General features: G+C 40.1%; 2 protein-coding genes across 6 annotated transcripts; both read left to right on the forward strand.

Moving 5' to 3' along the window:
* Positions 1–4,332: 4,332 nt before the first annotated feature.
* Positions 4,333–79,117, forward strand: STON2 (stonin 2). 4 transcript variants are annotated; one of them, XM_050336013.1, is made up of 7 exons: positions 4,333–4,392; positions 19,433–19,641; positions 20,077–20,331; positions 26,067–26,264; positions 65,777–67,612; positions 73,336–73,538; positions 74,557–79,117. In XM_050336013.1, exons 2-7 carry the CDS (start codon positions 19,554–19,556, stop codon positions 74,638–74,640), a joined length of 2,664 nt encoding a protein of 887 aa, XP_050191970.1. In that variant the 5' UTR covers positions 4,333–4,392; positions 19,433–19,553; the 3' UTR covers positions 74,641–79,117. The 4 variants fall into 4 exon arrangements, with proteins under 4 accessions (XP_050191970.1, XP_050191971.1, XP_050191973.1 ...); XM_050336014.1 differs by lacking the exon at positions 4,333–4,392 and adding an exon at positions 4,472–4,490; XM_050336016.1 differs by lacking the exon at positions 4,333–4,392 and adding an exon at positions 5,023–6,492 and having other exon boundaries at positions 20,179–20,331.
* Positions 79,118–91,912: 12,795 nt separating this feature from the next.
* GTF2A1 (general transcription factor IIA subunit 1) lies at positions 91,913–118,060 on the forward strand. 2 transcript variants are annotated; one of them, XM_050336023.1, is made up of 9 exons: positions 91,913–92,179; positions 99,195–99,296; positions 100,989–101,196; positions 103,847–103,911; positions 106,029–106,104; positions 107,868–108,001; positions 108,532–108,852; positions 110,921–111,010; positions 116,153–118,060. In XM_050336023.1, exons 1-9 carry the CDS (start codon positions 92,150–92,152, stop codon positions 116,258–116,260), a joined length of 1,134 nt encoding a protein of 377 aa, XP_050191980.1. In that variant the 5' UTR covers positions 91,913–92,149; the 3' UTR covers positions 116,261–118,060. The 2 variants fall into 2 exon arrangements, with proteins under 2 accessions (XP_050191980.1, XP_050191981.1); XM_050336024.1 differs by lacking the exon at positions 116,153–118,060 and adding an exon at positions 114,228–114,493 and having other exon boundaries at positions 91,978–92,179.
* The last annotated feature ends 11,868 nt before the right edge of the window (positions 118,061–129,928 follow it).

A 129,928-nucleotide genomic window follows, 5' to 3' on the forward strand; every position in this document is an offset into this window, starting at 1 on the left:
TCAGGAGGAACTGAGTAAATTCTTTTCAGTTTGTATTAAGTTTCATCTCTGGTTTTCATCACATTTGTTATAGGACTGAACAATCCATTTGGAAGAACAGCCACACTAAAATAGGTATACATTTTTTTGTGGAATCCAGTGTTATGTTAAATATTCAGCTGTAATTGGATAACTAAAGGATTTCATATTCTTTTACAAATAATTTTGTGTTTGACTTGGTTGTTGAAATCTGGGAAACATTGCACAGAAGGGAGGTGACTAATAAGAGAATTCAGACCCAGTGAGATAAACGTGGTGATCTCACTGCACGCAGCTGTGTTGGCTTTTTCTGACCCTTTGCTAAACAAACAGCCTTGCTGAGTTCCCTACTAGGAGTCTGATCTTTGTGGAAGGCAAAGGGTTGCAAATAGGTAGGAACTTCTCAGAACAGAGCAGGAAAGAAGGGTTTCTTCATTGATGTAATCTCTCAACTAACGAAATGAATGTTTTTTTAGTAATTGTTTGCCTGCCCTGCTATCTTACATATTCAGTGAATAGCTATATAAAGACACAAAAACTATTTACCTTTCTTTGCACATGTAAAATCTTTTTCATTTTGGGGCCTAATTATTATGTTTGAGTTTCCAAGGCCCCAGAAGTCTACTCTTCACTACCTTTGTCATTCTTAGTTCAGCTCCGAAAGATAGATTGATATGAAATACTTTTAAATGTTTCTGGTGATACTAGTTCAGCATCATAAAGCACAGATCTCAGAGTAAACAGTTTGCAGATAATCCTCTGGCTGAAAACTGAAAAACTCTATGGTAAATACTGCAAATTAATAGAAAAACTAAACTAAAAATAAATGCCCTTCTTAAGATTTCAAATCTAGTGTCTCATTAATCCTACTTGATACTGTAAGAGGTACAAGGTAAGGGAGCTAAGTAAACAATCTTTTGGCATAACCCATTTATTTTCTCTCATTGTTTTTTGTCTTGAGTCAGTATCAGCTCATGGGCTGAGGAGTGTGAATGACAACACTCCTGTGAGACTGTAATTTGTGATATAGTATAAAGAAATATGTCAAGAGTACAGACTTAATTGCGGAAGCAGGCCAAGATAGGTAAAAAATTATCCAAGTGCTTCTGTAGACTTCTGAATTGAGCCTCTGCTGGCATAGTACTGAGGGTTAAATTACATCTCCTCACTTCATTTAGTATGATGAAATGTATTGAATGCTGTTAACTGATGAATTCAATTAAATCTGCAGTAAAGCTTGCATGAGAATTGTTGTTTTATATTGGAATAAAATAACATATTTTCCCAAGATGTAATGAATTATTGATATCTTTATAATGAAATATGCACACCAAAAACCCTAGTTAACTGTCAAGTTGAAAGAACAAAAAGTCAGGCAATGCATATATTCAAAATAAATTAGAATTGGGATCATTCTAACCTTTAGTTACTCAGTACGTGTGTTTATAGTTATGTTTTCACATGTTCTAAGCCTGTAGAGTCTCATCATTCATACGTTTTCAGCATCAGTCAGAATACCAACAATATAATGCTGTATTTTTATGGTTAATATCTACTATTGTCATATTCGAGAAAATGGAAGGATATAATCTTTATTCTTCAAACCCAAACTATTTGAAGTAGGTAAATCAGGCTCTCTGGAGTATGTTTGATTTTATTTTTTTTCCCCCACTCAGTCCTTACTTTGAGGGGGAATAAATATTTAAGTATATTCTAACTTCTCTTTCTATTGTAGGAACAGCAGTATTCAACCAGATATTGAATGTATAACTATTTATATGGAGTTATTTTAGTTTTGATTCTCTGATGCAAGAGAATATTTCACTGGGAAGGACCTATAATGACCATCAAGTTCAACTGTCTGACCATTGTAGGGCTGACCAAAAATGTTTTCTCTGGGTTTGATTCTGAGAAGACTCAGGAAGACATAAGAACATGTAACAGGTATGTTACCTGCTAATCATTTCATTCTAGATCTGACTAGTAAAAGAATTTCAGAAACAAAAAGTAAAAATTTCTCTCAAGTCCAAACAGAATACTACTACTAAACAGAGATGTCTCATACTGTGGTAATGATGTAGTAACTTCGATGGAATCAATAGTTTAAAATAATCAAATGTTCTGAAACATCTTATTGCTCTCTGCCTCTTCCCCCCCACACCACCATTTTATGAGTATGTTGAATAAAGGAATTTCAATCTACTTAATATCAGAAAAAATAACTGATGCTAGAGCCATCTTAAGTCTGATAATCTGTATAAAAGAAGAAAAAGTATTAAAAATTAATATACTATATGCAAGCCTTTTTCCTTTAATGATTTTTTAAATGAGGAAACATCCCTTTCCTCAGCCTTTAAACCATCTAAAGGCTATCAGTAAAGTTGCATTTGGGGTGAAAAGGGCAGAAGAGATGGAAAGCATATTTCTGGTGCTGAGTCTTAATTACAACCTGATTGATGACATTTCATGCTGTGTGCTTTAGCAGTGCAAGATATGGCAGCCACTGCCACTGTTGGACTGTTTGCAGCAGCATTTGTAGCTACCTTTGTGGACTAGCTAGGTTTGTGGTTTTGTTGTGAATTTACTCTGTAATGGCTCCTGCTTTTGTTCAGAAAACAAACAAGGAAAAAAAGCAAAAGAAGAAATGGAGTTCAGGACTTGACCAAAACCGGGAAAGGATTGATGGCCTTAAAGTCTTTTTTTTCTTATCAGGATCTCTCACAGGACAGTACATCAGAGGTCAATGATGTTATTCTGGATACTGGATTTATTAAAGATGGGGAAGATAAAGTGAAACAATTGGAAAACTAATCTGTAGTTCTTTTGGCTCATAAAACAATCCTGAGAAGGAACACAGATGCCTGTTATACCAGAGCAGAACTATCCCATGTCCTTGTTGTAGTTACCCTGTACATATGCAAATGAGGATGGCTCCCAGCCTAAACCCGTTTGGGTCCATGGACAGTGGACTAAACATCTTCTGTGTGACTGGCTTTGTCTGAGCAATCAACATTTTGCACTGCTGGATAAGATACTACCTGCAAGTCCTGTTTGGGAACATGCGAGTTCTATGTTATTTCCTCCCAACCACCTCTAGCTGGCACTCGTGTCGGCGCTTTGGGACACAGGCTGTCCCTGGCTTGTGCCACAGGGGCTTTGGGTTTTTGTTCGAGTGACCGTGTACTTTGTAATGTGCATCCCCATACTGATGCACACCAATAGTTAAACCTTGACCCTCTTTGAAAGCCGCTTCAAACCTATCAGGTCAAGAAGACACACTAAGCTGCCGAGCGTAACATCAGTTGTTGTAATTGCGTGGTTATCTTGTGCTCCATATTTGAGAATTTCCCAGTGTTTTACACTTTAAAAAAAAAAATTGCATAAGTTTAATTCTTCTACGGGTGAACTAACAATTTTTACAGTCGGTCCTCATTACCAATTAAGGTTGTTATTATAATGTTTAATGCAAATGTTAAGGTCATTACCATTTCTCAGCCGGCAAGGTACAATTTTCTAGGAGCTCTTTGGTGACTTCCTACTCCCTCAGCTCTTCAGAATCTGCTAATGGATGTAAATGTACACATCTGTGCTCACGTTTGTACTGGTGATGCACATGTTCATTTTGCATAATTTTCCTTTCAGCTAAAGCCTTGAAATTGTACGTGAGGTTAGAAATTAATGCCTCCATAAAGACATTTCCATATGCAAATTGCTCTCTGAAATCTTTAAAGGCAAAAATAAGATTAATATTAGTATACAAGTTATGTTATTAGTCTTGTAATACTAATACAGCTTAACATCTTAGAAACAGTTTGATTCATAGACATTGTATTATGTATTAGTCAGGACTAATAAAGTTAATAGGGGGTTATTTGCTGATCCGTGAAATTCATCAGGGTGGGTCCAACAAAAGAACTGAGGTGCCTGTTAGTTTGTATTGGAAGTGGGTGCACAAAATCACCACTTACAAACAGCTAGTGCTGTATTTACGCACGCCCGTTGAATGACCCCGGAGCAGGAGGATTTGTTTGCATGATATTTTTTTTTTTATTATTATTTGCACATTGATATTTATTTTCTGCCCCGTCTCCTGCAGGAGACGGCAAAGTCCGTTGACTTTCAATGGTATTTAAAACGGGGCCCTGGGAATAAACCGAATGGATCGACTGAGGGAACACCCGCCCGTGCCGCCCCTCGGCCGCCACCTGTGTGAGGGCCGGGCCGGGGGCGGCACTCGGGGGGACGGCCCGGCCAATGCGGCGCCGCGGCCCCGGGGAGCGCCCAATGGCGGCGGCCGCCGCCATTGGGCGCTCCCCGGGGCCGCGTTGCGCCGCCACCGCCACCGAGCGCGCTGTGGGAGTGCTACGCTCGCCGGTAGGTGCGGGAGGATCGGAGGGGAGCTGCGAGCTCGGGGCCGCCCGTCCGGCCCCACGGGGATGGGGGGACGCGCCCCGTGCGGTGCCCTCTGACAGGTGGGGCAGGGGGAGTGCGGCTGGGGGCTGGAGGGCAGCGCTGGCGGAGGGGCCAGCGGGGGACGTCAGAAACGGGAGCCGAGGAGACCTAAAGCGAAGGCAGGTGGCCCGCCTCTGCCGGCGGAGCTGGGGCCGCCGCCGCCTCCCCTTCGGTCTCATGGTCGCGGAGCGGGGCCGCCCTCGGCTGTGCACACTGAGGGAGCCGCGGTTCCCCAAGGCGCCGCAGCCCCTTTCCCGGCCGGGGCTCCTGGCGCCGCTCCCAGCCGTGACCGTCGGGACCTGTTCCCCTCGGTCCTCACACCGTCCCTCCCTCAGGGCAGGTCCCCGCTCAGGCTGTTGGTGCCGGGCAGGCGAGGGCTCCCCTCGGTGATGGACGGCTGAGCCAGTGCCAGCGGGTCGCTGCTCCTCGGCCGCGGGAGGGTTAACGATCATTAGCAGCAGCCTGGGGAAGCTGCTTGTATCCACCTACCCCTCAGCTGCTCTCTGTAATTACTCATGTTTTGGATTTTTCTTTGCTTGGGTTTTACTAAATTGTGCTGCTATTGAGATGTTTTTCCTGCGGTTAAGATATTGCAAGGCAGAGAAAAATCCCTCGCTCATTTTTCTGTTGTCACGTTTAAATACACTATGTAAATGACGCGTTGAAAAAGCTCAAATTACATATTTCCACGCGAAGTGAGTTTTTGTGTTGATGTAGGAACAGACAGCCCCTTCCCTGCACTTTTTTTGTAATTCGTGTGTTAAATATTTTTTCTGTACTGCAGCTCCACTTTTTTTTCTTTTGATTTTCGGTAATTATTTTGTTGATTAATTTGCCGTAATCAGAATCAGCTTCTCTGATTTTTTTACCCTGTGGCTTAATCCTTTCTGAGACTTCAGTTTCTCAGAGAGACGAAAGTTAAAAAATTCTCTACTACTTGACTAGATCAGGCAATGCTTTACAGCTCATGTCTTCTCATACTTTAGTTGCACTTTTCACTGGGAAATATCCTTAGGATCACTTTACAGTATTGGTTTGAGGGCACTTTTAGTATTGTCAAGACAAAAAAATTGGCAAGCATTGGCATTTTTTTGCTTGTGAATTGGCAATGAATCATTCTTGTCTTCTGTGAAATGTGCATTTTGCAAACTCACTAGTCTGGGCAAGTAAATTTCAAACTACAGGTTGCTTGCAAAATGTTTGTGTTCGGCAATTCTGGCATGTGACTGATTTCGTTTTCTCTTTTCTCTGCCAAGATTACAGAAGCATACCTTGTGTTACACAGACAAGCAAGATCTGGACTTTGCCTTAACATTGTCCAGATAAACAGGTTTATGTTAAGCAAGTTTGTGTTATGGCAAAAAAACTTGAAGAGCAGTTTCCCCCATCTCTGTGAGATATATTGTGCGGGATTATTCAACACATCTAACTTTCCTAAATACTTAGTTTCCTAATGGCTAGGTTATCTCTTCTCCAAGAATTTTCAGATTTGGTTGATTATAGTATAAAGCAGTGTTTGCTATGAAATTACATTTAATTTGTTATATCGTGCTTTTGTTAGGTAAATCTTTGACCTTTTCTGTATACTATTAAAGAGTTTTCCTTATATTCCTGTAAAGCTCTCAAGTACAAAGCAAGAAGCAGTAACTTCCTAGCAGAGCTAACATACAGTTTTCTTTAGATATAGGAATATAGCTGGCAAATTTAGTGATCTCTGCTCTTTTATAGTTGTGGCTTTTAAATTATTTTTAAAATATCAATGCCATCAGGAGCATAAGCATTAAACTTTCCAGTAAGAGAAAAGGGTCAGATTTTTTTTCTCTCACATGTAGCACTGTACATCAGTTCTGATTAGCTGTACTCTCTTATGATTTGTATCCTTAATTATTATTAAGAACTTAAGAGTATACCTTTGTCTCTAACTGCAGATCTTTCCTTAACTCAAGTTGCTTGAAACCCTCACTACATCAGTGGCATAATTAATACTTGGTGTGGTGTGGATTACAGCCCAAGGGACACAAGGTAAAAAGATAACATCTTTTTACTACTTTTTTACCACTACATCTCAGTAGTGGCCAACCTCCCATCTGGAGTCCTTGTTTGTGCTGCCTTGCCAGCTATCTTGTTAAGAACCAGCAGCTGGTACCGTTCCCTGCTTGAGAAACCCAGACTGTGTGGGGGTTAAAACCATATTGTGAGTGGGCTAAATACATCATGTTTGTAGAGTCCTTCATTTTCAGCTCTCTCAAGTCTGGCATCAGCAAATGAAGATGAGAGATGGTATCTCTGTGTGTTACAAACCTCTCAAGATGTTTTGCTCTGCAGGGTTTCTGTTGCCCCTATTGTAGAAGTGGTGACTTTTCCAGTCAGTGAGATGGTTTCCAAGGTGGCATCAGTGATAAAGTCATGGATTCCCCTGCTCTGATGCTTGGCTCCTGGCAGCACCCTTTCTACTTGCAGCTTTAAACCCAGGTGTTGCACTGAGGCTTTGTGCAAAACACCTGTTGGAATCTTTACCAATAAACTAATAGAATCAGTTTTGAGTTAAAAAGTCCTGTTAAAGGCTGTCTTTGCAACAATGTTAACTTTCTCTTTGAAAGCTGGAAAACTAAAAAGATCATGAGGAAATGAGCTATAGAACTATAAGGATTCATGGGGTGGTGGCAGTCTTCTAATGTAATCTTGGCCGTCTAAAAGTTGGATTTATCTAAGATAATCATTTAAGCTCAATCTGCAGTCAGCTAGGAAAGGAGAACTTTCAGAAGGCAATTCTTGGGCAATTTGTCTGAATGTTAGTTGTATTACCAAAAAAAAAAAAAAAAAAAAAAATTGATAAATTACTCAGTGGCAAAGCCAAATTATTTTGTCCTCAAATGTCTTAATATATTTTCTTTGGAGTCTAACACAACATGATTTCTTTAAGGACTGTGAGTTCTGCTAATGGAAGTAATAACTTCACAAGTGGTTAACCTCAAGGAAGGAATGCCTGTCTTTGTATGTGTTGGGTATGAGCATGTGTTGTCTTCAGGACTATGGCTGTAATTATGACCACATGAACTTGAGTCCTAGGAAACTAGAAACCTTACAGCTCAGCTCGTACATCTGGAAGCATTATGGATTAAATCTTTGCTCCTTGTAGGCCTTAAACAGGGCCAGAAATCATTCTAAAGGTGTCTTTATGGGTAAGATTGCTTCCCAGGTAGAGATTATGTGTCCTCTGTTGACTTCTGTGATGAATTTTTACTGTCTTTTAAATGTGCAGATAAGGTGAACGGTGTGGAATGTTGCAGGTTTTTTTCAAAGCTTAAAGGGGGGTAAAATTTCAGAGATTGAGAATGAAAAAACACGGTCCTGTGGAAATACCAGGGGGCACGCATCAGGATTCCAAGATGCTCTTCCTTTCTGAAAAAACTTTGGATGTAAATACATGAGTGCATTACTTAGAGCAGGAATGCACTTTTAAAATGAACGTCCTTATCACCCGCATTTACTGCACTTCAGTTTGCATCTCAGAGCATATAAACTGATTTTGTTTGGGATAAAACTAAGTCAGAAGGACCTGAGGAGCTCATTTAATGTACTCCAAGTGCTGATGCAAATTCAGTCTACAGGCTTTGGAGATAATTGGAAGTAAAAGCCACAAAAAAGTTGTGTGAAAGCTATGCCCTTAAAGCCAAGGACTCTGCTCCTACTGGTAAGGTTTTACTCTGTTTATTAGTGTAAACTGAGGATATAGCCTCTCTACCAGCTTGTCAACCAATTTTATGTAACATAATCCTTAGTATATATGGACAGAAAAAAAATACAAGGGGAAGAATAAACACCATAGCATAATGATAAAACAGTTAAGAGATGACATCAGTGCCAGGACAGTGTGTTTGTTAGGTAACCATAGAAACAAATAGTCCTTTATTTAATAAAAAGTACTCTCAAAGGAAGTGGGTTACTGAAACGTATAGGTTTCTTATACATCAGTTCTATAAAGTTTCTGAAAGCGAACCATAAAATTATGGAGCTTTTTGCCCTCATCCATCCCAAAAATCCTTCAATCCTCCTTTTTTGGCAGGAAGTGTTTCCTAAAATGTTGACAGTATTTTCTCAGCAGTGATATATTAAGGTCTATCAGTCCACTGCGGTGAAATGTCTAGAAATATGTATATGATTTTCTTGATGTGAAAAAGGCTTGCAAGTCTAAGTTAGTTACCATAGTCTTGCTGAAGGGGGATTCACCTCATTCAAAAATAGATCAGGCAAAGGATCCTCTGGAGGTTCTGTCTTCCTTCTGTTGACTGTAAACAGAGCATCAGGTGACTCTCTCAGCTGTCTAACTGGGTGTCTGGAGTTAAGTGAGGCATGATTCATCTTGCTTTACTGAGGTAACTGAACTAAATGCCCCTACACAATTCCTTTGGCTTGAAACAGAGGACAGAACTGACTGATATGCTTCAGGATCCTACAAAGGTGCTCTAGTAGTACAAAACTGTCCTAATATTAAAAGAATAGGCAGTGTGCTCCAGAGCTGAGATTCAAAGCAGAGCTCCTGGTCCAAGGGCAGCAGACGTGCCTGGTGAGCTGGAAAGTAAGGATGTCTTTTTGCTGAGCTGTGTTTCTTGATTAATTATGCTCTTTCAGGCCAAGTTTTAGTTGGCATTTATAGACATGAATATTTATAGAAACTAATTCTTTCTGTGGACTCTTGGGTTTGCCAGCTGTGAAATGAAATGAAAGAATTATCTTTTAATTTACTTTTGAAAATGGGCGTGGGTATATGATACAGTAATTTTGCTATCTGAATCAGGGGCCTCCTGTGAACAGAAGGTACCATTTTGCAGAACTTCATGGTGGTTTTGTGGTTGTGTGGGTGATGGAAATGCATGGAAAAAACTCTACTGAGCATTTTTGAAAAGAAAAAGCATTACTAGCTGCATAGCTGAAACTAGAGCTGGTCAAGCTCCACAGCACAAGGCCAGTTTATTTTTGAATAAAGCAGTTTCAGTGGAATAGCTGTAGGGAAGAATTTGGCCTATGAAGTTTAATGATTAGTTGCTGTTTAAATGCCAGCTGCTCCTGAGGACAGAAACCTGTCAACAGAAAGGCACCTTTCTCTCTGATCCTTGCTATGTTGTTTCCAGTTCACCACAGTTCCAGTATTTGCCTGGATAAAAATTATATCCTATATATAAAAATTATACATGGTGGAAACATCAGGTGCATGTTCCATTCATTCATCCTAAATTGTAAGGTACATGAGTTTAGTATGACGAATAAGGTCTCAGCTGATAGGTGCATGGATTTTTTTGGGGGGTATTCACTGCCAAAATCTCAAATGTCACTGAAGGGAATAAAAATGAGGTAGAATAGATTGGGCAAATCTGGGCTTTCCTCTCCTAAATAACACATCTCTGACCTCTGCAATTGAATTGTCCAAGTTTCTCTGAGTGGAGACAGCTGTATTAGTTTACCACACTACATGTGGACTCAGAGTTTGACACCAGCGTTCACTTTTTTTTCCTGAAAAAAAAATTGCAAAGTCTTTTGCAAAAAATTGCAAAGTATTTAATTCAGGCTATTGATGTGACTGTGCTTGGAGCTAAACCTGATTGAGGGTGGCCACAGACCTTTGGGAGCTGCAGCTCCAAATACCTGCAGTAGCTCTCCAGTGACACTGAAACAGGCACTAGCTTTCAAGTGATAATTCCTGCTTTTCAGGAAGTTTGTCTTGGAAAATACTGAAGTTCTTCTGAATTTGCTAATTTTTGGTAGTTTGTAATGTGCTTTTGTTTGTGTCTGTGTAAATTATGCTGGTGTCAAATTTACAAAACTGACACAGTGAGTCTTGGTAACAGAGTCTCAATCCCTTTGTGGGCCTGTGCCTTTATGAAAGAGGGAACTAAATACCTCAGATGTTTAAAAATATGTTTGTCCACTGCATATGGCAGACTTTGCAAAAGGTTGACTGGATTCAGCTTCCCCAGAGCCAATAAGAGAGCTGTGAGACTGCATTAGCATTGCCATGAACTGGTACTCCCACATATCATAACGCTGTGCTACTGAGACATACGGTGGGTTGAGGAGCAGAGTAACCATGATCACTTACGGCTGGGTGGGGAGTTGGGGTGACTCGACTGCATTAATTCCATTCATTGAGTGATTTAGCCATTGTCCCACTCCGTGGGAACTGATTCATATGAATTTTAATGTATAATACTACACATTTTTTAACACCCTGAATTCTTTGTAACTGGGCATTTGTGTTAGATTAAAATATGAGCATCTCATGGAAACCATGCAATAATGTTGGTATTAATTATTTAATGCCCCTGAGCATGAGATGCAACTGGTCCTTCCTGCTGTTGATATCAGACTTGCAGTGGTTCCCTTTTGTAGCCTCCTCAGCAAAATACCCAGTGTAATAAAATATGAGTGATTTGCTGCCTTCATATGCAACAGGGGCCACCTCTCAGCACGTATCTCTGCATCACTCACATGATCTCATCTAGATAGATGGCAACGCATCTTGGATTTCTCTTCTGAAATGTACAGGGTTGCCTACTGTCTCACAGGCTCTGTCACAGGGGTAATACCATAGAGTACCACTTGTTAGTGTGTGTTAGTTAAAACAAACCAACCCAAAACCTCAATAAAACCAAAACCAAGAAACAAAGAATGAAACATTTTCTCATACCCTCTGTTGCACATCGTGCTAGTGTATCATGCATTCTTATGTTTTGACAATTAAACAAATGCAGTTAGACACAAACGACACAAATGCATTAGACAATACCATTGCAAACATACTATTTTATACTGTGTATGAATTTGACTTGTTATGAAGTTTGTTTCTACTTCAGATATATTTTTGTAATAGTATATAAAACACTGGGTACCTTTAAGTTCACTCTTTGCGCAAGGATTTTTTTTTTTCTTTTCTAAAGTTGTTTTTCATTCTCTTGAAACAGGAGTAGCTATGCTAAAGGAATAGCACCATCAAGTCTAATGGACCTATATTTAGGGTGTCCAAAATAGAGAGTGACAACAAATGTGATATTTTGGGTTGCCCTGAAGGACTGCAGTGTCCTGGCATCACACCAAGTTGCATAATTTCAATTGACTCTCCAAACACTGGAAATGAGGAAAGATCAGTTGGATCATCAGAAGAATTTTCTGCCAGGGGAAGCTTGTTCCCTGTGATACCTCTTCCAGAGTATTGGGTTTTGTCTGGCATTAAATAGTCGAGCAGGTCTTGCCTAAAGTGGAAGACAACTTCTTGTTTTAACGTTACCTTTATCTGTAACAATCAAAAAGGATCTCCTTTATGATAAAAATCCCTTTTTAAACTCTTCTCATTGGAAGGGTGCTCCTGATACAGATTAGAAGTTATGAAATATGTTATATGGAAGTACAGTTATATAGAAATTATTGCTCAGTGTTCCTAGTCTCCCTTTCCAGCCAAAATTCAGCGCAAACAAACTCTGTTTTCATTCAGTGCTACTTCAGTTCCTCAATAGTCCTTGTCTTCCTGATGCTTTCACAGTTGGATTCTGTGTTTTTCTCTCACTCTGAATCTGTTCTCCTGTTCTGTGCCTACTCACAGCTCAGCTAGATCAATGGTCATCCTCTCTGTAGGCATACAGCCTACAGTGAACATCTCTGTCTACAGGATTCAGTTTCTGCCTTGTCTTGAATGCGGCTGGTGTTTGAGGGCTTGACTTCTTGCTTACTTGCTTTCCTCAGCTTTCTTTCATTCTTTCCCTAGATTTCTTAGCAAAATGAGAGTTTAACTGATACTGATTGATGGCAAATAATTATACCCACCATTTTCAGTGAAGATGTCTTCACCCAGCTTCTAGAATGAACTTAATTGTAATTCAGAAAATAAAGCCCTGATTTCATTTGTGCAATTGAAACCTGAGGCACAGGAAGAATTCTGCGGGCTCTCCTTTTACTAAATGGAAGCAGGATCAGTTTTTGGGTTGTACAGTGAATACTTGAAAAGCAGTAATTTGTTGCAATGCATATAGGCAGTGATGGAATGCTATTATCTGTCAGAACAGGATGGCATTTTGTACAACCCAGGATGTGTGTTTGCCAGAAGACTGTTTGTCATCCAACACAATATTCCAGTAAACTTATGATCGCTTATTTGCTCCCCTGTTTCTTTTGTCATTAGTTCCACTTTAGGAGAAGGACAGGTAGGTAGGAGTTTTTGGTCTATGTTCACTTCTTGATGGCTGTCTTCAGTGATGTCAGGCTGCAAGGACATAGCTGGCTCAAGTGATTAACTGTAGAACATTATGCTTTTTGCATAAGTGAGATAGCTTAAAAAGTACACTTTGACAATCATCACAATGGCAAGTAAAGTACAGTAGCATCAATATCAAGATGTGCAAACCAGGTTGCTCAGTGGGAATTTTCTTTGAAAAACATGTTCCTTGTATGATGCACATTTTCAGGTTTGAAAGAAGAAATCAGTTTTTAAACCCAGTACCCTCCACATTGAAAGGGTAGTTGTTATAGCATTGTGTTGTGAAATAGTTGTGACTACTGCAAATTCACCGTCCTGAAGCAAAGAAAAATCTGTGACACATACAATGAGCAGATGTGGAAGTGTGGGATTGGGGTGCTGCTTTGGAGTTCTGCCCTCTGAAGGCCTTGAGAAAACAAGGAAGAGTGGTAAGGACTAAGTACCCGCTCTCTTCTAAGGGGTTGCTACCAACCTCTCCTCCCTTACTGCATTTACACTTTTTGTTGCCTATTGTTATTACCAACAGAGTTTTGTTGAACAAAGTAAAATCTGATCTGAATTAGTCTAGCCTTTGGGAAGAAACCCCTTAAATTAGTGGGTTTTCTATTATTTGTACAATACTGACTGGGGAAAAAAAATACCAGGTTTTAGAGATGAAAATGTTCTGCTAAACAAATTGGCACATTGCCTCTTTCCTGTGATCTTGTCCTAGTCTAGTTTTAACATGCTATTGCTCAGTATGGTAAGAGAAGCATTTGACTGATTTTTACCCCAGATTCTAGTTTGAGTTGAAAGGCTGGCAGTTTGGAAAGTTATTCTTCAAGTTTCCATGCAATTACATGACTGAAGGCTTCAATTACACTCTGAATGCATCATGTACCCACAGGGAGCTGTATTGAAAGTCCTGAAATGCAGAACTGCTTTTCCAACACTTCAACTGGAATTTTCCCTTGTTTTCTGCCTGCTATATATTACTTTGAATTGTAAAAAAAATAAAAATAAAATCCTATTTTTTTGTATTGCTGTTCTTTTATATGTCTCAAGTTTTTAGGAGTACAAGTAATAGAGAAGGAGGTTGTACAATTTCCTACCAGTATCAGGTTTTGAATCTCTGTCTCTCCTTTTAAGCCATCCAGAACCAATACGTATTTCTAAGGCATGGCCTTGGCAGAAGGAGAAACATTATTGCCTTCTGAACTGCCTAAATACGCTGGTATTGCCTGCAGGAGAGCATCTGAGGTGTTTTCTCTTTTCCAGTGGAAAACAGAGGAGTTTCTGTGGCAGATAGATTTTGGTGTAGAGAAAACAGCAGCTGTTGACCTTTCAGCTATTAGCCTTGACGTAGATATTCCTGAGGGAGATGCTTATGACTTTCTTACCAATGCATGCCCTACAGACTCTCTTACTATCATTGAAATGTGAGCTTTCAGCAAAGCTGGGATGTGTGTTTGTGGGATATGGTTTTATGTGTGGTGGTTGTATTCTTGTGGCCTGGAGAAAATAAGGGCATTGTAGGTCACCTCGGCTTTAACACTGCTTCTACCACTGACTTGCAGTGTGGATTTAGGCGGATCCTTTTGTATCTACTGGAATAATTGGGTACGGTCATTAATTAGTGTGTCTACACTGGGTCCTGTGCTCAGGGAGACACCCAATCTGCTCTTCTGTCATTCAGTGTGCCAGATAGCTCTAGTCATCTTTAGTACCACACTCTGCCTCACTCCATCTCTGTCTAAAATGACCAGGAGACAGTAGTAATGACCTACTTTGTATGGCACAAAGTGGATTTGCCCAGGCTGTGGCAGAGTACTGTCAAGGCTCTTGTCACCATTCACTTAGATGTAATCTATAATGGGCAAAGCTCTCATTTCCTCCGGAAAGGCTGCAGGAGTTTCACAAGGCGTATCCATTTGGCTCCCTTTGAGCCCTGGTTCTTCATTTAATATTGAAAGTTTTCATGTAAATGTTACATGCACCAGGTGGTGACTGAGATTATTAAGCTACATCTGAAGACATGGAGCTCATGCAATAACATGTATGAATCAGAGTAAGTAAAACTGGTGTAAGATCTAAAACTGAATTTTAGCAGAGATTTTCTTAGGGCAATTTATAAGCTGAGAGAGCTGTATTCATGGAGAAAATATTGCCAATATTAGGACTACAATAATCAACCAAGTATGACTTTATTCCTGTCATCATCTAGGTCATTCATAAGGTAATCTTATCTCAGGCATTTAGGCAGAGGCTGGTACAGTGGTTTATTTCAGTAAGAAAATATCCAAATCCAGTTCCTTTACTTCATTGGGTTTCTCCAGTTCAGTTGTGTTGTTGTGGTTTTTTTCTTCTTGTTTATCTCTGAGTTTTGTTTATGCTGTGGCACCTTTAAGTACTTGGGACTTTCTTTTGATGCTTAAGAACAGAGTTCCAGTTTGGAGTTTGTTTATTATTCAGATCACGATGTGCTGATGGTCAGTGCTTGTTGCAGTCCAAGTTGAGAGGAAGAGCCATGAGCTTTCTCTCACTTGGAAATTTGCCCAAGGCAGCAATCATTCCTCAGTTCATGCTACCAGAATTGTTTTGTCTGTACAGGTTTGCCAAACACGTGGTCAAGATAAAATTACTTATTTTTCCTTGAGGCTTTCCTGGTGGTAGTGAAGCTTGATTGTTACAACAAAAGCCATGATCAGAGTCTTTCCTTTTTTTTAATGTCCCTTTGGCATTAGTTTCTTTTTCTGCTCTGTGGAATTTGACAGCTTGTCTAGTTGTTTTCCCTTCCATGGTCTCCTACAACAACCAAATACAAACTACAGTAACCAGTTAATGTTTCAGTTCCTGGGACTGTAAGGGAATGTGTAAGCAAGAAAAATAGTATCACTGTATGGATTACAGGATTTTTTTCAGTGGTGCTGCCATGTATGGCAATATATTTAGGGAGTCTATACATTTAGCACAAGCTTGCTATTGATACTACATTTGGGAAAAAACCAAACAAACCAACAAGTGGATTTAATTGTCAATTTTTTTATTATAAATTTTTTGTCCTTCTGTTTTTCCATATAACTGTAACCTAGTATCTCTGGATAGTGGTTAGAAAGCCTACTGCAGTGTGCGTCATATGGATGTAACTTGGAGCAATTGAAATAATGACCCTCAGTACTTAAAATTAAGTAAGCTGTTTCTTTTAAGCAGAGTTGAAATCTGCTGAGAAACAATGTTTGAGGTTGCTGTCCAAACACATGAGGAATTAAATACTTTAAATGGTATGTTTACAAAAACACCTTTCAATTACAGATATTTCTGAATTCCATTACAGATACCCCTGATACTTCTACACCTCAGTAGTGCCACGAACCTTTACCGCTGTTGGTGTTTGTACTCAGGTAGTGTGTAAAGGTGCCACCTAAAGTGAGGGCTCATTGTATAAGGTGCTGCATGTAAGACTTCTGGCACAGGATAATTATGTCTTCTTCTCAAAAACGTGTTTTTGACTTAAAAAGATAAAAGGAGAAGGATTCTGCTGCTATAGTGGAGTTGTACAAAAGGACAGATGGGTAATCATGTCACAAGAAGGAATGGCTACAAACTGTGAATTTACATAGTTTTGAAATGAGTTATCTAAATAATTTTGTTATTTTAGAATGAACCCTCATCAGTTTTAAAAAGGGGTTATGTAATGTGGTTGGTCAAAAGACTAGAAGGACTAGAGAGGCAAGGAGTTTTGTTCCAGCTCTATGATCTCTACCCTTTGGAGAACTGGAAATGACTGTCACCTACTTGTCACTCAGATTTCCATGTACCACTGTGAAACTGTAATATGAAAAAGGGACATCTGAAGCAGAAGCCATAGATGTTTGAGAAGTCTGAAAGACAGGAAGAAACACTACAAAATTCACTTACAGAGTACGCGCTGCAGTGTTTAAATAGTGGGTGCTGATTCTTTGCTACAGGGAGGGTTCAGGTTTATTCACAGTGCCAAATGGTTCCTCTGGAGACATCTAGTTCTGTAGTAGTTCTGCAAATTGCAGCATCATTGTGTTAACTGAAAGCACAGCGACATTGGTATTGTGCTGGCTGAGGCTCCTTGGTTCACTGTGGGGTTGACTTTGGTCTTTGAAGATTTTGGAGAGTGAAGAGGGGTGAAAAATAATTTGTGGATGAAGTTGTATTTTTTCCACATAGTTTGCACAGGAGTTAGCTGTACATGATTCATAATTCTGTACAGGCATTTAGTTCAAGGGGTGGGATTGGGGTTTTTTTGGTGAATGTTGAGAGAATGCAACTTTTTTTTTGATATTTTTTTAAATTCTAATATATTCATCCTCAAAATTCCTCTATTATGAATATTTCTGAAGCTATTAGCTACTCAGACTGCCTTTCCTTTCTTTCAGGCTGCTTGTCTATAGGGTGCAATAACCCTGATAAGTCAACACAATCTCTTTTATTTACCAAACTGGGAAGTCTATAGAAAATTCCAGTCATGGTGAAGTTGTATAGCCTGCAATGCACAGTATTCTCATGCTTTACTGAGCTCATAGTGCTCACTATCCATTTTAAAGTGCTAATTTTACTGTCTGATATTAAGTGGGTTTTAAGAACTACCCTTGTCACAGGATGGTAGGGTGAGGAGGAAATCCATCTTAAAATAGTGGTATAATTTTCCCACATATCTGCAGAGCTGAAATAGACCATTTTCTTGCCTTGTTTCATAGCTTTTTTCCCCTTGAAATGGAAAAAAAAACCAAAAGCAAACTACAAAACCCACAAACAAACAAAAACAAACAAAAAACACGAGCTCTACTGCAGTCTCTGTGCATCAAGGACAAGATAAACTGTTTTCTTTTTTAATTTCCTGCTACTTCATGCTTCTGTCAGGACTTTTCCAGGAGAAAGGAGAGGTCAGTATCCAGTTGCTTGGGAAAAGAATACTTAGTTATAGATATTTTAAACAAACCCCAAAACAAACAGCTTAATTAGTCACACAAGGAAAACAAGATGCCGAGGTCATCCTCTCCTTCCCTCATATGGCGTCCAAGTGACCCTAAACATCTGATTATTTTTTTTCTCTTAGCTTGCCTCTATGTTTAACTCTGTAGTTTCTATTAACAGCGTCCAAAATGGACATTGTGTGAGGCAGGCAAACATACCTGCCCACAATGCTTGAGGACAGGTGTCCTGCCACAGGAGTTGGAGCTCAAGAGCCACTGTTCCTCCCGCAGAGGGGAAGTGGTTGTGTAACAAGGGAAAAATACGCAGGGTGGCTGGTCAGGGGGCCATAGGAAAATCTGTGACAAGGAGATCAGTCTTACAGCAAATTGCACTTAACCATCAGGATTGTTTCTAGGAATCCTTCTTTGTGGCTGCCAGAAACTACACTTTGTGTTCAGTTCTGCTTGAAAAGATTCATCTTTGACAATGAACATGGATTCATGAATTCTTTCTAGGTGTTGGGCAGGTTTGTGACTTCGAAACTTTTGAAGTTTTCAGCTTGTTCTTGAGTGCTGACCTGCCTTCAGCAGACAAATGACTGTGACCCTGAGTAGAATAATCATATTGGAAGCCATTTAATTATCTACTTCCTTCAGAAAATGCTTGAAGGTTGAATGCCTTTAAATATCAGTCTGGTTTTTGGACCTAGATGTTATTAATGTAGGGTAAAGAGAAGTCTCAGTGAAGGATTTGTTCTTGTACACTAACATGAAGTTTCACCCTGAAAGACCCTTTAGTTAGAAGAAAGACAGTAGAACAAGAGATGCTGCTTAAGGCTCTTTAAAAAAGCCAAGGCGAGTTTCAGTGTTTTCAAGTACTTGAATACCATGGCAACAGGAGCTTCAATGCTTGAGATAATTGTCAACAGAATTCAAATACTTTCCTAGGAGGAGTCCTCTGAGAGTTTTGAAGTGATTTGCAAATCTGAGGTGGTCATGGGTGCTTGTCAGAGAGAATTTCTTTCCCTGGACCTGACTCTCCCAGTTACTAGCCAACAACCAGAGCTCTTTTCAGTGTTCCATTCCATCTTACAGATTCCCACATCTGCATGGGGTACATAGCATTGCAGGGCATACTAAATTAAGTTGCCACATATGTGAAAACATTTGCTGGGCTACAGCAAAATCATGCATAACTCTAGATAAGAACTAAGATTTTTTTTTTAATTAAAATGTGAAGTTGTAGTCAAGCAGCAGAGGTCAAAGTGCAGCTAGCTGAGAGGGCATGTCTCTATACCCAGACCATGATAAGAGTCATTGGCAATTCATCCTAATTCCAGAGCCAGCTGCATACATGTTATTGATAATGAAACATGAAGCTTTTTGCTTGCTCTTGAGAGAGATCAGATATTGTAAGTACCAAGATGAGTAAGGACATGTTGACATCTTGAAGTGGGGATTAAATTACATCATAATCAAAATTTGGTAAACCTATGAGAATCTCCTCATGGCTGCTCTTGCTGAGGTTATGAGAGGCGTGGCTCCTTGAGTAAGGAGTAAAGCACTGGTTTTGGTGATGGGCTGCTTTAACATGAGGATATTTGAAGACCCTCAAATCCTTTAAATCAAAGAGTTGCTCAAGTGTAGCACTCCTCTAGACACACAGGTGGCAAATGTGGTAGTACTTTGACAGTACTGTGGTTTAGCATTCTGTGTTATAAAAAATGATGACACTAGTTTCTCCCATTTAATTTTCTAAAAGAGGTAATTTACTTCTTTTTTATCTTAACAGCACTTGAAAAGAAAGTGTAAAGGACGTGTTTCCCTCTATTGGCTCATCTTCACTGTACCTCTCCCATTCTGCTTCCTCTTCCTTATAATCCTCAAATGAAGATGAGGAGCCTGCTGCGAATATGACGTCTGTGACTAGTGTCATTGCCTCCCACCAGTCTGAGTGGGTGTCCTTCAGTGATGAGCTGCTCCTCCCTGTTAGCCCACAAGGTAAGCTGTCTGATTTTCTTTGAAACCAGTGAGACCTTCTTTGTTTGAATTAGACCCACTATTGTCATATATCTAGTAGCATAGAGATTTGCTTCTAAGTGGAAGCAGTATGTGCAGAGGTTGAATTATTTCCTGCTACCTCTATGTAATAGGAGAATTTGGGCCAAAAAGTAAATTGCTCTCCTAATGTGATCTAATGTAGATCTATTATAGGTTTTGGATCTGTCCTTCAAAATTCAAGGCAGTATCTAACTGACCATGGAGGAAATGTCACCTATTATAATCAAGTGCAAAACTATGTGCAGTATTAATCTAAAAATTGCATTAAGTAAAGGAGAACTTTCTACAGTTAATGGAAAATTTTTATATTTCAAAATAAAAACCAGTGAAGTAATGGTGAGTCCTTCCAATATTTCTGTGTCATTTCTATTTTAGGTAGCACTGAGGAGCCTCTGGAGAAATGTTTTAATTCCTCAGACACCTCCTCAGAAGAGAACCAAAATGCAGATGGAAAATTTAAAGACCTTTTCTTCACAGATTTGGAAGAGGCAGCTGACCAAACCAAGGGGGATTCTGCTGTGCTTGGTAACCATGTGTGTCCCAGCACTAATCTGTCATCATCCATCAGTGCTTGGGTTCAGTTTGACGATGCCCCATGGACTAGTGCTTCATCAACCCACCCACAAACAGGTGAGGCAAAAGCAAAGAAAAGGTCCATTCCAGTAATACAGTAAGAGCCTACAGGAATTTTTCCTTCCTCATGGTTTCTCAAAGGTTGACCTTTGACTAGTTTGTACTGTACTTTAACACAACTAATGTCATCAGTTTCAAAAAGGGTTCTCATACCATCGTTTGGGGTGGAACTAGCAATATTTTCTTTTTATAAAGAAAATGAAAGCTGTCTGTGATTCACTCCACCTATGTCTTGACTATGTTTTAGAAACTGCCAAAATGCATTAATGGGGACATAGCATAGAGGTGTTTTCAGTAGTGACATTTCTTATGTAGAGGTATGAACAGCCATCTAAAAGGGCTGATCTGTGTTTGCCTCTGTAATCTGGAACTGGAAAAAATGGAAAAATGGTGATCGTTGTCCTCTGTGGTCACAGTCTTTACCTGCTCATAGCTCTATATGGTTTTTGCCCATAGAGACCAACAGCTAATGTGCTAGTGCCCATCAGTACTTTCTGCTGTCTTTAGATGCTATGATTTAGCAGCTGGAGAATTACAAAGACAACAGAAGTTTACCCTAATTCCATCACTGCGTGCACTTTTCTTCAAATGTAACATTTTTTTCTGACATGCTTTAAACATGCATGCAAAGCCTCTGGTTTTCCTTGTCAGCTTATGCTTGTAGGAAGTTGTGGAGTAATTGCCAAATAAAACATTACTTTTTTTCATGTTTAAATTGAGATTATCTCATAATATTTCCACTTTGTGACTGCTAGTTATTAAAGTAGTTTAAAGAGTTGTAACTTTACTCTGCTCACTAAGTCCATCAAATACTCCCTGTGACATGAATACTTCTAGTAGAAAACTTGGATCATTGGTTTTGGGTAAACCTCATCTGTTTTTCCATCAGCTCTTTTGATGGGTGCTACAGTCTAGTCCATTAGACCTTTGTGCAGAAGTGTGTGAATCTTCTGGCAAAACTAAATTCCCCTGACCTTTTTATCTTTATATTTATTTAATGGTTCTTATTCTTAGATGTAAATATTTACTGATCCTGGTGGTGTGGAGAGAAGGAAAAGTACTTACACCAGGAGTGTAAATCTGTAAAACTGAGGTGCTCTACCTCTCTCTGTAGTTTCATGGTTAAGTGAGCCTTATGCTTACTCCTACAGGCACATACTTTTTTCAAATGAGGCTACTGCTTGCTCAGACACTGTATCTCCTTCCCAGTGTTGTTATGCCTTTGTTAACTGAAAAACTTGTAAGTGCACCTTCTTCTTAAATGAAAAAAATAAAATCTTTGATCAACATATAAAAGAAGGAGACTTCCATAAAACTAATTTTATGATGTATTACTTGATTTCCCATCCTGAAAGGCATGTGATCTAGTCTTAAGGTATATGCTTAGCAAAAGCAGTGCCTCTTGGTTTGTGTTTTCAGTCACAGGGGATACTAGACTGTAGGCAGAGGTCTAGGATATCCAAATGATGAAATTAGAAAAGACTTTCCAAAAGTAGTGCAGTTTTGAAGAAGACATTCATTTGTACCCTTGTAGCAGCTTGTCCTATGTGATCTATGTCACCAAGGGAGAATATTTACACGCTAACTTTCAGCATCTGGCTGAGATTCATGGAGGAGGGTGGTTCCCCTAGCAGTCAGATCAGGATGTCCTCCATGTAATTCTTGTGTGGGAGGCTATTATTCTATGATCTATATAGTAACCCTAAGGAGATTTCCTAAGGATATTTTAAAGTCCTTGTTTATGAGCTGGTCCCACTCCTATTCTGTATTTATAAATGGTCAGACCAGTGTAGCTGACAGCCTCTAAAGGGAATGGGGCAGAAGAGATGACAGCTCTTTGTTTCTGGCCCTCTACTCTGAGGGACATTTGACAGCAAGAGGTGGGATAAACTTCAGCCTAGTTGTTCTCAATTAATCTGCAGATCACGTCTTTTTGCTATGGGCGGCAGTAAAGCTGGAGACTTTGTGTTACAACCTCCCTGTGCTGACACACAGTGGAAAGCCTGTGGTGACAGCAATTATTCATTTCAGTAGCAAACAGGCTGCTTAAGAACAATAGCAAATACCCAGACTAGGGGGGAGAAGAGTATAAAGGCCAAGTTTGAACAGAAGGAGCGGTGTGAGAAGGATGGAGACATTTAAAATCTGTTTCCTGTGCAGGCAGCTGTGAAGAGCAATGTCCTGAAGGCTCAGCACCCCTGGTCCTGTTCCTGTCAGGGCTCCAGCACTGTCAGGAAATCATCTGTCTGTCTGTCCGCGCTCAAGCAACTGCTCAACTGACTCGATAATTACCCAGGCTGATGGCCAGGCTGTCTGGAAGCACGTTTTGAAAAGGGCTTCCAAAGGGGGATTTTCCAGAGTGCCATGAGAGCAGAGAGGACGGGTCCTAGGAGAGAGAGATGTTGTCTTACTCTGACTTTAGAGCTACAGTGTTTTTGCACTGGTTCCCCCAAAAGCAAATATTTGTCCAGAAGTGCTCACAGTCTAAAAAAAAGCAATATAAAGACAACAGGAATGAAGTGGTTATCCTATAGGAACTATATTTAAAAGAAATCAAAGGCTAATGCTGGACCCTTATTGTCCTGGGAAAAGGGAAGACATTATTGGGGCAGGAGGAATCAGGGGGACTGATAGCAAGAAACAGGGCTGAACAAAAAAGCAAAGAATTTGGAAGATGAGAAGAAAAGTCAAAAGCTGAGGTGTAGAAATGAAAAACACCCATAGTAAGCCTCACAGTAAAAATTATCTTTATTTAGGATATTCTTGTAAATCTTCATTCTACCAAGTTCAGTCTAAGCAAAATGTTTCAAAATATTTCTGCATTTTGGATTTACGCATAGTTAACTCACAGCTGCCAAATCATGTGGATTTTTCCACAAGAAGCAAAAACTCTTGAGCAAGGCCACAGAAATATTTAGTCACAGAAATTATGTGTTGTGGTGCCCTCTTCCCTGTTTTCCTTTTACTAGGAAGAGAAGAAATTTATGTTGTTATCAGGCTAGTCAAACTGATACTGTAAAAGTGAGATTTTTAGGCTCACACAAATGTTCCTATAACAAATGTTACATAATCTGTAAATGATCACAGCCAGTGGGTGACATAACATTTGCATTTGTTACACAATGGGTCTCCAGCTCATAATATCATATTCTGTAGGTGATAGCTACACTCTTCAATTCAAGGAGGTATTCAGCAAAGCACCAAAATTAGAATAAGGCAAGGTCTGTTACATCATCCATCCTCACACACACACACACACACAACCACCCCCACTTCTTCCCAAGAGCTTTGTCTGGTTTTAAATGGCTCAAGTAACTTGGACTCCTACCATGTCCCTTGAGAGGCTATCCAACAGCAAGGCAAACCTCAGCTTAAGTATTTTGTGCTGTTCTGTCTGAAAATAAGCAATGCATGCAACACAAGATCAGCAGCTGGAAACTAGACCAATGGTGATGCTGTCCTAAAATCAGAAAAATCTGAGGTCCTACATGATAGGAAAGGAAATGATGCTGACAAGGTTTATTGTAATACAGCGTAGGGATCGAGGAACAGGTCCTCAAAACATCAAAGAGGAATGAATGCTTAAGGTATATCTGTGTATTAAAAGCCAATCAATTGAATTAAAAACAAACATGTCAAGAAAAATAAAATGCATGTGGAAGGAAAGATTTTTCAGTTTGTGAAACAATGTGTTGTTTTTCAGTATCCAACGTGTGCTACAGAATTTGTATTTTAGGAATAGTTCTGGCACTTGTCTTTCAACATAAACTGATTTCTGAGAAATTCCTGCAGCAGAGAGGCTGGGACTCTCCATCTATTGGCATTAGAGACCAAATTCAAAATTTCTGCAGAAAAAGCCCTGCCTCATTTAGGAATTTGGCTGCAGCATGTCCAAGAAATCTGAAGTAGGACCTTAAACATGTGCAGACGTTTACTTTCACTTGTCTTGCTTTTTGAGATTGATAGACAGTCTTTTGTCTCAGCGTAGGGGAAAATGCACTTTTACTAATGCCAAGGATTAGTGTTGGGGAACCTAGGACAGGCACAGGTGGACGCTGACTGTAATAAGATTTTAAAGAACATCTGTTGCAGGAAAAGCTGTCTATGGTTATGATTTTCCAATGACAAGACATTCTTTAGAAAATAAACAATTCCATTATTTCAAAATAGAATAAAATTAATTTGCTCTTATATAGAAGTATTTGGCAACACTAGTCCAGTCGGTCTCCTTCTTAGACAAAAATTCATTTTGGAAATCACAAAACTAGTTGGCAGTATATGAGTTATTATATGTGTTTCTAAATTGGCTTATGTTTGTTTAAAATTGCCGACTTTAAACAAAACAAAAAAAATACTGCAAATCTAAGATCTTTTTTTGTAAAATAATTCCACGGTTTCTGGAATTCCAGATATAAAGTACACTTTAAAAAAAACTTGGCTCTTTTTAGTGATTCACATGTAGAGCTCAGCTTTTCAGCTTATCCAAATAAAGTGCTCTGTCTGTCAAAGCAATTTCAGGTGAAGCTTTAAGGGTAGCTTTTCAGGTGCCTCATGCCATGTTTAACAAAAGGACTGAAAGGGACTTACAGTTTATAATCACAGAATCGTGATCCTTTCTCTACAGGCATCAAGCACAACACAGTGTGCAGTTACTGGAGGGAGAAGTGTGGGGTTTTGGTCGTGTCTCTAACACAACAACTGTCAACCTCTGCAATAAGGAGACAGCTCTGACATTCAGCTCCTCATCTTTAGGGATGACTGTTCAGAAGCTGCTCAGTACAAAGGCTCACTGCTGTACACATATAAATATATCAGTGCCTGCTTACTTAGGCTAACATCTCAAAAAGCAAGCAAGAGAGCACTGCTTGGATATTCCCTCTATGCACACAGCAATGTTCCATAACAAAGAGGTGTCCCATCACATCACTTGAATAGAGTAGAGAGAGATGAATCCTCTTTAATTTACCATTTTCTTCAGAAATATCAAGTGATGTGGGCAAAAAGTTTACAATACAAAGAGGATACAATAAAAATTCATAGCGGTGGATGTGTAAGATTTGATTCTGAACTCTGAATGATGATTAGGCATGACTTAGCTGTTTGACATAGAAGTCTGGCAAATGAGTAGAACAGGATTTTTGGTCTAGACTGAGCAGAAATGTTATACAGTATGTTCAGACTGGGACACTCCACATGTTCAGAAACAAAAACCATCCTAGTGCACATCAATAGGTCAATTTCAGTTTATTTTTATACTCCTCCTCCCACGTGGAGCATTCCTGAGATGATGACTGCACCTGAGTGGGTGTCACAGATAGGGGAGGCTTAATTAAAACTTAATTAAAACTACTGCAAAAAAATCTGTGGTACTATAAAAAACTCCACTGCGCTGCACAACACACACATTCAGATCTTGTCAGCAGTGTCAGAAACTTGAAATCTTGTTCTGAAAAGTCACAGCTTCTCCTATACTAGAACAATAGGAAAGCATCCCATACATCTGCCAGCAGTATGGGATCTAAGGCAGACAGCTGAGTAGTGCTAGAAGATAAAAGTACCAGGCACTAGATAAGTTGCTGTGTGTTTGTTACAAAATAACTGTTTTGCTGTGGATGTTGGAATTTATATTTACAGAGCCTCAGTACGCTGATCTATCATGTCTTTGGAATAGTCATGATCTTCTGGAAGATCACCCTGTATGTCTCTAACTGATACCTGTTTTCTGCAACCAGTGTCTGCATCAAAAGTACCCAGCTGGACCTCTCCTTCTTCCAACTCTTCTGAGAGGCAAGCCCGTGCCTCAGAGAGCAGCTGGACAACCAACTCAGAGGACACCAGCAGCCCAAGCATTGCTCCCTCCTACACAGATCTGCAGTCAATTAATACTGAAGACTTGACCAGTGGTAGAACATCTGCAGCAGATTCAGCTGGTAAGAGGGAAGTGTTCAAGCTTCCACCTCTATCTTTTTAATGCTACTCAAACTCACTGCTCCGAATTTAGCCACAGAGAATGGATCCAAAGCAGAACAAACTCAAGGATTAAGTAGACTAACACTTTGTTCTGCTCCAATTCCCAAAAAATCACACTTGGATTTTACACACCATTGGTATGTGCAGGCTCCTGAAGTAAGAGCCAAATGCAGCTATGTACCTGTTGGTGGACTTGGAGCGTTTCTGATTTTCACGTATCATATCAGCTTAAACTGATCTAGGAGCTAGTTTTCAGTATATTGTGGGGGAAGCTGGATGCCCTTCCTGAACTTCCATGCAGACATTTTCTTAACGGTGTATTCAGGTGAGGCATGTCCAGCTCTTCATGCCCCTCTCTGTTTCAGTGAGTGCCAAGACACAGATCATTTACTGGATGCATTCTTTGTACTGTGCTTTGCACTGTTACTGTGCAGTAATGCAGAGAGAGTGTAGGAGATGGCAGAGGTTGGTTCAGTAGCAGATTTTGACTATTTAAGGTTCCTATTTCTGACCATGTAGTGCTCCATTCAGATGGGAAAATGTGCTACATGGCATTGCAGCTCATTGCTCCTCAGCTGTACTCTAGGTAATCTCTGAAGCAAGAGAAATAAAGCAGAGTGGTGCCACTCGTGTCATACAGAAAAGGGATGATGGGAACTTCTGAAGGACTAAGTTGAATTTCACAGCACTGAAAAAAAGCTGACATGTCAGGACATAAAAATGAAAAAAATATACACAGCTCCAGCAGGAAGCACCTGTAGTATGCTGGAAGCTGTTCAACCCAAGTTGAGGAAGGTTAGTAGCTACCCAGTTTGGTGATAAAAATTGATTCTTTGATGTCACCATAGCTCAGGCATGTGCCATATTTAATGTGTTTTCTCTCAGGTGGTGAATGTAACAATATATGTGAAATAAGACATGTTTTGGGAGAACGGACTTCCTAAGCCTTGCTGAGGTCATATGTCCCTTCCATAAGAAACATATACATACATCACCTGCAAGGAGTGTTATTTAATGGTTCATTGAAGCTGAGTAGGACATTAAGGCAGGTTTATTAACAGCAGCATAGTAGGTACTGGCTCACTGCTTAAGACAAAGGATTTGTGGAGAAGTAGTAATTACTTTGGGTAAGTACAGACATTTCTTTCTTCAAATAAGAGTTATCAGAAATTTGTCTGACCATTTGTATTTTAGAATATGCTTGTCTGTACCTCTGAGTTTGGAAACCACTGGTAGAAAGGTAAAATAGGCAAGCTGGCATGGTGTACCAACATGAGCATCAGTTCTGTTCTGATGAGCTCATGTCTATTAGGGTGAAGTGCAGTACTTTTCATCTGCAGTATGTGCTGGCTATTGCTGTCCTGTTGTTTGGTGTAGTTTGCCAAAGGATTGCTGTTGTCACTGGGGTGTCTCCATCAGAGCAAAGGGTATGAAGGATTCCCAGTCCATATATAGCTTTGCCTCATATAGAAAAGTCAAAGGCAAAAGTGCTGCTGTATATGCCTGGCATGCATATGGAATCATGTTCTATGTATGGCCAAAAGTGAAAGTAATACTTCAGTAAAAGCTTTGTGTGCAACCTTCTTACTTTCTTTCTCAGTCAGTCACAAATTGACATATTTATTAGGAAGAAAGGTACAAAAACTTGTTCCAGTCACCTATAAATTTTTAAAACTAAAAAAGTAGGTAATATAGGCAAGGCTATGTCATTAGTTAAAACGTAAGATACACTACCTTAGTTACCTTAGTGGTACTCGGACTTGAAGTATGAAATATATTGAGTCTTCCTACCACCAGGTGTGGAGTGTACAAAAGGGCAGCATGAATGAAGTGCATCTGTTTGTCCTGTTCCTGGGATGCCTCGGAGTCCAGCCCTGAGGTAGCTGCTGGCATCAGGAAGGTTCATGGAGGTGAGGGAGCTGAGGACCTAGTGGCCATGAAACTGTTGTACAGTTCTGGCTGCTTTTCTGTTGTTCACTCTACCCTCATCCCACCCTCACAGTGCACAAGTGGGCAAAAAAATGAATGATCACTTTCTTCTCTACTTCCTCTCCACCTCTCTCCAGAAGTTCAGTTCTTCAAACCCTACTTGATTCAAGCATTTGATTTTTATTTCTCTTCTCAAAGAACTGGCTGCCTCAGTCTGTAGTGGAGTTTGAAGGCTCCATCAAGGCAGTAAAATGGCATGTATTTTTAACATGAAGGAGAAGAGAGGAATCCTGATGCTCTATGTGATGATGAAGTCACATTGGCTGCTAGCCAGTATGTTGACTCCAAGGTCAAGCTTGATGGAGAGGAAAAAAAAGATCAGACTAATTTCACTGCTGAAGAACCCTATGAAAATAAGAAATCAGTGTTTGATCTACTTAGTGATGGTGAAAAATCAGGTCTATAAAGTAGCTTGGGTCTAATACTGTTTCAAGCAAGAAAAATCTAGTGATGAAAAACGCATGAAAAATTCTACTCAGCAGTCAGATGCTGACTAAAATATCTGTTTTAGCCATGGTGAATTTTATTGCCTGAACAGCATAAAAAACAATCCAAAATACTCTGTTCCATGATTTCACCACTTGTTTCGAATCTATCCTGCATGCAAAATGCTTACACATCAACTGCCTGTGACAGTTCAGGTCACAGGGTGTTGTGTGGGAGCAGATGAGAGCCTGAGATAGGTCCAACTGCAGGCACATGCAGAGATAGTTCACAGCAATGAGAATGCACATCTTGGTGTCTAGAACTGGTAGGCTACAAGCAGGTAAAATTGGCTGGGAATTAACTTCCTCAGAACTGGCACAAGATTTGACTGTAAAACCATCCCAGGGGCTTGAGCTTTGTGCATGTGTTTATGCAAGATATGGCCTAGGAAGATATCTGAGAAAGATGGAAGAGTCCTGAATGATCCAAAACTGAAAGTTTACCCTTGCAGGGACTGCAGAAAACCTCTCAACTTATGGAGTTGGGATAAGCACAATGTCCTGCAAAGGCAGCAGAGTTCATAGAGGTGAAGGTAAATTTTGCATGAGCAGAGCAGAAAAGGATTTGCTTTTCTATCAAAGAGCAGCTAGAAGATGCTGCACTTTATTGCCTATGCTAGTTTGAACTCTGCCACCAAGACGCCTTTGATATTATGCTCATTTTTGACACACGAAGGGCTACCTAGCCTGCAGCAGCTAGCCAATAAACGTGGGTCAAGTGATAGCAGACCATTAAACGTAGGCATGTTTACATGGTTATAACAGCAAGCACTTTGCAACATCTGGGGTTTCACAGTGTGTGAAGCTGTATTTGGTGCTGGTGAAGTGGCCCCTTTTGCCTCACCATGTCGCTCAGCTTGGATCAATGAGCATGAAAGGAAGGAGGAACTTTTGGCCTTTGTACTGTGCTCTGCAAGATAAGTAACACAGGACATCTCTGTTACTGATACAATACAACTGTTTGTTCCTTCTGTAGCAGATGCCTGTCTCAGCTTTCAAAAAAGGCCAAATATCTACGAGTCAGAGGAGCAAGGGGGAGGCTTTCTTGTAACTGTGATTATAGATCTGGAAGCACTGAGATCTGCTCTGAGGTTGTGCAGAACTACCTCACAGCTTGATTTGGATTTCTGCATTTCACCATTCTTCTCCAAAATAATTTTATTTATATAAAATAAATATTGACTTGTATATAAAATAAAAATAATTATATATAGTCAATATGTATATAATAAATATATATATTTACATAGCTCATAAACAGTTTATTATAAATTTAACAGAATATATGATAGAGTCTATATAATAAAACTATGTTTGTGTATGTCTGTGTATAGGCATAAGTTTCCTGGTAGCAATTTTAGGTGTGTTTTTGCTAGTTCTGTTGTTTCTGTTGTGATTTGTATCTTGGGAAAGTTGCAGCTACACCATGTTTGATGTTAGCCATTCATTTTGCTGACCAGTTTTTCTCTTTGGCATTCTCATGAACCTCTGGGACCGCTGGGATACTGAGGAAATCACTATGTTATTGTTTTCTGCAAACATCTGCATGTTTGGAGATAGCACGTTACATGTGTGACCCCTAACTGCTCAAAATCCAGAAAGTTAATAAATAGCACAAGGAATTAGTTCTGCAAATGTTGTTATTTTTAAAGTAAAATACATGTCTTAAGGTGGTTCTACTGCTTCGATTTTAAAACTTGGAGATGGCAATTCTGGCAAGCTCAGCTCCAGCTCTTTCTTCATGGTAATGGGGAGCAAGTAATAACTTTTCAAACAATTTTCTAATGCTTTTCTGCAGTAGTTCTCTCAGAAACATTTTTTCTGTAACTGTAGCCAACTAGATACTGAGTTCTGATATGATGATTGCAAGAATGGTATTCTGTGAGTTTCAAACAAGCAGCTTTGAACAGACTATATAGCTGTGCAATGTGGTTGCACTGAATGCCAGAAACAGGCTACAAGCTCTGAAGTTATTCCAAGGTAATTAACAGAGCAAGAGGAGAAATAGTGTATGGTGATGGTTACCACCTTCTATCCAGAGCTGCACCTCAGTTATGCTGTGTAACTATTAACCAGCTTGTTCTGGTGTCCCAGTTCCAGACACATGAAAAAACTTGTACATGAGAGCCTGCCAAAGCCAGCTGGAGAGACTGCAGAGGGGAACATCCAACCTTGCTTCAAGGAGGAGAGGACTCCAGAGTACCATATTTAATAGCAAATAGCACCTGAAATGTACTCTTGCACAACTCCAACCTGTAACGGCCAGCACCAGAGGCAGCTTTTTTATAGTTCTTCACATCTAATACCAGCTAGCAATTCAGGTGGTTTATTTCCTAGTTGTTGTCCCATATTTTTCTCAAGCATTTCTAGCCATTTTAAGAGTAGTGTATTGATAGGACAGAACTGAGAAGCTGGGCCTGGATAATTCATAGCACTAGAAATGCTGTGATTCCACGATGGACCTGTGTACTGGAAATCACCTCCTCTTCAATGATTCCTGGCTACAATATCCCAGTGATCTCTGTAGTAGTGTTCAATCCTCATCCCTCATTTTGCAGTGGGTAAGCCTGCAGCTCATTTGTGCAGGCTGGACCTAACTGAAATGAAATGGCCTTTGCCATATAGTCTGACACCCCTACCTTTGCTGAAGACTGCAGGTATAAGCAGTGGACCAGAGTCACTGTCTCAGTCCTTCCTTATGACACAGAAAATCTACCAGGAGGAAGGAGGAGATGTTAGAATGAGGAAAGAACAGGTATAACAATAATCAAAAGTTTACTTCTATCTATTCAGTAGAGAGAAAGAATTATAAAATAAGCTTGATCTGCAGTCATCTGACTTCATAGACTTTGAGGTCAGAAGGGAGGACTGTTATATCATTATCATCATCCAGTCTGGCCTCCTGCATGTCTCAGGCCAAACAACCTCACCCAGTCATTTCTGCACTGAGCCCATTTGAAATATACAGCACAAATGCAGGCTATGCAGAGAATGCATTGAGAGCAGCCCTGAGGAAAAGGACTTGGGGATGATGGTAGATGAAATGCTGGACATGAGCTGGCAATGTGCACTTGCAGACCAGAAAGCCAACTGTATCCTGGGCTACATAAAAAGAAGTGTGGTCCAGAGAGGTGGTTCTGCCCCTCTCCTCTGCTCTAGTGAGACCCCACCTGGAGTGCTGTGTATAGATCTGGGGTTCCCATCACAGGAGAGATGAACCTGTTGGAGTCAGTCCAGAGAAGGGCCACAGAGATGATCAGGGAGGTGGAACATATCTCCTACTAGAAAAAGCAAAGAGATTTGGTGTTTTTCAGTCTGGAGAATAGAAGTCTCTCTTGTGACCTTACTGGGGTTTTTCAGTACCTGAAGAGGGCCAACAAGAAAGCTGGAGATGGACTTCTGACAAGGGCGTGTAGTGACAGGACAAGGGAGAATGGCTTCAAACTGAAAGAGGGTAGGTTTAGATTACATATATGGAACAAATTGTTTCCCCAGAAGGTGGTAGGACACTGGAACAGGTTGCCCAGAGAAGTTGTGGACGCCCCATCCCTGGAAGTGTCCAAGGCCAGGTTGGATGGGGCTTAAAGCAACATAGTCTAGTGGAAAATATACCCGCCCATGGCAGGGAAGTTGAAATGAGATGATTTTTAAGGTTGCTTTCAACTCAAGCCATTCTATGATTCTATAATACTAGCATATACTAAGCAAATATCTGCATAAGATTTTTTCTGATTAACATCAACTGCAGCAAAGTTTGCCCCTGTCCAGCTATCTCCATCCCTTCAAACCGACATTTGTAAAAAGGACTTTCCTAATAATAACACTTAAAGTAGAATTGAGATGTCACTGAGCTCAGCTTTTCCAGCTCATAGAGTGAATTTCAAAGAGTGAATTTCACTCTTTCCACACTTAGTCACTGATGTTTTATATAGTGAGATCAGCTGAAAGGAAAGCAGACAGAAGTCACAGGACTGACCTGCTGATCTCCCTTTATATAGACAATATCCCAAGAGAATAGATGTGGGTAGATGCTTTGTAGTTTGTCTCAGGCCAGTGAGGCAGGCTAGGTGGTACAAAGCCCTTTGTTTGTGTTTGTAAGGCTGTGATTCCTCAGCCATGGTGTTTACATTGGCTCCAGTTGCTCTCTAATGCAGTGCAGAAAGCCACATGCTGATGTGATAAGTCCGAGGAGTTCAGCAGGAGATTTTGCAGCTGGACAGGACACTGCAGTGTGGAGATGCTTAATTGGAGATGGAATGCTTGAGTGCAGCAGCTATCTGTGACTGCTGTGGTTAAAGACGAATGACTTGGTTTGTCCACTGTCAATTCTACGTGGCAGAGAAGCAAGCAAGGCTTCAGCAGTAGCACCAATTAACAGGAGCTGTAAATTATTGCATGGGCTCTTGATTAGAGATCCCAGTTCTGTGTGGAATTTCCTGTCTGAATACGAAGGGGCTGAATGGAACTGGCAGTGTAAAACAGCCAGTGAGTGAAAAGGCTGGCAGCAGCAGAGAACAAGTAAGAATGAGGAATTTCACGATGCCCAAATGCATAGATTTGCTTGTTTCTCTCTTACTGCAATATTCTCTGAAACCTAAGAAAGGCTCAAGGAATCACTGGACTATGCAGCACAGGAACGGGAAAAGTGATGATGGATGCCTATAGGGAATCGATTAGAAAATCATCTTCTCAAGAACAGTGTGGGATAAAATGGGTTTGTCAAAAGAAGAACAATGTACAGAATCATTTAAGCAAAACCTTCAGCTTCTTTGTTGATAATTTATTTTCTTGTGCCCACTTAGAAACTTGTTGTGATAAATGTCGATTTTTATCAGAAATTCTACCTCCTTTCTTCGTTTATTCAGTCCAGTGTTAGGGGGAAAGTGTAACATTTTCTGTTCTTTCAAGCCAGAAATGAGCAGAGTTGAATGATAGTACTGCAGAGAGATTGCTGATTTATGTCTTTACTTCAACATCTCTGATTTTTAGCTTATCTAGCCTTGATCAAATGAAATAATGCTGGAGTACAGATATGACATGAACCTTGCTTAATGACCATGTTCATTCAGAAGCAATTTGGCCTTAATTGTCCTTATGTTTGACAGATCCAACCAAAATCTTCTGCCTAATCTTAGAACATATATGAGTTGGTATTTGCATTATGACTATGCACATTACACGAGAGGAAGAGGAGATTTCACACTATTTCTTCGTTCTGATCTTGGTTAGCAAGAGTGAGAATTGTGATCCTGTGTTTTGTTGACATGGATGCCTGTCCAATTTCCTTGTCACTACTGTAGTGGTACTGCAGTAAATCTCATGGAGACTGATGTGAACTAATCACTTAGGACTCCATTTTTTAAAACTATTAGAAGTACTCAGTACTTTTGGTGAAGAATTCCATATCTGGATTTAACACCTAAAACTGTTCCCAAGATTCTTGTGTCCCAACTATTCCTGTTACAGCGTGTCAAAATTTTCAAATACCTGCAACTGAATGTGCTCCTCTCCAAATCTAGCCATTTAGTTTAGTGCCTAAAAGGAGATTAGAGATCCCATCAACGTATGTCCTGTAGCTCTGTGTCCTCATGCACGTTACAGGCTTTGTAGAAATGATGCCATTTATGTGCAGACTTTGGTCAACAATTTATTGAGTTGCTGTATTTTCTCACGTAGACATTTCAGTGTACATGAGAATACTTATGTATTCCTGACCATTTCCTATCCATGTGTTCCTGTGCCAATATTATCTTTCAAATAGCTTTTTACCCTCTCTCGTGTAAGCCCTTTAATATATTTATACAGTGTAATCATCTCTCACTCTGTTTTCATTTACTGAACTGAATGAGACAAGCTCTTTAGTACGCTGGTTCTCCATTCTCCTCCTCACCCTAGAAAGCTTTTCTCAACTCATGTTACTGTTTGAATTAATCTTTTGGGTATGTGGTGACCCAAACTATGCAGAGACTGAGGTCTCACCATAATGTGATATCAAGATATTAGTGGCACCTCTTCAGGGATTCTCTCCTTGATACATCCCAGGATCTTATTTCCTTTTGTGCTAGTGCATCAGGCAAGTACCCTTTCACTATATTCAAATTGAATGTCTATATGCTAGATCATTTTCTCTCATAAGAAATTAATGAGTTCCTTCCTTATAACAAATGTATCTGTCTTTAAATCTCTGATTATGAACTTTGTATTGCTTATTTCATCTCATTTCTGACTACAGCACTTAAGATGAATCATTCCTTTCAGTATGACATTCAAAATTTTTTTATATACCCAGTTCCTCCTAATTGTGTGTATTCAGCAAATAATATTAGTATATCCATTTCTGTTCCATGATAATTATTTAAAAATATAGATAAATATAGTCTTAAACATGTAAAGTTAATAAAGAAATTTTAATTGTAGTTCCTCTAATCCATCTCTTAAAATTCAATGGCTGTCTTAGCTTGGTTTTTACTTCTGTCCTAATATTGGTATCAGTCTCCATTTTAACTCTTTTCCAGTTAGCACCACATTAAATGCTTTTTCTAATATAGACACATCTATTTTTTTATCTAGAAAACTTGTTGTCAATGAAACCTCTTAGTTTTGGCTGAAACAAACTATCTCTTTTAAAGCTAGCTTCCGTCCTTTTTATTATCTTCTGCTTTTCAAGTGTTCCTTCCAAAATCTTGCATACTATTGCAGTCAGCCTTTTATTTTCCAGAGCAATTTTTACTCCTTAAAAATATAGTTACTATATATGCTCTTCTCCAGTGGTATGGTACCATTCCCATCTGAACCAATTCTTTTAAAATCCTTGTAATGAAAGCTGTAACTACATCTGTCAGTTCTTCCAGAGTTTAGGGAGGGAGCGCATCAGACCTCCTGGTCTGAGCACAGTAACCTCTCCAAAATGTTTTCTTACCTCATTAATGTTAATTTCCATTTCCACACCCTTCTTTTGGTTATCTAGCCTTCCTCCTGCACCCTTATCACTGTGCTCTGCATCATCATTATTAAAGAGAAGGGGCAAAATATTAATTAGCTTTGGCACAATGTCTAGATGCACTAATATTTAATTATCACCACAGCTCCACTTCCCTGCTCTTTATATGCATATATGTGGTTTACTTTGCTCCAGTACGTAACATTACCACTGAAGATTATTTCTGAGAAAGTAGGACCCACTGAGACCCAACTTTCCAGGTCGACTAGTCTTGTGTTGGCTTTATTGGGCTTTTATCTTAAATAAGAGTTCTAGTTGTAGGGCAGAATTAAACAGTGACACTGACAAAATAAGTAATCTCTGTAACAAACAAAAATATCTCTCATTTCAGTGGCTTAAATGTTAGACAAGGGATGAAGCTAAAACTCCTTCGAAAATTCAAAGATTAGGGCAAGGTCCTTTTCTGTCAGATTTAAAAGTTGATTAGTGTCTGCATGATACCTAAACTATCTGGGAGTGAAGGGAAAAAGTAAATCTTCAACACTTATGTTAGTTCAGTGGCACAACCACATTTCCACACATCATGTGCTCTGCTCAAGTGAGGAAGGTGAGGAGAGGAGCTAGTGGAGGCCATCCAATGGTGGGAAGAGGATCTCCATGGGGATGAGGTGTCTGATGTTCAGGGAGCTGTGAATGTGGTCAGTAGTTCCTTTTCACTCTTTCTGCACTTCTTTTCCCTTCCTTACTGCCTTCAGCTTCAGCACACTGAGGATACAGGACCTGCCTCCACAGCATCCCATGCTTGGCTCCTCATAGCGGGGGGTGGGAGAAGGAGAGGAGTTGGGGCCAAGGCCTGTTTCTGCTGCAGGGAAGAAGCAAGACTAAGAAAATTGAGAAGAACAGGAGCCAGAGGCTTTCTGATCCTTCCACTGTTAAGGGTGTGGGAACCACTGTTTGCAGGAGAACCCTTGGCAGGACAGGGCTAAGGACTCAGAGTACTGTGGCAGATAAGAATCTGCCACTGGAGGCAGAGCAAGCAATCTCCATCCCTCGCTCAGGGCAGCCAGGAATCTGCCACACTGGTACCATTGGCTACCTTTTTGGTTTTTCTTTTAGCTACCTTTATATATTCAAACTTAAACACACACAATGGCACTCAGAAGAGGCATAAACTTGCTGGTGTAGACTGAGACTGTGAGGTCCCATTGCCTGTAGGAATTTCCTCACTGGTTGAAATCTCAGTGTGGATAGCATTTGAGAGGGTAGGTACCTGTAATAGACACATTTTGGCTCAGGTCCTAGGGTTTTTTACTTGCTTTCAAAAACATAGTAGTTAAAAAATGCATTGTGTCCTGAAACATCTTAAGGCAGATTTTGTAGCAATGGAATAATTTAATGTATAAGCAGCATAGACAGAAAACACTTAGGTGTCTTCAGTACTCCATACCAAAAGTGAGCAGTGTAGGATAAGAGGAGATCAGTGGTTACTAACAAAGAGTAATTCATGACATAAAATGAACGTGTTGAAGTGGGTATTTCAGCAAGTAGCTGTTTTGATTGTTATCTGAAATGCAGATAATGTGTGCACTTGCCACTTTCACAGGTTTCTGGTTATGTTAAAATGGATCTTTAAAACTTTGTTTTCTGGTGACATGAAGAGGATGACTCTCCACAGCAACACTGACATGGCCAGAGGGAGCAGGGTAGCTCTGAACCTATGCTCAGGCTGATCTGGTGGACCTGTGAATCTTCAGAAAAGATGGGATATATGCTATACTGTCATTAAGTGCAGACACCTGATAGTAGTTAAAATAACCTGTACAACTCTTTCTTTTCACAAAGAATAGGTATCTAGCCAGGCAGCTGCCAAGCATTGGGCCATTATCCACATGTAGAAAAGTAAGTCTAGAATATAAAATTAATCCTCTTATTCTGAAACAATTTTTATGTGGTTGGATAATGGTGAGTGTGGTGGTGAGATATACATATTCTTACTAGAAATGTGTGGTAAAAAGAGTGCCAGTTTTTAATGAAGCTAAAGAAATTCATGTTCTTTCATAAGCAGTAAAAATATTCTTGATTCTCTTTACCAAAACTTGGACCTCCTCCTGAGAAGCCCAACAGAAATATTCGTTCAGCACAGGAAGCACAAGTATTTCTATGTTCTGGCTCCGCTACACACGCATTTGTGTGCTTTGTGGTAGCCGTGAGTCTTCAGGAGGCTTGGGATGGAAAGGGAGCACATGACAGCGCACAGCGTGCAGAGGTGTATGGTCTGTCCGGCAGAGTAGACAACTGGAGGTGTCAGTGTGTTTGTCACGCCAGCCAGTGTGCTGGCTTCCTCACTCCGCTGTGCCTCAGTGCTGCACAGCGCTGCCTCCAGGGCAGTCAGTTGGCTCAGGAAGTGGGACACGAGGTTGGCCCAGGGTGCTTCATTGCACCGCCTTTGCAGCAGGCCCTTCACCAGCCAGCCAGAATTAGGATCTGGGTGGGAAAGTTTACATAAAAGAAGTAGGGGGGCTTTACTGGAGGCTTTGCTTTCATGAACCCACCACTCCTCCTCCTCCCCCGGACTGATTTGTTTGTTCAGCCTTGGTTGCCTCCGGCAACACATTATTAGTGTGAACTATGGTGTATCCTGGGAGACCTGCAGGATTCCCTGCAAATCTTTCGAGTTCTTCGTTTCCAAGAAAGGAGAGACACAAAGGCATTTCACTCTGTTGACGCAGTTGCATATACACTGTTCCCTTTCTCTAAATGTTGGTATGTCTCTTTAGCAATGCTGTGACTGGACTGCACAGTCTTCATCTTGCATCTTTGTCTCAGTCAGTAGATTATACTTTTCTTGGTAAAGCCACCAAACTTCACTGCTTTAAAGGCTGTATTGGAAAACTTGCTTAGCTGAAGAGATTTCAGCAGAGCTGTGTACTTATTATGGTTGTACACAGAGAGCAGTCCTTGCTGATGACAGACCTCAGGCTTTCAGGGTAAATCTGGCCTTAAGGTAAATACAGACTGTGTTACTCATGAGCAGTTTTCTGTTTAAATTAGCATGGCTACAAAAGCAGTGAAGACACAGTGACATGGATTAACAATATGGGTATGTTCTCAGGGCTCTGCTAAGACCATACATCTCTGCTGAAATCTATGCCACTGCAAATTCTTTAGATGTAAGAAGTGTTATGAGAGCTTCCCCATGGTGTGATCAAACCCTGCAGAGTATGCTTTTGATCTCTGCTCAGTTTGAAATTACTCGACTCAGCTTTAGCTCCTTTTGGCTCTTCTGTGTCCCAGGATTACAGGGACCAGCCTATGTGTCAGAACATAGTTAAAACATCATGAAGAGCAGTTGATTTCTTGATTAGTCACATATGTGTCCAGAAATGGACAGCATCAGATGAACTGATCTCCCATAAAGGTCAAGGCAGCTTAGCTAGGAGAGGTCAGTGCTCCAGTAGTTTAGACATCAACACCAGATGGCTTCTCAGTAACAGAGCAGTCAGAGGCAAGGCACATGAGTGCATCAGTGTGGATGCACTCATGCACAGTGGATGCTAATGGAGGGCTATGGAGAGGGCAGTGGAGTTAAGGTAATGCAGAGAAGGTGTCTTGAGTATGATCTACTTGCACTAGGTGATTCAGTTAGAGCCATGCAGTTTCTTCTGTGTGCTCACATTAAGGCAGTGTGTGTTTTGAAGGAGTTTTGCAGTAAAGGATGCTGGGCACAGCTGGTTTCTAGAGCTGTAATAATGCAGGGCTTTGGCATGCTCATAGCTGAGCCCTCACCCTGCAAGGCCATCCTGTACCTGTGGGGAGCTGGCTGTCAAGCTGCGGCTGAGGCTTCAGCTGTGCCCTCTGTCACCCTGCCAAGCTGCTCCAGATCTGGCAGAGGCTGGGGGACTGCTGGGGCTAAAGGGTGAGCTGTGCTCTGCTGAGATTGACAGTCCAGCTGCATCCACAGAATGAAACCAGTTTGTCTCGCATGTCTGAACAACCCAAACCTGAACTAATGGAGCAAACAGGTGTGAAGGGAAAAGGGTTTTGCCAGAGCCACTAGCTCCTTGTATACTAGATAAAAGGAAAAGCAGGTCAGTAGAAATCAACACATTCCTCTTTAGATGGGAGAGGAGTTCTTCAGTGAGCAAAGGGACTGGAGATTAACCAGCTGATTCCTGGATCATTCTCAAGTCAAACACCATGGGACCAGGTCCCATCAGGCTTCTCCTGCTGCACCTGGAAAGCCAGCTCATGTGCCTGTTGATTTCTTTTCACAGGGAAGAAGTAAGAAGGAAGAAAATATAAGGACGGATGGCTAGGCTATACTTTTTCTGTGTTTGAATTATTTCTTCGTATGTTAAATAGTGAACAGCTTTAATCTCTATGCTCCAACCCATCCCCTGCTTTACAGAAAAGTTTCAAGGAGGCTTTTGAACCTCCTGGCTACCAGTGCTCTAAAAGCTCTTTAACCCACAAGGTCCCCTTTTCCCTTCCTTCACCTTAGGACTTTCTCTCTTCCTGTACATTTTCCTTGTCTGGGTCCTGCTCTACTTCTATTCCTTTGCAATTTAAAATAACTTAAATGCTTAAGAACTGTGATGCCGGTGGCTTCAGCTTGTGTCTAGTGGGTGACCTGCTGCATCTTGCCATCTGGAATGGAAAGTAAAATGGGTAAAGGGACTGTCACTCTCCTTTCCGTGGCAGAAGGCACCTCTGCATGCAGAAGAATTTCTTCATATTCTACTTCAGAACTTAAATTTCTCTTTGTCAACTGGATAATTACAGTAGCCCTGTTGCAAAGTAATGAAGTAATGGTACTCTTTGAGAAAATACATATCAATTCTAACAACAGCTAATGCTACACTGGAGTGCCCTGCAGTGTCATTTAATTTTCATTAGTAATGATAATTTTTACACTTCACAGGAATCTGAAGCTGCAATTTTTCCCTAGCCATTTTCTCTTTTGTATGGTCCTCTAGAACTTTGGCTCTTGTATCTGGATTTCTACAATTGCATAAAAAAAGTGTATTATCTTTAAAACTCAGTTTTATGGATGAAAATTTTCTGGATGTTTTCATTTTTCAAGTTTCATTAAATCATTCTGCCACCCCCCAGAAAAATAAATCTTTATTTTCTGTACTCAAACACTATGACTTTAGTCCCACTTAAATTAGTGTAAATTGGGAAAATGCCACTCAAGTCAATGAACAAGTTTTGAAGGCAGCTACTCACTATCCTTAATAGTGTAACCATCTATAGTCCCCATGCAACAGGCTAGAGAGCCACGTGGTACAGCCAGATTTGCCAGGCTCATACCAAGCCTGTCATCTAACCAAAATGAATGTGTAAAGTAAGTTCTTTTGCCATTTGTAATCTAATTGCTCAGTAATCATAAGGAGGTAAATATTGCTCTCTTTCCTCAAAAATGCAAGAACTTTACACTCCCTATATATTCCTTTACTTTTTTGTTTTAAAAGTCTTCAACACAAAATATCACAGCTCTGTTTGGAAAATGCTACATTCTGTATTTTCTCATATAAGTGGAGCTGGTGTTGCAATGTATTTAAAGTCAGTTTCCGTGTTGACTACATACAATGGAAAGGGAAGATGTTTAAAAGGAGGAAAACACTACGGTGAAAATACAGAAATGGTTCCCAAGTTGTATGCTGAATCTGCCAGTACAGTTGATTTTAAAGTAAATTTCAAGTCAACACTTGTACAAAACAGTGAAAAAGTCATAAAAATGGTGAAAATACAAATTCTGTTGAAAAATAACTGCTAGAATCACTGAAACAATGAACTGTGGCCACAGTATGTTTCATGCTACCTCTCCATCCTCTGTGATGAATGGCAGGACTGTTAAGAACTTTAACGGTAAAGTAATTTTTAATTCCTGTGATGAGGTAAGATGGTGTGAACAGTGAAAATCCTCCAACATAATTTTCTACTCTGTGTTTTCTTCTGCTGAAGTTTGAATACAAAGGCTGCCTTTATCAACTGCATGTTTTTGTCCTCTCAGCTTCTCATACTTTATAATTTGACTATGAATTTTAAAGAATGTAGCAGAGATTAAAAATTAGCACCCTTTGTGTCCTATTGAAAGCAGAGCAACCCCTCTTCCTTAGGCACTGCAGAATTCCTTGCTAATAAGGCTAACTGAACAAGTCTTCATTAAACTTGGTGTTGCTGGGCTGGAGAATTTGTCTCCATCAGCCACTCAGACTATGACCTAGACAAATCAACCGTAATGCCTCAGATGTGAAAAGCCTTTGTTTGGCTTCTCACATTCTTAATGCAATTAGTAGCTCTGCAGCTCATCTCTTTGGCCAAGGTAGAGTCACGCTGTCCCTTGCTGTAATTACTGTTCTTGGGATAAGTCACTTGGAACATTCCTCAAGTGATTCAGTAAAATGAGTTTTTAGCCATGTAACTCCCAATCCCATGTAAATGAGCAGCAGATAGAGATAAAGCTGGTCACACCCAGTTATCATAGTCATTCTGTATTATTTGTGCTGGCAACCTAATAGGAAATGTAATAGGACAAAATTTCCTCTAAATTGGTATAAAGAAACTCACTTATGCAATATGTCTGTCATTAAGGTGACTGAGGCTTTTCTCAGCTTCCAAACACTGTGATCCATACGTTTACCACTTCTTTCAAACAGCAGTAAATTATAATAGGTGTGACTTCTGTGTAACATGGCAGACTCCACAGGAGTATTTCATTAAAAATCACCTTCCTCTTGAAGATAAATTGTAAAATATTATTGTAAATAATATCAAATAAAGCAGACAGCTTTTTGTAATAGTCATTAAAGCCTTAGGAGCCATTTCACAAATATGTTATTCCGTGACTATACTCCAACTTCCTTGCGTCAGAGTTTGCTTTGCTCCAGAAGAATGATAGGCTGGAGTTTTAAATTGTATTTCTTCCTCATAAATCCCGAGGATGATGCATTTACTTAGGCACTGGTTTTACAATTTCTTCAGATTAGGTCTCTGTTCTGTTCAGTGTTACTGAACTGGAGATAGTGGTCCGATTTCCATTCATTACTGCCAGGAATTAAGATTTAAAATTTCTTGCCCCAGGCACTGTTTGAGGCCTTTCTCTCTTCTATGCCTTAAAGTCAAAAGGCAGTAGAAGCAAGCTGCAGGTGAGCCAGCATGGTCTCTTTCTGTGTGTCTATGCATATAATTATCTGTATTTCTATATACGTGTATGTGTGTGCATGTGTACATGCTATTATTTGTAGATTCTTGCAGGGCACCAAGCAAAAAATTGCATTTTTTGTTGGAAGGGATGGGCAAGCATCAAACCAACCCAACTGAGTGAGTCTTCAATCAGACAGGTCTTAACAGTTCCACTCCTGGCTTTTTTGCCCACCCCTTCCGTCTCTGTGCACACAGATCCTGATCTCCTCAGCCCACAGCATAGATTGCTTCACAGCATCAGGAGAAACATTTTCTGTCAGGTGGAATCCAACCAGTATGTTAGGAAAATAACATTGTCCGACTTTTCTCAACCAGTCTTGTCTGTGGAGGACAGAGCTCCTGCCTGCAGTTCAGAGAAGGGCTTGGTCACTTGTGGAATGTGATGCGTGTGAAGGGATCAATTTCTAACCACAGCAATGTTTTGATGGATTTAAATGGCAGGTGTGGTTAGGACAACTTTAGGGATGAAGGAGGCATCTCTGAGAGTTCCCAGCCTGAGAACTGGACCAGCTCGACAGTGGTCTGTGACCTAGGAGCTTCTCTACACATTTTCCTTCTCACAGACCTTAAACACTTACCAGCAAAATGCTGCTTCAGGCATGTGGAAATATGCAACAAACAGAAACCTATCAGAGTCCTTGTCTCATAGATCTCCCAGGTATCAGTGGATTTGGCTATTCACATTTTCAGTCATGAGAAGCTGTATTTAGCTCTGACTAGTGCCTAGCTTGTGCCATGCATTACAGAGCTCAAGATTATCTGGCTTTCAGATAATCTATCTCCTAAAGTATTTTGATACCTTTCATTCCCTATGTGGCTTTTTTTTTACCTTGATTATATCCCAGCCTCAACCACCTTGTCCTACCAGAATGATATTCCAGAAACCAATTCTGGACAACTGAGCTTTAATTTTGCCATCTTTTTCTCCCAAGAAAAGCATCCTGAGATGGCAACTGTTCAGAAGTCACTGGTTGCAAGATAAATTATGAACACAAGCCAAATGCTGCTGACTGTGAACGATGTTCAGCTGAGTTGTACAGGCTGGGCTTGGTTCCTTCTCTTTCTCAACTGCTTCAGGATGAACGCAGGCCAGCAGTGACAAGATACTCTTAAAGAGCAAGTCCTTATCTGTTATCTGTGCTTCAAAGGCCTCAGGAAACAGAGTTCAAACAGGACTTTCATCCAGCTTTCATATTTTGTAAGGGTGAATATGAATAAAAGAATTATGAAGTGTGATGGAAAGTAGACTTTTTCATGGGTAGCTTGGAGAGCTTAGGGACTCTTCAGTGATTTGTTCTGCAACAGGATCCATTAGGCTGCCAAACAGGCCCCAGCAGTAAAAGCTCCACTGGTTGTCTACCTGCAACAACATCTGCCAGAGAAGTGTCAAACATCAGAAGGACAGTCTTAGAAGAGATGAACTAGACACCCAATATTTATCAGCTGTTTTTAGTTCTCCTGTAGGGGTTGTTAGAAAAGTATTGTGGCCATACTGGATATTGACAGAATTTCCATCAGGGTCCAAGATGGGGTTTTGACAGACTGGACCCAAACTTGCAAAAGCAAGGGTGGATAGGATCCTTCTCTAGGATTAGAGACATGAAGCTGAGGTGGAGCTCTTGTGTAAAGAAGAAGAGAGTTGAATTTAGGTTTCCCACAGCCAAGCAGAGCCTGAGTTACCACCCTAACATGCATTTTGGAGTGAGTTTATGCTTTGCATTTTTCACAACAGCTGTTGAGAGTTGCTGAGAGGGTGCTGAGAATCTTTCTGCTTAGAGATAATAACAGCACTGTAGAGCATGTATTTTTTGGAAAGCAGATTTTTTTTCCCACAAATCTGATTCTACCCCCGATTTGAGTTAATTACTGTGCACATTTCAAATTTTTTTTTAATATTAGACAAGGGGTCAAGAGAGTAACACCTCATGAGGAAAAAAGCCTATTTCCTGAGAAACAAGCTTGCTTCAGTATGTCCATGACATCCCAGCACCCCATGCAGTGCTCTGTGGTGGTGGCCAGATTAATTATGGACCCTAATTGGGAACAAGAAACAAAAGAGCGAGTCTAGGGAAAGATGACTTCATCTCCCTGCTCATCTTACATTTCTGTTTCACACAAAAAGATTGCGGCAACAGGCAGAACAGCAGACAAAATTATCTACATAAAGGCTTCTCTTGGCTGAGGAGATCAAGATATAATGAGAAAAGGAGCATTGTTCACCTGGAAAGTTACATAAACAGGTCTGAGTTTTCATGTTTCTCAGCCAGCATGTTTGTTTAAACCCCACACCTTTAAAAGTTTTTGTTCAAGAAGTTTGTCCTTGGGCTAATTTCTCCATCTCATTCTGCTTTAGCCTCAACTTGCTATAAACCTTGGAATTTTTAGCCTCTGTGAAACAAAAAGTGCTTTTACTTACACTGATAGAGAACGCCCTGTCTGCTACATGAAGTTGTTACAACAAGGTGTAGGAGGAAGTGAGCCGTGACAGTGTTACATAAGGGATAGCTTCATGGTTGGCAGACTTGGGGATGTTAGAAAACAAGTGTTCCTGTTTTTCTATTAATTATCCAATTTCAAATGAGTAGTATAGGCTCAAATTTTCAAAGGCCTAGACAGAGAGACTGGCACAAGCAGGGGCAGCATGTGGCCACTCCTAATGTGTTTGTTTGGGGGTTTTTTCTGAGGAAAGGCATCTAACCACTGATTCTGAACTCTTACCTGCCAACACAAATGTATCCTTTTACTGAGGAAGACATGTCTTTTCTGCAGGCTGGCAGGCACCAGCTTTGCTGCATGCTGTTCGGCACCCTTCCCACCTGAAAGACTCACAGTTGTCCCTACAGTCCCTGATCATGTAGTCATTCATTCTATCATCTAGCTGCCATCCCTCTCCCCCATCATTTAATTCTGAATCACCGTTGTACCAACACCCAGAAATCGTAGCTTGGCCTTCCCTGTTAGTTGTGCACCCTGTCACACTCCACCATTCAAACCAAAAATCCGTTTACCTTCTGTGGTTAATTCAGTGTGCTTAGATTTATTTCTCTACTGATACAATTTAATGGTTGAATGTCAAATCAATAATTCATCTGTAAGCCAGATACTTTCTGGCATGATTTCCCAATTATCCAGATAACTTTGCCTTCAAACAATCTATCTTTTCCCCAGTGTGTGCCAAAGTCCCAAATATATTTTTGTTTCTACATAGTAATCACTAAGGGAAAATGAGAAAAACCCAAATAAGCCTAGAAATGTCATGACAGAGCAGAAATGTACTGACTGTTTCTCAGAGGCACTGACAGATTGTCCCTGTGATTTGCAGTCTTACAGCTGAACTGCTTGGGGCACAGGTGAGGCAAGAAAAGAAAAAATGTAGGCTAAACCAGGACAATTGGGAAGACCTAGAGGTGTATTTGAAAGGTGGAACACTCTGTGTTGGTGGACCTGGCTGTTTGGTAGGTCTCCTTCTCTCATTTGGCTTTTTTTGGGAAGAACTGCCAAGAACTTCCTGGATCAAGTCTAATCCTCTGCTATCACAAATGGACATATCCTGTTATTGCTGTCATAAAATTATCTTACTTGGTGTTTAAAAACTGGGGGCTTATGCCCTTCGTTTTCCATCTGTAAGACTGCACTAGAATCTCATCCTTCCAACGATCAGAAACCACCCCTTTAATTTCAGTCCTTTGGTTTGAGAGAGACTTATGTCTGTGACTATGAGAAACATAGGAAAATGGTTCCAAGGAGACTAAAAATGACTGGCTGACTGACTGAATTCTTTAAAATGTGAAACTTACTTTGCATTTAAAAGTTATCTCTGTATTTACCCATCCTGGAGTAAATCCAAAACAGTTCACCTGAGAGGACAAAAGGAAATCCCAGTCCTAAAGACAGCTGGTGTCTGAAGAGTTAACTGGACAGGGTGATTCAGCTGCTGACACGGGGAGCAACCTGCTGCATTTCTGCAAGGTGATCAGCTGAAATGTTTAGGAGTTTGGTTTAGTTTCTTCCCCAAAAGCGCGCCTTTTACACGGAGGAGGATCCCCAAAACTTTGAAGTTTTGTTCGACGGGATTTAACGTGAAGTTCGGCACCCGTTCGGCTGCTCCCAGTCTGTCTGTCTCCCACCTCCTACTTTTCTGGGTGTGCCAGATCTGCCCACAACCTGCACATTTCCCCATATCCCCGCCCTGGCCAGCCGAGAGGGGCGGGCTGGCAGGCGCGGGAGCGGGGCTGCTGCTCCGGGGAGTGGGGCGCCGGCGCGGACGCCTTTTCTGCCGGAGTACCCGTAGCCACGGACGGCCAGGGACACGGGCCGGGGGGGAAAGCCAGCCCAGCTGACCACAGAGCGGAAGGGACCTGAGCCCCGGGTAGGTGCAGCGAGGAAAGAATCCCTTCATCTCGGCGGTCTGGGTTTAGTTTTTTGTATCGGTGGGAGGAGGAGGAGGAGGAGCGCATAAACTTCTTTTAGAAGCAAGGTACTGCAGCGGCGAGGCCGGTGCGCGCCAGGGCAGGCGGAGGGATGGCTGATACTACAGAGAGGAGAAACTGGGAGAAACGTCTCAGTCCGTGAAGTCCTAGGGATCCTCCAACGCGATACTACAGACTTAGGAAAGTTTTGTTTAGAGGTAGAGTTTGATGTTGTGAGCGCTATTGGTAGAATAAGGCAGGTTGTTGATATTTGGTCCTCCGAGAACTAGTGATTAAAAAGGGAATTGTAAGTTGTATGTATGCAACTAAATCGGCATGTCCTGTGCCTTATTCATAGCGCCTACTGCATTGGTACGAACGCACCGCGTTGTAAAGCCGAGGAGGATGTGGGGGAGGAGCGGTTTAGTTCGTGAACTTTCGTGGGAGGTTATTTCTTTTCTGATCAGACGGAGGAAGAGCCGGCTGTTTCCCTGTTCATAAAAGTTTCTCTGCAGTAGAAGAAGATAAAATGAAACATACGAAAAGAGATATATTTATTGTCTCCAGATATTGCTAAAAGGATTATGGAAATCTGTGTCTGCCCACTGAGGTGTTCGAGATAGGGAAGGTTTGGAAACAGGTTTTGCTGTGAGGTTAACAGCTCTGAGCTGCTCCGTATAGAATTTCAGTGGGTGAGTGAGCAATTCAGATTCGTCAAGTGCTGCATTGTTAGGGGACTCGGTATTTGTTGAAAGCACAAGCAATGCATTGCCCTCGTTTACGCAGGAATAAGCAGCTGGATTTACACAAAAGTGTACATTGGGAACGGAGTTTTGAACTGCAAAAAAGCAAAATTCAGCTGAGTTGTGATCTGCAAAAAAGGATAATTTGATGCAAAATTTTTTTGCTCCCTCTGTTATTTTCAACGTCACTTTCTACTGCAGTATCATTACGTCTAGGATGGAGTATGTCTGAGCACTTTGAATTCAGGTTGTGTGAGGATATCCTCACAAATAAGATTATATTTGGCCTCCTGAATATTGTCCTGGCTTTCTTTGTAACTTTAACTTTCCATTCCTTACAACTAGTTCCAAAATGCTCAATTTGGCATCAATTCTCCATACTTAATTTAGTCATATTGATGTTTTTCTGTGAGGGAGCAGCACTAAAATTCATTCAACTATTTCGAAATTCATCATACAAGAGGGAAGTGGGATGGAGGTACTTAAATTACCATTACTATGGTACTTTTTTCCCATGCAGATTAAAATGTCAAAAAGCTTTAAAGCAATCATGTAGCTGGAGCTTCTGCATATCACAAACTGTAGCACATCCCTGACTTAGTTCCTGTGAGAACTAGAATAATTTAACCTGCCTAAAACACTCCCATGATTTCACTGAGCAAGGTTTTTGGTAAATCGGTTCAGTGGTTAGTTGCTCTTGATATTGAAGCTCTGCATGATTTTTAATCTCAGTTTCTCCATGTTGCCTTCCAACTGTCACATATCACTTATTACTTTTGTAATTTTCTGTGTAGGTGCTTACAGACTGATTGTTCCTGAATCTCCTGTGGAGCAGATTAAGTAGATTGAGCTTTTGTCTTTTGCTGTAAGCTAGAGTTTTTATTCCTTTATAGGTGTTTGAATCTTTTCTGAACCCTTCTCAGTTTTTCTATGTCCCTTAATTGTGGGAATTCTGGACAAAAGATCAGGTCATAGTGGTCTGCTGAGAACCAGGCCATACTACATACAACATTGAAATTATTTTCCCCCTGCTTCATGTTTCTATCTTACTAAATCCTAATATTATATCAGTTCTTTTAGTCTCAAGATTGTACCAGAGGTGATAATCATACAAATCTTTTCCAGAATCACTCCTTCTAAAGATGCCCTCCCATAACATTTCCCTCCTTCCCTCTAACCCTCATTACCTGACTGAAATCCATGCATATTATCCTTAAGTACATACTACTGAACATACCACTGAACATACCACCATAAAACAAGCACCTTTGCAGACAACAGTAAATGAGGTGTACACAATTGTTTCCTTAAAAGTGGCTTCTACTGGCTCAGTGTAGCAAGAGAGGCTCCCTTTTGCCACTTCAGCAAAATTACTGCTCACAGGATACAGGAGTTCTGCTTTACGTATCTTTTATCTGCTGTATCTTGAGAGTGCAGACAGCCTAACTAGCCAAGGAATATCTTCACTGAGTGGTGAAATCTACTTGGCATTTGGCCATCCACGGGCAGACACCCTTTCCAGGTGGTCCCTTGCTAGGAGATGAATGAAGTAATGCAAATGAAAAGAATCAACCTGAACTTTCTCCTTCCCAAATTTAAGCTGAACTCCAGAGCTTTACTGAAGCTGGAAGCTGTTCAGTTGAGCTTAGCTTATTGTCTGTTTTGCAGCTGCCTCAGCATGTACAGGTTCCAACTGGGACCAACAGAGAATCACTGAAATGTTGTCAGGAATGCTGATCCAGGAGACTCTCTGTCCTGACCTGAAGTTCACATACTCTCATGAGAACTCCTGTTCTCAAGGGATTTTCAATCTGCTTTGCAGGCCAAAAAGGCAATGAAGAAACACTCAGACTTTGTACTTATATAGGTACATATATATATATATGTACTTACAATTTACAAACTGTTGGAGTGGACAGCTGCTGCAGGCAGGATCCTTGTTCTTCTAACTGAATCAAATGTTAGGCTGTTCTTGGTGGTAAAGGGAATTGCTTTGTCTACTTCCTCATTGTTACCTCAATTTGTGTACTCAAGCATTACAGTGAATAAGAAGGGAAATAAGAGGATAACAATTGATCTTTTTTCTTTTCTTTCTTTTTTTTTTTTCCTTCAAAGACCAATAAGAAAAAAAGTCTCGCCTATCACAAAAGCAACCAGACTTTTTTCAGTTTGGACCGTGAGACTTAGGTGTGGATTATAAAAATCTGCACACTCTAGAGCGACATGTACATACAGAGCCTCGACGCTAAGAGCCAAAAGTTAATGAAAGCACACAGGATTCCAGTAGCTGCCCTCCTGTTAAACGCTACTCTGTGTTTACAGAGGATAACGCTATCTATATTTATTCTTTGTGCTGAGGAAGTGTTGCCGCTTCCATTGAATGACTTGCTAATGGTTCATACTGTAGCATGCTGTGTCAGAGAAAGAGGTAAAATATGCAGGATTAGTTCTTGCCTTATGTTAAAATTGCGAACCCGGTAGTCAGCATCCTTGATCAGGCAGAGCTTCCTGATGAAATTAACAACCAGAGACAACCCGTGTTTTCCTCATTACTTCTGGTGGACCCAGAAGGTTGCCAGTTCCAGGCATACTGCGCTTTTAACCTGTTTGGTGCGTGTTATTTGGTTCTGGTTGAAATTCTGTAATTAGCGCCCAGGCTTGTCTGTACAAGCCAGTACTCCGGAGGAGAGCCTTTCCCAAAAACCAGCCTGCACCCGCCGCCCTCCCCGGCTCCAGGGCACACGGCTCGTCCCGAGCCCGGCCCCCAGCCCCGGGCCGTGCTCCGGCAGGCAGGGGCTTTCACGGAGCTCCTTGGGCAGGAATGCCTGCGCAGAGCCGGTGTCCGGGAAGGGGGCAGACCCGGGGGGGACGGGGCGGCCCCGCTGGGAGAGCAGCCTCCATGAGGGGTGGGCAGACCCCATGCAGGGAGGGGGCAGCCCCGCCGGCGGCCCGGCGGTCCCTCCCGCTCACCCCGCTGCTATGGCAACAGGCCGGGAATGCCTCTGGCTCGGCCATCCCGGTCTCCGCTCCGAAGCCCCTGCTCGGCAGACAGCTCCATTGTCTGCCGGACAGTTGACTTTCCATCGGCTTCCAGCGAAGCAGCCTCTTCCCGAAGACAAAAGGCTCGGCACAAAGAGACTAAAAAGCGCTGAAAGTTTTTAAGGGGAAAAAGAATCCCCTTCGTTTGTATTTTAGCTGTAGAGGAGAGAGGAGAAAAATGATTTTGGCTTCTCCTAAGTGATAGTTGGTGAAGGAGGAGAGGGGTCATAATTAGGTTTTACTGGGACTCGGTAATTGCTTCCTGATGCCTCATGAAACTATTTACAAGGAGGCTGGCTCACCCACAGGACCATGGCACGGTTTTTACCCCAGCATGGTCAGGCTGCTGCCATCAGACAACTGTTCAGATCCTATAATGAAAGAGTTGAATTTCAGTTTGCTTTATGGGTGAACCAGTTTTCATATCCAAAATCATCAGCAGATTTGACGCCAAGAAACAGTTTTGTTCATATCCAGCTCAGAGAGCTCAAGCACAGATTTGCCACATGTCAATAGGTACCTTGTTTTCTAGGGTTGCCCCCTTATGTTGTGGTGTAGTGATGATGGGGAAGTTTAGGGGGAGGATACTGCTGAGTTAGTAAATACAGGGTTTAATCTTGCAAGCTGTCAGCATTTCTAGAGCATTAAATTCTGGTTCAAATAAACACACTCCCAGTACATTCTCTCCCCGTGTCTCAAGCAGAAACATGTTTTCATTAAGCTAATATGAGGGCAGAATTCTCCTTCATGACTTTAAGTGCTCATATGTGTGTTCCTGAAGAAATCCTACAAGAAATGCCATTTCCTGTGAGATGTTAAATTCAAGGCTTTCCATAGGTGCATATCCTAGTCCACATGACTGACATTTTTGTTTCCACCATTTGACCTTGATGGGACCTAGATGAGTGGTACAAACCTGCAAACTGGGGAAATGCAATCCAAAAGATCAGTTTACATTACCTTCCTAAATCCCTTTGGATATTTCTTCTAAACTTGTTAACCTAGTAGAAGTCTACTGGTAGTACTTTTTCATCTGACATCTATTTCTGACACTTTTGTCCTCCATTCCCAAATAAGCCAGTGGCCAAAAAACTTCCACCCACCCCCCATCTTCATAACAACTGAAACTGTTTTGCAGCATTATCTCATGAAGAAAAAAAATCTCTTTTCCTAGGATGTGATCAGAGTACTTCTTGAAGTGTTTTAACAGAATTCTCACTAGTGACCTGAGCAGTCATTCTTGTCTATAGCAATGTTGTTCTTCTAAGGTAACTCCTGTCAAATTTCCTCCACCTATCAGTGCCACTATGTAAGATATTGCTTTAGGGTATTTTAATTACCTGTTAAGTGTTTGTTGCCCATTTGTTTCTTGAATGTTCATTTGATCTATTTATAGGAATACATTAATAATTATATTTTATTGTCTGGGTACCTTTTGTTTAAGTTCAATAAAGTTCTCTTATTATCCCATATTCCTCATTACTCTAATCCCTGTTGTTTCCTTTAGGCAGACATCAGTTCTTTCAGGACTCTTCTGCAAAATCTCACATGGCCCTTCAGAAAGCTGAGCTTTGTTTACAGGGCACAGCAGCTGTGGGGGCCCTGTTGTTTTCCTTCACATTGATCACATTCTGTGCTCAGCTCTTGTCTCTCTGCTGCCACCAAACCAGCTACACAGTTTGGTGATAGAGGCAGTAAGGTTTTCTATCACACTGTCCACTCTTTTCTTTTCCCTCTAGTCTTGTCCTGTACCCTCAAGAGACCTGCTAGGTCTCTTCCACATTTTAAGAATGCAGAAGTTCATTTCCACATAGCTTTCTGTGGTGTATTTTGTACAGGGATTTCCTTGACACTAGAGCCCCACCCCTTCCAGCCCTTGTGCCTTGCCTAATTCTAGTTCTGGTACCTCAGGACAGAAATTTTTGGGATTCCTTGTTCCTCCCTACTCTGCATTCCCATCAAAGGAATGGGGAGCATCATCTGGGGATGAAAGAGAAGACATAGCTAAGACGAAGTAGTGATGGGGTTTGCTAAAGCTAATAAATAAGGAAAACAATAAGCCTGCCTGAGAAATTATGCAGGACTAACATATAGAAATTTGGGCCTTGTATACTCTGTGTTTTGTCCCTAGTCAGAATTGTAGCTTGGAGGGAAGATGCCTAATAGAGATGGAAAGGTGGGAACTTACAATCTGTGCAGAGGAAGGAAGTACAGGTTTCCTCTTCACTTGTCACCAGAGTGCTGTGATAACATAATGAGTTACTTCTTTCCATTCTTCATGCATGGGTCCCTTTTGGTCAAACTGTCACATTTAACAGAGAGGCCAGGGCCTTTCTGTTCACTGTAATCACAGCAGCATAGTCCAAGGGAGAGGAAGAAATTGCTTGTTGGATCATTTCTGTTTGGCTGCTTCTGTGGAGTGACCCTGAATAATCCTGTGTACCGTGGTGGCTACACACAGATACAAAAAGGGAAAACAAAACTCCAAATGACATAAGACAGACAACAGCCCACTATTCGATTCTGTTGATTTCCTGCCATTGTGAATATATGCACAACAGCTGGGGTTTTATGGTGGGAGCCTGGACTGAAGGAAAGGCTGTGCTACGGGAGTCCCAGGCCTGGAACAGATGAGTGTGGAAAGGGGGGAATGGCCTCATCAGTCAGAGTAATATGTTGTAAAACAAACCATTCCAACGTAGCAGCCTCCCAGGCTGGTCAACAGCTGCCCTGAAGTTGGAGATGAGATGTTGATAGCACCTTGGGATGATAACAAGACTCTCAGAATAGACAAAGGGATGTATAGCAGGAGCATAAATTAAAATGTATTTGGATGAACATGCTGATAAGTTTTTTGTCTTCCACCATCCTTGGGAGTCCTTTCTTTATAGGTACACAATGGGTGAGCTGGATCGGTTCTGTTAATTTCCAAAGCTGGCTGACATTGTTGATAGTATGGTTGTACTAGTCAGACTGGCAGGGCGGGCATGAACTCTGCCAATATGGCCATGCTTTTACAAACACTCTCCAAGCCAACACCTGTAACATCATTGTAATTTTCTTGGATGGGCAAAAACTGAGAAGAGTGTCACCATAAAGTAGGCTGAAGTTAGGTTACCATAGTGGGAATATTTCTTCTTACTATATCCTGTCTCTCTAAATTGTCTAACTCAGCATATATCCAAAACACATCTTTAAAGGCCTCAAGAGGTGAAAACCAGCAATACAGCATCCTAACTCAACCCTGCAACCACCTTAGCAACAGCACAATATGGATTTTGAAAACAACAGAATAATAACAGAATAAAGTGATGCCTATCTGACTATAATCAGCATGCTTCAGTATCTGTTGCTGCAAGAGTTTGCTTTCCAAGGTTTTGGTAAGCCTTTTTGGCTTACATCCAGTATTTATTGATGGAATCCTTCTTGCCTGTAAATAATGTGGACAGTACCCGGTTTCTCAGCCTATGAGTGGGAAAAACATTAAGAAGTGAAAGCCCAGCATTTCTCCTGGGAGTTCACAGTCCAGTATGTAAGCATTGAGTATTAGCTGCAGCTTCTCCACCTTACTATTTGTTCTCATCCAAATACACCTACTTGTAACAACCAGTGCACAAGGAAATATCTTGGCACTTACGAGTTAAGTTTTGCTCAACCAAGGACCACAGCTTCTACTGTCTCCAATTATTTTATTCCCTACAGTAGCTTCCTTGCTTATTCCATTTATCCTGCATGGTTCCTAGAAAGCCCACAAGCTTTCACATGACTTACGATAGTGTATTTATCAAACACACTTGACAAGAGCCATTAACACTTCCCATTACATCAGTATTTTTGCTTTGCTACAGAGAGAAAGCTCACAGAGCAGAGGGCATAAATTGATAGCTGAAGGTCACTTAGACTATCACATGGTTCAGATTAGCACCTAAGCCATTTGCAGCCCATTTTTGTGTCATATCCTTTCTATCATCCCACTTCTGAGGCACCTGTAATTAACATTTTTTATTGACAGTGAAGGTGTTGTGTTGGCAGGTGCACCCTTAGTGATATCTGTGTGGGTTAAGCATTACACATAGATTAGGCTATCCTTTCTGTTTTCTCACAGTATTTCCAGCCAGTCACCTTGAGTCCTTTGTGTTATGTGTCAAAAATTCCTCCAAGAATTAAAAAAAAAAACAAAGTCACCTACACATGGCTTTGTTAGAGCTCCTCTCACCTTTGCATTGGGCACCTCACCTGTTAGCTCACTGTAGCCTGGAGCTCACGTATGCTTTGAGTCAAGAACTGGCCAAACTGTAGTTACATGGTCTTCTTTGCACTTTAAACAGAAAGTGTTTGCATAACAAGCTACAAGGGGTAAAAATACTAGCATAAGCCTTAAACAAAAGTTGAGCATGGTTAACTTCCATAATTTATAGCTATGTATCAGCTGTGTTGTCTATGGAACACATTTGTCTTTACATTTCACAAGGTAACAAAAGCATTAAAGTACATAGCTGAAATTGAAGTTTCCACAGAGTCTTACAGTAGAAATTGCTAAATGAGTCTTTGGGATTTTTGTAAATATCAGCAGTGACATAAGTTGTAAATCATTTCAGTTTTGCTCAGGATAAAGGTAGTGTATAAATATGAGATCGCCTTTTGACTGGATGACCTGAGATAAATGTATCTGGCAGACAGGATGTGAGCTGCTGACTTGATATGATATAAAACTTGATCCTGGGAAATGCCTTGGGTGCAGGAATGAGGAAGTTAGTGCTACTATTTTTAAATGTTGTGGGGAGTCAGAAGTGCTTGCAATAGTGCATTTTGAAGATGTAAAATATCCTCTTTCTAGATGATGTGCAGTGTTTGTATTTGGAAGCAGGGGACTGAGCACTGGTGCAGGCTTCTTCAACATCCCTGTTTATGGACTTGTCTTTTTTTGCTACAGAATCAGCATAAGACTGAGCAGAGAGTTGGAGTGATACTGGCTTCAATCTTTCAGGAACTGTCCACTTAGGAATTAGAGATCAACCAGTTATTTTGCACTAACTACCAAGCTGTCATCAGCTGATGTTACCACTTGTGGTCTCTACCAGTACTGTTTCCAAACTGATGGACTGGCAATAGCAAACCCAGGGTGTTCCAGACATCTAACGCACATGATGGTCTCCTATCTTGGATTTTCCTATGACTATAGGAACATTTCTTGCATTTATTTGACAGAGCCAGGCCCCACGCTTATGCAGTACTGCAGCTGCCATTTGAATTCTTAACTCACATGAGACCATAGTGTGCTACTTTGTAGTCAAAGGTTATGCTGCTCAGTGGGACCCCTAAGAGGATCCAGTAGCTGGCACATTTCCACCTGCAGTCTGGTACTGCAAATGCCAGGCTTGTTCCACATGACATTACCTCAAGCACTTAAGACAAAACTAAAGGGGTCTGCGAATCTCTGTATTTTGTTACCAGTCCATCATATATTGCTTGAAAAATTATGGCATAATGAAGTAATGTATTGTCTGTGTATGAGAGATTTATGTAACTTTTTGCAAAATAGAGCTTGTTCAATGGATGTTCAATGGATGTGGAGCTTATTCAGTGAGCTCCTCCAAGATGGAGTGGGATTGTGTTTGAACTTACAGGGTTGGATATGGATTTATTCTGCTTGCCGAATATCAACTTCCTGAAGCTTCCTGAGCTAGCAGGAACACTTCTCTTTCCTTATTCACTCTCAGAATATTTCTTCATGAGGTCCACGATCTCATCTCAGTGGCAGTTTCACTATTGAAGGAAATGGTGTATGTACTGTAGATTAAAGTCAGAGAAGAAGGCAGACCTTTGTGGATAGAAGCAAAGTCCAAAGTACATAAGGAAGACTTCATTTATCTTTGCCAAAGTATTTGGAAAGTAACTGCTTTTGAAAAATACCATGTGTGTGCTTGTGTGTGTGTGTGTGTTCATTTTTCTCTTTTGATCCTTAGTCTCCCTTTGGATGAAAGAAGCAGCATGATTCATTCTTCTGCAGAGAATTCTCTTATTGATCTCTCTCCTGAAACAGCTTCATTTTTGTGTTTCCCAGCTCTGCTCTGTCTCTTTACACACAGACTTTGTCATGCCTAACCAAACTGGGAGTGTAAGTACTCCCATGGTAATATTAATGACAAAGGCTAGGGTGTAGTTACTGTCTTGGTAACCTCTGGGCTGAGCACACCTTACTGAGAACAAAGTTAGATGACATAGTGGTAAAAATATGTCAGTCATATCTCTGCCATGTCTTGAGGGATGGAAACAAAGTTGCTTTGTAATGAGTCATGTAGGTATGCTTGTTTGCTAAGACATTTACTTTATGAATTATCATGTTTGTTTAATAGAAGTAGGTTTGTTCAGCCTAGAGAAAGGAGACTGAGGGGAGACCTCATTGTGGTCTTCAACATCCTCATGAGGGGAAAAGGAGAGGCACTCTCATGACCACTGACAGGACCTGAGGAAACAGCATGAAGCTGAGTCAGGGAGGTTTAAGTTGGATATCAGGAAAAACTTTTTCACCCAAAGAGTGGTTGAGAACTGGAACAGGCTCACCAGGGAAGTGGTCACAGCATTTGGACAGTGCTCCCAGGTACTTGGTCTGATACTTGGAGTGTCCTGTGCAGGGCCAGGAGTTGGACTTGATGATCGTGATGGGTCCCTTCCAACTCAGCGTATGATTCTATGGTAAGTTGTCAGGTAAAACTAGCAGGTTTTAATCCTTTCTCCACCACTTACGTGAGATCTGTTCACAACTTTGTTCAAATTATTCAAATACAATAGTATTATGTCACATGTATATTGTGAATTCTTTAAACAGGCATAGTCTTGTCTAAATCTTGTAAAAGTCTTGAAGACTTCTTCTAATTATATCAGTCTTAATGTACCACCTTCTGGCCAGCTAATGGAAGCACATGAACTGATCTTCAGGAAGAGCACAAACTTTCTAGATCTGTGACTCTCAAATGGATTTCAATCAAAAAGCCTTCCTTTCTGTAAGAGTTCTGGGACCTATTCACTGCCACTGTTTTACGCATAAGAGAATAGGACTTTTTTTTAGTATGTTAAGAGAATAAAAACTGTTTACTTCAATTTCTTTACTGAAAGAAGACAAACAAAGCAATCTGTGTTTAAGTGATAGGCAGTGCTTTTTCTTAGAGTACCTAATGTTTTCTAGCTCTCACTAGGAGTGTTTTATTCCTTGTAAAAGTTATTGCCTCTAACTTATTGTCACATAATTCCTACCTGACATGAAGATCTAACAGTTTATTCAAGACACTAACAACCGTGTCCATGACTTGCATGAACTATATATAACTGGGAGTCTACTGTTCAAATGATAAATTGGTACTATTTGGAGACCATGGCACATAATCACATTTCAGAGCTAGATATCTATATTTGCTGCTATGTTATGGAGATTTTTGAATAGGTTGTGTGTTTGTTCTTGAGTGTAATTCTGTCTAAGAGTATTAGCACACTAACTTCTAAGTGTTTACAGACTTAAAACTAAGCGGTATATTTGGAAAGAACATTTTCTGAATTTGGATATCTGCTGCAAGGGTCTTAATTTACTAGTTTTGTTCACAACATGTGTTACAAGTGCTTGGGTTTGTCTTAAGACTAGCCAGATCCATTCTGATTGCTCAACCCACTGCATGGTACAGACTGAAAAACATGCAAGAAACTTTTACAAAACTGTAGTTATAGCCAAGAGCAGACAGCATAGCTGAGATGTGTACAAGGAAAAGGCGAATTAGCTATGCATAGACAATGAATTGCTGAAATATTGTTTCAGTTATTCTATACCAAATCTGAAATGTTGTGGTTTTTCTCATGAACTAGAATTTTAACTACTCAGTAAGCATAACACAATAAAAACATTGAGTATTTTTAAATTAAATCACACAGAAAAATTCCAAGTTGCAAAATAATCTTGTTATTTTGAACATTTTCTTTACTCAAGGAACAATGAAAGGCTCTGATTGAATTTCAGTCTTTGTATAATTAGTTTCTCCAGCTGAATAAAGATAAACAAAGGAGAAGGAAAATGTGTGAGATGAAAAAAAGCACTGGAATAGCTTCATACATAGCTGGTTGCAATAAGACTTACAGCTGCAACTATTGCTGTTCTTATGGGTATCTGATACCAGTTTCTTAGTGGTTGGGTCAGGCTTGGTTACTGGGAAGATGTTCCTTTCCCTTTCCAAGCAGCAAGAGTTGGCACAAGTGGAGAAGACACAAGGCAAACAAGGCAATGAAGCGCAAAATGCCTGAAATGCACTAGTCCTTCCTACTTTCCATAAACACATATTTTTGTGTAGATAGAGAATAATAAGAAAATATCAAAATATCAATGAAAGAAGTCCACAAAAACTTTAGGTGTCCTTTAAGACAGTACATGAAGGACAGCGCTGTTCAACAATGTGCTTGCAGTACAAGGGCAGCTGCAACCTGGCTGTGAGGGGCTGAGTAATAATTTTCTTGTATTTCATCTTCAGTTTAGTATTTGCATGGTGGCTTACATTTAAAATGGAATATAGCAGTTCTTATAGAAACTAATTGGGATAAATTAATTGAACCTAGATGAAATTCATTATGTTTTAAGCTCTGTGATGTAACTTCTTTGCAACTTCAGATGATTTAACTTCTTTTGACAACTAAAGTTCTCTTGGGATTTGTGATGAATTTGCAGTAGTTAACCAAGGAACAGGCATCATACTTAAGTAGTCACTAACCCCCTGCTGGGAACAGCCTATGTAGTACTATTGTAGTACAGATTTGGGATACAACTACCCTAGGTTTAATCAGGCCAGTGATTTACATAGCCTAAATTTAGACAACTAAGTTCAAAGAGATGTAGTGATAGAATATGGCAGACTATGATGAATTGAAAAGTTATTTGAGGATGAATCCATTCAACGTGATCTAAAAAGCCTGTCAAGTGGGAGGAGAAGGAATAAGAGAGGGAACTGCAGAGATAAGATCAGTGACTTCAGTCTTTCATCTTGCACCATCTGCTCATTACTTACTCTGTGATAATTTTGAAATGTCTCTTAGCTGTACCATAAAGTATGAAGTTAAAAATATAACTTTTGTTTTAACAGTTCAACATGCTGGAGAACTAGATTGCTGTTAAATTTTTGTATGTGGTGTGTTCAGCAGCAAGAATAGAGGCCATGGACTGTGTGAGCAGTCATCTCTTCCACAAGTCAGATCTTGCAGAGACACTGAAAAGTCTGAGGAATGCTTACAAATCTATCTTGAAGCCTGTTGCGTATTGGTCGTCAAGGGGTTTGGGGCTCTCCACAATCTTCTTGAAAGGAGGCAGGGTGGTTGCCTCTTTTTTTTGTTTCCAAAGTCTGTTCTGAAGCTTGTGGGAAAAAAGTGTCCTGCAAGGTTGGGAGAGGACATTTCTAAGTATTCTTTAATGTTACCACACACCAATAACGTAGGTACCCAGGAAGCATGTGGAGCTATATATCTGTTATCCTCAGAGGGACTTTTTCTGTGCAAAATAAGCAGGTAAATAATCTGCTGTTGACAAGAAGTCTTCTGTGCTTTGAGTTGCCTATTCATGCAACTGGTTTCCGGGGCACTTTTCTACTGTACTGTTTATGCTGGTGTCTGTAGCAGTAACTGATTTGACTTTCCACCATTAACAGAGTTGTGATAAACAGGGACGCTTACAAAAACAGGCCTGGCTTCCTAGCTTGTACTAAACTTGAAACTCTTTTCAAGTGCATGGATGCAACAGACCTGTTCATTGAATCAGTTTGTACTGTGACATTTACGCACACTGTGTACTCTGAGTCCCAGAAATCTGGATGCTGTAGTACAGAGGAACAATCACTGTTCCACATGTAACACCCTTACAGTCAGAAATTACAGGAAGTGAAAAGAGAATCAGAAGCTGTGATGTTGATACAATAGTGATGAAGCATTTTCCCAGAGCCACATAGCAGGTAGATGGCAAGGCTGGAGATAGGAGTCCAGTTTTATCACTTCAGAGAGATGGCCTACTCACCTTAAATAATTTTTAAATTATGCCATCTGTCTTGGTGGCATGACAGACCACTCCCAGACTGATCATGACAGACCCCCCAAAAAGTGTGCAGACACAGTTGTATTGACTTGGATATGGAAACAAAATGCCAGAAAATGACCAGATATGGATGTTACAGAAACTATGTGAAAGCATAACCTCTGTCCTGGAGATATAACTGCACATCAGCCTAGTCCTTGATTTCTCCCAGATTCTGTCTATCTGTACTTTCTGGTTTTCTATCATTGCTTATACAGAGATACTACAGGTTTTGTAGCTGGCATCCTCTTGAACTGGCTGATCTTCAAAGGGCAAGCCTGTATACCAGTGTCTGATGAACTTTATGTAGAATAGTTTCCCACCAAGAACCCTAGAAGAGATCCAGTTATGCCAACAGGAATCCTGCAGTGCTTACTTTGTGTGAGAGACTGGTGTAGGACACATCAGGGAAGTGACCACCCCATTGGAAGATGTGAGCCTATACTACAGACTAAAGTTTAAAGTAGAGCTATCTAACTTAAATGTAAATTAATATATTCAGGTAACAGAAACAGTCATGCCATGAATCTCTGAGCTAATTTCTCTCAGGAGGCAAAATACATGAGTACTCAGAAACTTGAAAATCCAGGCATTTTCTCAGATCCATTCCTGAAAGTCATTACCTGCCTTTCTTTTTGAAAGGTATGTAACACTCTCAAACCTTCTTCCTACTTCCATGGCACATTTTTGATCACAAATAGTTTGCAATATCAATGTCCTTTAGCAGTTGGATGGCTGCCTTTCCCCTAGGCACAAGTAACATGATACTACCTGGTGGTTTTGGCCAAAGTAGTTGTCATGGTTTAACAGAATACAAAAATGAAAAGATGATACAGTGAAGAGAACCAAAGCTTTCTTTCCCGTAGCGTGAGTCACAAGAGCACAATCACAGTGAGATATTTTGCATCCATTATAACAATTCTGTTTTCCAGCTTACCATACAGATGGCATTTTACTGTTGACTGGGCACCTAAGTGTCCAAATTATTTAATGGCCTGGTAATGCAGTTCAGGCATGTATGCAGTAAGGTACAGCCAGTACTGATTGCAGGCACCACTTACATGGGGGGACAAATGCAGAGAAATGCATAGTTGTGTGGGCAGCCTGAGGCTGCTCACCTCAGAGTTCACACTGCTGGTGTCACTGGAAAAGGAGTCCAAGCTACTGTGCCTTGGTAAATTTACCTCCTTGGTAAATCTACTCCTGTGTTTTGTTGACTGAAGCTAACTGTCAGGCTGGAATCTGGCAAAGTCAGACAATTAAAAGAGTTTATTGTTGCAAAACAAACACCTATCAAAATAATTTCCTTATGAAAGCAAAGTCAGTCAAGAAGGAAAAACCAAATGCTTTCTTTTGATCATTTATGCCATTATGCAGATTTAGTCTTTGTCAGTCTTTATCTAGTCTTTATCAGTCTTTATCACAACACCCTGGGTTGAGGACTGTCCACAATCCATCAGCAAGTTATCCTCCTAGAATAAGAGAATCATTTAGGTTGGAAAAGACCTCTAAGATCATAAATTCCAACCATTTATCTAACACTGCCAAGTCATCCTCTAAACCATGTCCTTAAGTGCCACATCTACACATCTTGATTTACTGTATGGAAAGGAATTTTGAAAACAGGTGTAAAAGCAAGAAATTCATCTAGGGAATCGCTTCCTTAAGTGTGCTCTCCCAGAGCCTCTGGGGTGCTGCCAAATTGAAGGACTTGTATATTTTAAACTTTGTCACCCATCTTCAAGAACACATCAAAAGTCAAGAAGGGAAAAACCTGAAGTCATTGCATAAGCCATTCTCTAACAATATCAAGATTTTTAACCATGCTGTGTTTGCCTTTGCAGCAGACATGCCAACATTTCTCTTGGTGTACACACACTATTTCATCTAGTTCTCAGTAACTTTCTTTGGATGCTTAGCTGCATTAACATATTGGTATTTTTATTCTCTCTGCTTAGTCATTCTCTTATAGATAAAGCTAAAAACTTGTCTTTTCTAGAACAACCTCTGTATTCTTCAAATATTTATAAACCAAACCGTATAGTATAGTTCTTTGGCAGCAGAAGAATGTACTTTTGATTTTAGTTTGGGAAAGAAAGATTATTTCACTTCCTGGGTTTAAACCTTTCCACATATCAAATCAAATAACAGTTTATTGTGTTTTTTCTAACAAATAAAATTAAACTATTATTACCTATATGAAAACATATTTTCTTAATGCTTCTACTGTATTTCTGGTCATCTGGATCAAAAAAAAAAAAGCAATGCATCTTGTTAAACTTGCTCAGTTTAGAAATAAATTTTTCAAGTGATTTCTGTGTGGTTTTCACATGGACTCTCAAGGAGGTCTTCTCATCTACCTCTCAGACTTACCAGACCTGTTAATACTTTCTCTGTGGAATCACATTTAGTTCAAAAGTTAAGATACAGGAAAGGGGGAAATTATAACTGCAAACAGAGAAGAGATGGTCCACCCTTAAGCAACCCTGATCTTATAAACACAGGAGTTTTAGAAGTCCTAAAAGAAATGGGCAATGTTTTCACAGAAATGCCATAAAAGCAGAGACACACATATTTTCGTTGCCTTTGCTTTGCTTGAAAAGGACTCCATGCTTGATGACCAAAGTCCTGGAAAGGCATGAGACAACATAGAAGGTATTGGTGTGGACTGAGGATCAGAACATCAGATTATTCTTGGTGGGTTTTTTATTACTTTCTCCCTCAGGGTGTGGTGGATAATAGTCTTTTGGCTTGAGTTTTTTTGCCTCACAAATCTATCTATAGCCTTGTGACAAGACTTAAAGAATTCCTCACTGTACCAGGTGGTGTGACCAGTAGCAGGGGCTACAGACAGGCACTGTGCAAAGCTGGAGGTAAGATGGCAGGGTAGAGAAGAAAATCTGAGAAACTGAGATAGAACACTTCTTTTCAAGTACACTTTGCAATGCCTGGGTAGTCTGTAAAATCTATCTATTCCTGTTATTGCTTTGCATTCTTGTGGCTTGAAAAACTAATTGGTATCATTCTGCATCATATATAATTCTCAAATGTAATAACCCTTTGAACTTGCATGATGTGTTTTGTCCTTAGATCAAAAGGTTGGGTAAAGTTACGTATAGCTGAAATCAGAGGCCTGGAATGTCAAGTTACCCAAGACATTATAATGAGGTTATGGCAGGACTTTGGCTAGCGTGAATATTCCCTATTTCATATTCTAAATGGTAATTTAAATAAAAATTCAAATTATCTGTTATGGTTGAGACAGAATGGAAATCAAACTCATCTTTTTTTTGGAACTGGTGGCAATTTAAATAATGACTTAAATAGTTTGTTGATGTTGTTTTTGATATTGTAATATATGCTCAGATCACAGGTTTACAGCCATACCAAAGTGCTATATTTTACACTTACATTTTGCTTGTACTGAAGATCGGTGAATTATGTAAAACATGGAATCTCTACGTCTAGGAGAAGCAAAAAGGACAAATGCTAGCAGTGCTGTATCATGTAGCGCAAGCCTGTGGTGCAGCTACAGAGTATAATTTTGTGCTGGCTGCTCGTTTTTAGGAGCTCTCTGATTCATTAGCCCAGTGGGAAGAAAATGGGAAGAAAATAATTTAGTTTCTGAACCCTGAGAATTTGTGCTCATTTTGAAAAACACCTTATTACCATTGCAGCAATTTCCCACAGAAGAGCTGGGATTGAAATAGCACAGCATGATGCAGGCTTTTACAAAGTGTCTTGGCAGAACCTGAGACTAGGAACATAGCTGTTAAAGGTGCCATATTCTGACAGAGGATGAGGACAGCTTCCACAACACAAGTCAAAATTAAGTTTTTTCTTGTCCTAACGTACATCCGTAGACCACAGCTTCTCCAAGAGATGTTTCAGAGACATCTGAGGACTGTCAGACTCTTTCCCACTGGGTAGACCAAAGAGTTTCCTTACTGAACACATCCTGGGCAAAAATCCCAGCTAGGCACCTTTTATGGTGCCTTCACCATATCCCCATGTGCTTTTGTGGTAACAGCAAATGCACAGACAAGTATGTGGGGACAGACTGGAGAAGTGCTTTTCCTGAATGTTCATTCCTCTTCCTACTGGATTCTTCTATGGAGCAAAGGATATGGGGTCAGAAAAGGGAAAAATTTATAAAAAGAGTGAGGGAACACTACGGGCAAATAGCAGAATATAACTGTAGAGAAGAAATGCGTCCTGAAAATTTAGAGAGGGAAGTTTTAAAAAACCACCACAACATGTGGACTAAGTTTCTCCTTTAGGTTGTTATGTTGGGATGAGATCAATACAATCATTGCTATGATTCCTTTCGCATTTCTTCCTGGATTCCTTTTCCGTGTTCAACAATCTATTTCTTCATTAACTCTTGTCAGACTCTTCAGCATTTTAGCCAAGTCTTTTGACTATCTTATTCTTGCCCAACAGATGAATAGGCCTTCCATGAGCGTGCAGACTGTTATGCAGACTGTGGTTTTCTTTTTGCGGAGAGAAGTAGGTAACTTCAAATAATTAGCTGAAATTTCCTCCCCTCCCCTCTTTTTTTAAAGACAATTCCTCGTCTCTCCAGGAAGATGAAGAGATAGATATGGAGGCTGTCAACTGGCAGCTGAACAACACCTCCGTGAATGGGCATTCATCTACCCCAACCACAGTGCGCTTTCCCAGCTGGGTGACTTTTGATGACAATGAAGTCAGTTTTTCACCGCAGAACCTTTCTCCCTTGAAAACAAATACCCCATCTGCAGAAACACAGGCTCCAGATGTTAACTTTAACCTCACTACATCCTTGAAGAAAAGAGAACGTCCTAAAAGCACATTGGGGGACCTCTCTAAAATTCAAAAACTAGATCTCTCCTCCTTAACCAAGTTGCCTTCTGTTGAAACACCACCATGGAGTGCTACTAATCCCTTTCTGGATGAATCTCTGCGAGATGTCCAACCCTCACCCATCAATCCATTCAGCTCCTTCTTTGAGGAGCAAGAGAGGCGTTCCAAAAACTCTTCTGTCTCCAGTGCTCCAGGCAAAAGCCAAAGAGACTCTCTCATTATTCTCCATCAAGAGCCTGATACCATCAGTTTCCATGAGGCAAACAAAAGTCTAACCCACACGGATGCTGTAGAGCAGCTCAAACAACTCCAGATTGGAGACCCAGATCGTTTGAGCAGTTCTACTTTGCCTGATGATGACCCCATGATGCCCTATGATCTGGATGCAGCTTTATTTAAACTGGCACCAGCTCAGCCAAAGGATGGATGGCCAATGATGCTCAGGATCCCAGAGAAGAAGAATATTATGTCATCCAGGCACTGGGGACCAATATATGTCAAGCTGACTGACAGTGGATGTATACAGCTTTTTTATGAGAAGGGGCTAGAGAAACCTTTCCGGGAACTCAAACTGGAAATCAATCATGAGATTTCGGAGCGCAAACTCCAGAACTACGACGAGAATGGAAGAATACACAGCGTGCGGTTGGATCGCACAACATACAAGGAGAAAAAGAAGTATCAGCCTAAACCAGCCATTGCACACACAGCAGAGAGAGAGCAAATTATCAAGCTTGGGACTACAGATTATGAAGACTTCCTTAGCTTTATCAATGCTGTGCAAGACACACTGATGAACTTGCCAGCTTCATCAACAGATCTGAGCACAGTGGGACTGAACTATCAAGAAGAAGAAATCACTGTTGATGTCAGGGATGAGTTTCATGGCATATTGGCCAAGGGAGACAGTGCGATTCTCCAGCACTGTGTGCTGACCCATATCTATGTTCTCAGCTTCCTTTCTGGCCTGGCAGAGTGCAGACTGGGCCTTAATGATATCCTGATCAAAGGGAATGAAATAGTTGCAAGGCAGGATATTATGCCCACTACTACCACTAAGTGGATTAAATTATACAGCTGTCAGTTCCATTCATGTGTGGATGAGGATATGTTTAATAACTCCCGTATTATCCTGTTCAACCCTTTGGATGCCTGCCGGTTTGAACTGATGCGGTTCAGAACTGTCTTTGCTGAGAAAACTTTGCCTTTTACTCTGCGGACAGCTGCCAGCATCAACGGTGCTGAGGTGGAGGTGCAGAGCTGGCTGATGATGTCCACAGGATTCTCTTCCAATCATGACCCTTTAACTCAGGTCCCTTGTGAAAACGTGATGATCCGCTTCCCAGTGCCAAATGAGTGGGTGAAGAACTTCCGCAGGGAGAGTGTCCTGGGGGAGAAATCTTTGAAAGCCAAGGTGAACAAGGGAGCCACTTTTGGATCAACTGGTCTGTCTGGTTCTGAGCCAGTAATGAGAGTAACTTTGGGAACTGCCAAATATGAGCACGCCTTTAATTCCATCGTATGGAGGATAAACCGACTGCCTGACAAAAACTCAGGTGAGTGGTGTATACCATCTCTGCAGGAGTAAACTAAAAGGAGTTATGTATTTTGGAAGATAGGGAATAGTGAGTTTAAATGGTGAGAGAAAGCATCCACTGTAATATACTAAAGGACATAAATGAGTTGCTTGAAGCATTTATCTGACCATTGCCATAGTTTTACATATCCTACAAATATGGATAATGATAAAAACAGTTTTGAGTTTTCCAGATGCAAAAATACATTTCTATCTCTGCTTGGAGGTGTTTAAAAGAGGTGTAGATGTGGTACTTAGGGACATGGTTTAGTGGTAGACTAAGTTCATGCTGGGTTAATGGTTGGACTTGATGATCTTAAAGATATTTTCCAACCTAAATGTTTATGTGATTCTATGACTATGAGACTTAAGCATCAAATGCCACTGTGTGCTCAGTACTGTTATTAGAAGCAGGGCTTTTTCAGGTAACTTGCAAAGGCAAGATTCTATACTATGGAACTAAATGACAAGACCAGATAACTTGCTATGATTCCATCCAGCACATGTGATTCATTTTCCATGCATTGCCAAGCATACTGGGCCAATGCTATATATTTCAATGCATATGCCACAATTAATGCCTATAAACTATCTGGAATGGGGATTGTAAGAGAACAGAAGATATTGCTCAACCATTTAAAAAAATAGAAATTTCCGTACACCAGTTTGTGGCTATGTTTCTGTAATCAGTGTAGACATGCAATTGCAACTTAAACCTGAAGAGAGAATACTAATATGAAACCCACAAATCTTTATATTTCCAGTAACATGTTCATAATTAAATATTCAAATAATGTAGGGAAGTTACTGTTCCCTTTGGCTGTTGCTGCCAGTCATTCTATTCCCTGCCTTTCATCCATGGTGCACAATAAAGATGGACAACTCAGGTTTATTTTTATTTGTAGTGAATTCTACTTCTTGGCTTCTCTGATCTAGAATAGCTTTTTACAAATGAGATGCACTTTTTAGTATGCTGTAGTAATGCACCTGGGTGACCAGGAGGGTTTCTATATTCAGTGTCCCTGAAGGAAAGTTCAGTGTGATACCAGATTTGGCTCTCTCTAAGGACATGTGTTTCCTGAGTCTGAGTTATAGTGTCAGCAAAGCAGTGATCCAAGTCTCCTAATCTTTTGGATGACATTTCAGCCCAAGGACACTAGTTTACAGTATAGGTTACAAATTTGGAGGGATATCACTGACAAAAGGGAAGGCTCCATACTTCTTGTAGTTTGGGGCATAAGAGAACAGAGCTTGGAAACTCAAGAGAAATATAGCAATGAAAAATTAACCTCAGACTGTTTATGAGCAATAACATGCTTGTTAAAAATCTCACTGTGCCATCTGCACGAGCTCTGGGGATGAGATGCTGTGAAATTTGGCCTTCTGTGGCATCTTCTCTCCAAAGATCTCAATATACCATATAGATGTTACAGCTGGGAAAACTAAAGCCCCCAGACTTTAACACAATCACAGAACATGCCAGTAGCAAACCAGGAGAAGAGGCAAAACTCCTGTCTCCACTACCTCCTGCAAGGTAATGCTTCCTTACACATTGTTACTCTGGGGGAGTGCCTCTTGTTGCCCTGATGCCATCTCTCCCAGTGTGAGGCTTTATTGTATATACACTGTGACAGGGGGAAATTCATTACAGATTTGTTGCTGCTGTTGGACCCCTGCCACAGAGAATCTATCCATCAGTGTCACTGTGCAGAACACAGGGCAGTATTTTAGTATTTGTTTACATCCTGAGAGGAAGAGAGTGTCCTCACCCCTCCGGTCAGATCAGATGTAATTTCAGGGAAAGGAAGGGCCTTGGACGCACTGTCTTGGCCAAGACACATGAGGTATGTGAGAGGGAGGGAATCCCAAAGTGATGACAGGGCAGGCCAAGTGTAGTTGAAATTTGACCTTGCCCTTCACGGACTATTTCTATTTATTGACGGTACTTCATCCCATGGGTTTCCTTACTCAAAGTATGTGGCAAACAAAGTGGTATTCAATAGCATTTATTCCCACTCCTGCTTAGATCTGCCTGATGGACCACACATGCTTCTGACCATGTGATACTGGTGGGGGGGTTTAACTCCCAGTCTTGGACATCTTTGGCTGTGTCCAGCCCTACCCACAAATCATATAATAACCCACCTCCATCTATTTGCCAAGTCCTTATAAATGATGCAGTTCTCAAACACTAAATATAAAACTACTCCCTTGACTCACACTTGATGCTCTCTTACTGTGGCACCCTCAAACTCATCTCTAAGGGCACTCTGGGTCTTCTTTAAATGTCTGGTCTGCTAACTAACTGCCCTGGCACCTGGAATTCCAAAGCAGGAGAGAGGTAGTGGCATCACACTGCAGCTGGAGGAAATGCTGCAGGTGGCCACAGTCTGCAGCTCCACCCTGCCAGCAGAGGCCACACAACCTGTCCACACCACTTTGGGCACATGCACTGCATGACTGCCTGCAGCACACGTGCCTGCCTGTCTACCAGTTGTGCTCAAAGGAGCATGTATGTAGACACTCATAAAGGGATCTTTTGTTCATCCACAGTTTGTGCTCTGACACAATGCTTGCAGTCCCAGGAACTCTGGAGTTCTCCAAGTAGCCAGCTGGAACTCTTCCTTCCCTGCATTCGCCGAATGTGGACTGATGCAGGCTCTGTGCAGATGTGAGGCACGTGACACCATCAGCCCTGCCATGCACAGCCCCACTGGGGAGGAGAGCTGGTCCTTCCTGAAGTTCACTGCTTGTATTCAGGTTGTGGAATCCTAAGCACAAAAATCGTTAAGAATTATTTCAGCAGCTTTGCTGTCTTATCCAAATGTTTTCTTTTTGTGCTTTCTAATGGGGTGGGGCCCTTTGCACTGTCACTCTAGGTGACAGTGTTATCAGCACTGTCTGTATTATTTTGTAGCCAAAGCATCTGCTTATGACTCAACATTGAAAAGCATATGACCAATGAAGGACAGTGCATACTCTGACTGTGATTTGACCTAAGAAAAAACTATGGACTGGATTCTACTGAGCACATTACTGAAGTCCTGTGCAAAATGGCTTGTTAAACATTATTGCCCTTCTCATATTCAAAATTAATATGATCAAAAGAGTTGATAAAGAAAGCCTATTTACAGACTGCAGAGCTCCAGTAGCTGCTGGCTGGGTTTCACATGTTGAGTTTTTTTTAATCCACCAGTAGAATACTAGGGAAACATCCAAACAGTCTTCAATCGTGGGAAAATACTCTTTCAGCAAAGCAGAGATGTAGCCTCTACGCAGAGCCTGGGATCTGGATTTGAACTTTTCTCTAGTTTGGCTGTGTATCCCAGGCATGCTGCCTGGGATACTTTCTGAAGTAAATTAAATCCTTTAATCCAAACATGTTGGGACACCTGAGTAATTGAGAAAAGATTCCCCTCAATCACAGTAAAACATGCATATATATGAATTATGTTATCAGATCCTTGATTGTCAGAACAAAATATTAGAAACTCAAGGAAACAAGGTGTGCAAAACAAAAGCTGTCAATTGCCTCCTGATTTTACTGAAAATGTACCTACCTGTCCATTAGAGAAATAACCCTGAATGAGTCTGTTGAACAAAGTCTATAGAGGTTGTGCCTTGTGGGCCTCACACCCAGCACACTAAGGAACACTGATGTGCTAAGTAATTTTGCAATAGCTTCAGTGAAGGAGTTGCTTTCTTAATCTATTCACCTTGTTGTCTACCATGCTGAGCTGGTTTAAATTAATAACTTTCATATGTTTTGACTGCTGTGCATGGTCTTTTCTGTTAATGGGCTCTCCCAGTAGAAGAAATTAAATTATTGAAAAATTACCTTGTTAATTGCATTTTGGGGGGGGTTGTTACCTTTTTCCCCCTCTATTTCCCCCACCTTATTTTCCCCCATTTTTTGAGCCTATGGATATCCACACTTAGGTATGTTAAAATTGGTTGCTGATCCCATGTGTACAGTTGAAATTATAAAGAGTTTAAAAGCTCAGACCTCCAAAGCACCTGTCATGCAGTGTGCTCAAGCCCAGTTTAACACTTGCCAGTGTTACCTTCACACACATCCATCCCAAAAGCAGCTCAGTACATACCAGCTCGGGAGTGTAGTGGCACAAGCTTAACACTTTGTAGCTGTGGATTTGGCTTGTGCTGGAGCACAGAGATGCTTCTCCTGGGCTGCTGGGTTTTCAGTCTGAAGGAGGGAGCAACCCATGGCAAACTAAGGGAGAGGAAAAGCATGGCAAAACAGATGAGCAGAAAAGATTAAAATGAGGATTCTGCAGAGAGTGGCACAGGGTGAGGAAAGAGATTCGAATGGATGGGCATTCTGAGACTGGGAATTGGTTGCCAGTACTGAGTGCTGAACACAGGTTTTTTGAGCCAGGAATGACCCATTTCTAGGTGTCTTCATAATACAGTACCAGAGAGCACCTTCTAGTGGTGAGGAAACTGGCTAGACTGTTTTGAAATATGAGGCTGACTTTAGATTAAATTCTTTCCCAGACTTACTTCGTGTGGAATTTTTTTTCTGACTTTATTTCAGAGGTCAAGTGGGATGTTGCAATGCCTAAGCCCTCTAAAGACTGGCCAATTTCATCCTGTTGGGACAAATAATACCTCAAAATCCCATATCTTGCTTTTCAAGCTTCATCTTAACAAGGCTGACTTTTGGGCTAAGCAGGTGTATTCCTGCTCTTCCTAGGGCAGGTTTCTGGGCTTTCCCTACCCAGTTCTCTTTATTCTTCCTGCCTTCCTCCTTCCTTGTCTCTGCCCTGTACACCTTGCTGAGCTGTATGGAGAGAACTTTTCCAGTGAACAAGTAATCTGAAATCCTAAAGCCTATGATAGTGGCAGACAAGGATCCTGTTCATTTATTTATACATTCATTTACACATACATAGGTAATAGAATCTCTTCAATCAGAAAGCCCTTTGTGGCTTTGAAGGCTTTCATCTTCATTTTGCAAACAGAGAAACTGAGGCACAGACATTAAATTACTTGCTCAAGAGCTTAGGGGTGGCAGCAGTCAGAAACAAAACCAACCTAGCTTGACTAGAATTCCTTACTTTAGTTTTTAAACATAACTGCTGTCCAGTGAAACAAAGGAGGAAAATAATAACAAAGATTGTCTTTTACAGATGACAGAGCTAAACATATCACCTTGCCATCCTTAATAATTAGCCACCATGTCACAGGTTAGAGTGAGGAACTAACAGTTATTCTGAAGCTTTGCACAGATTTGCTTTTTGAAGCCAGGAAAGTTACTTAAGCTTATCCAGTACATTTTCCTTTGCTAAAAATTGGGATAAAAATTTCAAATACATGTGAAATATCTCCAAGTCCCTCCTTCCCTTACTATAATTTCATAATATTTCAGAAGGGTGTGCCCCAGTGTTACAGATAATGAAGTAATCAGAAGAGGACAAATACCTTTACCCTACTTTTCTTGATTTACTTCTTGTATTTTCACCCACTAAAAGCAAACTAGAGTGATTGACAGTCCTTTTTGCATTTTGTTTAATTACTTTGGTAACTTCAACAGCATTGAAATAGGTAAGATAATGTCACTTGCTATGAACTGGTTCATCTGGGGAGATTCTCGGTTCCTTGCAGCTTAATGATGCTTTCTCCTAGGTGTTGTTTTCTCATTCACCCAACACAACTTGCATTACTGTTTGCTCTCTTTTACAGCTTCTGGCCATCCTCACTGCTTCTTCTGTCACCTAGAGCTTGGCTCTGACCGGGAAGTGCCTTCCAGCTTTGTCCGCTATGTAGATGTGGAATTTGACATGCCCACCACTTCTGCATCCAAAGCCGCTGTTCGGTCCATCTCTGTCGAGGACAAGACCGATGTGAGGAAGTGGGTCAACTATTCAGCACACTACAGTTACAAGGTAAAACTGAGCATGTGGCAATCACCATGGTTACGCTGCACACTTTCATTGTCTTGAAAAGTGTGGGCAGACAAATAAAATACCATGGCCAAATGAGGTGGGAATTTGGCACATGCCAGGCTGTCTGCAGTGGCTGCCCATGTGCTACCCAGGAGCTACTGATTCATGGCAAACAGCAAAGATGAAATAAATTTGCTGGCAGTTTCCTGTGAAAAAGCATGCACACAGCCAGTTGCTGGGGATTAGCTGATATGGTACAAGTGTGAACAGGGAGTTTTGCTGCTCTTCATATCACCTCCAGTGAGAATACTACAGTGGGAGTCCTACAGCAGACAAAAGGATCACATTATTTCTCTGCTTAAATACTTTCTTCCTCCTGCCTGCCCTAAGGAGAAGAGCAGATGGGAAAGTACACTATGTATACACCTGCCAAGAATCTCAGTAAATTTGCATGTTAGCTGAACACTTGGTAGAGAAATTGGAATCCTACCTGCTTTCTTTAAGAGCAATGATGAGAGATTCTGGAAAGATCGTTGTAGCAAATATTTTTACTGGTAATTGTAATTACATTTTTATAGTCTCTTAAATTCTCTGGAGATGGTATTTGATCTTCCTAAGTATCCCTTGTAAGAATTAAACATTGGATTATTCCTGAGTTTTCAGAGATGTAGAAATTTAGAACCCAAATATAGACCTCCTTGGTCCTGTGCCAGTACAAGTTGGTATCTGTAGGGCAAAGCACCTCTGAGCCTGAGGACAGCAATGAGGGTGCTGATGTTTGGGTGGTGTTAGGCAGTACCTCAAGGAGCATTTGATGATCCTTATGGGTAGAACTGCTTGGGTTAGACTTAAAATACTTACAGTAAATAAAATCCAACTTCCTCTGATTTTCAATCTATTTTAATTCACAACCCTCTCACTTCACCTGAGCAGGACACAAACCACCACTGAGGAAGATTTTTGAATCTTTTGTTTTCCTTTCTCATTACAAATGTTCTCCCTCTTTTTCTTCTGCCAGGTTGAAATAGAGCAGAAAAAAAGCTTGAATGAGGATCTGAAGGGAGAAAATACAGCAAATGTCAATGAATGTGCTACACAGTGAAGGAAGATCAGTCTGCAAGTCCCAAGAGGGGTGGTCAAACTAAGAGACCTGAAAGAAAGGACTTGCAGGCTTTGGGCATTTTTCTATTAAATTATAGAGTACTACTTTTAAAATAATACCCTGAAGAGTATTATTTTTTCCTGTGTGATGATCCATACCTTGAGAAGAAGTTCATCAGTGGTTTGTTTGGAGCAGTCCCTTGGGCTTTTTCTGGAATGATACAAGTACAGCTGTAGAGTCAAGCCTGCCTTTTCTGCCTCTTCACCATCCAGGTTCTGCACTCAAGTATGGTCTGGCAACCATAGAATCATAGAAACAGCCGTGTTGGAAAGGACCTCTGAGATCATCAAGTCCAACCCTTGATCCACTACCACTGTGGTTATTAGACCATGGCACTAAGTGCCACATCAGAAATCAGCCTTTATCTCACTTACAATCTTGCCCTCCTACATTAAGCATTTTATTTATATGCCTTTTGGTTTGGTCATTGACTGAATCACTTCCTTCTGAACTACCAAAATAAAATCCAAGGAACATCAAATGAAAAATTATATAAAATCTCCTTTTTGAAGTGGTCAGTGGATTGAAAACCCTGAGCATCATTCTGGAGAATCAACACACTCTGCAACATAAACACAGAGAATGATCTCTATGACAGACGATTATGTAGCTGTTCTTCTGTTCACCCCTTTCTGTCTCATCCCCCAAAATGACAATGTCATTGTGCACATTTTCATGGAGTCTGCACAAGTGACAAGAAAACCTCTGCAATTTCTTGAAATTTTTATTTTTATAGTCTGAGCTGTTCTGGTATCTTGACTGACTATGGTTATGGCTGCTAGCAACAGGGAATATGTGTTGTAATAGAGGAGATACAAGAGGGACTTTGCTAAGATTAGATCATTCCTGCCTAGAAAGATATTTAAGGGAAAAACACGGGGGTTTAGTTTTGGGTTTGGGGGGTTTATATGTTTTTTTGGATGGGTAAGGTGGGTGGTTATTGAAAATGTCATAATACAATTACTTTAAGAGACAATGTTGCTTTCCTGAAAATCCTTGGAAGTCCATGCAGCGCATATTATTTTCATGTGCTTTCTTGAACCTACAATATAAGTAATTCATAATACTCCCATTAACTGGGCCCCAAAATCTTTTTCCAAAAAATAACAACAAGCTTCTATTACGGAGATTTTTTTATCCGACTTTAGCTGGAAGTAACAGCAAGTCTTAAAACTTCTTTCTAAATAAAAATGCAGAAGACATAAATCACTCATTTACATATATTTTCTGAGAAAACAGTGTTAAAAGTACTCATTTTTAGTTATTTCTATGGCTTGTGTAATATTTTGTCTCATAATTTTAAATGTAAAAAAATAATTTATTAGATCATTTATCTTTTGAAAGGTTACTACTGACTTTAAAATACATATTTGGAAAGCCTTGGTAATGTAATTTAAAATCCTACTGAATTAAAATGAAAGCCTTTTTATAAATTTATTTCATTTTAAAGTGAGTATAACAGAAAATTAATACACTCTTGATTTAATACTTTCACTGTGACTACTATGAAAATTGCTACAACGTTAAAATCCCAAATAAAACATGCGATTAATTACATTGAGTCTGAAGCCAGTAGTTGTAGAATTTAAAACAAACTGTATGGAACTTATAAATGCCTTTTTATATGTACCTAAATTTCAAGCTTGTATCATCCTAGTGATACATACTTACACAGGCACACCACTGTAAATATGTAAAGTCTCAGTCCTTCTAGGACTTCTTAATAAGCATGTGATCCTCTGTTGCAGGTAGCCCTGCTGGAGCCCAGGGAGCTCCTCAGAGCATACCAGTTAGTACTACGCATTTGCAACATCCTTCTGTAAATGGAAGAATGCTGTTAATTTTTATGAAGAATTTTGAGATCAGTGGATTAAAATTATTGATATTATTAAATGATTCAGCCCCAAGAGCATGGGGCTGAATTTGTGACTGATTGTCAGCTCTGCTACAGACTGGTTGTGATGAGTTGCATGGCAACTCTTCTCTACAAAATTCATTCTTCTGTTCAAAGGCAGTCAAAGAACTTCTGGCTATTTTTCCTGTGTTTCACTACAGCTCCTGGCTGTACAGTTGCTTAAATCCCACCAGCAAGTAATCCAAGAAAACCAAGCTGAAGGAGTGCTGAGATGTTACTGAGGAAGTGTGAGAATGTTTTGTGAAAGAAATGGTTGGGAGATTTCCTACTCTGATCTGCAGGCTCAGTGTCTTAATTTTTGCCTATTGCCCCCAGCCCATAGACATATAAATAAGTAATACAAACAAACAAATTTATTTTGTACTCCTTGAAGAGGGAAGAAAATAAAAGGAATATCATTTTTCATCTCATCATTCTTAAACCGTTCAGCCTCTGTCATACTTCAGCCACAGAATATTCCATGCCCCAGAAACTGAAAGAAAAGCATATTGGAGGTTTCTGGATTTACTTAATTTTTCTACCACTTTATCATTGATTCTTTTTTTTTTTTTTAATTCAGAATCAATGAATGAAAGAAAGAGTATGGACCTGAATCTAATCTTTCTTTTGTAGTTAGCTGTACACTGAATTATCTCTTCCAATCTTCAAGGACCTAAGCAGGCAAAACTGGAAAAGTGTTTTGGTTTATATGAAAGTCATTTTAATCCATTCTGATCTCCAGAGAGCATTTTTCAGATGTACCTGCCACTGAATTTCAAGAGTTTAGCATGAATACCTCAGCCAGAGTAGACCTTATTTCCTATTAAAGGACTGGAGTTAGTTGTTTGATTTTTCAAAAAACCGCTCACAACCAAAACCTTTAGAAAATCCGGTGTTGGTGTCACCAGTTCTGCACCATTATGAGCACTGAGCATTTGAACACTGGATCCTAAGTGCCCTTAATGAGGCTTCCACTGTTCTTTATTGATTAAACAGTGCCAATTTTTCAGTGTTAGATACTGTCACACATGAACTTTATGTACATGAACCATATATTCTTCATCCATATGAATACAGTGTTAATCTGAACAGACTGTTGATGGGAGTGAGGGACAAGATCTGAGCTATGTGAGTTTGAGAGTAGCTGCAATTATTTAGAGATGCCTGTAGTGTGGATGATTTTTTTTTTTTTTTTAAGTCTTGCAGAAAAATCTCTGACTAATTTCAGGTTAATACTTCTTTTGAGAAAAATGCAATCACTGGCCTTCGGTTTATTTGAAAGCTTTGTAATACTGAGACACTCCATGCAGGAAATGTGCCTTCAAGGTAAGCATACTGCCTGAGGCTATTCTCACTTTCAGCCCTCCTTCTATTTCCCATGGGTGTTTTGTTTAATTTTTGTACTGTGGTAAGACTTGAGCTATCATATGGAATTTTGCCTAGAAAAATAAACTGTGTTTGATCCCAAGGGGTAAAGATGAACAACATCTCCTAGTAAAGATGAACAACATCTCCTGGCAGCTGAGTGTATTTTAGTTAATGCCTCTTGCATATATTAACTACGGACACTCTGCTAGAAAAGGAAAATGTGTAAATTCAGATGATAAACACTATAACTGACTTCTGTTATTTTTATTCTATATTTTATTTAGATTTTAATTTAGTCTTCCTATGAAGGAGACAGATATAACTGTATCATCAGAAACATTGCATAAATAATTTTTCTTTTCTGGTGGGTTGCTGGCTGACATATTTGATCAATAGGAAATCCAAGACCTGTTGGTCTCTCTGTCCACATTATTTAGTAGCTGCTAAAACTCCCTCTTGAACATTGACCTCTCAGAATAGAGAGCAATGACATGTAGAAGAGCATGAAAGCAAGAGGAAAAGGTGTACAAAGTTCAGCCTGGAGGTACTTACTCTGTTGCCTGCATAAAATTTTCAGTAATTTCCTTGGCCCTTGAGTGCACTAATCAAGCCCTTGATAAGTCACTTCTGTTCCAGATAGTGAAAAATTCCTTTCAGTGACTCTTGGCAGTTGGTGTTTATAGCTATATTCATCTCCAGAACTGGCCAGCACAAGAATTTGCAGCACACAAGAGATCACTTATGGATGGAATACTTGCCATCTTCTGCCACTACAGTTAAATCTATATCGTGACATGCCAGAGATCCAAAATTTTGTGTGTAACAGGCACAACTGTTCCTAACCTTCCTGTTTTGTTTAGCCAGCCACCCACCCATCCATCCATCCATACTCCCATCCGTCCTACCCTCCCTCCCTCTCTCTCTCCCATACTTGCAATTCATTCTTTGCACTATTGACATTGATTGGCTTGATTATTATTTTGTAACATGTTCCTACCTTTTTATTTTGTAAAATAAGTAAGTCTATACACTGGCTAACTTTGTAGAAGTGGTTTTTATTTTTTTTGTCTTTTTATTTTGTCAGTTGAAATGGGATGTCATGTTTTGTTTTAAACTATGTGAAAACTTAAATAAATGTTAAGATGAAACAGCATATCCTAATTTTCACTGTGAAATTGAAAGTTTTATGTGCTGTACATTCTGATAAATCAGAGGCCTTGAATTCAGAAGAGGAAAAGGGGATATTTTGAATGGCATAAAGAACAATATAAATTAGAAGTAATGGGACTGCATACAGTAAAGAGATTATTTAATTCAATCTCCAGATTAAAATTTAGACTTCAAAGGAAATGGAGCAGGCCTAAAGCTTGAGCCACATAAGAGATGTGTGGAACAAAACTGACATAATATGGAAGATGTTCCAACATTTGAGCAAAACCATCCTGAAACAAAGTAATTGAAAACTGAAGCTTCTGCTCAGTGGTCTCTTCTGTTCTTTCACCACTAAAGCCAGGAGAACATGAAAGGGTGATGTCTTCCTGTGATCAGAACATCTGTTTGCAAAGCAAGTATAAGGGTATGGTCTACAGTACTTACGGAGTTCTCTGCTATGATCCTCTGTGCTCTTTCAAAGTAGAGTAAGCCATGTATCATTTCATACATCTTTTCACTTCTCTCACAGTCACTGAGACCCTCTTCAGTCTTCAGTCTTTATCAAAAGCATTCACTGTATGAGACTGAAGAGCTGGACACTCTTGACCAAAGAAAATCGGATACCCACCATCAGTGCTGTTCAGATTATTGCTTTGAGATCAGCACATTCTCCATAGGAAGCCTCAGTACAACTGACAGTAAATCAACCATTTTACAGTAACAGAAAACAGAAGTACACAGAGACTGATGCTTCATGTTCATTATTCAAGATTAAATCAGGTCAGCCAGAAGAAAAAAGTTTAAAAATATTCAGGGGCTGTTAGTAATAGCAGATTATTTACTATAATTCAGATATTCAGAGACATTTGGAAATGATCCTATAAAATTGGGAGGGTAGGATTATATTAAACATGATGGTTTGTTAATATACAAAATGTTTTTAAAATGAAAGTTAAAGACAAAAATGAAAGGTTGAAACGAAGGAGCTCAGAGTTCCTTGGCAATAAGTGCACTTCTTAGAGACAAGCCAAAATAACACCTGACAAGAGATAGAGGAGTGCCAGTGCGATGTGTAACCAAAGACATCCCTAGAGTGAGATAGCACCATTTGGAGAGAAAAAACACCACAGTTTTCTCTTACCACTCTTTGTTGCCATGATTGCCCTCACCATGTGTGTTGTACGCCCTCAGCAGATATGTTGAAAATTTGTAAGACAAAAGGTGCTGAAGGTCAGCTGAGGTAAAGCTAAAGATGGAGGAGCAGTCCACTGTTTCAGCTTAGATGCAGGTCTAGGTCACAGCAGACGTGTCTGAATCATGAAGTGCACCAATCACAGGAAAAACTGTTGTTTTGGTCACAGTATCGAAGCCTAACAGCAACTGCTGTATACAAAAAAGTCATGTCAGTGCACAGATGCAGGCAGAACTGTAGCAGAGTTCTGAGTTCAGGTCAAGAGAAACAAAAGCAAAACTGCAGCCAGTTTTCAGCTGAGATTAATAGAGTTTGACCACTATGGCCTCCCCTGTCCCCATCTCCCTTTGATCAAAATCTTGCTTCCCAATGCATCAGTCAGCAGGCTTTTTTTTTTTTTTCCCCAAGCTGTTACAGGTACCCTTTGCCCTGGCAGTCAGGAAGTGACAGTTGGTGTGAGAGGAACTCCCAGGGGAATGCAGGTAGCAAAATAGGATACACTGAAGTTACAATCTCAGCAGAGAAAAATGTGTGCTAATACCTCAGGTTTTTGCCTGGACTACTGACCCACTGCATTGAGTATCCTCAATGAATCTCTCTGGTTTTCAGGCCTGTGAACCCCATGCAGAATTTTGCCTGTTGTTAACACACTGGAAAACAGTTAGATCTCAAAACTGAGTGTAAGAGTTGACTACCTCAGCTGATTCAATGTTTAGCTCAGAAAAGGACAACAGAGTAATTAATTTTTTGGTTGTGTTGACTAGTCTTTTTCACCCAAGTAGTCCTCACTTGTGTGCGCAGTCATGCACACATTCAGTTTAAATTTACATCCATAAAGCACATTAAACACCTCCAGCAGAAAATCCTGTAAAAGGATTTAACATTTATCTACTGTCTATTAAAAACAAAAGCATATGTATGTGTTGTATAGTCATGCATAGACTTATACAGTTATGCATTGTATGATAGAAAGAACAAGTTGACAAAAAAGTTTGATTTTTTTTTTTTTCTGGCCACTATTTTAAAAGACATCCACCCCCCACTGTCCCGAGATATGCCACTGGGGCTCAGTCCAAGTCTGGGCAGCCAAGTCCACTACTCCCATCTGGTCAATCCCCATGCAACTGCCTCCTTCTGGAAGTACCAAAATTCCCAGAAGCTCTCATACATTTCCATGAAAGATGTCTGCAAACACCTACTGTTCCTGTGTGTGCCTCTAACTACCACAGTTCTATACAGCCTAGTCCAGCTTGGGTTTCCAAGCCAGGCATTCACCTACTCTCCCTCTCTCGAGGATTCCAATCTGCTGCTGTGCTCAGAATAGGTATTCATTTATTCTATAAACCTGTGCACTGGTAAGAACACTGCACTGCAAGTGGAGAAGCAAATGGGTTTGGGGTCCCTTTCTCCTCCTTGTTTGAGGCTGCCTAGAGGGTAAGTAAAGAGGTAGAGACAATTCAAGACTGAAAAGAACTGAAGGCTTTGGGCACTTAGAGTACTGACTGTGTTTGTCCATCCTTCAGTGCAGTTTCTGAAATTCTCTTGAGTATATTATGGAAATAGTCCTTGGAGCAGGAACTAGACATCAGACCTACCCTCTCCCTCCATACAAATTGCTTTCTCTGCTGAGCTCACTGAATCTAGAAGGCCTGTTGTCCAGTGAAAGTACTTAATAGGATAAGTAATAGCACTATTTGAGGATAGTGCCTTATCTGTTTGCTGAGGTTCTATGGAAGTGTTTAAATACATCCTGGTGCTGTATTTGCTAAGAAGCAAATTGTTATTAAAAGTCTCCTTCCTGAAACAAGGTGATCCTTCTATCTTAGAGCCTGGCAAGAATACAACTATATGCCTTTGAAGAACAGGGACAGTTTTCCTTCCAGTCTACAAAAAAACACATGAAAAAAATTTCTCCTGAAGTAGTTTCTAACCTAATTTTTAGGTTTAAGAAAATTATGTATTACATACTAATTTTCAGCTTATGTTAATTTAATGATTGCTATGCATTGTGAGCCCACTTTTATAGAATTTACAGACAATGGTCATTGCTTTCAGTGTGAGAGCTGCTGGACAATTGTAGCTCAAAGTGGGAAAATTATAGAACACATTTCTCTGATTTGTTTTCTGCTGGGGTTATTATACAGGCATTGGAGTTCTGCCTCCCTCTTGTGGCTGCATCTTTTACTTTGGTCTTGGAAAAGAAACATTAACAGTGCAGCCACAATCGGAGTTCATGCTGGTTACCTTCCTGATAGTTAACTTCCTGATATGTCTCATCCTCGAGTTTCATAAAAAAGCCCCATTATGTCAGGAATCTCCCATCAAAAAAAAAAGTCTACCTAAGGAAGAGATTCTTTTTCACATTCATTGGGAACAACTGAAGATGTCTGATAAAATCTGTAGTAATTCAGGCTGGTTACATTTTGTAATTGAGTCCAAATGTTAGCATTCAAGTCAGCCAAATGTAGAAGCTCCACCTAGGAGTTACTAAGATACACTGCACAGAATGTGATATTTTCAAGTAGAGCAAAATCTCATGGCCTATACATTTTAGGATATCGCTTCGTTCTTTCCTATCCCCTTCCATTTCCTTCCATAGTCCTTTCCAAACATTACGAAATCAAGCTATCTGAAGAGTCAAATCAAATAAAGCACTGTACCCTTCATGGTAAGAGAACCACGATATCATTAAATCAATGCCTTGGAATGATAGAGCCCCAGCTGAATGTCCCTCCACTGTTTCCCTAAACCAAAGCATCTTCTTCCTTCAAGGTCCTTAGCAGACTTGCAGCATTTGTAAGGTGATTTAACTTGAATATGCCTACTCTGTGCCCTTCTTCATTCCTTTGCAATTTACACTGATATCAATATAGCCCATTTCCTCACACAACATTCAGAAAGAGATATGAATTGTGTCTTGAAAGCCATAGTTGGAAACTAGGCAGGAGGAACATGGAAATTTGCAGCAGAAGTCTGCAGTAATGGAAAGAGAACAAGCTGCACAGCTTAAACACAATTGCTGGTCATATTGCTTTGTCATGTCTAAAAGAAAGAGACTCTATAGTTCTATACTACTGTTACTTGATTGCATCCTCCAGCTTTGTCTCCAATTTCATCTGGCTTTGGCAGCAGGGCAAGGAACTTGCTTTGAGCACTGATACATTTAGAGTGATGTGGATAGAGATATCATCACTTTGGCTTTGAAGGTACTCTCATCTGCTTCCCATTAGCTCATATCCATCAGCACCTCCTTGACAGCTGGCTGCATTCATGGGAGCTGAGCTCAGCTGAGGTCAGAGTACAGACTCTACCAGGGACTGGCTGCAGTGACAGCTGGAACTTCTTGGGAAAAATCATCCCTGGTGCCTACAGATCACATCCAACAAAGGCAGCCTTGGGTCCTCACCCTACAACTGTTAACAGTGCGTCTGCATCTGAGCAGTTGGGTCTGAGCATGGAGCAGTCCTTCCAGCACAAATGCAGCTGCCTGAAAATTCTATAAACTGAAAGTTCTGTTTTCTACTCAGCAGATGCTCTGCCTGTACCCTAAAACAGTGCAAACAAAATTGCAGGTATAGTGGATGTGATGGGATGCCTCACTAGAAATATTTCTTTTCAAGAGAGGCACAACCATGCTGACTCCTAATCTGCCTGGAGTCCCAGATTTGTAGTGGAAGATGATACTTGTGGAAAACTCTTTCATCCAAAGCAGCAAGGCAAGGGAGTAGGAGCAAGCAGCCGAAGGAAAATGTGAGCTCCAGTCTATAAGGGCAGCTTCCCATTTTTTTTACACATTTGCAGATGTCAAAATCTTGGTATGCCAAAGAATCCCAGGTTATACATCAGTTACCATGAAGACTGGAGCAGAAAGGAGCTCTGAAAATAGGTCACAGGGTAGGAATGGCAATAAATGCCTAGGGTCCTATATCTCCATTGCAGGATGAGTAGGGCTGACTTATTCCTGCTGTTTTCCTTTCTCTCAAAGCCAGGGTCTCCAGCTGCCCAGCAATTCTCACACTAGTGCAGCTTTGCAGTTAGATAATTAGCCACAGAATGAGAACTCCACATTAACTGCTCATAAGCCATAGGTTGTCTCCAGCTGAGTTCATGTTCACTGTTCCTCATTGGGAAGACTGAACTCAGCCAAAACTGAACTGGAGTTGTTTCCTGCAAATTCCACCCAGTCCTGTGAAAAACAAATCTAGGACTCATCAAGGGGAAAAAAAAAAAAAAAAAAAAAAAGTCATCTCTTCCTGATGCCTCTCACGCTGGGTCCCAGAAGGGACATATGATCACCCCTGAATGGGCTGCAAAAGTAGGACACACCCACGTTTTTTCCATGAAAGCTGTAGACTCCGTGCCCTTAAATCAGCTCTGTGAGATTCTTGACAACTCAGAAGCTTGTGTGGTTTGCAAGGCACAGAGGAACAGGCTTATTAAGTGTGAGGCACGGAGCATCCGAAGTGGAACAAACCTGCCTCGCACAAAACCACTTTTAGCGGACACGTGAACATGTGGCTGAGGGACAAACCGCTGAGTAAAACACATCACAGCTCATCTTGGCAGCGGCAGCCTCTGTGGTGTCTTCCACTCTGCCAGCTGTGTCAGGGAAGCTGAGGCTACAGAAACACACGCTCCCAAAGGACTCACAGGGTTATCATGCACACAGACCAGCACCATGCCATAGTTATACACTGCATATTTGTATTCTGGCATACCCTAGGGGAATTACTTTATCCTAAGTCACCACGTGGAGCCTGACATATGTAAGGCTTCTGAAGGCACACTATATAGATCATTCAAAATTTTCTCTATGAATATTTCACTCTCTGACGCTCATATATATCAGGAATAACTTTCCTGAAGTTAACAAATTTCTGCTGTGGATCTTTGCACATCATAACTGCTGCCTGGAATATATAGCAGCAGTCAGTAAAAACATTTATCAGCATGCTAGGTAAGGCTCTGCTTTGGATCAGTAAAGTAGGACATTGCCTATAAGAAGACTAATTGGTATTTTAAGTCTGGGGTTTTTTGTTATCTGATTTCTTTGTTGCTTGGCTTTATGGATCACAGCCAACAATATTTTGGCTGTTGTCAGAACCTCATCACAGCTGAGTAACTTTGATTCATAGCAGTCACGGTCTGAGTGATTAATGTTACTACTTAAAAAGCACTTCACCAAGGTAATAATATAGAATGTGTAATTCAGAGGCACTCCTTTAGCTCACACCCTTTCAGAGAAGCTCTAACCTTCAGAATTTTAGGGACTTTTTTTAGCTATTTAAGAATCGCTACTCTGTATCCAAAGTATGAATCATTCAGTCTGCAGACAGTTAAGTATTAGGTCAAACGGGTATACACATACGAAAAATGAAGGGGTAGTCCATGCTCTAAGACCAGTAATCTTCCTGCTACAAGCATTAGAGCTTGCTTACAGAAAGCAGGGTGTGCATTTTAGTAATGGCCAATTCTTCTTCAATAAAAGGAAGCCTGGAGACTTTTCTACATGACAAAGCATTTGGCAACAATGTTGTTTTGAAGCATTTCCTCCTCTGGTCACTTATTTCTACTCCTGTCAGCTCTTTCAGTCGCACTAACACGTCTTTTGTAGGGCTGCCCTATGAACCAGATCAGGAAACTGATCCAGGTTAAAAATTAGCCAGCATAGGGAAAAAAAAAAAGGCACAGCAAGGAACTGGCACAACTGCAAAAGCAGAGCACGGTGGCACAGGGACAGAACGAGCACACAGTGGTATGGAAAGGAAGTACGAATGCCTGAAATCCTCATTATCACTGAATGCTTGGGGGTCGTGGGAAAGACGGGGTCAGTGTCTCAATTAAGTTTTGCCTTTATGAATTAAGTGTAGATTCGTCACCCAGAAACATGAAAAAAACAGTCTCTGATCCACAAATCCATGTCAGCAAAAACCTCTGCCGAGGTGTAAATAAATGCAGCACATGGCAACAGCCTGGAAAAGAGCAATTTGCCCCCTCCAGCTGTAGCTGATCATTTACTAGAAACAGCTGTTATAAAGACCATGGTGCACATGTGTGAAATGATTTTTTGCAGGAGACTAAGGAAAGCCAATTCCCTAAGCAGAGGAGGCACAAGTGGTCCTATAAAAAGAATAGTTTTGCAAAATCTGACATGGAGTTTGTGTATAAATAAGAGAGGGAACTAAGATTCTGCTAGAGGAGAAACCCTAGTGTTGAGAGGAGAGGGTCCAGCAGTTAGTGTCAACTTTAGAACGTCTCTGATCAGTAGTCTGGGTTTCGTGGTGCTGTTCTTCAGTGTTTGAAGGCCTGAGAGGTCTGTTGAAGACAGCTGGGGACAGAAGGGGTTACAGTAACATACAGTAGCTGGTGACATACTAATGTGGTCTTCTGTGAAGATGCAAGTCGAGTATTTTGTTTGGGGGAGAGGAAATGGCTTTCTAACCTTGGTGGCTGTGTGGCTCTGACTGTATAACCAAGCACAGAGTTTTATTGTCCAGTTTAGACATGCCCTAATGAGACAGGTGCATATACAAGTTGTTTCCAAACAACTATATATATTCTGACAGTAAACCATCTATATTAGAGAAAAATTGTTTGTATTTCCTACTTTGCTCCAGTAAGCACTTGGTAGGACCACAGTAAGCCTGAGACTCTAAAACTCTAGTCATGAAAAAAAAGCTTAATGTGTACCAAGACTTTCTTGCAGGTCTTGCCTGCTCTAGCAATTCAAGATGAGACTTTGCTGAAACATTTTCTATCTTCTGCAAGGTCACAAGAGACAAAACACATTGTTATAGGATGACAAGGTTTGGCTCTCTGTGGGCCGTGAGGAGGGCTGTTGAACTGTGTATATATTAGACCCTTAAATCTGATGTTAGTGTGCTTTGGTAAAGCATATTGCCGTGCTTCAAATTCTAAGTATGAGAGTAAATCCAGCTAGACTAATACAGGTGCTTTCCAATAAGGGTGATGTAAGCTATTTCATTCAGCTTCTGCCTCGCTAAAAAAACTTTTCTGGAAAACCGAATGCTGAAGGTAAGAGGAACATGTTTACTGGCTTTTGTTTCCAGCTACTAGATCGTGCTGAGCAGGTTGTCAGGAGAATGTCACTCAATATAGACTTTATATCATTTAATTAAGAAATTTTTATACAATACCTGAATACTGTTTGCTTGAAATTCATATCACGTAAGTTTCATTATGTGTCACCATCTCTTCTGACTCTTGAAGGTTGGTTGTATCCAGAAAAGCTTCAGTATGATGTGTCTGATGTTAACTTCTGCCTATGCCCAACATTTTGGATTGTGGCTTGGGCCACTTTTTTTTTTAAATCTGAGTTGGACACTTAAAAAACAAACAAAGAACGAAAACCCCATTCACTCACAAACAGACAAAGTTTCTCAAATTTTATTTAAGGTTATACTCTCCCTTTTGTACAGTGAATAGAAGCAGTGAGAGAGACTTAGAGGTGAAAATAAGCTCTAATCTCACAATATGTGAGCATAACTTCAAGAAGCATTTTCTTCTATTAACGTTTTTTAGGCTGACTTGGTTCTGTGTATGTTCCTGTTTTATCCTTTAACATATGCTATTACAATTTAAAGTTAAATGTGTATCTCATTCTTCTGGAAAACTGCCATTTCAGGGATTGGGTCAGAAGGTTTATTTCCTTGACTGCTATGTTGCCAGACCCTTCTCAAAAGTGTTCAGTGGCTTAGCTTATATTCAGAGTGTAATATACTGTGTGAAAATTGCATGTTGTCTTCATTCCTGAAGTGGGAGACTTTGCCAGCACAACTGCAACAGCAGACTGGTAACACGGACAAGACAGTGATGACCAATCTGGAAGGTGTCCTGACGGTGAGCCTCATTCTGGCCTCTGTGTTAAGATTTGCACTCCCATAATACAGTTCAGACCAATTTTTGTTTTGTTTGCTCAACCACTCCCCCGCCCTGGGTGCAAGGGGAACCGGTCCACATGATCACACTGCACAAGCGTGAGCAACAAAACAAGTTTTCTGTTGTTTCAACAAGAAAATATAAAACCACAGTGTCAGCAACACCTCTTCTTTGCTCTATGATCAGAAATGATCTGGCAGTGATTTCTCTAGGTGTAGATCAGGCATACTCATGGTCTGCTTCTAGGAGGCAGAAGAGTAGTTTCAGATTTATTTCTTTTTTTTTTAATAATTTTCAGATGAACCAAAAAACTGCAAAATATCAAAAATTAAAAAAGGTGTAGTTCCCTGATGGACCACAAAAAAAGATGAACTACAAATATCCCCATATCCTAGACCCTTACCACTGTTGCAGTGGTAAGTCATTTGCTCTACTTAGAAGAAGTAAGGGATGGTTCTGAATAGGACAGGAATTATTCAGGGCACTCAGTGTAGGCTGTGCCTCTGAGTGCAAAATGTCAGCTATAAAAGATTATTTGTCTTTGTCTCAAACACCTGTTAGGAAAGGAAATATGTGTCTAGGACTGAGTGGGAACATTTCTATTTTATTTCTTTCTCTAACACACCAAGGATCAGCTTTTGATTTTTTTGCACGAATCTGCTTTTCCTTACACTATCCCATGCTTGGCACAATTTTTGCAGTGAAAGAGAAAGTTTACCCAAATGTCATCATCTTTGCTCTTGATGTAATATCCATGGGGTTCAAGTCTAGACAGCACAATAGCTAAAATAGAAGTGGCCACTCAGCAGGAAAGATGACATTATTGATAAGCCTGGTGAAGCCACCCCAAGATGCAGAAACCTCAGGGAGAAAGATGACAGACAGGGTAACACATAAACTTAGTAAGATTCATGCTTGCCCAGCAAAAAAAGGGAAATTCTGGCAGATAAAGACAGCTAACTATAAAAGCAATATTGCTATATAGCTCATGCCTTCTGATGGTACCCTGAGCAGCAGCATTGCTACTGTACTGTACATAAGCATGCACATTACTCCAGCCTAACAAAATGCTAAATGAAGTAGAATCCCCTAACATCGATCCAACAGGCAGCTATAATGCTGGGGAAAGCCAAGGTGAACAGATTTCAGGAAGCATCTAACTCGCTTGACTCCCCAGGCAGCAGCTGAATTGCCATGAATTAGATGGACCATTAGTCTGACTCAATGGGGCATTTCTCCTGAGGGTTTGATTTTGTTCACAACAATATTCTTCAGAGGCACTGGGGGTTTCAGTGCTGCACCACTACTGGATATTAGTGCCTGATAAACTGTGAGAGGGCTGTGCACACAGGTCTTACCTTCTGGGAAGGCAATCTGATAAAATGTGGAAAATGGCATGATACTAGACTAAGACAGTACTGCTAATGCACCCCTATGTTAATTTTTTTAACTATTCGGTAAGGCACTCTGAAAAACTGGGAGGGGTTTCCAAGGAAGGAAACTGTAACCATGCAGTGCTTTGTTTTGGAAAGAAGGGTATGAATGGCAATCTGATTCCTTCCTGGTAACATGCCAGTCATTTCAGCAGTTTCATTTCACAGTGAAGTACAAACTCGCTGTGAGAGATTACTGCATTCCTATCAGAGGCATCGGAAGCCAAGTGACACCAGCACCTCAACTGATCCCTGTAATTCATTCATCAGACCATGAATTAGGGCTTCTGAGGGGGCAGATCCTCTTCAGTCCTGTTGGCTGTGCTATGCAGGTAGAAAACTCCAGCAAAAAGATGAGAATGGTAGAACTCGACAAACTATGACTTTTTTTTTGCCTGGGACTCCAGCAATATGCACAGTGAATAGTGACAATCAGTTGACCCATAAAAAGTCTGTACTCCAGCAGGGAAGGAGGTGTTTGTTACTGCAGAAATGAATGGTTTGAAGGAATGGGAAGGGAAGGCCTCCTGCACTGACTATACCCATTAACAAACTCCTCCCCATCAAAAGATACCAGACAGGAGTTCCTGAACTTGTTGCTTGGGATAATTAATAGAGAGGACTTCAGGCTGAAGGTAACATAACAAATATAGTTTACACCACCATAACAGTTGAAGAGATGTAACCTGCTATGCCTTCTCTATGCCAAGCTAGAAGTCAATGTTATTTTTCACTTATGCTTGAGTGGACCTTACACAGGCGAGTTACTCGTGGAGATTAAAGGAATAAGTGGAGTTCAGAAGTTGTACTAAGGACTGAGCGAAGGTGGCAGTAGTTAACTTGGATGGAACAATATACTTACAGTTGAGAAGATTTTCCCATACTACATGCCTCTCATAGGTTGCCACAGAGAAAGGAGATAAAGAGTGAATGGAAGCGAAAGCAATAAAGAGGGGAAAATGGCAGTCAAGTCAGCTGGCAGGGCTCTGACAACCTCTTGCACAGCTGGGAGATCCTATTGCCTGTGAGGAACTGCTAAAAGCAGCAACGTTGCAGATCAGTGAGCACCTGTGGGCCCTGCTGAGGCCCTGAGGGAGGACATCTATAAATTCTTAGATCACATTGACTCCATTCTCCTGGTCAGCACCTCAGTTACCAGTCCAGGTGGTGGCACACAGCCCATGGCAGCAGCCTCTTGTCCCAGGCGGCCTATTCTCCACTGTTTGCGAGGGAAGGGACCAGTGCTCACCACAGTGGGCAGGGCTCAGGGTAAGAGCCTCGTAGGGGTCACCTGCAGTCTTTGATGGCCATGGAGCAGGCAGCTCCTGGGTCTGAGGTGGGGGGTGTGTGTGGAGCCTGGTGCTGGTGGCAGCACAGGCAGCTCAGCCTCGGCCAGGTCCCCCCAGGGGCTGCTGGCCCTGTCCCTGCGCTCCATCCCTGGCACAGATGAACATGAGCCAGCAGTGTGGCCAGGGTATCAAGAAGGCCAATGGCACCCTGGCCTGTATCAGGAATGGTGTGGCCACTGGGACTGGGAAAGGGATTGTCCTCTGCACTAGTGAGGCCGCACCTTGAGTTCTGTGTCCAGTGCTGGGCCCACCAGTTCAAGAAGGACATTGAGGTGCTGGACTGAGTCCAGAGAAAAGGGGAATGAAGCTGGTGAAGAGTCTGAAGCACAAGCCCTATGAGTAGCGGCTGAGGGAGCCTGGAGGAGGCTCAGGGGGACCTGATCGCTGTCCACAGCTACTTGACAGGAGGCTGTAGCCAGGTGGGAGGTCAGTCTCTTCTCAGAGGCAACAAGAGATAGAACAAGAGGACATAATGTTAAGCTGCGCCAGGTTGGACATCAGATGTAATTTTTTCACAGAAGGAGTGACTAGATATTGGAATGGGCTGTCCAGGGAGGTGGTGGAGTCAGTTTCTGGAGGTGGTCAAGGAAAGAGTGGACGTGGCAGGTAGTGCCACGGTCTCGTTGCCACGGTGTTCGATCACGGGTCAGACCCAGACAGTCCCAGCTCTTTTCCAGCCCACACGATTCCCGCTCCCGTCCCGTGGGGGCCCCGAGACGACCCCGCCCTCCGCGCGCCCAGTGACGTCACGGGGGCGGGGCTCCGGAGAGACACTTCCGCCTCGGTAGGGCCCGGCCAGCGGGAGCCCCGCGCGGGCACTTCCGCCTCGGTAGGTGTCATGGCGGCGGGGGCGGTGCCCCACGTGACGCCGCCGGGCCCGGCGCGGTCTCGCGGCAGCTCTCGCGGTGTCTCGCGCTCCCCCCCCCGCGCGCTCCCCGCTCGCCGGCCGCTCGCGCAGCGCTCGGCTCGCGCTATATAAAGGGGCGAGGCGGCAGCGCGGCGGCTGCAGCCCCGGGGCCGCGAGCGAGCCCGGCACAGGCCGCGGGGCCGCCCCTCAGCCGGGGCGGGACGCGCGGGCGCTGGGGGGACGCAGCCGGGCAGGTTTATTGTTTTAGGGGCGACTCCCCCCCCGCGGTTGGGGGCGTCCCGGGGGGCTCGGGACATGGCGAGCTCGACTAACACAAACCCCGTGGTAAGGACCGGGTCGGGGGTGAGGGGGCCCCGGGGCAGCGCGGGCGGAGGGGGCCTGCGGGCCCGCCGCCCCCTCCTCGCGCTCCCTTCCCTCCCGCCGCCCGCCTCGGGCGGTCCCGGCCCCCGGCGGGCACGGACGGCGGGGGGCGCGGGGCTGCCTCTCCCCCGCGGCGGAGCCAACTTGTGGCGCCCGGCGGCGGGCAGAGAGCGGCGGCGGGAGCGGGGCGGTGGGAGCAGGGGCGCGGGGCGGAGGCCCGGGTCGGCCCCGCGGGGAGGCCGGGGGTCCGGCGGGCAGGGGAAGGGAAGGAAGGGCCGGCGGGCGGGGGTCGCCGTCGGCGGGAGCCGCCCGGCGAAGGGGCGAGAGCCGGAGGAGCGCGGGCGCTGCCGCTCGCCCCAAGGCGAGGGGAAGGGGCGCCCGAGCCAGGTTTCGGTTTTGTGCTGTCGGCGGCGGGGAAAGCCCGCCCGGGCTCCGCTGGAGCCATTTTATGTTGCTTTGTACGAAGGAGACGATGGTTGAAAAGCACTTATCCCAGCCCGGCCTCGGCTAAGCCGGGCGAAAACCTCTCAACTCCCTTCTCTCGAGCGAGGCAGTATTTATTTTAAAAAGAGAAAAAAAGAAAAAAAAAAAAAGCCCCAGACCTCTTCCCCCCCCTCCCCCGTTCCCTTCTCGTGCTTTCTGCACCTTGGCGGGTGGCTCGCTGCTGCACTTGTACTCACAGAGGTTTGCAACAAGCAGTCCCACAGCCCTGCGCTGCCACCGAGCCCCCCCCGGCCGCCGCTCCGCTCCCCGGCGCGCCCCCGGCCGCGACCCCCGCCCCGAAGCGCTGGAGGAGACAAACCCGGCGTCCCGGCGGCGGGCTCGGCCCCCTTGTTTGTGGCTCTCAGATCCATCATGGCTTCCCCCTGCCTTTCTGCCTCCCTGCTCCTTGTGTTCCTCCTCCCTGTGGCTGCCCTGTTTATATAGAGCTATTGCCGCTCTCTAATATAGACTCTGCTAGGATGGGAAGGTGCTTTCCAGCCCCACGTCACCGCCTCTCCATTTAAACACCACATCAGCCTTTAAATAGGGAGCGAGCCGCGGAGCGCGGGCTGGGAGGTGCATGCGTCCGCGACGGAGGCTGGGAGACGGGCGGCTTGTCCCTCGGATCCCGAACGGCCTTTTCCACCGCTTTCTTTTCCCTCCGCGCCTCTCGACCCCGTCGTCACCGGCCTGCGGGGCGGTGGTGCTTTCTGCCAGCTCCGGCGCGGGCGGGGGTGTCTCCCAGCCGGTGTAAATGGCCTTTCATTTGCTTCTACGCATTGTACAAAGACAGTTTTCATCCCCTCCAGCATTTGAATATGTTTACCTTTTTCGTTTTTTTTCTTCTTTGTTCGTTTTTGAGTTTTAGTCGTTTGGTTTTTTTGTCTTTTTTTTTTTTTTTTCAATAGCACGCAGCTTGCACACGTTCCAGTGCTCCTGTAAGGTCTTCGAAGTAGCTTTTCTGCTGCGTGGGGAAAGTAGTGTTTAAACGATTCTTACCCAACATATCAAGGAGAAATGTAGTACTTTATGGCACTTTGCCAAGGTCTGACTACAACTGTCATCCCAAAAGTGATGTTAATATTAGAGTTTTGTGTATGGGTCATGGGCTGCAGATATTCAATGATTTATGTACGTTTCTAATAACTAATGTGTACTAATATTTTATTACAGTCCCGGCACAGCAGAGGTTTTAGAATTTTTACTAACACTTGGTTTCATTACAATATTTGGTATACTGCAGAATATTATACAAAAGAAAATGCAAAGCATCCTAGTTTTCTTTTCCAAATCTGAAATTTTACAGATTTACCTGTCAGTTAGGGTCATGCAACTGCAAAGAAACATCTTTGCTTTGATATTTTGTCGGCTTTTGTATCAGAAAATTTTAGGAAAGTAGTCAGCTGTTACACAGAGGGCAGTTACTCAGTAGGATGCATACTGAATACGTGTGATCTGAATCTGTTATTTGTCCTTCTGTTTATAAGCTTCTGGCTTAATTTTTTTATTGCAAGAAAGACTTGTTTCTGTGTAGTAAATTAGAGCGTTTGCTTCTGTTTCTTGACCATGTTAATACTCAATAGCAAAAAATATGTTGCATAATCTCCAGAGTACTTGTAAATGTCTTTGACTCAACAATTTACTAAGACTTGCTTCCTCTGGGCTGTATTTCTGTACTGTCCTAAATTCTTTAAAGTTCTCTTGAAAGGTGTCAGTGTTTGAACATTGTGTTTGGATTAGCAAAAACCAAGTTTAAAATGAACCTGCTTCAAATAGGTATGCTTTAGGCTAATTTTCAGTTAAGTAGTAAAACCTTGCAATGGTGCATGGTCAACTTTATTAGTTGAATCAAATTTAGGTCTCATGCAATGGCAAAGATCACACTGCTTGCCCCAAGGGTTGCCAAAGATGAATGGGAGCATTTTGAAATGCTGCAGCCAAGTGACTTTAGGAAGCTGGACTTGGAGCCCGATATGTCAATAGCATCACTTAAACGTCTAGTCAAATCTGAATTGCTAGAAATCTGTTCTCCCTGGTAGAGAACAAGTATAAGATGTTAACAGTTATATGCAGTATCAGATTTTGCAGGTGACAAAAGGAATTTTCTTGTAAAAGTCCACGATAACATAAAAAAACCTCAGATTGTAGTGTTCGCAGTGTAGATATATACGTATTACTTCTTTCTGTGCACATCTTTGATGTAATTGTGACTAGTTACCTTTACAGTGTACTCTTCTAGCTGCATATGGCCAGCTTACAGTAGTAATTACATGGTTGGGAGAGAGCTGCAGAAGCAATCAGGAGCAAAGTGCTGTCAAATGCACAAAGCATGCTGTGGTATATATGTCTCCATAACATGTTGGTGATTGGAAACCCAAACTGCTGAAATCCCAAGTGTTGTGATAATAATTACAAAGAATTGCAGTTTTTGTACCCTTGAAATGGAAGGAATGTAGGAAGTGTAAGCCCCCAAAGGCATGTGGTGTTTCTTAAAATAGCTTGCTGCTTGCTCCTCAGTTTGGAGTGTGTGTGCGTGTGTAGCAGTCTCGCCATACTCAGAGTTTTCTTTACAAGATGCACAGGGAAAGTGAAATATAATCATTTCCTTATGTTCCCAGAGGGGGAAATACTAGATTTCAAATCTCTTCTGTGTGTTTGTGGTTGTATCTAATAAATCAAGAATTTTAATTGTTGTCTTTTATCTGTAGTAAGTGTTTGGAATAGTGTTTATTGAAGAGTGATTTGAGTATTTTGCTCTTAAAAGAGCTTGAAGTTTACAGCAATGTACTCTTTATGAGGGAGGCACTTTAATATAAACCAGATGAAAACATGATTATTGTAATAGCAGTCTTTAAAGTCTCCATTTGTTCTCATTACTTTCTCTGACTTGAATGCGGAAATTTATTGGAAAGCTCACCTGCTATCCCATCTTTAGACTTATTCAGTAATTGTATTACCATGTTTATGTTTTAGTAAGCAGTGTATGAAAATAACTTTGTCATTCAACTCCAGAGTCTTAGATGGTTTATATAAACAGCTTGAGCATCATATAAATAATGCTTAAAGCCAACACTTGGTGTGTATCTAAAGCAATACAGTGTGCTTCCTTTTAAAGACTGGAGCTTAAGGCTGTTTTGTAATTTTACCAGGTATGCCTCTTTTGAGATAGGAAAAGAGTGTTCTGTGATACTCTTCAAAATTCCACTGTGAACGTTTCTTTAAGGTGTTACTACTCCCACTGTGGAAGATGTTGCATCCACCTGGGCTGGGTGCTTAGCTGGAGTGTACAAAAGAGAATGTTTTCAACCAGACAGGATTTTTCTGGGTATTATGTGAACGTGTATAGGTAAAATCAGAGACTGTTTAATTATAAGCATGCAGATACTTTCTTCTCCCTTCCATTCCCTCTAATCATGTAGCCATGGGAGTATCATGATCAGAGCAGCATCTGAAAATTCTGAACCATGTTTAGATCCAGTGCACTGCATGACTAATGCAGAGAAATACAAGCATGTACAAACTGCTTGCGGGCTTGTTAACATGCATGGCTGTTGTGTTTTGGGGGACTTACCTGTTTGCTTTGGCTGTTGGAAGTAGTGGAGAAGGATGCTGTGTCAACAATGGCAGAGTGAACCTCTGCTCTTAACCTCTCTGCTGTCTTGCTAAGTGAATGCTGAACACTACAAACCCCTATCTGCTTAAATTTGTTTTTTCTCTTATTACACAGGATAAAAAAGAAATTCCCAAGCAGACTGTTGGGCTGTAAAGTCAGTTTGTTGTATCTGAATGTTGATATCTTTTTTATGGGGCTTTACAGACTCAGGAGGCTTTGTGAATAAACCTTACCAAAATGCCTGACTCTGGAGAATAGGAGGAGGTATCTACTGGTGGAAATTATTAGGGCCTGTTTGTGTAAAATCTGCTTTATTAGAAAAGTGGACCTAATAAGTGATTTAAGGAGAGAAGGATTAAAGGAGAAAATGTGGTCTCCATCCTGCAGGAATTTTTATTGTAATTTCAGGCATACAGGTATTCCTGTTGATTTAAGTAAAGTAACTCATGTGCCCGAGGTTAAGCATGTTTATTTGCAGAGTGTGGTTTTGGCATTAAAGAACAGATGCTTTTAATATAATAAGGAGCAATATATGGAATAGGTTAAGTAGTATTTCTGTGCTAGTTGAATCGCATAAGCTTTATGCAATTTGTTTAATTATAGAAATAATAGGACTTAATGTTATTAAGTAGAATGTCTTTCTGCATCTGTTATGAATTAAATCTAAGTGGAAAAATAATCCTGTTAATGGTGCTTGGTATTTCGAAGTTACTCACTACACAGATTTAAAATACTAGCACTCAAAAGTAGTCTGGCTTTGGAAGTCTGTTTCAATGTCTATAAGCACAGTTAATGCAGTATTTGAAGCCTGGATAAGTGAGCATGCAGTATGGCATGTTTTCTCTCTTTTGGAGGAGTTAAATTTGGGACATAGGTGCTGTAAATGTAGAAATGTAATTGTCAAGGATGGCAATCTTACACCGTTACTTGAAGCCTGAATTTAATTTTTTTTTGTGTGACAAGTAACAGAAGGATGAATTCTAGCATTTCAGTTACTTGATTTGCAGCAGCATGTTTTAAAACTGCAAAGTGATCAGTAGCATAAAGTGGTATGTTGAGTTTTGTTGGGTTCTTTTCTTTTTCTGTGGTGGTTTTTTGTGGGTTTTTTGAGGGGGTGGACACTGGCAAAGGTTTGTAAGAAAATCCCTTGATTTGTTTTAAACAGTAAGGACATAATACACTAATCAACCTCCAGACTGCTTAGTTCCAGGTTCCAAATATGGGGTTTTATCCCCTTACAGTCTCAGTGCATTTCTTTAAAGTTTTTTGTTTTGTTTTTGGTTTCTTCCACACATTTTAAAGCAAAGATATTCAACTTCTTTTTTGTGCTTATTGACCGCTCAGCTTTTTCCTGGACTAGTAAATTATGTGCTGCTATTCTCCCTTTATTCCGTAACTTAGGCATAGCAGTTCCATAATGTGTGCAGTATAATCTTGAGCATGTCTGCAACAAATTCAGCACTTCTGGAATGCATTAAACAACTGTACATGCATAAAATAAATGTTTCAAGTGCATGCAGTAAATTTGCGTAGTTCAGCACCTCTGGACTAAATGCTTGTTGCAGGTTTCCTGTATGTACTTTGGAGGCACAGCTTTTCTGGGGTGCCAAACCCACTACACCAGTACAGGATGATTGTTTTGCATGTGTACAATGTATCTGATGTGTGTGTGGCATCATTAGGGATTTAAGAAAGGAAGTTAGGGAATGAGGTTGAAGAGGATGTCAGTTTAGAGAAAGTTGTGGCTACTTTCAGATTAATTTAAAATTGGTGTATGCCCAGCCCAAGGAGCAGCCTTGGTCAGTGACGTACATATGGTCCACAGGCTGCAGATTGATCACCCCTAATTTAGAGCTCACATTGCTACCTTGCAATTAGATAGCACAGATATTTAAACCCAGCCAAAATCCCGTTGAGGTTCTTACACAGGAAGAGACATCCAGGCTGTATTGTTTAAAAGGTACAGCATGTGCACAATACAATTTTGAACTGTGATCAGTTTAAGTGTTCACATTCTGTTTTAAATGGTACCTTCATTTTAAAATTCACAAAATGGCTGAAGTTGGAAGGGACCTTTGCAACCTTCTTGCAACCTCCTCGCACAAGCAGGGCCTCCTAGAGCTCATTGCCCAGAACGATGTCCAGATAGCTTTTGAGTATATACAGGAATGGAGGCTCCAGAACTTCTTTTGGCAACTTAAAGTGAACTGACAATTCACTTTATCTTCAATAGTTTAGGCATGAAATCAGTGTAATAGAATAATAACGTATTTGTAGTGCTTTCCCATGAAAAATTTGTAACGTAAAAGCATAACTACCGATTGAAAACAGAAGTCTGTCTAGCCTAATATCCTGTCTGCAAGAGTTTTTGTAAACAGATGTGTAAGGAAGAACAGGACATTCACATGAATGCTTTCAGATTTTTGGGCCTTCAGTGGTTTTCAGCTCAAGATCGTTCTGAGCCGGATTTGGTACCTGTTAAACGAACAAACTCTAACAAGTTTTTTGTCTGTATTTGTCTAATATATTTTTAAACTGTTAATGTTCTTTGATGTATTTTTGCATATTCAGCATCTACATTTGCAAGCAGAAAACAAATTGATTGAATGGAAAACAGTCTTTTCTCTTTTGAATTATACTCCTTATGGCTTGGTAACACTTGTGCTGTAGTTATATCACAAGAGGTCATGAGTAATCCCTTCCTTTTTCGCCTTGTTTGAACTGTTCTTGCTTATTTATACCTCCTTGGATATTTTAGTCACTTGGAAAGATGCAGTGTATTCTGTAATGCAGTTTTCAGAATTTTTTTATGTGAGGTAATCTTATTTTAAAGTGATAAATTTCTTCCAAAACAGTGCTGACTAGTTATTGTTTTTTTTAAAGCCTAAATTGTACAGGTCTGTTATTGAAGATGTCATCAATGATGTCAGAGAAGTTTTTCTGGATGAAGGAGTGGATGAACAGGTTCTAATGGAACTCAAAACTGTAAGTTGCAACTTTAAAGTTCTTTTTAATAGACTAATACAGCAATTAATTTCCAAATCTGGTTACTGTGGTACACAGTAGAAATACTAGTTTTTAGGTAATTAAGCATTTTATTAATCTGCATATCTGTAGTCCCATATCATTTGAATTACACTGTCGTATAGAGAGGTTTGCTCACCTTGTTTACTTCCCCTAATCTGACAACAGCAGGCATCTGAATTCAGTGTTATTTTGGTTCCCAAAACATTAGATCTTTAAAAAAGGGAAAAATGTTTATTTTAGAGACAGCTCTTAATGTTTCTCTGCAGGAAAAAAAAAAGTCTACTCTGCTTGATGTTTTTGTCTTTCTGAAGAAGAAAAGTTGCATTGTTGGACGCATTGTCAGATTTTTGCATGTATGGTTTGTGGTTTGCAGAAATCTTGTCTTTTGGCAGGTGGTACGTAATAAATCGCACTGTATTCATCACACTTTTCTCAATCTCTTGGATTCAGAATTTTTACGCAGAGTGGGGTTGAGCTGTTATCAAGAGTCCAAAATAAAGGCAGGGTGTTAAGCTGAGCTAATGGGTCTTCTATGGCTTTCTTCAAATTCTTCCTGACTAAAAGAAGCCATTCAAAGGGGAAGGGAAAAGATGGGGGGGAAAAGGCAAAACAAACCCAACCAAACAAAAGAAATAAAGTAAAAGAAAAGTGGGAAAGTAGGTCTTGTTTGTCTAGGCTTCTTCAGAGAGTGTTGTGTCCCACACTCATAGTATTTTTGAAGCATTAAAAAAATGGATGGAAAAGGAAACAAATTTTGAGTTTGACTAGAGAGAAACAGGTAAAGATTTTTTTCCCATGAGACCATGACCTGTCCTGATGGTAGCGCAGTGAGCACTATAAAAAAATCACTTTGGTGTTTGTGACATGGTTGTGTTCTGCAAATGATGTCACAAAAGATTAATGAGGAAAGAGACAAGAAGGAAAATGAAGTATTGAAGGGGAAGGGAGCTCGAAGCAGACTTGGAAATCATTAGTCCTGGGTGCCTGTAGTCTTTTTGACTCTGTATTAGAAATAATTGCATTGCTGTCTTTTTGCAAGAACTGCTTTTTTGCATCTGTGACTGTCCTTTGGAGACATGTCAGCTGACATAAAGAACTGTGGGGCTGGAGAAGCTGAACTTGATATTGTGGTAGAAACTGTATAAATGCTTGTAGAGAGGCAGTATCTTAGGTATGTGGGTAGTTTCTGTTGAAATGTGTTACAAGGCAGTAATTTTTAAGCAGCTTTTATTGAAGAGTTCCAAGAAGAAATGTCTTGAGGAAAACTGTAATAAGGAATTATTTTTGTGGTTATAGAGGTGAGAAAGAAAGAATGTAGGGAGGTGGAAAACTTAAAGGCTTATTTAAAGTTACCAGCTCTATTTGTGCTTCTATTAGGGTTGTTATGAATCTTCCACACGTGGAAAAAATAAAGAATGTAAAAGCTTCTCCTTGGACTGACAAGGGATATTTAATTCATGTTCTTAAAACGATTACCTCTGTGGAGTTATCTCTCCCGTCTATATTTGCCTAAAGGCTTTTTGAGCTAAGTAGACTGCACAAAATAAACAGTGAAAACAAATTCAATTTTGGATTACTGTCATTATGTTGTTACAAGTCCTGTTGAGTAAAAATTGTACACAGACAGTTCTCTTTCCTTTTCCAAACTAGCTATGGGAGAACAAGCTGATGCAGTCCAAGGCTGTAGATGGCTTCCATTCAGAAGAGCAGCAGCTTTTACTGCAGGTGCAACAGCAGCAACAGCAGCAGCAGCAACAGCAGCATCATCACCACCACCATCACACACAACCTCAGCCACAGCAAACTGTGCAGCAGCAGTCTCAACCACAACAGGTCCTTATTCCAGCGTCTCAGCAAGGTCAGACTTAATCTCTAAACTCTCTGGCAAAAGATTATGAAGTTAGTCCAACTCCTTAACATATTCTAAATCTAGGGCAGGATGGAAACCTTTTAGTCTTTCTACTTGCCTCTATTTAATGGGTCAAGAGAGCTGTCTTGGTATTTGTTTTAAGTCATATTCTTTAAAAGATTTTGGAGAAGCTGAATTCTCTTGGTCTCCTGCAACGTAACATGTTTTCAGAACACAACTTTCAAAATTCCATTAGCAGCTCTAAGTTCAAGCTAATATATGTGTGCAATTGACAGTTTAGTCATGAGGTTAAAAAGTTGTTAGGAGCAAATTATTTCAAAAAACCCATTGTTTAGCATAACTCAGTACTAGGACATGAACAACACTTGTATAATAGTCTGAGTATGTAGGTATTTTTGTGGTTTTAGAAAATTGCACATTGTGTAGATGTGGATGTTTAAGGTGTATTTTAGGTAACCATAATATCGTTTCTTGTAATTACTGTCTTGTGTATTTCTCTTTACATGGAGCCCCTGGTGGTCTAGTGGTAAAGGTGCGGTGCTGTCACCGCCGAGACCCGGGTTCGATTCCCGGTCAGGGCCACTCCCGGGCAGATGGAGCTCATTAGCCCTTAAAGGCAACCCACCTACGTCCTAAGGACCTCGCTGCCACCGTCCAAGCTCGCTTGGCCCCGGCAGATGAACCTTAGGATTAAAGGGTGGGCTCAGTTCCGCGCACACTGTGTCTCACCTAAAAAATCCAATGCGCAGGCTGGAAGGTGTAAAGACCTTCCCCGGATCTTCGCTCGTGAAGACTGGCCATTATTATTATTATTATTATATATTATTATTATTTCTCTTTAATAATTTAAGGAAATTTTTTTCAGCAATTATAATTTAATTTGAAAAATAATAAATATTACTGGATTTAACTGTAGATATGCTGAGTAAACAAATCTGCCACCTGTGAAAGGCTTGAGTTTTCCAGTGTATTAAGTTTATGGCATAAAATATTTTTCTGTGGTAGTCACAGACTTCAGTCTTTTTATCAGATTTCATAGATCAGAGAACCTATGTTGTCATAAGCACAAACGATAGATACGAGTTGATTTCTCTCCCTTCCCTTCCAAAAACCAACCAAAACCCAACCACCATATATATTCAACAGAGAATAGAACTAATGTGACTAGAACTAGTTCTTGTGGCATTTTTTTACCATGGTGTGGGGGTTTTTTGTGGTTGGTTTTGGACACTTTTTTTGGGGGGAGAGAGGGTTGATAGCTTGTTTTCTTCTTATAGTACTTCGTGTTTTGGCTACACATGAATGTTTTGAGTGTTGGGATAAAATTAATTTTGAGATTAAGACCCCTAAATAAATACCTGTGGTTCCAAGGGCTCTCCACTGTCCTGCCGGGAGGACAGGCAGAGCCTGAAGCAGCTGCTCACCGCTCCCTCTGGTGGCCCCTTCGCGGAGGAGCCACGACTCAGCCGGCTTGGGTTCCCTGCACTGACGGGGAGGCCCCCGTGCTCCTGGGGGTATTCTTAGAGTACAGTGAGATCCTACCTATAGTAACACATCCAAAGCTGATTTATTGTTGCCACGATCAAATGACAGTGTGGAGACTAAATGAAATTAGGATATCAAAGCACTTTAATCCCAGACACGCAGTTTTATGAATTACTTGACTTCCCTGTTCCATGGTAGAAATGGTATAGTAGTTCCTTGCATGACCTGGTGCAGTCACAGGGAGAGATCAGAATGATCATCATGGTGATTCCTACTGTCCTTTGTGTGGTCCTGGCATAGGTTCATGAGTTTTTGTTAAGCTCTTTTGCCTTCCTTGGGTTCCCTGAAACTTGGAGACATGCCCTCAGATCTTGGTGCAAGGTTACAGGGCTTCCCACCCCAGAATCTTGTCCAGAAACTGTTACTCCTAGTATTCTTAAGTGTCCATTGTTAGAGGATTGGATGGAGAATAGCTTGTCAGGGATTAATTCATTCAAATTACTGTGTCATTTTTTGCTTTACAATCATAGCTAATAGCAGCAGCAACCTGCTTGTTCCATAGGCTTGGACACTTGTTTGTCTGGATGATCAACATGTTGTTTGTATAGTTTAGCTCTCTGTTTCCCTTAGCACACCAAAACTGCTTTGTTGTGTGGGACAGGTAGTTGATCGCGTTTCATCTGCTTCTGCTACATGAGGAAGACAGTGAAGATCATGAGCTAACAGCTATGCTAACTGCAGCATCCTGGTACTCTTCATCTTGCAACAGTCCTTGCTTAAGTCTGTTTTAAGAGTTAACTATTTTCAGTTGATGTTTTTGAAGTACTCTGATATTGGACATCATTGAGTTTATCAACATTTACCTTTAATTTCAGAAATACATTTAAAATCTTGTTTTACTTAAATTGAGAGTAGGTAACTGATAGCCCTTGAAATAAGATCCGTAAAGGCAAAGTAGTCATATCACCTCTCAGATCTGCTGTTGTATATTGTCTTGAGAGTAAAACGTAATAAGGTCAGAGATTGCTTAGTAGTTGTTTTTGTAATGAAGCTCAGTTGATGTTTGGGTGATGTTCTTTCTAAGTTACTCTGGCTTGGATGTTATTTTGGGCAGACTGTGTATTTTTCATTAAATACTGTTTTTTGTTTCTAGCACCTCAGCAGCAGGTTATTGTGCCAGATTCCAAGCTGATACCACACATGAATGCATCAGGCATGGTAAGAGAAGCAGAAGTTTATACAGGCATACATTGTCACTTTTTAAGTTGTTTTGAGTAAATAATAAACACAAATCTGGTATTAGTCATCATAGGCTTCTAAGTAATTTAGGACACACTACTAAAACTATCTACCATATATGAGTTTTGTGGCTGCACTGACAACCTAGGATAAGTAGTAATCCATGATTTCAATTCTGATAACAAATCTAGGACTTACCTTTAACCTCTGCTGTAAATGTGTTTAACCAAAACATTTTTTTTAATTGGAAATTGGAGTACTGTTGGTATGCATGATATTCTCTTAACACACCACCACTGACTAATGCAGGCATATTGTATGTAGTAGATGCAGGAAAAAGCAGTGACTATTCTGAAATTTAAGTTTATCTCAAATGAGATGATTTAGCATTTCATATAGATCTTTGCTGGTCACATTAATTTGATTCACTAATTTTGTAGCAGTATATAAAATTGAGTCTGGTCATCTACCCTTTTCTTGCAGTTTGTATCTTTAGAGATTAATTTTGATTATCTTCTCTTGCTTTAAATGCCTTGGCTTCAATAAAAGGAAAATAAATTGTTTACAAAGCCATAAGAAGAACAGCTAATACAAGTGAAATATGTGTATTAAGACCAGAATTCATTACATTCTTACCAGTTCTGTAGTAGAAGCCCATGAAACAAAATTTCATGATGCAACAAGTTTTCAAGTCCAACAACTTGCTTAACCTTCACTTCTCCATTATCTGTTGATCTTGCTACAGAAAAGAACCTGAACTCTGTTACTTGAATAGCCTGATGTACCCAGAGACTGAGAGCACATAAACATCCATGTTTTTCTTTTCTAGTGTTACAACCATTACAATGGGATTTGTAACTTTCCAAGTCCAACACTAAAATACTTTTTTTCCTGTCTCAATTAGATCTTGTTGATGTGTATTGCAAAAATGATTATGCCAAGCTTTTTAAACTCTACTGCTGTCAAAATGTGGCTGAATTGTATACCACAGAGGACTACTGTTCAGCAAATAGTCACAATCAATTTGGAAATATTGTTTGTGTTTATTAGAAACATTTAAGTTGATATAAAAGAGTGGATCTGACAGACCTTGAATATCTTTGAAGGCAGAAAATAATGGAGTTTATTTATCTACCTCTGTCTGGAATGGAGGATGCATACAAGCACATTTCAGTTTTGCTTGGTGATCTCTAATCTTGGCAGTTGTAACTACTATATTGACCAGCCAGTACAGGAAGATCCTGTTTCTTTTAAACAGGACGAATGCACTCTACCCAGTAATAAAGTTTAAATCCTTTCAGTACCAAAGAGTAATCAGCTATGGTTCTCTTATAAAGAGAGGCTTTTCCATAGGCAGCTGAAGTTAGACCCTTGAAATGGAGAGGCCTCTGGAGAAGTCCATTGCCTTCTGCAAGTTAAGGACTTAAAGCAGATTGTTGTGTTTGGAGCTCCCATAATTGTGTTGGAATTCAGTTTTCTTGCAGGTTCAAATCATTACCCATTGAAAGTCTTTCTCTTCAAACCAACTGTCTTGAGAGAAAAATTAGTCATTCTGTGAACAGTCAATACACAGTATGCGTGTATTCACTCAAAAGAGCTATGTTATATGGGACTTGAAATGCAAATCACTTACAGGATGAAGAAAAGTGCAAACCTGATTACTGCTCCTTGTGAAAATGTGACAGGCAAACATAATCATTGCTTCAGTATCTTACATTTCTTCAGAATTTTAGACCCATATCCTTGGCTGTGCTGAAAAAGTGTAACTACGATTGCCATGTGAGCCATTCAGTGTTGTACTGTATTAGTAGATTAACAGAGAAGGCAAAGGAGAAGGAAAAAAAAAATCTGCTGAGCTTGCAGATAAACTAAGAAACCACATGGAGTTTGTGTTAGGATGTGATACTTAGTGATTTTTTTTTTCCCAGCCTTCCTCCTATTAACAAAGAAGGAAAACGATTTTTATAATTAGTATAATGTATGCTAGAAACTTGCGTGCCAACATTGTAAACAGCAATAAAATGGTACAAGCAGTATGTTGTGAGATGAAACATTGGCAATAATGTTTGTGGTTAAAAGGTTTTCTTGTATTTCAGAGTGCTGCAGCTACTGCAGCTACATTGGCTCTCCCTGCTGGTGTTACTCCAGTTCAGCAGATACTTACAAATTCAGGTAAAATTGAGAACAAACAATAGTTTAGAGGGTGCTTGGGAGGGAGAAAATCTGGGGTTTGCTCTGTTATTTACTGTTAAAAATCAGGGAATCCACCCTTACAAGGTAGTGCAGTCTCTACTTGACTCCTGCACTCTTTTGCTCTCTGACTTTGTTATGAACCTTGTGGTTCTGTCCTAACAGTGGCTTGGGTAAGATTCTGTGCAAGTTTTCCCCACTTCTTAGAGAAGCTTATGAAGCACAAGGACAGGTGTTGCTGTCTCTCCCCTTTGTGTATTTCTGAGCTTTGTGTTGCATGATACTAGGCTGGGTATAAAAGCAGGATCATCTTATCTGTGACATCAGGTGAGGAATGTCTTAAGGTTTCTTGTATCTGCTAAAAACACAAAGTGGGATTTTTAACTTTGCTAGCAATGCTGATTTTATTTCATTTCGTGTTTATAATTTCTAACTACTGTTACGCCATACATTTAGAATATAATTAAGTGTTACTTGAAGCAGCATATCTGGTACTTCATATAGTTTTGTATTATGCTCATTTTACAAACCTGATTGTAGATCTGTTCTGCATGGAAAGTAAAGAAAGGCCCAAGAAAGTTCATTTTTTAGATCTAGTTGCTGCTTTTGCCAGAGTAATTCATCTAGTCTGCTCAGAATCGCCTGGGACTTAACCTCACTGCTGTAAACTCTTTAATGTTTAATGGTATATAGTTGAAATAAAATTTAAATGTGTAGCTTGTCTAAAAATTAAAATCTTTTAAATTTTAAGAAAGCACATCTGTTTGTTGTAACAGAATAATCTGCAGCTTGCATTTGTTACTTTTTTGAGTCATAATTATTTTTCTTCAGTTTTAAATATTTTTAGAATTTTCTTAAAGGAGCTAAGGTAGTACCATCTTTCAGATATACTTAACTATTTCAGTAAAGGGGGCTTTGCATTTTACTCTGGAGGGAGAACAGGAAATCTGTCTCTGAAGGAAATGTGTAATGTTCAGGATTATGTAATTTAATATCCTTTCTTATTTCACCTTTCTCATTAGAAATGTGGAAAACTAATGTTGGAATGTATCTTAGCTCTTTTCAGAATTGCAGGCTATTCTCAAAGGTGTGTGTGTCTTGGATGTATTTTGTGAAGTAATGAAGGGTAATAAAGCTAAAGGATAATGAAGGGTAATCAGGTACAGGTATTATGGGAACAGAAAGGAGAAGTGGACAAGAAGTGTAAGGAGATTATTTTTTTCAAAAAGTGACTGCATGTTAATACCGCAAAGAAAGTTATACACAGAGTAATTTTTTGAAATGTGATTGGAAGGAAAAATTCTGAGGAAAGGACATCATCTTAAAGGACCCTGGAAATATTTTGGCATTAGCAGTGGATAGAATTTTTGCATTGTGAATACCTGTGCATTCCTATTTTTGTTTGATTTGTCTTTCTAGCTGTGAAATCTATCTTTTGAAACTTGAGGTATGCTTATAGTGGGAACTTTTATTTAAAATACTGTGCTAAAGGATTAGACTGTGACTTGCAAAAGTAAATGCATTTTTGGATTGCATACCTCATGATCGTATTTAAATGGTAAACAACCCTATTCTTTATTTCTGGCACAGTTACTATAGCATAATATCTTTTCACTGATGAAAGTGCAGCATTTTAATGTTTCTCTCCTTTAATTGTCATTCTTCCAGGAAACAAGCTTTTAGACTAAGATAATTTAAAAAGTGAACTTGTACATTTGATTAATTTGATATTTATTTTACTACAGGTCAGATCCTCCAAGTAGTTAGAACTGCAAATGGAGCTCAGTATATAATTCAGCCACAGCAGCCAGTTGTTCTACAGCAGCAGGTCATACCGCAAATGCAGCCTGGGGGAGTACAAGCACCTGTTATTCAGCAGGTAAAGGAAAATCTATGAAAAGGCACACTTGAAAGAAAAAAAACATAATAGCAATTATTTTAAAGGCTTGCATTTTTAAGAGCAAACTGAAATAGAACACCAAGTCAGAAATGGTATATTTTAAAAAAAAAAGTTAAGTGTGGTGTTGATTTTTTTTGTGTTTGGTTAGTTTGTTTTTAACTGACCCATTTTGAAATGTTGTTTTCAATGTCACTTTTATTCTTGCCAAATACTGACTGGCTGCAGATTAAAATTTCTCTTGGGCATCTCCTGAAGACAATTATATAAATATATCCTAGTCTACTTACTATATGTAAAAATGTGATTATTGGTTAAAATTATTCTAAGTCCCATAACATACAAAAGAAAATACCTAGAATTTACAATTTAAGTTATGTATTTGAGATAGGTGGAATATTTGTAACTGTTTTTAATCAGTTAAATTGATATGCTTTGATTGTTTCTTTGATTAAGTCATGCGGTCATCTGTCATGTTAGCAGCCACAGTACTTGCAATGATATTCCGTCAGGTCTTGGCTCCTCTCCCTGGAGGGATTTCCCAGCAGACAGGAGTGATTATTCAGCCTCAGCAGATCCTGTTTACAGGAAATAAAACACAAGTCATACCTACAACAGTGGCTGCTCCTACACCAGCTCAAGCACAGATACCTGCAGCTGGTCAGCAGCAACCACAGCAACAACAGGCACAACCACAAGCACCACTTGTTCTCCAAGTTGATGGAGCAGGGGACACATCATCTGAAGAAGAAGAAGATGAGGAAGAAGACTATGACGATGATGAAGAGGAAGACAAAGAAAAAGATGGAGGTGAAGATGGCCAAGTTGAAGAGGTAAACTTATTTCAGTTATTTCAGAAGACTAGAGCACAGTTGTGTTTCATTTAATTTTTTTTTGGTCAACATTTTAAAGGAAACTGCTTTGAATAATACTATATTTCAATAATTTTGAGAATATAACTTTTATCCTTGTACTTAAGGTTCTTTATTTCCCATATTGATGTTCTGAAAGTGGTGTGTATTAGCAAAGCACCTTGAAATGCAACTGAGGAAGTCAGAGGGACTGTGAGCTGTCACAGATGCCATTTTAAAAACTTTATCAGTAATATTTTTTCATTTCATGGAGAGGTCAGTCATTAAGTTATGAAACCTGCATGAGCAAACAGAAACAGTCAACTCCACTTGGGACTGAGTGCATATAAAAACAAGGTGTTAAGGAGATGGACGGAAAGGAGAGCATATATTTAATTCACTGAGGGGACCAACAAATACAGTCTGACCTGCATCTCACTGGCTATTCCATTGCATTCAGTTACACTAGAACAAGCTTAAGAACTCAAATTTGATTATAAAGCACCTTCTAGAAACACATCTGACCTTGATTTAATAAAATTAGGAGATAGGAGCAGGAATGAATTGTTGCATTCTTAATATATGCTTAATTTAGACTTTGAATTTGCTTGGTTTTGGACTTCAGCCCGTGGTTCTTAAAAAGTGTGTTGCACCAAAAAGCTTCACAAGAATAAGAAATCTTATAAAAAGGGGTAGGGGGCAGGCAGATACTATTAAGTTAAAAGTGCTGATATTTAATCTCTGACAGGAAGCTTGACACTCCCTAAATCTATCCCTAAAATGCATTTTGAACTGTCAGATATCTTCCAAAGTTTTCTACAACTTTTACAATTATTTTCAGATTCCATTTAAAGTACCAGTATGAGCAGAATTTCACATTCACCCATGCAGGATACTCAGGTCAAACTTGTAAGTTTATCAAGGAGTTAAATCAGGTGTTCTGTAGTATATTTACAGTGGTGTCTTAATGCTATTTTTCTGTTAGAAATTACAGCTTGGGTTCACACCACTTTTCCGTTATATTGATCAGCACTGATGTCAGTTTGAATGTTTTAATAGTTGCCTTATAGATCATCATGCTTAAGTACTAAGTGTTCTTTAATGCTTAATACTAGCTTCCTTGAGGAAATTTTTTTATATGCCGGGATTTCATTATCAGGATGCCAGAGATTTGTTATTTTTACTTCCTTTGCTCATCAGCAGCTACTTTGAGTGGACTGGTTACTTAAAGCTTTTGAAGTCAGTTAAGCATAGCATTACTTTGAAAGGAATTAGGACCTCTAGAACACGTTCTCTCACTAATGTTTCCTCTGTTTAGCTTATGTACTTGGGAATAGGTGGGGAAGATGAGGATTGAACAGCAGACTTGTTGCTCTGCGTTTATTAGAGGTTGTTTTAGCTTTTGCAGTGTTTGTTATTTACAAACACTGTGGGATGAAAAAATCCCACTACATTTCTGCTGGAATAGTGTGTTAGCTGAAAGAAAAAGTAAAATTAACTTTTAAGGACACAAAAATACATTCTAGAAGACGTGGAGAAGTTATTTTTGTATGGGTCTATGCAAGATCATATTAAAGCATTTCCCCCCTCCTTGTAAAAACTTCCTGTATATATTGAAGTCTGTTTTCATTTGTGGTACATAAAATGTGAATAAGCCATGGAGTCTCTATTTTTAAGGACATGTAGGGAATGATGTTACTAACATCACCTTTCCACTGCTTAGATGCTTTAGGAAAATAAAAATCTGCATACTTTTTTTAAAGAAATCTTGCAAACATCAGGAGCAAGAATGATTGTGACAGAAGGCTACAGTGCTCAGAATCTGGGCTGGATACTGAAGTCCCAGACTAAAACTGGTAATCTTTTTAGGAATAAAGGTAGGAAGGAAATTTACGTACCTCAGCACTCTACTGGAAAGCCTAATAGTCCCCACCTCAAATCTGTATTAGGTCCTGTAGTTCATAGACAAGACTGTAGCTTCATGTAACAGTTCTGTAGTCAAAGTAGGAGCTCTTATCTTGCTAAACATCTTTGCATGTGTTTGTTTCAGGAACCTCTGAACAGTGAAGATGATGTGAGTGATGAGGATGGACAAGAACTGTTTGATACAGAAAATGTTGTTGTGTGCCAGTATGATAAGGTAATCTCCACAAAACATAATCCAAAAGTTCTATTTTCTCTGTTCTTCCTATCAAGTAATAATTTTTTAAGTAGTATCTTTGTGACTCTTAAGTACAGGTAGATCTGTAAAGATTATAATCGGAAATACAAGAATTAGCTGCTGTTTTTAAAACAAGTTTGTGTGGCATGTTTGTACTAATCTTAGAAAAAATTGACTGTTTTATTTTTCTTCATGTCTTTTTGTGCTCTTTAATGAAGAGGAGAGTCCTCTGGGCTCAGGAGAGATGAACTGTTATAACTTTGTACATTTATTGTGGCTATGAATAGAAAAAGTAGCATTAGGATTTAGACTTTGGGAAAACTGTTCCTTGATCACTAAAAATATCTCTTCTGGATGATAGAGGAGAATGCTCTTTCTGTGTTATGCATTGTGCTATACAGAATGGCAATATGGTATGTTTGTACTTGTTTTGCTTTGAAATCTGCTGAACTGTCTTACCTCCTCTGTGATTAGTAAGTTCTTGCATGTTTTCCCTGGAATATACAAGGATTCATTTGTCTGGAATTTTTTTAAATGTGTCTAGAGGATATCAGACACCTTTTGGCTGAGGTAGTATGCAGAAAGATTATTCAATGGGGATTTTCTTTCTTTTCCTATGCTAGATTAATGGGACCATAATGGATAAGGATCCTTTTTAAAGAAGAAAAAAAGCTGTAAACTAGTTGAATAAAAACTCCTATTTTGCAAAGAATGGCTGTGTTAGAAAATCTTCAGTTATGCCCAGATTCTGCTTAGATTTGCTGTCAGATTCGACTGAGAATTTAGATAGAGAAAAAGTGGCATCAGTATATAGATCCCAGCCATCTGTCTCCTCCAGACTGTAACCAAAACTGCTTGGTTTGAGGAAGTTTGTAAGGATAGTGAGGGACCTCAGAATAGCAGTCAGTAGTTCTTGTTGGGAGCTGCTGAAGCTGAGTGAAAGGAACTACTCTGAAATTCTCACCTTCTTAAGAATGGCAACTCAGGGGACAGTGTCCATCATTAACCTCCAGTGCCATAAGGACTTCATCTCTTACCTAGCAATCATTGATTTGTCTCTAAACTATACAGGATCATCTCAGATCTGAACAGAGTTCCCTCGTGCCCAGCATCCTGAATCAGCTGATGGTGGACTTCTCGAGAACTAGGAGAAAAGGGCAGAGGGGTGACAGTGCTCACGTAGAGAGCATTTTACCATCCTTCTGTATACTGTCTCTTGAGGAAGAGACAGTGGCTTCTTATCAATGACTAGCTGAGAATTTTTTCCTTTATTTGACAGAAATTATTTTGATTATGTTTGAATCCTTCAAAACTTTCTTTTGACAAGAAGTTTCATAAATGCATTGTCTGATGTATGGTGAATCACCTAGTGTTTAAACCTGTTAGTTTCATATGATACCTCTTAGTTTTAAAGAGTGTTACCTTTTTGTTTTCCTGGTGTCATTTATGATCTTGCAGACCATCATAACCCTCCTCAGTCATCTCTTTGAAATCAGAACTGTACTTTACTTTGATATTTGTGCAGGTGTCCAAACATTTAATTGTTCTTACTTTCATTCTCCAGATGTGTTTTATTTTTCTGTATCTTATTTGGTAAGGGTAGATAAGGTTGAGGGACAATCAGAGCAATCATAAAATCTTTTGTAAGTCTTCGATTTATCCAGTGGTGTCACAATGTTCTCCAGTAGTTCGTTTATGCTTTTGACCCCATTGAACATAGAACTGATGTTCTCATGGAAAAGTCTTAGAACACTGGGATCTCATTCCTGACTTTTAACTGTTAACTCAAACCCATCATTTTTATTGTCCATGTAAATTGAAATAATTTTTCTCCCTTGTTACTACCTTCATATACATTGAATGCCACCATTGTTTTATTACACAATGAATAAGGACAGTAACATTGTTCTGCAGCTCTTCAGTAACTGTTCTTTTGTATCATCAATGGCGTTTTGTCATTTGCCAGATGCTTAGTGAGTTCTTAAACTGCAGACTCCAACCAGCACAAACTTTTGCTGGAATGATCTCATTGCATTGAAAACAGTATTCTTAACCTGGTTTTCCCATTTTTAATTTAGTTATTCATTCATCTGAGGACCTTCCTTCTTACCGCATGGCGGCTAAAATACTTCTGGTTAGGTTTTTTTGTTGAATGCCATTGGGTAGGACAAATAGCATATATAAGCCAGACCTTTCCTTGTTCATTTATTTGCTGACTTTTGCTGCTGACTTTTTTTTTTCTTTAGCTTAAAATGAGAACAGACCAAGCAGTATTGCTAATAATTAATGGAGTGATATGGTCATAGCTGTGCTGGTGCTACTTTACTGTTCCTACAACACTTAGAGTAGACAGAGAGACTTCTTATACTTAATGAAAATTGCAGAAGGATTTTTTGGTTTTATGCCTCTTGTTAAGTTTTCTTAACTTTTTCTAGACAGGCTTAATTACATTTTTGTTTTGTCGGCGGAAGTTTATTGTAATCTTTCCTCTTTTGGACAACATTTTAGCTTTGTTCAATTTCTTTGAGTATCTTGTACTGCTGCTTAATTGTACTGGTAATCTTCTGCTCTTTCTGATGATGTTTTTGATAGATGTCAAGTATTTGTCTGCTCTATACTTACAGTATGTGATGGGTTTTTTGTTTTGTTGGGGTTTTTTAATCCCCCCCCCCCCCATCCCGAGTTTACTCCTTTAACTTCAGACTGAATTTTGTTCAATTTCCTTCAGTTTTAAATTAAACATACAGGTTGGACATAAGGAGGAATTTTTTCACAGGAAGGGTTGCTAAACATTGGAATGGGCTGACCAGGGAGGTGGTGAAGTCACCGTCCCTGGAGGTGTTTAAGGAAAGACTGGACAGGGCACTTAGTTCAATGATCTTCTTGACAGCGTGGTGTTCAGTCAAAGGTTGGACTCTGTCTCAAAGATCTTTCCAACCTAATTGATTCAGAGAGAAGAGTCTAAATTTACTTAGACACTGCTAGAGTGGATTTATTGACCTTTTTACCCCTGGGAAAATGTTTCTCTTGTGTAGTTTCTGTTACTTCTGGTGATAATTTGTAACTTTATCCTTGCACACTGTCTCGAAGCAAGGAAAGGATTGTGGCTCTTGTGAGTTTCTGACTTAGCTTCTTCATGAAGTAGGGCTTTACTATGCAATGTCTAAAACAGCCTCGATGCTGTTTTTTGACATAGGTGTGAGATAATTGAAGATGTTTTTTGTCTTTGTGCCTTCTCTGACCTCCTTCACCGCATTGGTCAACGGACTTCCTGTACTTGGATAATATCTGTTTGGGAATGAGCATGAAGAAAGAAGAGTTACTACTATATGAAATACTTTTGTAAAAACGACATGAATAAAGCTGTTGTTTGATTCTTTGACTTTTGCTGTGTCAACAGGAATATCCATTATAACATGAAGATTCACTATATCAAGACACCCATAATAGGGACTCTGCAGGGAGCAGGAATTGAATTAATATTGGTGTTTTTCAAGGGTTTTTTGGGGGTGTGGGTATTTTTGTTTGTTTGGGGTTTTGTTTGTTTTGGTTTAGTTTGTTTTGGTTTGGTTTTTTTTGTTTTGTTTTTTTGTGTGTGTGTTTTTGTGGGTTTGTTTGGTTTTTTTGGGTTTTTTTGTGTTCCCCGCTCCCCCCCCCCCTTCCCGAAAGTAGACACTGGAAACAAAAAAGTTGCTCAGAGATCTTGTGGATGCCTCATCCATTGAAGTGTTCAAGGCCACCTTTGATGAGGCTTTGAGCAACCTGGTTTAGTGGAGGGTGTCCCTGCAGGGGATTTGGAACTAGGTGGTCATTAAGGTCCCTTCAAACACAAACCATTTAATGTTTTGTTCGTTGGTTTTCTGTCCTAGTATTTCTTGGGCTGTTGCAATTAGTTGAACCGATCTCCCAGCTTAATCTTACAAACTTGTTTTAAACAAAGCCTTAAAGCAGCCAATATTTTAACTGGAAAGACTGTAGCTTAAAGTTAAAACTTCAGGAATCATTCCCAATGCAGGAGATACTACTTTTCTCACTTGATACTTTACAATATGAATTGGAATGTAAATAATTTAGCAGACTTGCTGTTGAAGAGTAATTTTACTGTATAAGACTACTACATATGGAATCATAGAATTCCTTAGGTTGGAAAAGACCTCTAAGATCATAAAGTCCAACTGTTAACCCAGTTGCTGCCATATCCACCTCTAAAGTATGTTTCCTAAGTGCCACATTTACTCGTCTTTTAAATCCCTTCAGGGATGGCAACTCTTGCCACTTCTTGGGGCAGTGTTCCATATTGCAATGTTTGACAATGCTTTTTGTGGAGTTTTTCCTAATATCCAATCTAAACCTCCCCTGAAGCAATTGAGGCCATTTCCCATTGCCCTATCACTTGTTACTTGGGAGAAGAGACCCCCACCTTGCTTGTGCATTTTGTACCATAGAGATGTTCAGACTGAAAACCTTGTACATGATCCACCTGCCTTTTAACCAGAGCTTAACTTTCAGAAATCCAGAGTCAAACTCTTCAGATTAGAAGTGGAATGTTAAGTAGACCTGCTACCTATATGTACAGAACCTAAACTAGTTTTCATGCAAAATAGAGGATAGATAAGAGGTCCAAATAATGACACTTAATGTTCTAGCCTTTTAGGACTGTTTTAAAACATTAGTCTTTTTGTTACAGTGGTTGAACTAAGGATTTCTAGCTTTCAAGTAGCATTTCATGGCTGTCATAATCAAAGATAATAAAAATAAAGCATCAGAGGTGGATATATCTTTATTCTTCATTTTCAGCAACCTGTAAAAATGTACCATATGCTTTGGATTTTGGAATGTCTCTGTGTTTGTATGGTTTTGTGACAGTTGCTGTCACTGATTAAGAAAAAAAAAAACAAAAAAAAACAACCAAAAAACCCTCCAAAACCCAGAAAACATTGATATATGCATAATTAGGTGTTGTTTTTCATACCTAAACACACAACTGATTTTCAACATGTTTGTAGTAACTTACTAATATACATCTAATAGTTATTTTCATTTTTTCTTGCCCTTATAATTATGCATAATCACCCATTTCTGATACAGAGTAGTAGTTCACCTTTTTCCCTCTGTTTTTAGATTCACAGAAGTAAAAACAAATGGAAATTTCATCTCAAAGATGGCATCATGAATCTTAATGGAAGAGATTATGTATTTTCCAAAGCCATTGGGGATGCAGAATGGTGAAGTTTTAAAAGACAAAACAAAAGAACTCCCTGTAAAAGGAAAAAAAATCAAAAGCAGAAAAGGCTGAGACTTGGATGTATACTCCAATCAAAATGTGTGTCTGCACATCAGAAATAAACAAAAGTATTGGAACAAAGGTAAAATGTGGCAACAAAGACACTACTTCAGATGAGCAAGCCATGGACTGTAGCAGCTATAGCATTGTCTGGGAGCTGGTTTTGTGTGTTAGGAATACCTTAATTATCAATTCTACATACAGGTACCTACAGCTGGTATTTAGCATGTAAGGCTTTGTCCCCCTCCCCCTTGATTTAAGATTTTAAAATACTTCTTCCACTGATTGAAGGAACTATTCCCTTTAATAGATTATTAATCTGAAAATGCTTATTGTGTGTACAAATCTTTGCTTTGAACACTTCCTTTTGGTAGTGAGGATGGTCAGAATGTTACTTAAACTGCGTGCAAGCTTTGTACAGAAGGGTAAGACTTAAGGTGTTAAATTTTAAATAACTTGTATAAGGAAAATATTTTTAATTCTGATATGCTCATTAATTATTATATCTATTTGTTGTTTTCAATGCAGTTCCCCATAAACAAGTTGTTGTTCCTAGCAGTTACAAAAGGGTAAAAGGATCACTTATATTTCAAAATTATTTTAATTTCATGTGATAGATTTTTAGGGCTGCATTTTTCTAAGTCTAAGCACCTGTAGCTCCTCCCCTATGAAAGATTGCTTAACTTGTTAATTATATTCCTGCTATTTGGTGGTGGTTCAGAATCACTGAACTAAAATGACAGTTTCCAGTGATTTTTTTTCTTTTTTTTTTTTTTTAGAAAGGGTTTGGAGACCTTTTGAATCAAGTGTGTAGGTAATGCCATAATAGATGGATTCCTTTATCAGCTTACTATGTGTGTAGTCCAGACATCCACAAATAATTCAAAAGACCACAGAAATGGCTAAATTTTTGATACAGAAAGTTATATAAAAATTTTAACATCCTGACTGCAACTCTTAATCAAGGATCTACTTTACTAAAAAGTATAGCCCAAACTTACCTGCCGCAGTTAATCTCCCTAAAGTTTCCAGATGGCATGTAATTTCATGAAGAGAGCTGCACAGCTTTGAGAACACAAATTTTGTTAGAGTATCTTTAGACTGTCTTGGTAACAGAAAATCAAGCAGTCGGATGCACTAAACCTTGTGTAGTCACTTTTTCACTTGCCTTTTTTATTATTGTTTGTTTGGTTGGTTGTCTTGAGTTTGGGTTGGTTTTTTTTGTTTTGTTTTGTTTCATTTGTGAAAAGCAATGAAGTTGTTCCCCCCTCCTTCCCTTCCTCTCCTCAGAAGGTGAACAACTTGTCTTTGTGCATAGGTCGTTCTTGCAAACCCTGCTTTCGGAAATGTGGTTACTTTTGAAAAAGGAGAGGGAATGGGCATTATACTTCAGAAACTCACCATTTCAAAAACAATTTTGTGTTTCATTGGGTGCTTGGAAAGATAATGAAAAAAGGACATAGCAAAGATAATTTTCACTAAATTAGAGAAGACTGAGAAGCAGAAATGATTTCTGCTTCTTGCTTGAGAACGAAACTTCTCAATCATTTAACAAAGTCACAAGTGTATTTTAGCAGTATGTAACAACTGCTCTAACTTTATTCTCTCTGATTTACTTGCCTCCAAGTGCATTTATAGTCTCAGTAGTACACAGATAATAATGGCCAGTCTTCGCGAGCGAAGATCCGGGGAAGGTCTTTACACCTTCCAGCCTGCGCATTGGATTTTTTAGGTGAGACACAGTGTGCGCGGAACTGAGCCCACCCTTTTAATCCTAAGGTTCATCTGCCGGGGCCAAGCGAGCTTGGACGGTGGCAGCGAGGTCCTCAGGACGTAGATGGGTTGCCTTTAAGGGCTAAGGAGCTCCATCCGAGACCCGGGTTCAATTCCTGGCCAGGGCCACTCCCGGGCTGATGGAGCTCGTTAACCCTTAAATAGGCAATCACTATAGGTCCTGAGGACCTCGCTGCCACCGTCCAAGCTCGCTTGGCCCCGGCAGATGAACCTTAGGATTAAAAGGGTGGGCTCAGTTCCGCGCACACTGTGTCTCACCTAAAAAATCCAATGCGCAGGCTGGAAGGTGTAAAGACCTTCCCCGGATCTTCGCTCGCGAAGACTGGCCATTATTATTAGTACACAGAAAAGTCACAACAAATTGTAAAGAGGTTTTTCGCTGTGATTTTGTACACCTGTGCTCTCATTGATACAGACTAAAACTGCCTGTAGGCTGTCTAGAGCCATATGGTTGTTAGAAAGCCATCTACATTCATAAGCTTTATGACAAATTAATTGGTGATTCTTCTAATTAATTCTTTTAGTGGAATCATCATTTAGAGTGCATTTTTAGCTTGGGGCTTCAAGGTGTCTCAAACTGATCAGTGTTTGCTTTTTTCTGAACAAAGCAGATATTTTATTTTTTTTTTTACCACTGTTGACACTTCTATGTACAACTGCAAGGAAATCAATAATATACCAACTAATTCCTCCCTCCCCTTTTCCATGTCTGTTACCAGTAAGTCTTAAGTAGCAGACTTCAGAAAAATTCCTGTAATGCTGCACAGCCAAACCAATCAAAGGAAAAAATATCCTTTTAGCTATAGATTCTTTTTTGTACTACTGGAACCCAGATTACTTGTACAACACTTTGTTTTCGTACGTTCTAATTATATTTTTCACCCACATACATATACTAGAAACTGCATCGCCTTTATTTTTAAGGAGTAGCTGAACTTTAAAGGTAATTAAGCTTAGTCTGTTCTCAAGGATGTTAGAAGCTTTCTGAACTTCTGCACAGTCTCTTGCAAGGTAGTTGTATGGTATGCTTTTCAGATAAGTTTTGTCTTCAAATACAAATATCTGTGAAGTTTTGGGGAAGCCAGTCAGACCATGCACATACCAATCTGTGCTCTTATTGCTACATCAAGTGTTCCTTTTTTAAATCAAAAAGCATGTTTAATTTCATTTTATTGTAGCAGCTTGCTGTAAGAATGTAGTTTGCTTAATTTTATTATTGTACTTGAATTTTTAATCATGGTTTTAACTATATAACTGAACAGACCATTTCATTAGGTTCAAAAGAGACCATTCCTTTCAGAGGGCAAGGGATTCTCATGTTCATAGTTCATAAATGAATTTTTTCCCCCTTTTAGAAATAGCTTTTTTTGTTGTTGTTGTTGTTTCAATTTAAATAGTTCAGTATTATGGAAACAATTAATGGTTTCAAGAGGGCTTATGTTAAAATTTGCACAGATAATGGAGCACCTTTTTATGATAGAAAAAAATGGGGAAAGATAACTTCATAATTATAACCATGATGGCTGGTGGAAACTTGTAGAGCAACTGGGCAAAATTGAGTCTTGTGCCTTTTCAGTTTGCAGAATACCTGTTTTGCCAGTATGACAATACTTTTTTTGATTCCCGAGAGAGTAAATTTCCTGCAGTGCTTCAATCAGAAAGGCAACTTTTTTGCTCTAGTTATGTTGGGTTTTTAGTGTGTGCAATTATTTAAAAACATCTAAGTGGAAAACAAATTGAAATATGTTTTCTTTTAAGAAGATAATAGAGAATTTAGTCACATAAGGAACTTTATATTGGACTATTTAAATAAAATGTGTTTTTATTCCCCCTCAGTTGCTGGATAGCGGCAAGATTTCTTTGAGGCTTTCATACTCCTTGTTTCCTGCATTGTACTCACAAGTTGCATTTGAACATCATTCAGTTTCCTAAACACTGTTTAAAGTGATAATTGTGGTCCGAATTTATTTCTAAGAATGATATGTGATTCTGAAGCACATTTTCTAGAAGAGCGCAAAAAACATGTTGTGTCATGTAACAGATTTTTTATAAATGTTTTCTTATCTCTCTACTGCACAATTAGGAGTGTTAAAGTAAACTTCATTGAGTCTGTGAAAATAATTCCACCACTTGACTGTTAGCAGTAATTATGTCACCACATAACACTACCAGAGTAAAGTTTCTTAGTTTCAGTGAAGGAGTTAGAGACCTTGTTAACTAAAGTTCGTATTGATTCAATCTTTTCAATTTGTAAAAGCTCCTTTAAAAACAATAAAGCCCCCCCAAAACTTCCCCCAAAGCAAAAGCTTTCTGATAGAATACAGTAAGATGTCTAGGAAGTGAACAGTGGTTTTAGGGTAACACACACTGGATTGATACTGGGCTGCCTTATACAGCATTGTGGAGTTTACTGTGTGCCACCCCACCCACACCCCCCTGACTGAGATTAGAGTTTTTCTAAAACTTTGAGATCAGTGACTATACAAGATGAAGAAACTTGCATATTGTTCTGTATTGGTGTCTGGCATTTAAAGTCTTGTTTTTCCCATTGCTGTGATTGGTTGGGAAATATGTAAAACCAGTACATTGGTTTCCATGTTGTCTACTTTTTTCAGGCAGTTCATGCAGTGTGTTTTTTAATTATTTTTTGATGGATTAGATGTGGAACAAAAGGGGCTTTTTTAAACAGGAAGAACTACCTTGGGTTAGCTGTATGTACAGTCATCCAATGAAACATGTTCCAGAGTGCATAGGGTACCAGTAGATTATGGAGAGGGGGACTATCCTTTTTTGCTGTTCTGAGCTACTATTGTCAACTGCTGTTGTACATATACTGTTATGTGTAAGGGGGTAAATATATTTATTATGTTTGTAAAATTCATTCTGTACAATTGCAGATCAAGGTTGCTCCTCTGTGATATACAGGATATTATGTTTCAAAGGCCATGCTTGGAATACGATTAGAGAACTTAGTATTTTGATGTACTAAGACCTATTTTAAGTTTAATATTTTGCCTTTGCAAAAACTTTAATTAAAGATGTTATTTAAAAATGTTTGCCACTTCATTTACTATCTTGCATATGCATTTGTTTCATATATAAGGTTTATTACTACTACATAATAACACTGAAGGTTCTGAATTTATTTTCATCTCACACAGTTAATTTCATTGTCACCTATTTCTTGAGTTTGCCTTGGAGACTTTCCATTTAACATCATCACAATGTTACAAAAAAATTTTGCAGTTTAATCTTGAGGCCAGACTTGTGTATTTGTTTCAGTATTTTCTCCCTATGGTAACTTGAGGCTTAGGTGTTGAGACAAGATTGATTGAACAATGTGGTGTTAGGACCAGTGGTATTCTGGGGTGCATCGGGAAGAGTGTGATCAGCAGGCCTGGGGATGTGACCCTCCTCTTCTGCATGGCGCTAGTGAGGCCCCATCTGGAGTATTGTGTTCAGTTCTGGTCTCCACAGGTCAAGAAAGACAAAGAGCTACTGGAGAGGATCCAGTGGAGGCCATGAAGATGATTCGGCGTCTGGAGCATCTCTCTTTTGAGAAGAGACTGAGCGAGCTCAACCTCTTCAGTCCAGAGAGGACAAAACTGACAAGGGGTCTCATTAATGCATACAAATATCTCAAAAGCTGGTGCCTGGAGGATGGTGCCAGACTCTTCTAGGTGGTGCCCAGTGACAGGAGCAAGGAGTAATGGACATTAACTAAAACACAAGAAGTTCCACCTCAACATGAGGAAGAACTTCTTTACACTGAGAGTGGCAGAGAACTGGAACAGGCTGCCCAGGGAGGTTATGGAATCTCCCTCTCTGGGGACATTCAAAACCCACCTGTGATGATCCTGTGTCACCTGTTCCAGGTGACCCTGCCTTGGCAGGGAGGTTGGACTGGATTATCTCCAGAAGTCCCTTCCAGCCCTGACAATTCTGTAATTCTGTGTGACATGTCAGTGCCAGTCCTGTAAGTGGAAATGAGAGACAATGTCAAGAAGTAAAATGCAGAGTTCTTGAATGATAGCTGGCTGATTAAAAAGGTTTCATCTTCATCAATTGATCTAATCTGACAGAATTGCTTTCTGGCATAAGCAGCTGACATATTTTTAGTTCTTGTCTAAAAGCAGTACCTTGAGACATGACCTGTGATTTATTTTTAAACCTAAGTTTTGAACTTGAAATTCAAATAGAAAATAAGCTATAAGCTATACTGCCTCTGTGGGGTTGTATTTTGTAATGTGGGATTTTGACATAATCTTTTAGCTGTAGTGGTGTCAAGGTATAGCAAACCAAGATTTGTAAGGAGTGATGTATTTTGGTTTGGGTTTTTTCCCTGGTGCTCAAGGGTTCTTCCTTCCCCCCCTCCCCCAACTTTAATACTCCTCTTTGCCCTCCAGCTCTCAACAGTTGGGCAGCTCTGAAAAAACACAGTACTGCCTTTTCCATAACATTTGTCTTACTTGAGGAAGAATTTGGAGTTGATTCTGGATAAATATCAGAAACTATGATGTTTTATCAAAAGAGATCATTACTGTCTGAGCTTGCCTACTATGTAAGAAAAACAGTTCAGAAGAATGGCCTGTTGTTTTCACCAAAATGTTTTCAAAAGGATCCTGATAAGAGGAGGCAAAACAGAATGATGACAAATTAGTAGCAAACTGAAGTTTAAAACACAAAAAACTCCCTGGATTTAATTCCTGTAAGGAAAGATGAGAATGTTGTAATTAAATGTTAATTGCACTCTCCCAGCTGTATTGGAGCAAAGTATTTCAAGGAATTTTTTTTTCAAAATCAAGTATAGTTAAAATTACATGAATTTTGTCTGACTTTTCTATAGCTTGTTTATTGCCATTGCAGAGGTATGAGAGGATAAGAATCTTGGGATATTAGCGTAGCTTTCACTATATCCCCATTTAGTTTCAACTACATATCATTCTTTAAAATTTGTCTTCAACTGTATCAGCTTTTGAGTTTGTTTTGTTTTTTCTAACCCAAACTTTTGTTTGTGAAATACTCTGTTAAAGACTTGCCCCTTGTTTTCGGAGCAGATTCCAGCATTCTTTTTTCAAACAGTTTTTACCACTAATGGAATTATGCTAAACTCTAATCCTTTTGGATATAATGACATCTGTAGTACAGTCAGATGAACTGCAGTTGAACCACATTTGACCTTCAGTGGTCAAATAACATATATCATATAACATTCAGAACACTGTTTTTTGTACTTTTTTTTTTTTTTTGAGTGAAGTCTTTCCCAGTTATTTTTGTGTGAAGTGCCTGTGCAATTGCATCTTTTGAGATAGTATAAATGTGGATGCCCTTACATGACCTGAAAGAAGGTTATCTGAAATAAAGAATATGGAGAGAAAATAAATTAAATAGTCCTTTACATTACAAATGATACCGAGTTGCCCATTTACTCCCATAGGTCAAAAACTGCTCTCTGAAGATGGATATTGGTGAACTGCTATTTTAAAATGCCTTTTTAATGATAACTATGTGTCTAACCTTGTTCTCATTTTTAGTTCAGTTTAAGAAATAAAAAGTTACTGAAACTGAAAACATGGTGTTTAATTTGGATAAGTATATTTCAGTAGCAAATCCAAAACAAAGACTATTGTTGAACTGTAACAATAATTTAAGAAAAATCTTGTAACAGCAAAAAATGTTACGTGTGGGCATGTGATTTTCCTCCGCTAGAGGAACCACATGAAGGAGAACTGCGCGGTGGAACATTCCTCTAAATGTCTGAACAGAGGACAACGTTTGAATCCCAAGGGAGTTGGGATGCTTCTTTACAAGTGCCGGAGCTGTCAGAATTTAGGTCCAAGGTAAAGAAAAACCCTTCCTTGCTGGTGATGGAGAAAACCGTTTTGACTAGCAAAATAAGGAAGGCAGACTTTTCTGCTAAGACTCTGGGCTGCCTAATTTTTCCAATTTCTCCTAGGAATCCTGCTGCAAGTCCCTGCAGATAGGGCTCCTCATGTGTCCTGCTGTACCTTTCCCCTCAGAGGAGCAACTAGCTGACCGGAGGTAGACTGTCTGGTTCCAACAGGTAATGTATTCTGGAAAACATAGCGTTCTGGGAAGTGCAGCATTTTTAAAAAGGATTTATTACGGAATTCGCCTTGTAGAAATACTGCTTGTAGGTTTTGTTTCAGAAAATTCAAGTTGTTGCAGGATGGAAGCTCTTTCCTCCTGACTCACCCTGTCCGAATTTTTAACAAAGAAAAGGCATTAGTGCTGGGAATAATATTTTTGACATGCTGATTTTTGTAGACTGAATTTGTCTGATTTTCATAAGTAGCTTCAGTCTTGAAACAGTAAAGCAACATCTAATGAAAATCCATGTATGCTTAGAGAGTTGACAAATGGTTTGATAAGAGTGATGATGGTACTGGTGTTAAAAATGAGTTAGCTGAAGGAGAAGTACATTCACGTCACAGACACTTTTGCATTTATCACTTAATTTGGTTTTGGGAAGGGGCAGAGAGAAAGTGGAGCAGTTCTTAATTTTAGCAGATCAAATTGCTGTTAACTTTTATTTAGAGTATCTTTTAGCTATTGTTTTCTGTCCTGAATGATTTTCATATCCTGAAATGACTTTCTCCTTGAGGTTGCTGTGTTGCCGTGTAGCCCATATCACTTTAGATAGTAGGTAGGAAATATAATTCTTCAAACAGAGTATAGGGTTTCTTCCATAGTAGCAAAAGGAGCTGTAAAGACAAACTGGAAAGAAGAAATGGAGAGTACAGAGAAAAAGGTAAAATAATGCAACCAGCCTTTAAAAAAAAAAATCAAGGAGAGACTGCAAAGTCTTTCTTGTCAAAAGAGAAGTGTATGTAAGAAATTAAAAAAAGGAACATGGTTTTTTTTTTTTTCCCCCTGGGCTTTCATGGGAAAGCACATGTGCCAGTTTATCAGCAACCCTCCTAATTGGTTTTTAATGAAAATATACTTCTTGCTGCTTTATACTGACATATCATTGCAGGGTTTAATTGGAAATCTGTAGCTGGCTAGAAGAGAATTGATCTGTTGTTTCCACAGCTCCCTCTAGGCAGCAGCAGTAATCCACATATGATTTGGGGAATTCTTACTACAGTCAAACTGAAAGCAGCATTGTACATGCAGCACAAATGGTGCTGCTTGGTATTTCAGTGCTATTGTGTGTGCCAAGGGGAGAAGAGACATTCAGATAACACCTCAGAATTTGGAGTGAGAAATTTTTGTTAAAACTCGTATTACTTCTTAGGTTTGATTTGTTGCAGCTTTGCCTTCACAGAAGACATGGAGTACTGTAATTTTTCTTCACTTTTCAAAGAAAAGCCACTGTAATTTCAGTTGAAACTCTTAAGACAAACAGCATGGGTTTGGCAGTCCAGCCAGTTATCAGTTTCAGTGTTTGAAAGAGGGAGGCTCTTCTTGGCAGCAAAGCGGGTCTTATGAAAATATCGCAGTATAGATGCAAGTAACAATCCAACAGTTTCAGTCACTTTGTAATGACTGTTTATATATGGGTTGTTAATGAAGTTGGTTCACTACAGATTTCATTCCTTAAAAGAGAGAAGAAAAATAGAGAACTTAAAGGAGACTCTTCATCACAGCTGCATTTTGAATAGCTGAGAACCAAAAATGAATGTGCTCCTTCTCCTCGAACTCACTAACAAAGCATTACGAGCTTCAACGGAACTACATAGGTGTGCAGCAGTAAGGATATGATGTCAGATGGCCACACAGACAAGCTCTGTCATTGCATATAATCTGGATGGCACAGAGAAGTCCTCCCCTAAAAGGTAGAGTGTGAGATTCAAGTTGGTTATATTGATCCTAGGAAAGTTAAGCTCTTGAAAGGAGTAAGTTCAGGATGGCCCCAATGAGGTCCAAGTCCTGTACTGTAGTTAAAACTTTTCTGTGTTTTAGAATAGTTACCCAATATTTTCAGGGTGAAGAAACTCCACAGGATTAGTACCTTGTCTAAGCTGAGAAACTGCTGATTGGAATTACTGTGAATGCCTATGTGTGTATGTGGGAGCAGAGGGGAGGCAGGTGTGGGATGGTATAGGAAGTTAAAACTGATGGTTCTACTGATGAAATACTTTGTATTGACCTCATGGAGCCTTCATTTGTTCATTTTCACATTATGATTTCCAGTCACACAAAAATAAATCAGATCAGATGGAAGGGCCTAAATAGATGAGAAATATTTCAGCTTTATGCAGATGTGTTATTGAATCAGTGTGAATTCTAGGTTGACACTGCTCTCAGAATCTCTCAGTGTGCGTCACTGAGACCTCTTAACTATCTTCTGTTCCAGGGCGTGATGATGGCCCTTCAACATCTTGTACCTTAGCCCACAAAGCCTACGTCTAAATGCAGTATAATGTCATACGTTTTCAGAATCCCTACCAAGGAATAGGTGAGGGCATAATGGAAAGGCATGATATCCAACTAATTTTGTGCCTCACTCTGTCCAATTTTAACAGCAACCCAGAAACCATTTGATTACTGAGTGGTTTTAGACTGCAGACACTTGGCATCTGTTAGAAAAACAATATAGATTATATTGCTATTACTCATCAACCTGCCTAAAAACCTGGAAGAGAGGGTTTGGTTCATTTTAATATACAAGCATAAGGATTCTGCTCAAATCAAGCTTCACTTTTGAAGGATATTGTTTTGGTACAGGTTTTCCAAAGACTCTGTTATGAGCATTAATACTTTAATTATTCCACAAGAAAGGAAACAAAAGTGCATCTCATTTATGTTAATAAACCAAAATGATATGGTAGTGTTGTGAAACTTATCCTTGATTGCCTGTGCTATTTTCAAAATCCAGATAACATAGCAGGGTGTGCTTTACTTTGACTGTAACTGACCTGTTGCAGGTGGTATCATCTAGAACTGATACCTACTCAATAAAAACACCCCACATCTGGCTAGCAAAGGTCAGAGAATGTTCCAAATCATAATAACTAAGGCTCCAGCTCAACTTTACAGCTTTTTCCGATAGTGTCTGAGAATGAATAACTCTTCAGTAGTGTATTACCATCATATAAAGCAAACAGAATCATAGAACTTTATGTAGAGAAAATAATGGCATTCTCTGCCACCCTGAAACAGGATTTTCTATCCTCTAGTCTGAAATCTCAGAGCCATCTGAAACCCCCCCAAATGGTAGTATTGTCTCTTCCCATTCTGTGCAAAGTTCTGAGAGAAGCCTCTGCCCTCATGTCAAATCCATTGAGGCAGCACTGTGAACAGGGAATATGCTGTTTTTCACTCAACTGGTTTTGTTTTATCTACATGAGCTCTGAGATTGAGTCTACTGAAGAAAGATGAAATTGAAGCTGCCTTTGCAATCTGAATAGGGGAACTGGTTGAACATAAGAAAAGTGGCTGCTGTGGAGTAGACCAAAGGTCCTCCTATGACAGAATGCTGACTCTGATAGTGAGTGCATGGTGAGCCAAGAAGAAAAGAATAAGCAAGCAGACTGATACACTCCCCAAATACTGCCTCCCATTTACCAAATATTTGCAGTTCAGGAACATCCCCAGTCAGACAGTTTTTGTAGGTTTAGTATCTTTCCTCATCTTTCTCTTGCATGAATTTTCATTTTACTGGTAAACCCATGTAAACTTTATGACCCACAGCAACCTTTGAGAGGAAGTTCAGCAACTCAGCTGCTACTCCTGACTTCACTGAGCTTTGTCATTTCCCTTCTAGTCTGAGGGCTATTTTACTTAGAGATTCTTTAGCTGTAATTCCAAACCTTTCATTTTCCTTGCTACCCTAATCTGCAAATTTTCTAGTTCTATTATATTAGTTTTCTGTTGTTCTACTCTTTTCCCAATAGTATAATTTGATTTGCTTCTTTAATCTCCAGGAAGCATAAGATGGTATTTTTATGAACTTGTCTACTGTACTGCTAAGATCCTGTCTCTGAATAGGGGTTATCAGCTCAGAGCATGTAATTTAAGATACCAATTCGTATTTTTTTAACCAAGTGTATCACTTTATCTACTTTGAATTCCTCTTCATTCAATCTTAAGAAATCCTTCTACAGTTCTTCATAGCCATCTGTTTTTCTTATTCCTCTGAATATCTCAGTATTATAGCAAATGTTGTTATCTTACTGTTCACTCCTTTTTCCAGGTCCCTTATGCACCTACTGAACTTCCTAGGCCTCCTGGAACTCTTTCCCCCTTGTCACTTGTTGGCCCTTTGGATTTTATTGTAGCCTATAAGCTAAATTGTCCTAGCTGATGTCACTTGGCATGTGCAACTGAGAAAAAGCTTTCCTTGCACCCTAAAGCTTCATGTAGCAGGAAGCACAATTACAGGTGTAATTGGAAAGGTGCACAGATAGTCAAGTCAGGTGTCTTTTTTTGAGACAGGGAGGCTATCTCAAGATAACCAATATTTGATCACATTGACAGTTTTCAGCAGTGGAATCCATATAGCAAAGATAGTAATCTCCCCCCATTGATAAGAATTACTGAAAATAAAATTTGGCAGCATAAATTTTGACAAATACGAGGCTAGGGATATTTGCTCTGAGGGAAGATGTAGTGGGAGGTAGGGAGGGATCTTATTTCGTGTTGCATAAGGGCAGATTCGGTTAGTTATTCTGTGAATTCCTGCAGTAGAGTCCACCACTCAATCTTCATTGTATGTAAGTGTTTTCTCATGAAGTGTTCAATCCTTAGTCCCTGTGACAGACCATACACATTAAGTTTAAAAAGGAGAATGAAAAGATTAGATTCCAGATTTAGTTTTTTGAAGAGGACCTTGTGGCAGTTAGGTGATTCTTCTGATTGTCCTGGATGTAATTAATGATGGTTTTGGAATCCCAGAGCTCAGCAGTACTACTACCTTTCCTTTCTATCCCTGCTGCACTGTCTGAGATGACCATTTAGGACATCCCTTTCACAGCTAGTGATGGAGGGGAAAAAATCCAAACCTATGTCAAACAGTGTGTTTTGTGGTCAGTCTTTATGACTGTAGGTCAGTTGAGGAGAACAATGAAGTTGAGTGTAAGAGAAATAGTATTAAGTTCTTCTATAGAAAAAATATTTTAAAACCTTCAGAAAAAACTGAGCCTCTTCCAGTTTTGAACAAAATATTTTATTCCAATGCTCTGCATTATTTCTAAAATATTTTAGAGAAAATACTTACTGAATGCCATAAATAATACATCTTTCTGAGACAGATTTAAAATAGCAAGTGTTACATAAAGGTGTGTGCAAAACCAAAAATGGCTGAAGGGATTGATCAGAGCAGAAATGGAAGAGAGTATCTGTAGGATACAAACATTTACAAGAAAAGGTCTGACAAATGAATTATTTAAAGTGTATTGCCTGGACCTTTCCGTTAATTTTTAAAATATTTTTCACCAGGTTAAACACAAGAATAAGCAAGACAAACTGGAAATATCAAACTTCATTGATAAAGGCAATATCACGTAATTCTTTCAATAGGCAATAGTATATATGCAATGATGAGAGATAGGAAAACTCAATGTGTAAATATATCTGTCCTCCATTAGTAACAGCAAAGAGCTGTATTAATTCAAAAGCAACCTGGGTCAGTCCAACATGCCACATCCTTCCAATGTCCTGCTACTTTCCATGGAACAAATATTCTGGTTTAATGTAAAAAGAGGTTTGAAATAATTGATCCATGTTACTTTAAAAGCACTTTTAATGTAAATGTTGATTTAGCCTTTCCTGTCTTTCTGAAAAAAGAATATGATTCAAGCTTGAATGTTCTTTTCCACTGGTACACTGCTATCTGTGAAGTATGTAGCATA

The sequence above is a fragment of the Myiozetetes cayanensis genome, unplaced genomic scaffold (genome assembly GCF_022539395.1).
Source record: "Myiozetetes cayanensis isolate MyiCay16 unplaced genomic scaffold, myiCay2020 scf6-25, whole genome shotgun sequence".
Lineage (NCBI taxonomy): Eukaryota > Metazoa > Chordata > Aves > Passeriformes > Tyrannidae > Myiozetetes > Myiozetetes cayanensis.

What these genes read in the sequence shown, in the direction of transcription:
- GTF2A1 (XM_050336023.1), top strand. Translation starts at nt 92,150, where the DNA reads ATGGCGAGCTCGACTAACACAAACCCCGTG. An exon ending in CGACTAACACAAACCCCGTG is followed by an intron (nt 92,180 to 99,194) that starts GTAAGGACCGGG and finishes TTTTTTTTAAAG; the next exon opens with CCTAAATTGTACAGGTCTGT. An exon ending in AAGCACCTGTTATTCAGCAG is followed by an intron (nt 108,002 to 108,531) that starts GTAAAGGAAAAT and finishes ATATTCCGTCAG; the next exon opens with GTCTTGGCTCCTCTCCCTGG.
- STON2 (XM_050336013.1), top strand. Translation starts at nt 19,554, where the DNA reads ATGACGTCTGTGACTAGTGTCATTGCCTCCCACCAGTCTGAGTGGGTG. An exon ending in CCTCCCTGTTAGCCCACAAG is followed by an intron (nt 19,642 to 20,076) that starts GTAAGCTGTCTG and finishes TTTCTATTTTAG; the next exon opens with GTAGCACTGAGGAGCCTCTG. An exon ending in ACTGCCTGACAAAAACTCAG is followed by an intron (nt 67,613 to 73,335) that starts GTGAGTGGTGTA and finishes TCTCTTTTACAG; the next exon opens with CTTCTGGCCATCCTCACTGC.